The sequence below is a fragment of the Diceros bicornis genome, chromosome 2 (genome assembly GCF_020826845.1).
Source record: "Diceros bicornis minor isolate mBicDic1 chromosome 2, mDicBic1.mat.cur, whole genome shotgun sequence".
NCBI classification, from domain to species: Eukaryota; Metazoa; Chordata; class Mammalia; order Perissodactyla; family Rhinocerotidae; genus Diceros; species Diceros bicornis.
In genome coordinates, this window is record NC_080741.1 from 863,996 (window position 1) to 1,008,174 (window position 144,179).

The following is a 144,179-nucleotide window of genomic DNA, read 5'->3' on the forward strand; positions in this document are numbered from 1 at the left end:
TGGACTCAGGGTTCCCTGTGACTGAAAGCTGCTTTCTGTACTTGCTTCCACATCTGAAGAACAGAATAACAGTAAAACTCAACTCATGGACTTCTTGGGAGCTCTAAATGTGTTAAAACAAGTGAAGTGTTGAGAAGAGCGGCTGACCATAGCAAATGCTATGTGAACGTTTATTATATGGCTTTAAAGTCAGTTTTATCTTCTTCCTTAATGTACTTTGAATTCTTTCCCTGTATCTTGACTTGTATCTTGCATAGTCATTCTGTGTCCCAAGGCAGTTAAAAACAATTGGGTTTTTGTTAAGAAAGAGCAGTTTCTATTGAACTAATAGGAGATTATTTAGAATCCTGCTACGTTAGCAATTACTAAGGAGAATCTGTTTACATATCACAAACATTTCCTTTCTCATACAAGTTCAAGAATGAAACCTCCAGGTATGGCAATCTAACTTTCTAACAAAGAAGTTGTGTTTTTCCTGAAACCGTTCCTTGTGAGTGATTGTTAGGGGGTCTGTCTTTTCTCAGCTCTGAATCAGGTCATACCTAGTTCATGGCTGGATGCCCAATATAACCTGTGGATAGATTGGACGTAAACTTCTCCAACACTGTGTGTTCTGGTGACTTCCACAGGGTCATCCTACCATGGCACATGAGCTAATCGGGGTTATTCTACGAGACCCTTAAATATCTCTGACACACCAGTGAAATACCTTTACACCATGAAAAACATTTTCTGTGCATCTCTGGCAGAAGGTAGGCAAGAATAGGCTTTTGAACTGAGGACAAAATCTAAGGGAGAAAGTTTTCAGAACAGAAACAGGTTCTTAAGGAATAGCTGGGAGAGTTAAATTCCATTACATAATTATGTTTTCTGAAGGGCATACCACTGCCAAGATATGAAATAACCAGGAGGAATATTACTGAGGTGATGACAGACTTTCCCAGGAATAGCTACAAATGACATCATTTTCTTCCAAACGAAACTTTGCAATATTTTTAAAGGGAGGCCTGGTAACACTGCAATATCTAGAAGAAAATAGAAAGGTAGGGAGGCGTCCTCCCTGGTGACTGATTATAGCCCTGGGACTGCAGAGACTGAAAGACTGACGGTCTAGATAGGCCGTTCACTGTGCGATGTTTCAGACGCGGAAGGAATGTCGGGCTGTCTGATAAAGAAAACACGTTGAGATAGTCAGAGGTAAGTAGAGCTTTAAAAATTAATGTATCTCCTTATGTTCGTTTAGTTAAAAATAAGAAACATGTAAAACTACAAGATGTTAAATCAAAACAATAATCTGGGATCAAAGTCATGATGTAATGAGACATGTTCAAGGTGCAGAATATGAGAACATAGCTGATTTCACAAGGAAACTATAAAGATTCTCGCAACACAAGATTTTGTGTTAGAACTGTTTCCAGTCAATGACTGCATTCATATTCTTATATCAACTAACATTTTTGAGCTATTTGATAATAATTCCATCTTCCAAAGTGCAGTTAAGAGAACCATGTTTAACTCAGCTTTGAACATCTGAAATCTTATCATCAACAGGTGATAGTAAACATTTCCCAAAGGTTTGCATCCATGTTATTTGGGGAAAAAAATACAGATTTGACTATGATCAGGCAGAAAAAAGTTGTTTGTCCCAATCAGGTGAAATAGAATCTGGGTAATGAGTTTCTTTATCAGTGTAATGACTGGCTTCTGCTGCTGCCAGAATGATGTAGAATCAGTCATGCCTCGGCTGGTGCTAGTCTCTGCTGGGCGGGGCTGGAATGCTTTCTCCCAGTCACTGAGGACGGGGTCCTCCCCTGACGCAGAAGTCTCTCATGGCAAGACAACGGGGACAGAAGACAGTTATGGGGACACAGAGGAGCAGCCTGGGTTTGGTGTGTCAGCTCCCAGCTCTAGTCCACAGACCCGTGAAGCTACCCACATGCAGAAGGGCAAAGAGGGGCCAGAGGCCGAGCTTTGTGACTTTCCATTTTGAGAACTATAATTGGCTTCGTTTTTGACCGCAATAAGCTTTTGAATTCGCATCATCATTTTAATGTAGCAAACACAACACACACACACACACGCACACACACACACACACACACACACCCCTTATTTGGTTTATGTTCTCCTGATGCCTACTCTATTAAATTACTGATTATATTGTAACAATATTATTAATTTATTTAATCTTTTAGCTTCCAGTTTAATCATGCAAAATCTGTTTTGTCTTTTCTTACTAATTTATACAATCATTTTAATCTATTTTTTTCTTAACATATTTATGCAGTTCGTTTAGTTTTCTTTCATACCTTTTGTTTTCTCTCCGTCTTATCTATTTTTGTTCTGGTTTCTTATTTGCTTTTTGTCTGGTAGCATCTTCTTTTGGCTTACTCTATCTTTAAAATTACCAGCTAACATATCCCCTCAAAGGTTTTTTTATTACTCTCCTAGTTTAATAATTATCTGCAGGAAACATGGCCCATGCTGTGAAGTGGGTGCAGGAAAGTTAGTGTGTGCCTCAAGGAGAGAGGCTGAATCCTTTTGTCTGTGTCTTCCTGGCCCTTTAACAAAGCCAACCTCCTGTCTGGTTTAAATTGACAAAATATTTTTTGGGGAAGTGAATTCAATAGTGAAACTCTGAGTTTCACTTATAAAAAGTATTTAATTCAACCTTAGGCTTCAAATCATCACGTGTAAAAATTCAGACCTTGCTTTTCATATTACTAGTAGTGAAATTTTTCTATGAATTCTGCCTGGTGGCTTCATGTACTCGTAATATCCTGTCTGGAGGGCTTGTTGGAACATGTTTTATATATTTGAATTTTGCTTTCATGTGTTTCTTTTAATTATTTACTTTTTATTGAGGTAGAATTGACGTATAACATTATATTAGTTTCAGTGTACAGCATGATGATTCAATATTTATATATATTGCAAAATGATCACCACGATGAGTCTAGTCAACATCCATAACCACACATAGTTACAAAATGTTTCTTCCTTGTGATGAGAATCATGTATTTATTTTAGAACAGAAGGAACGATGCACAGATCAAGAGGAAAACTGGAGAAGGCATCCTCTGCAGCTTTTGATAAACCAAACAGCCAGCAAACAAGCAAACAGGAAAAAGAAGAACTGACCACCGAGTCACACATTTCTCTCCAACTGTGAAGTCAAATAACAGTTTCTTCTAATTGAGGTTGTCGTTGTTGCGTCATAACCAAGCCTTCGGCCTCTGTGTACAGCACAGGAAGACAAGGCGTTCAGGAGGCCGTAGGGGGCTCACCAGTGCTGCCGAAGGATGGAACAAGCCCACAGCAGAAGCATGGATGACATGTAGAAACTGCACACCAAGAACTGGAACATGGCTGGGATCCAACCAGAACTGACCCCAGATTTTCTCCCATTCATATATAATGATTTCTGCAGATGCTAGTTAATGGTTTTCACTTCTGCATTTTTTGCAATCCCTGGAATCCATCAGATCTGGAAGCAAATGTTTCAACAGTTCCCAGAGAATTTCTGGCCCATCCATATCCAGGAAGTCAGGGGAGTCTCTGAGGAATCCTGTTCTTGCAATAGTTATGGTCCATTGTGCAAATTCTGAAAGTTGAACCAGGGTCAGTGGCAGCTGCTGTCCATCTGCTGCCCACCCAGTACCGGAGGCTGTGCTAAGCACGCTACATATGCCATACCATTTGTGTCTTATGACGACCCTGGTAAATAGACCCTATACCCATTTTCTGATCAGAGCTATGAAACTCAGGTAACTTACCTCAAGGTCACAGCCAGTAAGTGACAGAGCCGGGACTGGAATCCAGGTCTCAAGGGCCTATTCTAACCACCAGTTAACACTTCCCCCAATAAATACAGCAAGATTCTGAGTACTCATTTAAACTCTGAGAGGAGCAGGCATATAAAGCTGTCAAATGTTTTCAAGTTAACCTTGAACCGATTAGGAGATAAGCCGATGCATCTGGAAAGATTTCTTCATTATCAGTGTTGTGATCTTAGCATCACTTACAACTGAGTGACACATGGGGCCACATTAAGGTCTACAGGCACAGATGGCACAGAAGCCACAGCTGCCAACTGCAAAGGACGCAAGATGAGTGAAAAAGCCAAAAATTTCAATCTGTAAGACTTACACCGCGTGTAATGTATTAAAGTTGCACAAGCGCAGAGGTTCAATATCCGCCTGCATAACTTCTCCTCCGGATTCCGACCTGCCCTGGCGTAGGCACCCTCGAGGCCTGGCTCCCTTTCCTCGGCCTCTTCCTTACCGTCCTGCTCTCAGTCCCTTCCCTTCTATTTTAACAACAATTTGCTCAAAAAATATTTCTTAAATAAAAATTTAAAATGCTAATATAGTTCTGATTAAAATATCTGAATTCTTAAACAGAATGAAAACACTTTCTGTGTAAAAATCTTGGATTCAAGGGGCAAGGTAGAAGATTCTGTTGGCCTCTGGTTTTCATGCAGTAATTTACCAAATTCCAGCACGTTTCTTCTTACGTCTCTAAAACGGGAAATTCTCTCTCTTATTTAGGCCCTTGTTTCTTCCAGTCTGTGCACGACTTCAACTTTTGCTCACTTTTCCTGTGGGTCCCATATCCTTCTACAAACCCTTCCTTCAGCCTCACACTGTCCATGTCTATGTGGGACGGGTTCCCTTGGCCTCCACTGGAGGGCTGACCTCAGAGCCACTCCGGCAAGCAGCAGTTCATTTCCTACAACAGCTGTTTACTGAAGGCTCCTATAGGCCGGGCAGCGTGTTGAGTGCTGGGATATAATTACAGAAACGACACGCGTCCTTCCCCAGGGCACTTGCAGGTCAGGGAAGGAGCTTTCCTTGTTTGGCTAACTCTTACTTCCTGGTTCCCACACTCCATCCAAACCAAATTTTCCTCTCTGTTGCCCTTTATATTCAGTTACCCCTGGTTCAACCTGGAGAAGTTAGTGGAGAACAATGTTGAACACCCTGAATGGCCTTTCCTCCACCACATCCTCTGGGGTTTTCCCCTGAAATTTCCTTCTCATGAGTATCCCCTCCCTCAGCAGCATACTAGCTCAGCCTCTCTGGCCAGCGTGCCCTGTAATTGCTCTAACTTTACCCTGCTGGCATCCAGGTGAGATTATCTTCTGTAATGGAAGGAAGCAGATGATAAATAGTGAGTTGATATCTGTAGGGGAGAGGTTTGCTCCTTTTTTTTTCCCTGCATCGAGAGCTAAAGAGTTTCTCTCTTATTAGCGGGCAGGTGGTGGTTCAGCAGGAAGGTCCTGGGGTCAGGTTGCAGGGGTTCAAATCCTGCCTCTGACCCTCCCTAGCTGTGACCTTGGGCCAGTTATTTCCGCTCTCTGGGCTTCACGATCCTATTCTGCTAAGATGGGTTAGTAAAAGTGCCCATCTGTCAGGGCTGTTGGGAGGATTAAGTGGGATCCAGCACGTACTGGATCTAGAAGAACACAGGTAAGATGCTAAATAACATCATCTATTATTAAAAATAATTCTCATTCCTTTCTGGCCTCAATGAATATTAATGTGAAATTAGCCTAGGATTTAAAATTTGCTATGGTCTCATGTGTCAAGACCCGCAAGTAATTATAACACAAAAAATAAGTTCTAATGATTTGATCTAATATTTCCACTTGGGAAATATATCCTAAGGAAATAATCCAAGATGCAGACAGACTCAAGCACAGAAATATTCATATCAATTATCTAAAAGGATTTAAAGCCACTTCTAGATGGACCTTTCATGAGATATTGATATATATTAATGTGCTAGTAAATATTAAAATAAAATCATATATGTTAATCATATATAGTTAATTAGAAAATTTTTCATGAATAGTTTTAATGAATGTCTATTATTTCATTTACTAATATACTATCATTTACTATTTATTTAATAGACATTCATTAAAACTCTATACATAAATGCTCTCTAATAGATGACAAATGCTAGTAATACAAGTGAAAAAACAGATTAGAAAATTGTATATATAATACAGGCACAACTATGAAAAATAATATTTATAGAAGGAGAGAAATATCAAATTTATTTGAGCAGTTAACTCTTGGTGTGGTAAGACTATGGGTAGTTTCTATATTTATCTGTATTTAAGCCAATGTTTTCCTGCACTGAGCTTATCAATTTACAATCTGAGTGAAAAATATTTTTAAAAATTGACATGGATAACCCTGTAGTTTTATAAAATGCCCATTGAAAACTGAAATCCAGTGGGAATTTGATTATTGCAAGTCCTTTGGGGGATTCTAAAATGTCTGGGGGAGGACACTGCCTGTTTTTAGTAATCTTCCTACGTACTTTGTACTCTGTGAACATTTGTTTTGTAATTGTTGACATACCAACAGAGTGGCTGACGAAATGTTTAGACTTTTAAATTTTAGTAATCAAGAGGAACAAATGGAAAAATTATAAGATAGGAATCTTTTTCTGATTCCTTCTTTCTTTTTCTTTTTTTATGAGGCTATTGGGCCTGATAAAAATCAGCACACTACATGTTATGTATTTTTACAGACCTAGCAGCAGATGTAAAGGGAACAAGAGAGAAACCTTGAAGGACCGAGGGAGAAAATCGAGAAGAGGCCGTCAGAAGCCATGGTGGAGCCCTGAGCAGGACCATGGGCAGCATCTGGGACACTTGTGAGCTGGGCAGTTTCTAAGGCCACAGAGAGCTTCCTTGGGGAGTGAAAGGAGCTCAGTTTCTGCTGTTGGGTCTAAAAGGAGAGGTGAAGGTTGCTTGGCACCCCCCCCCCCACAGCAACTTCTCAGTCATAAGCTCGCCAGCCTTGTCATCACCACCTGTCTGAGAGGAGGCTTCAAGATGGCACCTGAAGGTTCCGGAACAACCAAAATGGGTAGAGTCAGAATATAGTTAAGAAGCTGCAAAACCACTGCTGGCTGTAATTTCTCCAGGAGCCCAGAGCTCTGCTTCTGTTTCTCCCCTTCCTTCTAGGAACAGGGACTGTCACGTTCAGAGGGCAGCTTTCCTGGGACCGCCCTGGTTCTGACGTGAAACCACGGCACTCGCTCTAAGTTCTCCCATTCTTGCTTCCTGTGCTGGAGCTTTAAGCCCTCACCTAGAAGTTGTGAGAAGACAAACAAAGAAAGGCAGAATAGTAGAGGGAAACTCCAATTTTGGCAGGAAAAGGCACAACAAAGATTCTCAGTGAAGATGGCAGAGTTCTCTAGAGACTTTGGTGTAGTTTGAGTCCTTTGCCCAAGGACGTGTCTTTGTGAAGACGTCTTTGCTTTGTGTGTGTGTGTGTGTGTGTGTGTGTGTGTGTGTGTGTAAGACTGAGCTAACATCTGAGCCCATCTTCCTCTACTTTATATGGGACGCTGGCACAGCATGGCCTGATGAGCGGTGCGTTGGTGTGTACCCGGGGTTTGAACCTGCAAACCCTGGGCAGCCTAAGTGGAGCACGTGAACTTAACCACTACACCGCTGGGCTGGCCCCATGTCTTTGTTTTAAAGTGATCTTTTTGCTCCCTTTGGTTTATCATCATCATCATCTGCTCTACAGAGTCTTATAGTGGACAAAATGCTTTCATGTGTATTACTCCATTTAATCCTCACAAGAATCCTATGAAAATTACTATCATCTTTTTACAGATGAAGAACTCCAAACTCAGAGGTCAAATGATTTTTCCAGCTGGTAACCAAAAAGCAACTCAAGGGGCTGGCCCCGTGGCCTATTGGTTAAGTTTGGTGTGCTCCACTTCGGCGGCCCGGGTTCAGTTCCTGGGTGCAGACCTACACGGCCCGTCAGCCATGCTGTGCTTGTGACCCACATACAAAATAGAGGAAAATTGGCACAGATGTTAGCTCAGGGCGAATCTTCCTCAGCAGAAAAAAAAAAAAAGCAACTCAAACACATCTTCTGACTGTTGTTCATCCATTTGGTCCTAGAATCGACACGCGCTATTATACCATTTGTCCCAAATGACGAAATCTTGGGACTGACTTTATTCACACTAAAGCGTGTCCCAGACTACCTACAACATCCTTTGGACAGTGTGGAACTCTAGTTGTCGATCTTATAACACCCAGAAGCCTAAGTAGAGTGGGGAGGGTTCTGACAGGCAGCTGCTGCTTGGGGTCAGGGTACCATTTTAATCTATTTGCACCGAGTGGTAAACTGTTGGTTATATTCTCCCCTGAAGTCTTCTTGATATATTTTCCATAAATATACTGTTTTCCTAAGGCTTCATCTTTGATAGGAGAAGAAGGAAAAATGTTATATTAGGCCCAGAAGCAAAAACTAAGAAGGTTATGGGCAAAAAATACCTGGTCACCATTCTCCAAAACTTATATGGGCCCAGTAAACATTTCCAGTTCCCAGAGCCCATGCTGGCTCTCTTCCAAGAACTCCAAGCCCTGTGTGTCACTCAGAAAGACCTTCTTTCCGTGATGACACCTTGGTGTCAGGCTCTGAAAACACAGAGCTGTCAGGGGTCAGCGCTTTGTGGAGGGGTCACAGTGGCATTTCCTCCTGAGAGCTTTCTCCAGCTTTTCCTGTAATGGCTCTGGCACTCAGAGGAAGGCAGAGCTGCTTGTTATCCCTCAGACCCAGCTGGGAAGGAACTCAGCTCCGATGCTCTCAGGGGATGGTAATACTGCTCGTGGCAAAAGTGGAAGGAGAGGAAGATCCCCAGCTTTGGGAGGATTTCATGTTTCCCCGTCTATGTTGGCTTATCCAGTACAATACAACGAATCTTAGAAGGTTGTAAAATTGTATCACTTTTAGTTTCTACTGAAACACATTTTTATGGGATTTCATGATTTTGCCTCAAACATTTATTGAGCACCTCCTTTGTGCAAGGCACTGTGGGAGGTAAAAAGATGACGCGTTCATCATGCTCCTCTGGTGAACCTTCCCTACGCCTACCCCATGACCATGTAAGGTGATCATCAAATGCTTCTGTGGTAGCCAGTATTTACCTTGCTCACGCAGTCACTCAACAAATACTTATTGAAGGCCGACTAAGTGACAGGCAGTGTGCTAGGTCTTGAGAGTCAGCATCTCCCCTACTAAGCTGAGAGCAACCTGAGGGCTGAGGAGTAACAGAAAATACGTTGATCAGGATGACTTTGGCTAGCTCAACTGAACAAAAGGGGAAAGCATGGAGACTAGGAGTCCAGGCGGCAGGAAATGGTGGGCAGTCTCTTCTTGCCTGAAATTCACCACCTCTACAGGTTTTAGGTCTGTGCATTTTGACTCAGGATTTAAAGTCCTTCGAGGGAGAATCCAATTGGCTGAGCTTGAGCCATGGGCCTATCACTGGACTAGAGGCTCTAGGACAGATGATCTCGGCACAGACGTCAATGAGGTGGGGACTCTCCTAAAGGGATGAGAATGTGTTACTCAATCAAGAGAAACAATTGCAGACAACAAAAACCCAACAAATATACACTGCACATGGCAACACTACACAGAAACCTTGTATGCCTAGGTTCTGGAACTTAGAAGGGAAATCCTTACTTTGGGTTTTCTCCAGAAGGATTAACTCCCTTCTGCTATCCAGCTCTTCTCATTTGCCCATGGCCTTCATTCAGGAGGAATCTGGAAACAAATGCCCACAACCCCCTTTCTGGTATGTAGCACTAAACAAGGTGGGTTAAGAATGGATAAGCCACAGAATTCTTAAACTACAATGAACACTTTCGGCTCTGTGGTCATCTAAAGGTCATTTGCTTTTTATCTGTACCTCTGTGCTGAATTATGTCTTTTTTTAAATACGTCTCTTTTTCCTTGTAATGCAGAAAAGTGAATTCCGTCACTTGGCGTCCTCATTCTTTTAGGACCTGTGATAGTCACATTACTTAACAGCTCTCAGCCTCCATCTTCCCACTTATAAAAGAGGAGCCAGATGCTCTCTTCTGGTCTAAAAACATGATATTCAGACATACAGGTCCTTGTTTTCCCTTCAGAAATCTTAACTTTCAGTCAGATTGCCCCAAGGGAGAAAATTGAAATGAGGTCAAGTTGAAGCCTCTTCCTCTCCCTGCTCCGTTTCTCGTGTCTTCACCCCCATTTCCACATTTCTCTTTCTCCTTTAGTGGGCTACAAAGTGTAAAAGTGAACCGACACGTCCTCCAGGACTGCAAGTCTCGGGGATGCAGACATTGCATCCTGAGGCCACTTTTATGAAAGTTGCTCAAATCTCCCTGTAAATGGAGCCCCATTGTCCAGGGCCCGTAATGGTTTCGCTTTCCACTATGAGAAAATGGCCTCCTCCATGTAGGAGCTGAGGATCTCAGGATTTGTACAGCCTGCCTCTTCTCCGTCTGAGGATTCAGCCATCAGTTCCTCAGTGAGGAGGGGGATTCCAGAGCTGTTCACATCACACAGTACAAACCACGTCTGGTTATGTGCTACGTCGTGAATTCTTCTGACGACATGGGCAAATCAAGATTCCAGGCAGTATTACTTCATTTTTTTACGACTCAGAGAAATTTTTCTTTCTTGTAAATTCAAATATAAGCGATTTAAAAATTTTATAAATGGATCCTGGTTGTTCCTAGACATCTTCCATGCCTGTCTTTCTGTCTTGAGAAAGAATGGCAAGACCCTGCTTCTTAATCCTTAGAATGCCCTTCAGGTCTGCATTTCCCCTTTACTATCCTATCACTTGAGTGGCTCGTTAGTTTTCTCCGCCTAATACCAAAAGCCTCACATCTGAGTAAAGCCATTTTCTGAGGAGCTCTGGGAATCTCTCATGATTCCAGATTGGCCTTTTATAATATTTATGATGCTTGATAACAAATTATGAATGTGACAGTATCTCTAGCTTCACCTGGTTTCAATGAATTATAAAAAGATTGCTTGTTTAAATACTCCAGCATCCAACATCTGTATTAAATTGCCTTTGTTGATAGTGTAAGATCCTAACACACTTAGGAGGACCAAAAACTATGCTATCTTATAAAGATTTCGTAACCATGAATATTGTTGAGCAAGGCTTAGGAGAAATGTTAATAACAGTTATTGAGAATCTATTCTTTAAAAAAACTTTTTTTAATGGAAATGATTTCAAACATAAAAAAATAAAATTAGTAAAAGGAGCACTAGTGTATCCTTTGAACCAGCTTCACCTGTTGTCACTGTTTTCCCCTTTGCTTTGTCACTTGTCATCTGCTCTCTCGTTGAGTACCTAAACTCTCACCTGCTTGCTATTTCTAGTCCTCACCCTAACCTTATGCAGCTCCATCCACATGTTGGACATAAGAGAGCTAAGCTCTAAAAGATGAAGTGAACACCTGCTATTCTTTGCCTCCTCTCTTCTTATACCCTAATTTCCTCTGAGGACCCTCACTCTCCATCCGAGTGGCTCAGATGGTTGCATCCTCCCCTGGCTTCAGGTGGGCTCACGTTCCAGGCTTAGCAGATGAGGGCAGTGCGTGCTCTTTGCTACATCGATTGGCTCAGAGATGGACATATGACCCAACTCAGGAAGTTAGAACCAATCAGTGGTAGCCTCAGGATATTTTTCTGGAACAATTGGGAAAGCAATTCTCTTTCCCTTGGAGTTGTTAAGCTGTAGAATGTGTTTGGAGCTGTTAGAAATCTTTTTTTCCTACCACAAAGAGAGAGATGGTGAAATTGAGAATAAAGCCAACAAGGGAAAAGAGGATTGACCGAAAGAGCCGTAGATTGCTGGAATCAATATTTACAAGATAGTGACTTAGTCATGTGAGCCAGCAATTTTCCTTTTTGCTCAAACCAGGTTGATTTGGGATTCCATCATTTGCCGCTATAAACATTCTAACTAATCAAGAAGCTATGCCTTCTCCAAGGTTACCAGACTATTAAGTGTCAGGAGCTGGGATTTGAACTAAGTTCTGTCTCAGGTCAAAGCCCTCCCTCTTTCCAGTAGAGAACATGCCTTTCAGTTGTCACTGAGAGATGGAGAATAGGCAGGAGAGAACTTCACACACGCGACTTTTCAAGAAGCATGTTTCAGTAAACCAATTCATTTTTTAACACGTCTGGCACATATGTCCCTGCAGAATACCACACTTAGTACCGTGGCAAATGAAGAAGGAAGCAGAAATCAGAATAACTCCCTGTGTAATGGTTATAAATTAATGGAGGAAAAAAGACATAAAAGTCATAAAAAGTAAAACAGGAAAAAAGACAAACTGAGAAGTTTAACCATTGTGAAAAGGATGAAAAATTTCAGTCTGAAGAGTAAAAGGCCATGTCATAGCCTCAAATCATTATGCATTTCTGGTGTTTCCAACACTGTCCACAGAGCGAGCGGCCTCAGACAGATCGGTGCAAGACCCTAGAATCATCTTTAGTTCTCTTCCTTGCCTCCATCAGAGTCCCTACATAAGTCCCTATGATTCTGTTTCTAGAACATTATTTTGTCTTTCTTATTTCCGTGGGCCTGGGCATTTCTGCATGAAGCCAGGACTGCTCCAGTAACGTATTTGCTGTGCTTCTGCTTTCAGGCTGTGGGACTTTGTCACCTGAGAATGTACCAAACTAGTGTTTTTTAAACTATGGGCCACTACCCATGAGTGCATCACAGAGCTGATTTAGAAGGTCATGGCCAGGAATTCTTTTTAAATGGAATAGAAGAGAAAAGAAGAGAAGTGTTGTGAGGCCGGGCACTGCAGCACAGCAATTTTCTTTCAGATGGACATAGATATAGATATTGATATAGACATACTGATATTGATGTAGAGATATGGATATAGATAGAAATATAGATATGGATGTAGCTAAAGATAAGGATATGGATGTAGGTAGAGATATGGATATAGATAGAGATATGGGTATTGATATAGCAATATGGATCTGGATATAGAGATATGGATCCGGATATAGATACGGATATACATAGATACGTGAATATTGATATAGATAGAGGTAAGGATATGGATATAGATATCGGCATTAAAGTAGATCTAGGTATATGATGTGAATGTGTGTGTGTGTGTGTGTGTGCATACCGAGTTGCCATATAAACTATATTTATTACGGTGGGTTATGAATGAAAAAAGTTTGAAAGCCAGTGAACTGGACAGAGCAGTAATCAGCAATCAATCAAAAAGAATATATTAGCAAAGTGTGCAAACATTGTTGTAGGAACCATTGTTATAAAGTATAAATTTCTCCTGCACTATCCTTGCTGGGAAAATTACACTGAATACAGATCTCCGTAAGTTCTAAGCACTTTCAAATATGCTTCAGGGTTGGTCAGCAGAGGATGCTCACTGTGAAACATCCTTTATCTGCCACGGGTCTCTGAGCATTGCTCCTCTGCTCTCCTCTTTGCCCAGTGACAACACTGTCTCCGTCCAGACTCTTGTTTAAAACACATCTCCTCCACAAAGCTGTGAGGAACTCTGTACTCGGGGGAAGTTAGCTGACACTTCATTTGATTAAAATATTTTAACCTGTTACTGAAACAGTTCATTCTTGCTGTAGAAAATTTAGGAAATGCAGGGGAAAGAAGAGCTATAAAGAAAGAAAGAAATGGAAAATCACCCATACTAATCCAGAAGTATAGTTATTAACACTTCAGGTAGCTGGAAATCACCTCCAGGTGACCACAGAAAAGTTTTCATTTTGAGATGTTGAAGGAGAGTAATAATAATTCCCCCAGATTTTTCCCAGTTAAGGATTAAATAAAATACAACCAATGTGGACAAAATCCTTGATAATTAAGAAGCTAGTAATTATCACTCCCATGTTTTAAGTACAAGAAGAACAGGGATTTAACCGAGATTGCCTATGATTAAAGGACATTTCTAAGAATTGACGTAACTTACAAGTTTCATTAATAGTCTGTGACAATTTTGCTTTGATTCTGAAAAGCCAGTGTTCAGAGTCTCAATAATGTTTTGGGTTGGCAAAAATATGATATTCACAGTGGTTACATCTGACGAGGAAGGATTGAAAAATCTGTGAAAACAAAACATGTGGGGAATGTTAGACTAAGCCCTTTGGAGAAAAACAGGATGGATCTGTAATTCTAGTTCAAGTTTCTACAGTCTCCCCCTCATCTCTGCCAACCATCTTTCAAAATAAATTAATGATAAAGCTAGCAAGAATAACAGAAGTTTTGCTGAAATGCTGATACATTTTTATTCCTCTACTTGAACATCATGGGAAGTAAACCTGAGGCGATGAATATTAAATTTCATGGCCTGGTTTCTGGTGTCATCCCTCTGTCCTGTCACCACCCTTTTGGGCTGGATTTGGAGCTCCTGTTAAAGTCAAATGGCACTTTGCCTTGGGGCAGGGACCTGATGGGCTGTAGGAAGAGAATGAGGATTTACCCCACTGGGAAAGAGTAAAGGAAAAGAAAGTTAGCTTTTGTTAAAGAGAGCAAAAAAGTCTGTCTATAAGTTGGAATAAAAATAAAACTTTTTCAGATACCTTTGTTGTTTGATGTAGAAACCGAGGCAATGTTTGAAGTTAGCGACTCAGCAGTTTTTATTCAATTGGTTTTCAGAAACAGTAGTGTCTGTAAGCAGTAGTGTCCTGTGGTCTCTGTGGTCTTTTCTGAAAATCTTTTCTTATCACAGGTCATGAAAACTTGTGACAGGAATTTAACAAAACATTTAGTGTTTAATAAATTAAGATTTCATCTTGGAGCTTTCTTAAGGGGGAAAAGAGAAAAGAAGCTACTGTGTTCTTCAGCAAATATGACCCTTGGGGAACTGGAAAATAACCAAAGAAATGGAAAGAGAATAATTTTTACATCCCTCTAAGAAAGTTCTGTTAAAGATAGGGCAGAGCCAGCTTTTGGTTGAATTTCTACCAAAATTAACAAAATCCAAAAAGGCAAAAAAGTCTACCGTCTCAGATGGCCGTCAAGGTTGGTACTTGTGCCTATTGTTCATCTTGTTTTCTATGGACTTTGCATGAGATACATTGCATTGGCTCTTGGGCAGGTCGATTACCCTGGAAGTCCCCCCAGGCCAGCCTCTGCTCCCGGGAAGGACAGAAGCTGGCATCTGTTGGGCTCTTACTATTAGATTGAACCATTTGGAACTGCTGGTAATAGGTAGTAGGCATCTTGGGTATGTTATTGCTTTAATCCCAGCGATTCTGCTTTGAGGCAGACACTACTATCCACATAAAGCTAATGAGAAAGGTCAGGGGGTGGCATGATTTGCCTCTGCTAGGGACACCTGGCTTGTCCCTGTTGAAGCTGGAGTTCAAATGAGGTCTGACTCTGAAGCCATTGATGAGTTAGTTTACCAGGAATCAACAGTCATTAAGACATTCCTGAAATGTTTTCGTGAAGGCCCCAAATTAAAAGTGATTCACTAAGTATGTTAAAGTAGAAACGAAAGAAAAAAGGGAAAAAACACAGGGACACTAAACAGAAAAGATCAAAATTAATTACTACAAATAAGGACAGAATCCACTGTGTACAACAAGCCGTATGCCCAGGACAAAATTAAGCAACAATTTGCCTCTCAACAAAGAGCAACATGATGTGTGTAAGTGCAATGGTACTTTGGACTACAAAAGGAAATTCAGAAACTCAAGTGAGCACAGACTGTTGATTTTAAAAAAGTCTTAGAGGGGCTGGCCTGGTGGTGTAGTGGTTAAGTTCTTGCGATCTGCTTCGGCGGCCTGGGGTTCTCGGGTTCAGATCCCAGGTGCAGACCTACACACAGCTTATTGGGCCATGTTGTGGTGGCATACCACATACAAAAATAGGGGAAGATTGGTACAGATGTTAGGTCAGGGCCAATCTTCTTCACCAAAAAAAAAAAAAAGTCTTAGAACTCCTTATGGTGAACAGTGTTAGAATCCTTTGACAGCGTCTAACCCATCAGACACACATTAGGATTCTAGGACACGAGTTTTTGCCAGCTATAGGAGAAGAATTCATGAATGTGCATTTGTCAAGTGCAGGCGGCCCCCGGTCACACATTTTGCAGCCTCGAATGTGTGCTCTGCTCTCTAAAAGCCTTCGAGGAACTCATTCAGACTGTTGGTTTATTATGGGCAGTTCCTTCAATCTGAGATTTAGACCAAATGCTTTTCTGTGTTTGAGTGAGCCTGTTATGTACGTAAATAATCAGCATTTAACTTTTTTTTTAAAGAAACATTCACTGAAAAGCAAACTTCACTATATCTCTGCATAATTGATCCATGCCACTTTAGCTGAGTGAAATGTGTTCTCAAGAGGTGGTATATTCCACTTGGAACAATCTAGAAGTGAGGTTAACTGGGTTCCTGTATTACTCATGGTCTCTGAATGTATAGTGACTGAGACTCCCTAAAATTCTATTACTTTTCCAATTTTTAATGACAATATTTTTTCTTTTGAAAATTTTATTTTCTTTAAACCTACATGAGGGATCTAACATACATAGCTGGGCTTTAAACAAAAGAGTGGTTATAAAAGTATCTCTGAATACATCAGAGTTATAAGATCACTAAATAGCAAGCTCATAAATATTGATCAAGATAGGATTAACCCTTCCCAATGCCACAAGTGAAGAACTGTTAGGGAGGTACAGTTAACTCTTAAATATTAGTGCATTGCTTTTTTGTTGCTTTGTTTTGCATTATTGATGTTCATTTTTAAAACTCTTCTTCCGTCCATTGTCCAACTTTTGCATCACCTGACAGCTCTCTGCGAAAGGTACCAGAGGCTTGGTCCAATGAACAGACTGGATGGGAAAGAAACTTTGAAACTGAAGTCAACCTTAGATCAACTTCGACAGTGGACGGGGCTGGGCTGGGATTAATTTCACTTGCCTCGGAGCAAAATTTAACAGGGGCCAAAAAACTCAGTAATTAAAATAATATTTTAAAAATAAATAAAAGTTAATACAAAAAGTCCATGCTGAAAAAAATAAAATTTTAAGTAAAGGCAGGTTGTTGCTCATTTGCTTTCTGGCCCTGCATTATCGCACGACTGGAAGAGTTGTTTCCACTCAGCCCACATTCCCAGCCAGTGCAGCCCTTGGCCTCCACCAGGCAGCCTGTGAGGGTTGACAATGATGTGTGAACAGTGTTTTGATTGTAGAACTTTTATTAAGTTTTTCTACTTGGTTCAAAATATGGGAGGACGTTTTGATAAATACACATAGATGCACACATTTTTTTCTTCTGCCTCACCTCCAACATGGCTGTGCCCAGCGCTGACTGTGGAGTGAGTTCCAAGCAGCTGATAATTCAGAATTCATCAGCGTTTACCTTCAGGTTTGAAGATGAGTGTGTTTACTGTTCTGGGAATTTGCTTCAGACAAATCTAGGAGTTATTTCATGGGGATCTAAAGGAATTAAAACATGTTCTAGTTTTCCTATCAACATTTTGGAATGCCAAATTAATCTTGAGTCAATCTTAGCACTGCTCAAAGCAGAAGATGTACACCTAGCCCCTCCTGTGGCGCTGGACGAGGGGTAGAGACGTGCGCCTAGCCCCTCGGATAGTCCTGGAAGAGGGTTAGAGACGTGCGCCTAGTCCCTCGGACGTCGCCTGAGGTGGATTAGTAGCTTAATACGTGTTAATTCTCTGATCTCTCAAACTCCCATTTGTGGAAAAAACACTGTGGTTTTAGTTGTTGAGTAGAAAGTAATAGTAATAATAAATAGTAATCATTCATATTTATTAAGAACACTTGAAGGCCTTAAATTATTGTGCTTGGTAACCTCAAAAATTATTCATTTTTTTCCTGGCTCCCATCTCCCAAAACCAAAATTAAGTATAACCAAGAATCCACTTCCCAGCTTCTTTCCCCTACAGGCAAAAACTAAAAGATATTGCATCTAGGTTTCTGTGAGATTCTGCCTTATCTCATGTGTGAAACTCCTTGAACTCGTATTCTGTGTCTTGAACGTCATAATCTTTTTGATAAATGCATATTGAGTTCAATGCTATGAATCTGAATTACAGCAACAGCCTGATTGCAGCAACATCAATTTTTGCCTTATTTTTTTGCAGGTTTCAGGGGGATGGAGGCTTTCATGTGCCCAGCTAACTCTAGCCGGGAGCAGCACAACTCTTCACGGGGGACCATCAACAGTATTGGACAGAGCCCAGCCCCCAGGAAACTCAACCTGCACTGCGGGTGTGGGATCCAGGGAGAAGCTCAAAGGTCTCCAGGCAAAACCACCTTGTGGTCTGCTTAGAAGAGTTCGAAGGAGCCTGGATTCCTCTCCGACACCTTGTGAAGATCTTTTTTCTGCGTACAATATCAAAAAACTCAGAGAAAAACCCCTCAGAAGTAGCAGGTAACAGAAGTTATAATGCAATTTCATTGAGTGGAAGGTTTCAAGAGAGGAATTTGCCATTCATGTATCTCAAAGACCTCCTACAAATGAATTCTAAGTTTCTGGTATTTCTCTTTTTTCCTTTAGTTTGTCAAATTTAACCATGCTGTGAAAAAAAAAAATAACTTAAAAGAATAATAATATTGGCGGGAATTTTAGATCTTGGTATCAGGCTGGTAGGTCATAGATTGGAGGATGGGAGATCTCAAAGCATGCCACATAAGCAACAACCTCAAGTAACGGCAGCCTCAGGAACAAGTCAAGGAGCAGATCAAGTAATGCAGAATGTTCTCATACGGTGCATTCGATTTTGGTTTTAAGGACAGCCCAAGGAAATATATCCAGAGGAACTTGTTGAGGATACACAATGATGGTTATTTTTACACAATCTCCAAAATACACAACTAGCCTCTAAGAAAGCAAAAGTCAACCAAATGATGCTGCTTAAAACTTAGTGGGATGATATGCACATAGCAGATATTTGATACTTTGAAGTTAGATTTTGATGTTGATTATTCTTATATGCAAACCTCTTAAAAGCAATATGCTATATGGTTTTGAGTTTTGTTCAGTAGAGAAATGTATTTTTTTCCAGATCAAAATGATTTTTTTTCTTTTTCCCCATAGTCATTAATAATCTCATTACAATTAAAATGTATTCATTGATTTACTAGTTATAGTATAAGTAATGAATTTCTTACTGTTGTTTTCTTACAGGATACAAAATTTGAAATGAAATACTATTTTGTCTGCTGGCCAAAAGAATAACTACAAACCTTATAAAATAGTGTTAGTTATACAGGATAAAAATTTGGCCACGTATTATTGATTTTACAGAGGTAATCTTGAAGAGTATATAGCTAGCTTAGAATGTCCTAAAACAAAGTTATTAGAGGAAATATTTTTGATGCCTTGAGCACAGAACAATTTGACCTGGATTTTGAAAGCCATGGAGCCCAATTTAAAAGTGATAGGTGGTGGCATAGCTGGCATTACTGCTGCTCTAAATGGAAGAAGTTCAGTAGCATTTTAACCTGAAATCCACTGATTGAAATGGAAGGAGGGTCTGTGAGAGAGACAATAATAGCTAAGGGTCAGTCGCATTTTCTTTCAGTCTAGTTGTCTGGCACAATGACAGTTCAAAAACCTCAATGTACAGCATTTGAAAATTAAAACTTCCAAGGCTTTCAGATCCTTTCATTCTATTCACAATAGAGATGTCCAAGTTGTTGATCCAGTGAAAGAGATACCGCCAGACTCACTCAGGCCAGTGCATTGCTCAATGAGAGGAGAGAGAGCTCAGACTCTCTGTGAAAATACTGATATTTAGTTTGGTATTCAGCTGGATGTTGAGAAGTTGTCAACTTCCCAGATCAATTTGAGTCATGTTAAAAATACTTTGGAATGCGTGGTTGGTTAACTGCAGGTGTTTGGCTGTGAAAATTGAGGAAGCACAAACATGCAGATAGAACATTGTGGTGACATGATGGGTTCACAGTGGTTTGAATGGAACCTGAGAGAAAACATCGTTTATTACCAACTAATTTATTTCCTTTTCAGAAGTGTCTCTGTGATGCCAAACATCTGGGTGAAAAACACAAAGCCTTAGTGAATCCTTTGCAAAATCTTTTTCTTCATCCATCCCATCATTCGTTTACTCAACAAATATTTATCAAGTGTTTATTGTAGACAAGATCTTACTGCCAAAGAGTTTAGGAGAGAAAGGTATGCACACTTACTAATATTATTATAGAAGTTAGAAAGAAACTGAAGAGTGCAACAAGAGAGTTGTAAATAAACTACCACACCTGAGCAGCCTACTTGTGTACTGATAGGAGACTCAGGGATGCCTTCTGGACAAGATGGCGTCAGGCTGAGCTTTAAACCGAGTGTTTTCAATCTTACTTGAGTTTGAGGCCTTGTACCAGAGGCACTTTGGTTGCTCTGTGAGACTGAGGAGGGGAGTGGTGTGCTCACTCCGGAATGTGGGAGGAGATTGGCTTATACAGCCAGTATCCACTAAACATGAGCCTAAGACGTGAGGCTGTAAAGGTAGATGCAGCTGTAAATGTCAGAATAAGGATTTAACAGCAGACAGAAGGAAAAGAAGCAGGGAGTAGAACGCTATTGCAGCAGTAGAGGCAGGGAAGAGAGGAGGACTTGGATTACGACCACGAGAATGAATTCACGGGTGGGTGTGCATTCCAGATCCGCCAACTGTAGAACCAACACCACTTCCATCCAATCTGAATACGAATCTTGATGACTCTCATGGTGCCGTAAACCAAATTATCACGTACAGGAGGAGCATGTGTGCGAGGGATAAGAATATATTCAATTTGGTGCGTGTTGAGCCTGAAATATAGATGGGATATCCAAGTAGAAATGGGGAGCCAGTTTTTGGATGTTAGTGCTGGAGAGATGTCAGGATGGGGCCATAGACCTGGGAGTTCCGCAGAGGAGATGATAGAAGCCTAGTGATTGCATGGTGAGAAAGAAGAGAAGATGGTCAAAATGTTTGATGACTTAAACATCAGGATACTTGGAAAGTATGGATGTTTTATGCACCTAAACCATCTGATACCTACTTGAATTTTCACTTTTCATCTACATGGTTTAGTAGATAGGAATGTTTATATTTAAATTTTTTGTGATTTTTAAATTTATTATTATATGTGGGAAGGTATGGTGATTTCTAACACGTGAGGTTGGTGCCAGGGTCTATATGTAATAATTGTATCCTCTCTCAATCTTTATTTTTTCAGTTTGAAAAGCCAAAACAATCAAAGGGGGATTTTTCTAACTGATCTCCTCAATTACAGACATAGTTCATTCAGTCCTCTGTGTTTTGGTTATATCCAAGCATAGTTTGATACCTTGTATCTTGGTCTTCAGGTATACTCATTAAAACTCTACCTGACTTCTGTATTGGGGATTTTTGCTAGCTGCTCTGAAAATTGCTTTTTGGTGAACATTAATTAATATTGATCATAGGAACCATTTGAGAACAGAGTTTTGTATCATTTGTGTTGGTTAGCGCTTGGAATAAAGGATAATTCGAAATCCAAAGTCAGGAAAGTCTTTGGATGCCTTGTGCAAATCTTCACGTAAGCCTAGACTCTCTTTGTTGTGCATTGATGCCCTCCAAGAAGATGTAGTAAACAGTCTTTCTATGTAAAGCAATCTCATTCAAGGCAGTCTATATGCTTTTTGTGTGTGTGAAAGCAGCAAGTAGGGTGCCTCACACATAGTAGGCATTGAATAAGTGCTAGTTCAAGCTAAATTTAAAGTGAGCTACAAAGGACGTTGGCATTATCGATACTTAGATATGTAAGTCTCATCTAGCTCTGTAAATGGAGCAGCAGATCGCTGCTGAGGAATGGGCTGAGGGGATGAGCAATTGTCGTGGTTAGAAAACTATTTTCATAACGATAGGGCATCTGTGCATGGAAACGTGCCTGTGTAAACAAGATAATTCCACCCAAAACAACAAATAATTTGACATTTGTGTTGGAAGTCCTGGAAATAATACTAAAGAGATTCACTTAAAGATTTTTAACACAGTTAAAGGATGAACACATTTCATAGACGGCAAGATAAAAGGGAATCCAATATATCTGAGTATATTTTATTTCCTAGAATGTGTTAATGAACAAGGCTCTCCAAATAATATTTTTGGGGGAATACCTGTAATTTTGAGTGGCTAAGAAAGTTATTCAGCCTAGGAACTGGGAGATAGACTAAAGGTTTATTTGTAGTGAATCCCTCTAGCCCTGGGGATCTAGAAAGCATATTCGGCGCAGTTTAGAACCTTTCATGCTAGAAATGATCAAAAATTAAAGCAATTTTATTTATTCAGAATTGAGATGAAATTGGCTTTTTGAGAATTCATTGCCCTCTCAGTTTAGTGTGTTTCTTTAACAAGACAAGTATAATTTTGCACTTTTTGTCAGCAGGTTGAAAAAAGAAAAGAAGCCTTCAATGCTACAACGATCGTGTTTTCTGATCTAATGTCATCAGCTTAACTTGCAGATACAAGGGTGGGTGTTTACACAAAATACAAACGAATGTAAACGTTTGGGAGGCTTTGTTAATGACAGTATAAAAACAAGTAAGTTTCAACAAAAGTTGCACAATATTATTTTTTTTAATGACTCCAATCTCTCTGCCTCCATCTGCACATGGTCTTTTCTGTGTCTTTGTGGAGAATAGTTTTAAGGCAAGCTACTTGTGTGCTCTCAAGGAACGAATGAACCCATTACAGGAATACATTCTCTTCCCTTTCTCTGTAGGTAAATCCTTAAGACAAACCATAATACATTTTCAAAAAGAACCAATTTGGGGTAAATGTTTTAATTCTTTTTTTTCTTGACACGTCTCACCTTAAAAATTCAGAGAACTAACTGAATGTTTAGGAAATGTTCCTCTTCTAATCAAAAACAAAGGAGCTGAAAGAATGCTTATTTTACAGGAAATTTAATTACATATTTTTGGATTACCTAATACTTTACTCACACACATGTTTTGTAGAAACTCAAAAGAACTCTTTGAGTCTTTTGTCTTAAGAATAAGAAGTTCTATTTTGCCAAGTATAAGGAAGTGTAGATGCCAAGAGTTTCAAATTTTACTTAAAATTAAATTACAACTCATATTTGAGGAAACTTGGCAGAAACCTGGCAACGTGTCATCAATGGAACACAAAAGCAGCTTATGAACGATGGATTTCTTGTTACCCCATGAAATAATCAACAGGATAACACAGTAAATGCAGATGGAGACCGAGTGCTTCATGACTGACAGCTGAGCTGTCATGAACCTCTGAAAATACTTGCAAATTGGGGAGAATTAATTTTTAAATGTCCCATTCTGTCGCAGTTATACGATCATAACCATAATAGCTTACATTTCTTAGGCGCCAGGTGGTCTGATAAGGGCTTCGTAAACTTAATGTAATTTAATCCTCTCAAGAGCCTTTGGAGGTAGAAGCTATTCATTTTGCTGATGAGAAAACTGGGAGGAGAGGTGTGTGGTGACTTCTCCCAGTTTACACAGCCAGACAGAGGTGGCTCTGGGATTTGAACCTGAGGATCTGACGTTAGGGCCAGGCTCTTACCTACTTATGATGCATCTCACTCAAATACGAATGTGTATTTTCTATGGAAAGAGCATAAATAGTAATGATCAGTTTAACCTGTCTCTGGTGAAAATGCTATTTTGTATCCCTTCAATTCAGTGTAGGAAGTTTAATAAATGGAGTAAATTATGGAAATTTTCTTAATTCTAACTTATTGTCTTTATACCTGTGATTCTTAATCTTTTCTGGGTTCCTGACTTCAGCAGGTAAACAAAAGCTAGGGGTCTTCCTTGCATAAAAGAAACACATATAATGCACATAAACAATTGCTTAGAGTTTCAGAAGATTCACAGTTTCCATCTAACTTAGAAGGTTAAAACCTCATCTTCCCCTCCCCCTGTAGCGTCGCCTTCCTAGAAAATTAAACTTTGGTTAACTACCAGGATGGAGGAATCCCCTTACCCTGTCACAGACGTCACCTGTTTATTAGGTGTGTTACGTGTTAGATCAGTAAAACTGCGGTGTTTAATTACTCCTGCTCTTTTCTAGGTATAAAGAAAACTCGTTGACTTGAGCAAGTGTTCATGGCAGAGAGAAGATGTGTGAATTGAACTGGGTAGTCTTGGACACACTTGAAAGCTGACCTGAATTTCAGCGATGCATTAGGAATTTCACTGTATAAACGCCTGAGTCTCCAACTCCAAATGGGATTAACCGCGTGGCTTGAAGCAGTTTAAATTTACCTCCTGTCAGTCAGCCCTTGCTTAGGCCCGTCCTGTCCGTGTACCTCGTGTTGGTCAGCCCTTGCTTAGGCCTGTCCTGTCCGTGTACCTCGTGTTGGTCAGCCCTTGCTTAGGCCTGTCCTGTCCAGCACTCTCTAGGCTGTGATGCCAAATCTCAGAATTGAGGAGCTGTCAATTTGACAAGATATTGGTAATTTTCTTCTCTCCATCAAAGAGAGTGCTTCCCAAAGGTTATAGCGCTTGGAGCATAATTATGCAGGCTGACTTCTATGCATAGAATCATGACCTTCCTAAGTTGTTACCTTCGTGCTGGTCTACGGCTCCCTTCTGACACTGGAGGAACCCAGCCTTGTTGCTGGTTTTTCTCACTGCACCCCTGGAGGATTGCCAGCACCTGCCTCTGACACTCTTTCTTTGTCCTATACCCCGACTCTTGGTCCCTCATGTCCTGGCAACCTCTAAACCATTAATGGTCCGTTCTCCTTGTGACGTGGTGCCTGCAAACAGCCAGGTCTTCCTCAATAAGAGTTGAGGGAGTCTGGGAGAACCATTACCTTTGTCTTCATGTCTCTCTCATCCCTGCCTATCTCTCTATGCCTCAGTTTCCACTTCTGGGATATTAATTGGGATAAAAATAATAGTTATCCATAGGATTATTAGTGAGGACTAAAAGTGTTAATGCCGGGAAGAAACTAGAACAGTGTCCGGCACTATTAAAATGTAGGTGGTGGTTGTTATAACAGTGTTGATGATGTTTTTACTGCCCCGGCTTAAGCGTGGTCGAGAATGGCTGGTGGCCAGCTCTCAGCCTGCAGTGCATAATAGCCAGTTTGAAAGGGAAAACTCAAATGTACTTATCCAATAATTTCTGTGATACCCACTATATGCCAGGCACAGTGTTATTTGCTGACCACTTCCCGTGACCTAATAAAGTCAGAGGAGCTGTGTTGAAAAATAAGGGAAAGTGTCACAAAGATAAACCCAGAATTTAACATAGAGTGTGCCTGGAAACGTGTCCTCGGTCAACAGAGTAAACGGCACCTCCGCGTACGCCATGGCTGAAGCAAGGGTCCCCTTCCCAACAGAGCTCATGCTCTTGAACTGACGGTGCTTGCTCCTCGCTCTCTTTCCTGCTTGAGGAGAGAGCATTCTCTCCCCTCGGTGCACTGCTTCATCTTGTTTCTTGTCCGGGCTTCCCATGGACGACCACCGTGCCCCACTTGTTTGGACGCCGCCGCAGCATGGCCTAACAAGCGGTTCGTCGGTGCGCGCCTGGGATCCGAACCGGCGAACCCCGGGTCACCACAGCGGAGTGCGCACACTTAACCACTTGCGCCACCGGGCCAGCCCCTGCTTTCACTTTATTGACTTTGCATTGCTCATGTAGCTCTAGAATGACTTTTATTTCCTTATAGCTATTGTGCCTGCAATTCTGGTTACTTCCACAGCAGAGCAGGGGTATCTAGTTATGACTTCGTGGGACCACAGACTAGATATACCCATGTTTGGACACTTAACAGTAACTTAATGGCACATGATCCAATTTCTCATGTGATACTTTAGCCAAAATAAGGGTCCCTTAGTTTTCCTCCCAGCTATCCAAGCATCTCGTGTGATTTTGTTGTCTTTGGGCCTCTACCAGGTCACCCACATTCCCCAGGATTCTCCCCTGACTCTTTTCTATCCATCTTTTTCCTACACATGCTCCAGCGGTCATCTAATTCACTCTCATGACTATTAAGTACCCATAAGCTATTGAACCCCTGATCTATATCTCCAGTCTAGATCTTTTGGCTTCTGAAAGAAATCACCAGGATTCCCCACTGGTGCTACAGCCCTCCCTGACTCTATTGAAACCCATCACTTGCTCCTCCTCCTCATCCCCTACATGATGCAGCCTCATCCCTCTAGACAGGGGCCAGTCACCTTGATCTTTCTCCTTTACCTTCCACATGACATCCTATCATTCAAGCCCCCAATGGACCTCCGTTATCTCTGCTTTCCTGACACTGCTTTCATCGAAGTCTTTATCATTCCTCACCTGCATGATTAAAAGACCCTCTCAGTTGTCCTGTCTTTAATCTCTTTCTTCTACTGTCCACATTGTCACCAGTGCCATCTCGCAAAAACACACACCCTTCGCTGTGACTCACGCCCACTGCCCACAGGATGAAGTTCAGACTCTTCAGCAGGACCTACAAAGCTTCCACAATCCGGCTGAGCAACCAGCCTCATCTCCTGCTCGAGTCTCCTCACAGTGCTCCCAGTAGGTCCTTCCTCCTCCACTTTTCCCCAAACAGTCTCTGCCCTTTTATTCTTTTGTATTTTGTTCATGCTGTTTATTCTGTGTGGAATGCCGTCTTTCTTCTCTGCCTAGAATACTCCTCATCTTTCAAGGCCCATCTCAGCTCTCCCCTGCCTGAGGTGCCTTCTCCACCTTTCCCACATGCGTGGGCTACCTCCTGTACCCCTCTTCCACTGCACTTGGTACTTAACTCAGATACGTGCAACAGCCACCACTCAGTGCTAAAATAACTTATTTGTTTTTATTTAAATCCACAAAATCTTGAGCTCCATCAGTATAGGAAACTTCAAGTCATCCAACACTTTTCTATTACCCAAGACAGTGCCTGTCGTATACAAGCCTCTCTCAACTATGAACCAAATGAGTAAGATTTCATAGTAATATTTAAAGAAATAAAAAGAAAAGCATTAAGTGGCTCTTTTCTCATACCCAAACTCACCTATATCGATCACTGATTAGTCCATCTTTGGGCTTCATTCTCCTTTAATACTGATCTTCGTCTTTCTTTCATGTGTTGGCTTTTAGTGTTGCAAAGCATTAGAACTTGATGTGTTTATGGTTTCCTGGTGGTTTGATGCATTAATATTTTAAGCACTTTTGAGGCTAATAGCCTGTCTTTCTCTAAACTAGACCCATCGGTGTGGGAGCACCGAGCACCTTCGCAACGCTCCCTTCTCTGAATGCTCCCGCTGTTCAACCCTTATCAGAACTGTTTTAAAGGCAGAAGTGGCTGTTTGTTACTCTAACTTTCTATTAGGCTAAGAAATCGTTTTGAATCACATTCATCTGCCTTAGTGGTTGCCACATCTTCATTTTTTGTGACCAAAATCCATAAATAGAGATCAGGACACCTAATTTTTCTCAAATCACCCTAAACTGCCAGAACCCTCTCTTTCCAGCAGGAACAGGATGTTTCTTGTAAGTTGTGATCCTCACTCCACCAGCTCCTCTCTTGTGATGGAAACATCACACATTGAAGGGGCTTCATGGGTTCCGCTAGCATTTTTAAAGCTAGATCTTGCCAGATCCCTGCTTTCTGTTCACAAAGAACCATGGTCATTTTCTTCTGAATGTAATGGGGTGGGGGGAATGGGAATATCCTTTTAAACAAAAACATAAAACGACTTTTTTTTAACATAGCTGATACAGAATGTAGTCCCAAAAGATATTTACTTTTGTGATAAATCAAATGCTAATTCATGAATTTTTTAAATTATTCCTTCCTGCTGTGGACATGAATTTCTAAAGTGTGTGTAGACACTAATTATTGACAGAGCAGGGAGTGGAACAAATCATGGAAAACAATTCCTTTTAATAGTAATTTATATATCCTCATCTCCTTCCTTCTCCCAGTCTTGTTTCCTTATTATTTTAATAGTTTCTATCATAACCACTGATGCATGAATGTGCCTTTGCTAAACCACCTTTTCACATGGAAATAAAAGCTGTGAAATGTAAACACACTTTCCAGTTAGTAATAATAAACTCATATTTATTGAACTCTTACCGTGGACCAGGCACTCTAGTAAGCACTTCACATGGATTATTTCATTCGATCATGACTTTTTATCAAAATGGAAACACAAAGTGAGATACTTAGAAGCAAAGTAGAAGCAAAGCGTTTATAAAACGTAGAAACACCCTGAATCATCTTTTTTGTCCTCAGGGAAGCACAGCCGTCCGTCTGCCCTGGACTCTCAGTCGTCACAGACAAGTTAATCTCACTCTTTTCTCGCCTCTGCTTCTGTCAAAGCATTAAAGAAACACTGAGCTTTTCTGGGACACCAGTCCACAGTCACGCGTTCTCAGTGTACCAGTGCCCCTGGCACACTCAGGGGAATTAGACCCAGTGAAACGAGGGGTCATTCACACATCGTCCTGGTTAACTAGTTCAACCCTGTAAAACAAGCAGTGTTACAGTAGTATTTGCTGTCAGTCTAAAGCAGCGAGTTCATCATTGTTGATTGTCCAGTAGTAAACAATGCCGAAGGAGAAACGAAGAGATCCAGAACTCTCTTCTATCAAAGAATTTGGGAAACAGAAGTGATCTTACTCTTTCAAGGCAAAAGCGATTTTACAGAACTGGAAGTGAAACCCAGAAAGATTCGTCGTGCTGTGGAGCCACATGACCAGTCAGCAGCGGGCGAGGCTGGGCCGTCTCCTGTCTCCTGGGCATCTCCCTGCAGACCCCAGACACACCTTGTTCTAGCTTCTCTCTCTCCCTCTGACTTCCTTAGGCCATTGATTTCATTGCATTTATTTATTTTGGCAACAGCAGGGTACCTTTCATTATTTGCTTCTTCCACCTCACACTTGTCTTGCTGCTTTCTCTACACCCGTTGCCTTTGTCTTCTTCTCTGAGTTTATAAAAGACTTTATTTCTCCTGCAGAATTTCTTTACTTTCATTATTTGAATATTTTGAGTTACTGCTTACTTTTTCTGTTTCCACTCAGAGACTCTGAAAGGGATTTAGAAATTTTAAATGTTGAATGTCAATTGTCCAAGTCAAATCAGCCAAAATAGGAACTACCGAAAGCCAACAATGAAGAAAAGTGCTATTTAGCCAAGTATGTTCATCTTAGGTTTGAATTTCCTATTTTTTTAGTGGTACAGCTGTTGCAGCTGAATCCTGTATGTTGAAATTTGGATGGTTTTCATGTTGGAGGATAGTAATAAATTTGAGAGTAGAAGAGTTATCCAACAAAATTGTTTTTAAAGAGTATGTATTTACATAAGAGAGAACATAAATATGATATTATTGGTTATTTATTGATTTTAATTCACAACTTAGCGGTTAATTACTGCATGGTCTTGTATTTACTCTGACTCTTCTACGTTGGTTCTGTGTTTTGCATCTAGAATGCAATGGGGCACTACTGTGCTCAGTTTATATGCTAATTTTAAGTTTTAAAAGTACTGGTATTGTGTATACACATTAAAAAAAAGACACACATCTACTCAAATAAATTCTGTTTCCTGTCTTTTCTGAATCACTTGTCAGGATCAAGTTCAAATCAGGGAGCACAGACTGACCCATGTGCCCCCTTGCCTGGAGAAGTGTAAAGTGTTTCCACACACAGAGCTGAGAAATGATACGATTCCCTTTATCTTTCTCTGTTTTCCCCGGTTGGTTTCCTTTGACCTATACCTTGGACCCGGTCTCGGGAGGTAACACACAGGGCAGAGCAGGAGCAGGTACAGAGGCTGGGAGAGACCGGGTGTGAGCGCAGGCACCTCGGCATTTTAGTGATACATCATCACTGCTAAAATGCAGTGGTTTGTTCAAGCTGCCTTGGAAAAAATTTTTTAAAAAAGCACAAAAATGGAGTAATTTAAAAGCACTTCAGCTGTGTGTGCATGTGTGTTTGGCTATTTTGTTTGGCCCAGAGAGGATTGAAAGGGCCATGGAATGCTCACTCCCCCATCCAACTTCACATTTTGCAGCAAAGTGTCACTTCTGATCACTGGTCCAGTTAAACATGTGCACAGAGCACGTAACTGCTGTCTGGGTTGATCTGGACAACACTTCCCCGGATTTCTGGCAGGAGTCATGACCGGAACACAGCATCCACGAGAAATTAGCCTTGGCCCACAGCACGCTTGGTGGGGAAAAGATCCAGACGGCGGGATTAGTGAAAACGAGGAAGAGGCTCTAACAGAAATGTCACATGCTCACCTCTCCTTCGTAGTGCTTTCAATGGTGACTTTTATAGAAACTTTATTATGTGTCCTATCCACTTGCCTTTAATAACGTCTTCTCTCCTCTTAATTGTTCATTCAAATCTACGAGTCAAGAATGAGTCAAAGAACAACTGAGTCAGAGAATGATGTTGAAGCATCTGAAGGACCTCTCTGGGAAAACAGAATAGAAAAAGACACAGTCAACAGAGAACAAGGCATCACCATTCGAGGAGACCTGCCCTACGGCTCTGGTCAGCTCTGGTTTCGCCCTCTCTGTCCTCTGTTACATTTGATCTGCCCCCTGTGTTAGTCCTGACTATCTGCTCTATTGTATTTATGCCAGCTCAAAAGAGAGACGAGTATACAATCAAGTAAGGTAGTGTTCGTGGCTATGTTTTGTAAACTATTAAGTATTGTATTAGTAGTGTATTTAAATATATTCTGTATGTTACTTCTGGTTCTCAGTTTATGTCATAATTACTTTAAAAATTCTCTCTTATCTAGCACCGTGCTGCACAAAAGGAGGGTCTATATTAAGGAGTACAAGTACAATATATTATACTTAATCATTAATCATAATTTTAAAAAGTTATTCTCAACCATTGAAGAGCATAGTGTCTCAAGACCTGTATTCTTCAAATGTGACTGAATTAAAGCCAGATAAAGCTTCTGAGAGAAGCATTCCACTTGAAAGTCAGTTTCCTTTATTCCTAAATTCATATTTCTTTTCCTCCTTGAATAAATTCATTAGATTTTCCCATTTGAAACTTTTGATTATTTCTAAATTGGTGCATAGGTTTTAGAAGTACCAAAAGACTTTAATAAAAAGAAAGTAATTTAAAAAAATTGATCCTAATGACTATTAATAATCCCTGAGCGGTAATCTCCTTGAAGACGGAAGCTCTTGGATATCTCTCAATTGCTTTCAGCACCTGGCCAACCACATTATAGAGGCTAAATTAAGGTATGCTGAGTAAGTGCGTCGAGGTCTGAGAGAAGAGGAGTCGTCTGTGACCAGCAGACCTTGCTGTAACTGTTGCTGCCAGTGGGGAATTACCAGCCCAAGAGGTATCTACTCATCTAAGGAAAATGCCTTTTAATTTAGCAATCAGACTCCTGGGCTAATCACTGAGCATTAATTTGTCTATAATAAAAGAACATTTCCTATGAAAATGATTTGTTAACATTCATTCCATGATGGAGGTTTTATATTGCACAATACTGTACTAAGGTTTGCTCTGATAAGGATATCCAGTTGGAATTGCCACTTTATGAATGTGTTATCTTAATAATGGAAGTGTGCCTAAATTAATTGGGAAAGATAAATCACGTACAAAGTAGAGAATGAATAAACATCAGTGATAGCAGGAAAGACCTGTAACCTGAGATAAAGGATTTCTTGATGTTAAACTCAACAAAAAATACTTGAAATGAAACACACTATTGTGCAACACTCCATCAGTATCTTTCTATCTCCTCAGCTGAATCCAGAGGATTTATTTATCTCTATCCGATTTCTCATTGAAGCCAGCCCTGGAGTTAGAGTGCAAGTCCATGTTTGCAGCTATATGCAGGAAATTTCTATTTTAACCTCCTCTTTTTATCTCAAACTCATGAACAGAAAATTTGAACCCATTCACTTTAAAATAACTCTTGTGCTTAACTTCCTTATGTCCCTCTTCATTGAATCACCTATTAGGGGAACTTGGTCTCATTTTTCTTCTTTATTTACTATAGCCAGATTCTCTCCAAACCATTTATTCTTTCAAACACGTGTGGGAAATTTGTAGACATAGGGTCACATTTACAAGAGTTCCCCTCCCTGGTAGCAGGAAAGCTAACCAAAAGAACTAAAAAGTAGAGCCACAAAAATCATTTATGTTGACCTTTAGAAAAGTCTTAACCTCACACTACAAATCCAACAATTACCATCATGACACAAGTTCAGTCTACCTTGTATAGGACACTAGTTTCTCAGTGCAGTGCAACAAGTGTCATTAGTAAGTGAAGGAAACAATGACATTGCAGCAACAAACAAACAAATATGAAGACCCCCAGTAATATCCACCAGCTGGAGAGCGTGGGCTGCAAGCATGAACGGACTGGGAAGAGAAGAGCAGCATTCTGTCTTGAGCCAAATCCCCAACTGCATCTCAGCCAGTGTTGAAGAGAAAGTTCTAAGCTAAGCAGCTTCTTACCTGGGAGGACTCAGATCTGGAAGCAGGTCTGCTGTGAAACAAACTTCAGACAACAGATGACCAAATACTCACGGAGCAAAAAACAGAAGCATAGCATGTCAGTCTGGTTGGCTTTTCATCCGAGGGCTAACACACGGAGCAGGCCCATGCCTGGCAACACTGTGCGTGCTGCTGTGGTACCAGTCGGGCCCTCAAGTGGACTTGCTGGATGTGGAGGATGGTCTTCCAACAAATTCTCAAAGAAACAGTAGGAGAAATCTCTTCGACCCCACTGCCTAAGTCCCCATTTCCCTTTCTTTGGTCCTCAGGAAAATGAATGAGAACATATGCCAACAGCACCCAAGCCTCCATCTTGTTTGTGAAGAAGAGGGTCTGAAGAGAGTCAAGGAGATGTCTCCTATGCTATTTTAGGGAAAATAGCAGAACATGTAGATCTGCCCCTAGAAAAAGGTGAAGGCAGTTGCACGAGGGGAAGGACCATGCTGGTTTTCTTCATTATTCCGTGGACAATACCTCCAGCAGTGCCTGCATAGAAGGGGCTCTATAGGATTTGATCAACGAATTATTGTTGCAGAGGTAGGAGCATGGACTTCAAAGTCAGAGAGACGGTTAAAGAGCCTAGATCCGCAACTTTTTAGCTGTGTCCTTGGATGAGTTATGTAACTCTTTGTATCCTCATTTGTAAAATTCAGGCAACAGTAGTGCCTATCTTGTCGTGGGATATTTAGAGTGTTCACACGACTCTGCTGGTTGTCCTCCCGTTGGCCCCCAGCATGGTTCTCCAGTAATGCCACGTCCTCCTCGTCTCTCTTCAGGCCTGGGGAGTGTCACAGTTCCCTGCTGCTGCTGATTTCTGTGCCCCTCGACATCCCTCTCAGTTTCCTCAATCCTGACCACAACTCTGTAAGTACCACTTACATTAAAGTTTCTTGAATCTTCTGAGTTGGATTTTCTTTCCCAATAAGACTTTGAGTGATGCGGGGCCTGGAAAGGAGTAAACGAAAAAGGTTTAACATTTGGTGGTGGTGTTGGCAGGAGCAGTTGTATCAGTGGTCACAGCCATGGTCATCAGGGTAGGAGCAGCTGTAAGAAGAAGGGTGACTGCTACTATGGCTGTTGGGAGCAGAAAGATTGAAATAGAAAAGAAAAACTACTACAGGAAAAAACAAGGGCCTAAAATGAATATAGTCTTACATAAGATGAGAGACAACTGCAGACTGTAACAGTATTGCATTATCAAGAAAATACGGAATTTTTTATAAAAAATATAAAATTTTTTTGATATAAAATGATTGGTTGATGTATCAACTAAAAATAGCGGTACTAAGAAAAGAAATAATGGAGAAAATTAATGTTACAAAATATAAAAATGAATTTTAAACCAGGACACATACTGACAATCTAGAAAATGGAATCAGTAACAGACTTGAGAAATTAACTTGAAGAATACCAAGGAAAAATTTTTTTAAATAGGAATTGTAAACTAGACATTAGAATCCAGCATATGGATAGCTGAATTTCTGAAAAACAGAACAGAAAAAAATATTCAAAGAAATGTTAGAATGAAAATACTTTAATGAAATAACATGATCCTGTAATTCAGAAAGTCTCACTGCCCATATGAGAGAGAGAAGGAGTGAGAGAGAGATTATCTTGGTGAATTATTGATCCTCAAGGATTTAAAAAGATCGTACATCATCCACATAGAAGAAGCAGATCACTACGAAGGTAAGTAAGTTTACGTCAAACTTCTCCTCAGCAATTTTGGATAAGAGAAAGAAATAGAACAGTATTATTAACAAGTATTGAATATAAAATTGTGAACCAAGATTTAAACATTCAATCAAGTTCTTCACATATCAAAGTTTAGAAAATAGACTCAACTACATGATTCAAAAAGTCTATATGTGTCTGATCTAAAAAAATTTATCCGAAGATGTACTCCAGCCACACAAAATACATTAAAATAAGGGATACACATGGGGAAGCAAAGGGGCTAGACAAATGACCATGGTGAGTCCAGGTTGTCAAATTGCTTTAATTTATCTTGATAGTAAAAAACAATAAAGTTACCTTTACTCTCACATTTATTGAAGGTTGTGAAGGCAGCCAAGAGTGGAAGGTGACAGACAGAGGGTCTCTATCTTGCAGGTTGCTTAGGGGACCGTGTGTGGATGTGGGGTGGGGTGGAGGCTGTCAGTGCCACCAGCCACAGGGGCAGAAAAACAAGCACAGATCATAGAGCAAACTACAGAACACAGAGGGCACACAAGGAAGATGGAGGATGTAAAACCAAACGTGCCCATTTAGTAATAAGTACAAATGAAATAGTCATCTTTTAAAAGAAAATGATTCTCATTCAAAAAACAAAACTTAATTATATGCAATCTACAAAGGAGATACCAAAAATAAGCGTTTCAGACAGTTTGAAAAAAGAATGGTTCAAACAAAAGCAAACAGAAAATGAGTAGGAATTACGCTAATTTGACAATTTCTTTTTTTTTCTTTTTTTTTTTTTTTTGGCTGAGGAAGACCGGCCCTGGGCTAACATCCCTGCCCTTCTTCCTCCACTTTATATGGGACGCTGCCTCAGCATGGTTCCACAACCAGTGCGTCGGTGCGTGCCCAGGATCTGAACTGGCGAACCCCGGGTCGCCGCAGCGGAGCCCGCGCACCTAACCGTTCGCACCACCGGGCGGCCCCGTCCACAATTTCTCACGCCACGCCTGGAGCCATTTCTTCATGCTCCGTCTGCCTGGTGCTCACTGAGCTTCGTCAATCTCGGGTTTGCAGCTGTCGTCAAATTTGGAATTTTTCTGGCTATTATTTCGTCAAATGTCTTCTTCTGCCCTCTCGCTTCCTCCAGGACTGAAAATACACGTGTGTTGGGCTGTGTAATATCGACCCACAGCTCCCTGAGCTCTCATTTTGTTGAGTCGTTTTCTCTCTCTGCTTCATTTTGGTAGTTTCTATTGCCTTGTCTTCAAGTCCCCGATCTTTCCTTCTGTGCTGTCGAGTCTGTAATCACAGCATACTTTTCATCTCCAGAGTTTTGATTTGGGTCATTTTTATATCCTTCATTTCTCTCCTCATCATGTTCCTGCTTTTCTCTACCTTCTTAAACATAAGGAGAATTTTTTAAACATCTGTTTTAATGCTCTTTATTTGATTTTATCACCTGTGTCATTTTGGGGTCCATTTCTATTGATTTTTTCCCCTCCTGATGATGGAGCATATTTTCTTGCCTCTTTGCATGCCTGGTAAATTTTGGTTGGATGCTGGATATGTTTCCTTTCTGTCTCCTGTGCTAAATCTCTCTTTTTTTTTAATGCCATTTAGTGTTGGATTTTTTTGCATTCCTTTAAATATTTTTTGGCCTTCTTCTGGGATGTAGTAAGTTACCTGGAAATTTGATCATCTCAAACTTGCTTTTAAGATTTATTAGAGCAGGTCCCGGACTGCCTTAGTCTTGGGCTATCTGGCCTCCCCACCTAGCAAAGCTCTCTTGAGGACCGACAGATGCTGTGAATGAGGAGGCCTGTCCACTCTGGCCGCAGGAGCACAGACTGCACTTGGCCTGTGTGAGCTCTGGGGATTGTCCTCAGCCTGGGCTGATTCTTCATACACAGGTGCAGACCAACAGTGAGCCAAAATCCTGAAGACCCTTCAGCAGCTCCAGGCTCTCTCTGCGCAGCTCTTTCCTCCCTGGCCCTCTGCCCTGAGCATTCCATTCCTCTTGGCTTTCCTGGACTCCAGTCTCCGTTTCTTCAGCTCTGCAAGGCTGCCAGGCTCCGGGTTTCCCTGCTCTCTGGCTCTGGCGTGGAGCACTCACAGGTGTAAATTCACCTGATTTCCTTCTCCTGGGACTCACTGTCCTGTGCTGTCTGCTGTTCAATGACTGAGAACCACTTCTTCTTATATTTCATACGGTTTCCTACTTGTGTATGTGGGAGAAAATCCCCATCCCTGTTATTCCATCATATACAGAAGTTGATGTCCTCATGCTAAAATCAGACAAACCTGAATTCAAAGAAAAAGCATTAAAGTGCAGAGAGTTATTTTTTATTGATTATCGTTATAATCCATAATGAAAATGTAATTGTCTCATACTTTTTGCACAAAATTAATTTTTTCATCCATCCCACAAAATGTGAGGGTCTACCATGTGACAGGCTTTTCTGTTACTGGACAATTTAAAAAGAGAGTAAATATTCCTGCTCTCAGAAAGCTTCTAATGGAATGCAGAAAGACATGAATAAATAAACACCCCAAATAAAAGGATCAATAATGAGTGCAGCAGAAAAAAGTAAAGCTGGGTGACATTACAAGTGTGTATCAGATCAGAGATTTCTGAGACATTGCTATTTCAGCTAAGATCTGAATATCAAGAATGGAACCGCCATGCACAAAACAGGAGAAGCGTTCCAGAAAGTGGGAACAGCCAGCACAGATACTCTCATGGTGAATGGCTTGTCCTGTGGGAGGAGGAGGGAGAAGGCGGTGAGGCTGGAGGTGTGGGGAATGGAGGACGAGGTCACCCAGGGGCAGGCACCGGCCAAATCTAGGCACTGTGTGAGGAGAGTTAAACGTGCGGATTTATTCCAAGTGGGGCTGGGAGGGAAAGCTGTCGGGAGGTCTGAAGCAGGGGCTCGGTTTTAGGATCACTCTGACTTCTCTGTGAGAATCAAGACGGAATCAGATCACTGGAGAGCTCATGTCAGGAATCCAGGCGAGACCACTGACTTGCACGAGGGTGGTGGTGGACAGAGCAGAAGTGGGTGGATTTGAAATTTGTGTGGAGGTAGAGGTAACAAGATTTATCAAGTCTTACTGTTAAAAAGACTTACCGCTGGATTGGATCTTCTGTCCTCTAATTTCTTTCACAACTCCAAGCCAAAGATAATGGCTAAATAGCTTACACTGTTCCAGAGCATAAAGAAAGAAAGTAATCTCCATAATGTTTTAAATGAAGTCAGCTAAACTCTAAAAACAATATTTTGCAATGAGAACAAAAAAAGGTAAAATTTCAGTGCAGCCCCACTTACAAATATCTATATAAGTCACCTAAATAAAATATTAGCAATTAGAATACAGCCCTCAGTATCCGCGGAGGATTGATTCCAGTATCCGCGGATGCTCAAGTTTCTTGGTCCTAACTACGCTTACGAGTTGCGGTTGGTTGAATCCGTGGATGCAGAACCCAAGGATATGGAGGGCTGACTGTAAAATGGAGTCTTATAAATCTATGAACAACAAAGACTCGTTCCAAGAGTGCTAGGTGATTCATTATTACACAATCTATTGCTATAAATAATCATTATTATAATGAGTAAAGGAGAAAATATTATTGCCCCCACAGATTTCCCAAGAAATATTTGGTAAAACTCACTTTTCATTTCTGATGTCTTTCTACAAAAGGATTATATGGGTTGTACCTGACACACACACATACACACACACACACACACACTCATGGGATATATTCTATGCTTAAAACTAAAAGTCTTTGCTGGAGGGCTGGCCGGTGGCATAGGATCCTGGGCGCAGACCTAGCACCACTTATCAAGCCATGCTGAGGTGGCGTCGCATATGGAGCAACTAGAAGGATGTACCACTATGACATGCAACTATCTACTGGGGCTTTGGGGAGAAAAAAGGAAAAAAGGAGGAAGATTGGCAATAGATGTTAGCTCAGGGCCAATCTTCCTCAAAAAAAGTCTTTGTTGGGCTTAATTGTGTATCTGAAAAGGCAAATTCTGGTGAATACGGTCAAATAAGCTTAGGAATTTCTCCATTAAAAACGTCCTTCTTAAAAGTTCATAAAATGTAAAAAACAGAATAAAAGCTCTGAGACGCTGTATAAAAGAAACTTGTTTTACTTTGTTTAGTGGATGAACTAACAAATCTGAGACCTTTTTTCTCAGCGCACCTATTGACGTGCCCTGAAGACTTTCTCTCATTATCAGTTTTGAATTTCTGTGCTAGAAAAGTTCCATTAAAGTCGAGAGCATCATTGCCATGCTAGCCACTGCAATTACATAGAATGAAATATGATATCTTGATGTTAAAAAGAAAGAGGTGAAATTATCATTTTTTTGTAGATAATATAATCGTCTGTGTGGAATTTTCAAGAAAACATCAAAAAATGTGAGGTAAAATAAGAGGTTATAAAGATGGCCAATAATAAAATTAACATACGAAAATTAGATTTCTTTATAATAAATAATTAATTAGAAAATATAAGACAAGTAAAGATATAATTTACAATATTTAAAAATCAAAATATTAAATTATCTAGAAAAAATAAACTTAAAAAGAAATATGTAGAACTTGTATGAGGAAAACTCTAAAACTACCAAAGACCATAAAAGAAGACTTAAATAAATAAAAAGACAGTTCTTACTCTTATAGTTAGTGCTAAATATTTTTTAAATTCAATTCTCCCTGAAAAAATCTATAAAGGTATTAAATCCCAATTAAAACACCAATTGGATTTTTCCTTAATTTGATGAAAATGATTCTAAATTTTTACTGGAAGTATAAATGTGAGAAAACATCCAGGGAATTTTGATGAAAAAGAGAAGTAAAGAGATATATGCCTTCATATAGTAAAATATATTACAAAATAGCAGTTATATAAATGTAACTGTATGGTGCAGGAATAGACTGACACTAATGTGAAAGATCAGAGAAAGCAGGAAATGAACCCTTATGTATGAGAATTTAGTGTGATAAATATGACATCTAAGGTCAGGTAGAGGAGGAAGATTCATTATGCAGAACAGATGGTGGTATGATAACTGAGTAGCCATTTAGAAAAACAAAACATCCCAAACAAATTTCAGGTTGATCAAATATTTGTAGAAAATTAAATCCTGAAGTTATTACAACAATGCATAAGTCCAAATTTGTATAACATGTTGTTGAAGAAGTTCTTTCTAAGCTTCCAAGCAGGTTGCACAAACAAAAAAAAAAAAAAGAGAGAGAGAGAAAGAAGGAAAATAGAACGTGAAAGATGGGTAGATCTTGACCACATAAGGATGGAGAACTTTTGACCTGCAGAAACACAATAAATGAGTTTGAAGATAACCTCAGGAACTAAGAAAAATATCTGCAACATATATGACAGAGGGAGAGTTAATTTCTCTAACTTTAATAAATAGATTAAAAATAAATTTAAAAATAGACACACCATGATTGGAAAAAGGGCAAAGGAGTTGACAGGTCCCCACTCATGCACTCTGGGCTCTTTCTCTATTGAAATACTCTAAATTCCCAGAATAACCTACTTCCCTCCCCCAGGTCTCTGCACACACACTCCAAATCCCTGAAACCCCCTTCCTACACTCTCTGCTTGGTGAACTCCAACTCCTTTTACAGGGCTCAGTTTAGACATCACTTCTTCTAAGAAGCTTTCCCAAACCCCAGTGCCTAGGTGATATTTGAGCCTCATAGTTCCCTAAAAATTCTATCCCTGCCCAAATTTACCATCTCCCTGAGTTTGCCTCTTTATTTGTCTATATCCACTAGGATTAGGTTTGGCCTGATATTAAAAATATATTAAAAAAAAATAATAACAGTGACTTAAAGAAGTAGGAGGCTTATTTTTATCTTGTGTAAAGGAAGTCCAGCAGTGAACAGTCCTGGGCTGGGGTAGCAACTTCAAGGTCATCAGGTTTCTAGGAGCCTTCTGTTTTCCAGAAAACACATCTGCACATCAGACAGCAGGAGGGAAGAGAGAGCAACAGATAAGAGGTGCATTAAAGCTGTTCCAGCTCCTTCCAAGGCGCTTTCCTGGAAGTCTCACCCAATACCTTAGCTTACTTTTTATTGGCGTCCCCCAGCTACAGGGGTGACTGGAAATGTTCTCTTGTAACTGGGCACATTGATGCTCGTCTTTACCTTGTGGTTCTGCTAGAAAGGAAGAAGGGAAGCGGGATATGGAGTAGACGGCAGCCATCACTGCTACCCTGGGTTGTCTCCTCTTACAGGGCAGGACCCTCTCCCGTATCAGCCTCAGGCCTGAGCACCACACCACAGGCTGAGCAGTAAGTATTTGATGAGCTGAACACAGAAATGGTTTAAAGATAAAGAGTATAGTGTTGGGCTTGCTAATAGACTGGATTGTGGTCCCTCACATACGAAATAGAGTCTCCAAAGTTTGTTTGTTTTTCAAGCGGAGTGATTCTGTTTTATTTTCTGAATAAATCGTCTAGAACCCAGTATGAAGCAATAGAAATGGAATACTCAGGTTGGAGCCAAACAGCCTGCATTCTGACGTGGCCTCCCCTTCCAGACTCCCCGGGAGGAGCCCTGGGATGTCTCCTCGGCACTCCAGGCTCCACCAATCCCAGTCTGAAAGCAACGGGACTCGTGACCCCGCCAGCACAGGAGTCTCTGCACCTGACAATAAAATCGAGTGCTATTGTATCATCAGGAAATGATCAAGCCAGCTGGCTATCAATAAAAATTAAGCCAACTTCTTTTGTCCCTGACGATGACATCATCCATTCTCGGAACACTGAAATGCTGTGTCACAATGTTGAAGTCAGGATGAATGGCACTGTGACAGCGAACGCAAAAGAGCACCTGGTGGTCTCTACGGAGTGTTGAAACGCAGACGTGCGGTCCTCTTCAGCTTCAGTTGTGCCTGTCCTTCCAGGTGTAGCTCACGCCGTAGTCTACCACGGAGTCCTCACGGGTGTCCTCTGACTGCCCACCTCCACACCAGATGCAGGCGTTGGGTGGGACTTGCCCACCAGCTGCACGTGGTAGAGTCAAAGGGAGACACAGTTTACAGCATTGAGGGCTGACGCTCAGATGAAAACATCCAGCAGACAATGGAGACCAGTTATTCTTCAGATGGTCAGAGGCGTAAAAACTAAGTAGACAGCAAAAAGGTAAATTGAGATAGTAGCACAGAGCCAGTGGGTTTAGAGAGAGGTGAGAGAGAGAGCACAGAGTGGCTGGAGGGTGGGGACTTTCACGGGACACCCGTGACCACCATTGTAATGGCTGCAACTTATTGTGACTCTAACATGTGCTAGAACTTTGGTAAGAATTTACACATGCTCTTCCTAATCCTCTTCCAAGGATTGGAATTGCCTAATGGCAACCTTGGAAGAATGCTATTATTATTCCCATCTTATCAATATGGAAACTGTGGCTTAATAAGGATACAAACATTCTTCATGTCTTTGGTGGAAAAGAGGGGCTGTGGGACTGCAGTTCAGTGTGTCTCGTTCCAGTGCTGCCCCATGTTCCTTCCACCAGGGTGCTGCTGCCATTGCTGAGTTGTAGTGCCGGCAAAGAGCATCCTCCTCCTGGGTCAGTTTGGCTAACGGCTCTTCAGAGAGGTGCTTCTGCAAATACAGCCTCAGGGTGAGGACTGCAAAGCCTGTTTTTAATGGTCATTATGTCTATTTACTCTCACCCTGTGAGCTCAGAACTCTGCACAAACAGTGACTCATAGGCTGTGAGGTAACGGATGCTAAACACTACTGACATTTATTATCTTAATGGTGCAGTCTGCCTGCTTCCTCGATTGTCTCCAAAATACACCATCACATTCCTATTGGAAGAACCTCTTTCATTGCTCAGAAACGGCCCTCTCTCAGTGGGCGAGGACTCTCTACCTGGGGATTAAATTGGGAATTTAAATAGGAGTTAAGGAAAAAAAGATGCTGAAGAAGTCCTTTTTCCCCATGTGCCCGTGTTGTTGCTTCTTTCTAGTCTTGTCTTATTTCTCCCGTTTCCTCATTGCCTAGGCCTCCACCCTCCATCCATCGCTGGAAATGTGCTTGAACCTGGCAGTGACTAAATCGGAACCATCTCGGCTCCAACTAATTCACTGGTACTGATTCACCGAAAGGCCAGCCTCTCCTTTTGGGCTATTTCTGTAAAGTTCACCAATGAATCACGAGTCGTCAAACAAACGGCCACTGAGTCTCCTTGACGAGGAGACAAAAGTTACCAAAGCAGAAGCAGTTGTGCTTTTCCTGGAGGAGCTGGTAGACAGCCGCACAATGTTTCCGCAAGGCAGCAGGGCTGCTCCTGGAGCGGGGCGAGGCTCCAGTGTATCAAACTGTCTGAAATATCCCTCTGGTTTGACTTCCCTCCCAGAGGAGGAATGCCAGGGCCGCTTCCCTCCACTGTCTCTTTCCTTCTGCCCATCTGAGCACCTTTCCCAGCCCTCTGGGCTCAGAGGCCTCCAAGAGCAACATGGCATGTAGAATAAGAAAAAATTATCTCAAGATTTTGTAATTAAATAATTAGATGAATTAGTCCTATAAAGTGAATAATTTACTTTCATCTGAATTATCCAAATGTTTTAAATTCAATGTTTTGTTTTTGTAACTTCAACTATATAAATCCTTGGCTCAAGTTATTTTGGATGAGTAGAGATTGCCTACATTTTTAAATATAATAGGTCCAACATATAAGTATTTCATTTTGAAATCCTGTACTAAGTGAATTTCAAGCCCCTCCCAGGAATATACGGAGCAAGGGAAAAACGGCTTGTTGTGATGGAGTAGTCCAGCCCGGCCTCACTGGACTGTGTTGGTGCACTTTTTTGCATATGATCAGCTAATACTCTTCTGCGTTTGTAACGATTTGTGTTTTTAGAAATGATCGTTTCTTTGATTATTCTTATGTTCTTAGCAGTGGTGGGCACGTCCATGTACTCAGTCAAAATGTAGTTGGAGATTGATTTAAAATAATATGATACTCTAGTAGGTGGATTAAATAAATACCAACTTTTCTTACTGCCTACCAGTAATAACAGCGCGATATATTATGACGGAACAGTAACAGTAGGACTTTGTTTTGTGACAGGCTTTCTCAAAAATAAACAAATAATGGGCCATTTTAAAAGCCTCAAACATATTAAATGCGTCTGTTTCTTAATTGCCCTGAAAATCCCTCTCAGTCTGGGTGTTGTAAGCGGGGCTTCCCTAAAAATGTGCAAGAGTTCAAAACCGGCCACAAATTAGCGAAAGCAGAGCAAAGTAGAAATGTGGCTTCCTGCCGCCTTGCGACGCTCTTACAGTAAACGGCGAGCGCTGGCCCCTCCCTTAAAGATTCTTGGCTGATGGCTTTTCTTGGGAATACATTTTCCTAGAGAAATCCCAAGAACCAATCTTGGGATTGTTCCCTTGAAAGGATGTGTGCTCTTGCTGGTGAATGTTGATTTAGGAAGAAGACGAAAGACATGAAGGCCTAGAAGGCCCTGCATTCAGGGCCGGGGAGGGGGCAGGGAGGACTCCTGTTTGCTGAGTCCCTGTTTTGGCCAAGTGCTAACATCAACATAACTTTTACTCTGTTAGGTGATATCATTGCCCATTTTACACATGAAGAAATCACCACAAGGTTAATTAAATTGCCTAAATTCATACTTGTTTGAATTAAAAGGAAGAGCTTGACGTTAACAGATTGAAACAGAGGTGGGTCTGTTGAGAATGAAGACCTGGTTGCTTCTCTTCGTCAGCCCTCAGAGCAGATCCCAAGACTGGATTCCTCGGGGCCAGGCCTAAGCCCTCCACTCCGGCTTCATCTCCCGAAGCTGATGTCTAATTAATAAAGCGTTATATCTTTAGTACCAAATTCAGAGAGGAGGCTTCACGTGTGAATACCCCCAGGAAAGGCAGCCCACAGCTCTCAATTAACGTTTGAATATTGATAACAATCATGTCACTACATCTACCAAGCACATGTCAAGCACTTCACATATAATTTCTATTTGAACCATAATTACCTTAAAAATATTATTATTTCCATTCTAAATATGAAGCAATTGTAACTTAGAAGAGTCAATAATTATCACACAGTGCATGGGAGGGCCAGTATTTGATATCAAGTCTCTATTTTTAAATCGAGTGGTAATCATGTATTAGTGTCACATGTGAAATTAAAATACTTATTATCTGGACATTTATTGGGTTTTTGGCCACCAGCCCCAAAGAGTTAGTGTTTTTGGTCAACTCACCCTCATTTCCTCACTCTCAGCCCATGTGTTTTCCAGTGGTTGACTCCATTTTCAGATTGGTCTAAACCCGTCGGCTTGCCCCACTTCTCGGCCACAGTTATGGGCTCAGGACGGGCGTGTTTGCAAATGAGAACCGATGAAACATGAGCTTGAGCTTCTGGGAAAGAGAAACTTTCCCTATTTCCTGTGGATGTGATCGTAGGAGAGACGCCGTCTGGGGATGCAGTGCTTTTGTGATCCTCAGGATGAATCTGAAGCTGCCAGTGCCCACCACCCAGAGTACGAAAGTCAGGAATGGAGCACCCTTCATGAGCTAGGTCAGAGAGATGAATCCTGATGGTCATTTGCTCCTGAATCAAACCATAACTGAAGACATCGTTACTGAAAGACTCCTCAGTTGTATGAGACAATGGTTTTCTTTTTTGTTTATGGCAATTTAAGTTGAGTTTTCTGTTGTTTGCAAGTGAACAAATCCTGATATTTTAATTTTTCTCAAAAAGCACTAACCATAAAAGAAATAATTGGTAAACCAGACTACACTAAAATTAAGAACTTCTGTATGTGAAAAGTCATCATAAATTGGAAAACAAGTGTCAAGCAGCAAAGAAAAAAATTATAACATAAAATTAGAGGATTAGTATCATCCAGACTATATAAAGAATTCTTACAAATTGAAAGATAGTGACAAAAAACCCAATACATTTAATTTTACAACAAAAGAGGTATACATACACAAACTTTTTTTAAAGAACATAAAGAGTACAGAAAAGAGTTAAATGAAAAGTAAACATCTTCTGTTAATACCTCACCTCCAGTCCCATTCCCCGAAGATACACAATTTTAATCTTTTCTCTATTATTCTGGTGATTATATCAAAATATATAGTGAAATATACAGTTAATATAAAACCGTGTCATGGTATGGGATGAAAAAGAGGCAGGCCACCCAGCCCTGTTCCAGGCACGGTACACAGATCATAGCCCATCTCCATCCACAGGTTGTGGACTTAAAGCCTGTGGGCTTCCAGCGGCAGGACTCCAGAGGGCCCTGAGCGTGGCCTCTCTCTGCTCATTCGGTCTCCAGCCTCTCAGCCAGAATGAGCAGTGTGCTAACTTCACCCCTTCCCACTTTCAGTGCTGCTGTGGATCCAGCATCAGTGGCACACTACTCATATTTCCTCAGAATCTAGAGAGGAGAGGTGAACCACTTTCCCTGCTCTTTCATGTGGCAGCTGTGGTAGGCAGGATTCTCAGACGGCCCCCAAATTCCCGGGCCCTGTGTACACACTCCTTCTCCTGGTTATTGAGTCAACACTAATCTAGGTGTTGTGGAAGTGGTTTTGCAGATATAAATAAAGTCCCAAATCAGCTGACCTTAAGATTGTCTGGATGGGCCTCATCTGATCACACTCACCCTTTAATCTGAGCCTAGAGGTCAGAGATGGGGGAGGCCAGAGATTTGAATCAGGGGAAGGCATCAATGAGCCATTGCTTGCTTGAAAATGGAGGGAGCCACGTGGTGAGGAATGCAGGTGATCTCTAGGGGCTGAGAGTGGCCCCAGCTCACAGCCAAACAGGACACAGGGTCTTCAGTCCTACAATCACCCCTTCAAGGCGTGGAATTCTGCGAACAACCCCAATGAACTTGGAAGCAGATTCTCCCTCAGAGCTTACAGGGGGAGTCAGCTCAGCTGATCTTGATTTCAGTTTTTGAGCCATGAGCAGACAACCCGGCCACATCGTGCCTGGACTTCAGACCCACAGAACTGTGAACTAACAAATGGGTGTGCTTTAAGTCACTGAGTTTGTGGCAATTTGTTACACAGCAACAGAAAACAAATTAAAGAGTCTGACTTCAAATACCAACCTCAGGACTTCTGTGCTTTTAGAAAGCTCCGTGAGTATTGCCGACGTGCCCTGAGATTTAGGTGCTAGAGCTGTGCTCTGCTGCCTTCTGTTCAAGCTCAATGTCTCCCATGGCAGGTTGGTTAGTGAGGAAGACCCCTGGGACTTGATTTTCGGGTCATGATCTTTTCTCACGAGGGGAACGTCATATGGTCTTGGAAGCCTTGGAGGTTGAGGAGAGCTGAGAGCACTGCCTGGGTGGTGGATTTCGTGCCAGGTTAAGTTTTAGACGTGCATTCACTCAGTAAGCATTTGTGGGCCCTGGCAACACTCCAAGCCCACAGTCTGTTGGATAAAACTCATGCGAACAAACGTCACAGCTCCTTGCAGTAAAAGCTACGAATCCATGCTCCCCAAAGTGTGATGCTCCTGGGCCTCCTGTAAGTGTTGAGTCTTAGACGGCACACCAGACCTGCTGAATCTGAATCTGCGTCTTCACAAGACCTCCAGGTGGTCTGTGAGCACATACAAGTCTGAGGAGCACGTCCGTAATGCTCTAGCGCTGAGATTAAAGAGCTCAGGTGACAGTGAGGGTGACTAACTCACCTGAGGGTCTGTCTTCTGTGCTCCGCTGCTGGCGGCCTGGGTTCGGATCCTGGGCTCGCACTGACGCACAGCTCATCAGGCCATGCTGTGGCGGCGTCTGTTACAAGAGGTTCGGGGATTCGATCGGAGACGTAAAAGACACTTTCCACTCCAAACAAATGGACCGAAGGTATATTTTATTATATAGAGGATAGTAAAGGTGATAGTCTGCAAACAGATCTAGATAGGTCAAGTATTAGAAGGGAAAAAACATCAGCCCGACTGGAAAGGGAAAACACCCACATCGGCTGAAGAGAAAATGACACAAATCAACCGGAAAGAGAAACACCAGGTTGACCGAAAAGAGAACACATCAAATCAATTACTTCATATCAAATCAATTACTTCACATCAAATCAGTTACTCACAATATCCACGCCCCACTGCCGGGAGAGCCCTGTCAATCGACGCGGCTGGGCAAGGATCACACGTCCTGGGCAAGGTGTCCCTTCCACAGGTGGAACTCTCACCAGGGCTCAGTTTCCAGCAGTTTTTATACCATCAGTAATTTTCAGAGTAAACAATTACAGAGTTTGCAGAGCAAGCATTTAGTGTTTCCATGCACAAAATGGTTATCAGCGGCGTACGTGTACTGAGCCCCCTGGCTAACATCCTGGCCCAGTAGTTGTGTACGTGCATTGTTCTCTTTGGTTATCGTCCCAGCCCGGCAGAGATGGCCAGTCCATCCCGTGCTACGACGCTCCAAGAGCCTTGAAATGTTACAAGTTGTAACTCCCTCCGTGAGAGAAAGGCCAGTTCCCGGGAAAAGGCCAGTTCCCACCACGCAGAAAGCAGCTTTTATATTTCTTTTTGTGCTGGTGGCTGTAGGTCAATGGAGCGGCCAAACATGGCTGTACTCATGTCAAGACAGCGTCCCATGTAAAGTGGAGGAAGATGGGCACAGATGTTAGCCCAGGGCCAGTCTTCCTCAGCAAAAAGAGGAGGATTGGTAGATGTTAGCTCAGGGCCGATCTTCCTCACAAAAATAACATGTTTCTCATGACGTCTCTGTTGTCCTGTCTAGCTTGCACCACATTTCACTTATTACATTCTTCATGTAGCTCAGCTCATCTTCAGACTACAAAATTACTTTGCTTTATCCTTAAAAAAAAAGAGTGGAGGGGAATTTACGAAGTGAAGAGATGGAAGGGGAAGATACAGAGGCTGTGAGAGAGACATACTGGGATAGATCGTCAGAAAAGTCAACCAACTAAGACTAAACTCAGGGCATTATTGCAATATGGTGGGTGGGTCATTGCAAGAAGTTTATACATCACTTCTACAACAAAATTACTTGGAAGTAATTGAGATGAAAATCTAGTGGGATAAACACCTGTTGAATCTGACTTATCAAATTAAGTGAACTCTCATTAATTGCTTCTACCTATTGTCCCTAATTTAGCCGTTCCAGGTGCACTACTCAGTTATCGAACATAATTGTAGATACATGGAAATATAATTAGCTTAGAATACCACTGATCTGAAACATTACCCTTCTACATCTGGAATGATCATAAATTTCTTGGGGACAGATGTTGATATTTCTTTTGTACTCCAAATTACTGTGTACCATAGGAAAGGCATGTTTCCAATAAATGCTTATTGATTAATGAGTAAATAAAATAATATGGAAGATTTAGAGATGATAATTTTAGCCTCTTAATAGGTGCTTGACCCTAAGTCTACATCCTGATTTGCCCTTGAAGCACACATCTGCCAACTTATGAAATTAAGCCTTGGATTTCCAATGGCTTATGGTAATTATGTGAAACTCTTCTCTTTTTTTCCCAGTCATTCCCACATAGACGAAGCTCATTCTCAGAGGTTTCAGAATTGTGCTACTGGCCCTTTGATAGTTTTGGAGAGAACACCCTCCTTCAGGTGATCTCCGGGGACTGAACCTTTTGTCTCAGCTTGCCAACTGAAACCCGACTCATCCTGCTAATCTTATGTGTGGGAGGAGGGTTGTTTGACGCTCTTTCCAAGCATTTTAGCTCTAATTTGCCTATTGATGCTGATTTTAAAGAAGCATTATTAATTATTAAGAATCAATAGCTGTAGGAGGAAAAAGTAAAGGTAAATCTCTCCTCCTTCCCCTTCTCCATTCCTCCAGATACATGGATGTTGTTAGACAGAAGCTAGAAAAAAAATTGCCTTTGCCAGCTTTGTAATGTCTTAATCTCATTGCCTGTGGAATTTAAAACTGAGAGACCTGATTTATACTCCCACTTTTTCTCAGTGGCTGAGATATCAAACTCTGTACTCTGTTTTATTTTGGTTTGTGGAAAGGTAATATAGCAGAAACGTGACAACAGAAGGTTTCTTCTGAATAGCTGGGAATGATTTCTACAAGCACAGAGACATTTGATCTACCATGTGGCTTCCTGCCATATGTCACTCCCTAGTCTCTGTACCTCATTGAGGCTGGTTTGGGTCAATGATTGGATTAAGAGTGTAGTAACATTGATTTAAACTATCTCTTAAGAAGAATATTGTGTCTCATGGTATGATTTGCACCTGGAAATTAACTGTTGCTCAGACCAGTAAAGCAGATAATCTCATAACAGCTTCTTTAGAATGTGATATTGATTCTTCTCCATCTCTGCCATCAAGTTTCAATATGGGGTATACTCACCTTTGAGTTTCACATTAGTGAGCCATAAATGTTATCAAAAAAGGCACCTAGCACAATTAAAAAGTCATATTGTATTTTATTGCAATATAAGCAAGAGACTCCTGTACATTATAAATTCAACTTAAATCTTACACTCATATTGGCTGAGTTTTTTATCTTCTGTTTTACATATTCCCCTCATTCTGAAGGAAACGGTTTTGTTGTGAGATAATATTGAAGGCAACGACTTAATGCTGCACGACTTCTCAGCAGGAATCTCAGTGCAGGAGCTTGCTGTAATGAAAATCGGATTTTTATGCAACTTAATTAACTACTATCTCTCCTTCTCTTCATGTAGTAGAATTAAATAAAGTTTCTTCCTAAAATGATGGAAATACAGTCTCTGCAGTGGAAAAGTTTGGGACATCCCTTTAATAAATATAAACTAGCATACTAATTTCTTACCCTTTGTCAACATTTAAAAAGTGTTTATTAGGACCACTTTATAGGGTTATCCAGAAAGACACATTTAATTTAGAAAGAAAAAATTAATTTCAGGGGACAAAGTCTGCCTTTACATATATAATTTGATAGTTCATAACAACTATGGGCTATGCCTTTTTTTCCTTAAATACTGATATCTCAAACTACATTATCCTCACCTCAGAGTCCAACTGTTCTGTAGGTTGAGTGAATTTATAGAAGAGACGTAAAATTTTCTAAAAGAAGCTTTGACACACCTTAGTTCAAGACAAAAAGCAACTCAGAGAGCATTTCTTATTCTGTGGTCATTTTAATGAGTAACAATTGTTTGGGTAAAGAGTTCATTGCTCAGAGCCTACTACTTCTGTTAGTTTAACCAAAACGTAAAGAAATTCATTAAGACACCTTACATTTTAAATAACATGTTTGACCATCACATTTTTAGAGGTACTGATGAATGTAATAAAGTAGGGAAATGAAATAACCAATGTAAATATTTGAAAAGCAGAAATAGAATGATCTTGTTTTGCAAATGACATGATTATATAACTATAAATCTGAGGAACTCCAGTAAAAATAACTTATAGAATGCATAAGAAGGCTGGGTACAGTGCTGTTAACCAGTTGATTGTGTACAATGATTGATAGTCTTTCCCTAAACTAGCAATAAATACATAAAAATTAAAATTATTCCATTCCTAGAAAGACATGGAGGAAACTTAAATGCATATTACTAAATGGAAGAAGCCAATCTGAAAAGCCTACTTATTGTATGATTCCAACTATATGACATTTTGGAGAAGACAAAACTATGGAGACAGTAAAAAGATCTGTGGTTGTCATGGGTTGGAGTCGGGGCTGGGGATAAATAGACAAGCACAGATTTTTAGGGCAGTGAAAATACTCTAAATGATACAATAATGATAGATACATGTCATTACACATTTGTCCAAACACATAGAACGTACAACACCAAGAGTGAACCCTGACGTAAACTATGGACTTTGAATGATTATGATGTGTCAATGTGTGTTCATCAGTAGTAACAAAGGTACCACTCTGGTGGGGCATGTTGTTATGGGGGAGGCTATGCATGTGTTGGGGCAGAGGGCATATAGGAAATCTCTATACTTCTCCTTCAATTTTACTGTGAGCCTTAAAACTACTCTAAAAAAAAAGTCTTAATGAAAAAATTCCATTCAAAACCAAAAAATCCATAAATAAGTTCCAAAAGGAAAGCACAAATCTACATGAAAATTCAGTAGCATTTTATTGAAATTCCTGAAACAAACCCTGAAAAAAAGGAATGACATACAGTGTTCTTATATGAGAATATTTAATATTCTAAAAATATCAATTCCACCCAAATAATGTAAACATGTAATACATTCTATTAGAATCTTACTAGATCAATAAAATATTGGCATAGACTTAGACAAACGCGTTGGTGGAAGAGAACAGAGAAGCCAGAACTCCGTTTACGTGAGGATTTAATGTACAGTTAATGTGGCCTTTCAATTCAGTGGAGAATGGAAGGTCTGTTTTTAAGATGATGTCCTTGTCTCACATATTATACTAAAAAAAATCCCAGATGAAATAATAACTTAAATGTAAAACCTAAAACAGAAAACATCTTGTCAGGAATTCTTTGCAAATACATGTACAACCTCAGGATGAAGAAAATCTTTTTAATCAAAACCAGCAAAATCAAAAGCTTTAAAGGAAAATATAGACATTTTAATATTAAAAATGTAAATTTTTATGGCAGAAGTTACCTATAAAAAGTTAATAGAAAAAGAACTGTTGTAAAACAGACGCATTACGTACGACAGATGATAGATGAAGGGCGAATGCCCGACACATGTATGAAGTACGTGCATAAACATGTAGGAAAATGACACAGTCCATAGAAACTTAGACAAAGGGTATGAATGAGCAATTCACAGAAGAACAAATACAAATAACAACAGACACAGGAAAAGGTGCTCAGATTCACTACTGGTCAGAAACTTGCACATTACGTCGAAAGTGAAGGCTCACTTTCAGTGTCAGACAGACAGAGTTGGAAAGAGGGAATTCCCACGCTGCAGAGCTGGTGCACCCTTGTGTTGCTAGTGTGTGAAAGTCTCAGTGCTCGCTGGTGGAAAGCTGCTGCCCGAGCCCTCCACGTCTCCACTTCCCTCTCTGATGGTTCCAGCTCCTGTCTGGTGTGGTCCTGGGGCCACCACAGTCACTTTGTAAGCACTGTTGGCTCCACAGGGATGGGGCACACCGTGACTAGAAGGACAGAGGTCAGGAGCGCCCAGGAGATAGGTCCCTGCTTTCTCTGTGCCTGTGGATTTTCATCTCTACTGTGTGGAACACGCTTATTAATATCCAACGAGAAGGCACCAAACACCAAGGCATTGGAAACATCGATTTAATCAGTAAAATGAGAGTTAATGCTGTTCACGATGCTTGCTCAGTGCTAAGCACCATTTCAAACATATGCTAATCAATTTGAAGACCATAATCATCAGTATTATCATTTTACAGATGACAAAACTAAAGACACATCACTTAAAACTTAAGCAAGAGGGCTTCTGACAGAGTTATTTTGCTTGTGCCTCCTGCTGAGACTAACTGGAAACATTGAACTCACTGTAAAAGTAGGGAAAAACTCTACTTGAGGAGATTACAGAGCTGTCAAGATCATGAAGAAACACCAGGTCAAGATCTGGGAGAAAGAAGAAGTCCTGAGAAACAGCCAAGCATTAAAGCTACTTTTGCTCTTAAGGTTCTTGACAACATAAATGAGGTAGCCGAGAGGCTGAGCAGCGTTTATGATGTTGAGGGCCTACGGCAACAAAAGTTGGAGGCTTTTGAAAAGAGGAAGAAAAGACTGAGGCCTGGCTAAACTCTCATGGGAGGGGACTTCTGGGTACCTAGAGAACTTCGGGGTAGGAATGGGAGAGCAAGGGAAGAAGGAGCCAAGATTCAAGTTACTGTGTGTTCTAGAACAATCTTCATTCTTGATATTGAATTAAGGTGGCTCCAGATTGCTAGCCTAACCAGATGCCTGGAAAAAGGTAATATCATCCTAGGCCTCAAATTATTTCTAAATATATTTTTTCAAGTACAATTTCTGTGATATAGTATACCAGGCACACAAGAATTCGAGAAGTGAAGAATCTGAAAAAAGAAATTAGAAATAGCAGCTCCAGATATTAGAAGATCAGACATAGAATTCAAAATAATTCTGTTTACTCTGTATGAATAGATAAAAGACAAGGTTACAAAATTTGGCAGAGAATTGAAAACTATAAAAAATGGCATAACAGATTTGAAAAAAATAATTAATAGAAATCCTCAAGCTCGAAAAAAAAAAAAAAGCAACTGAATATTAGAACTCAATAGGTGAGTTTGATAGATGATTAGCTATACCAGAAGAGAGAATTAGTGACCTGGAAGCTAAATTGGAAAAAATATCCAAAAAGCAGTCCAGGAAAACACTAATAAGGAAAATACGAAAGAATGGATGAGATACAATTAGAAGGTCCAATGTATATATAGTTTGAATAACAGAAAGATTTTAAGCTTCTATTTTCTAATATAAGCATTTATAGCTATAAGTTACAAGAATAACATATATATATACATATACAAGAACTGTTCATATATAGCTATAAGAACATGCTGTTGTTAGGTGGAAGGTTTTATAAATATACATTGTCAAGTTGGTTGATAGTATTGTTCAAATCTTCTATATCCTTATTGACTTTCTATCTACTCATTCTATCAATTTCTGTTAGGAGAGTATAGATAACTCTCAACTATAATTGTAAGTTTGTCTATTTCTCCTTTCCATTCTATCTGTTTTTGCTTTATGAATTTCAAAGCTTTGTTATTACATACAAGCACATTTACCATTATTATGTTCTTTCAATGAATTTTCCCTTTTGCCATTATGAAATATCCCTCTGTATTTCTGGTAATATTTGAAGTAATACTCAATGTGCTTTTCAATGTCTTAAAATTTTCCTGATATTAATACAGCCACTAGTGCTTTATTATCATTAGTGTTGGTATCGTATATCCTTTTCACACTTTTTATGTTTATCCTATCTGTATACTTGCATTAAGTGTGTTTCTTATAAACAATATACGGTTGAGTCTTGGTTGGGTAATCTAGTCTGTCAATCTCTGCCTTTTGATTAGAATATTTAAAATATTTACATTTACTGTTATTATCAATTGGATCTCTCATCATGCTGTTTTCCCTTTCTCTGTTCTGCTCTTCATTACTGTATAATTTTTTTTCCCGACTTCTTTTGGATTAATTGAGCATTTTATCTCCATTCTTGGCTTATTATTTATATATCTTTGTTTTATTTTTTATTGTTTGCTCTATGGCTTACCCTATGAAAACTTAAGTTATCACAGTTTGTCTTCAAATAATATTATTCCACTTCATACATCATGTAAGAACCATTCAGCTGTATGCTTTTCTTTTCCCACCTATTTCTACTTATGTTATAGGCCCCACAATATATTGTTATTATAATTGTTTTAAACAAGTATTTATTTAGCCATATAAAATTTTTAATTGAGATATAATTAATATAACATAAAGTCCAACATTTTAAAGTACATAATTCAGTGGCTTTTAGCATGTGTTTACGATGTTGTGCAACCATCACCACCATCTAATTCCAGAATATTTCCATCATCCCCCAAATAACCCAGTGCCTGTCAGCAGTCACTCCCAGTTCCCTTACACTATTCCCTGGAAACTACCAATCTACCGTCTGTCCTTGTATATTTACCTCTTCTGGACATTTTGTATAAGTGGAATCCTACAATATTTAACCTTTTGTGTTTAGTTCCTTGCACTTCCATAGTGTTTCCAAAGTTCATCCACATTGTAGCATAGGTCAAGTTCATTCTTTCTGACCAGGATCCCATTGTATGAATAGTCCCACAGATAATTTGTTTATACATTATATTTCGATGGACACTTACATTGTTTCTAACATTCATTCCTTTTTATGGTTTAATATTATTTTATTGTATGGATACACCACATTTTGTTTATCTAGACATCAGTTGATGGACATTTGGGTTGTCTCTACTTTTTGGATATTATGCATAATGCTGCTATGAACATCTGTATAAAAATTTTTCGTGAACATGTTTTCAGTTTTCATGGGTATGTACCTAGGAGTGGAATGTCTGGTCATATGGTAAACTCTATATTTAACTCTTTGAGGAATTGCCACACTGTTTTCTATGGTGAGTGCACTATTGTACATCCCCACCAGCAATGTATGACCCGTTTCAATTTCTCCACACCCTCACCAATACCTGTTCTCCAGTTTTTTTTTTCTTATTATAGTCATTCTAATGGGTAGGTGGTGTCTCATTGTGGTTTTAATTTGCATTTCCCTAATGACATTAAGCATCTTTTCCTGTGCTTATTAGCCATTTGTATATCTTCTTTGGAGAAATGTCTATTCAATTTTTTTGCTCTTCTTCAAATTGGGTTTTTTGTCTTTTTGTTGTTGAGTTTTAAGTATTCTTTATATATTCTAGATACTAGACTCTTATCAGATATACTATTTACAAATATTTTCACCCCCTGTGTGGGTTGTCTTTTCACTTTCTCTAGTGCCTTTTGGTGCACAAAAGTCTTTAATTTTGATGAAGTCCAATCAATCATTAATTTTAAAAGAAATTAAATAATGAAGAAAAGCATTTTATATTTATCCAGATGTTAAATATTCTAGTTCTCTTTATTTCTATGAGTAGAATTCAATTTCTATTTGTTAACATTTTCTTCCAGCTTTAAGATCTTCCTTTAATAGTTTTTATTGTACAGGTCTGCTAGTGACAAAGCCCTTCAGGTTTTGTTTATCTGATAATGTAGTGGAGGGAGGTGAGATAATTAGTTTTCCTATTTAAAATCTCTGTACCGTAATGTTTCACTTTTCATAACAAGCATGTTTTAATATTATCAAACAACAAGACTTTAAAAAGAGAAAACCATATTCAACTCCAACAAAGGTTGGATTTACTCTTTAAGGCAATCTTGTCCTTATATTAGCATGTTACTCATTACAAAGAAAAGAGACAACAAAATTCTACATTTGATCGCTTAATGTTTTTCCAGATTAGAGTGTTTTTTGTCCTCATATGTACTAAATATTAGCTATTCCTTGGAAACCCACTGATTGAGTATATTCTGACTAGGAAACCCACTGAGACATTTCTGAGAGGAGCAAATAAAGTCAAAACAGAGGAAAAAATATTCAAAGAAAATTAGATCAACCAGTTCTATTATTATGACTACATAAGTGGAAAGGTTTCAAAATAGTACATATTTTCTAACTTAATTTCTTTATTGCCAAATTTTCTTACATATGTTCAGTGAGAATTGTAAAGGTATGGAATGATGTTGACAATGTAAAGTTGCTTTTTGTTCATAAATGTATAAATTTAAAGAGTAAGGAAGTTCTACAGAGAAAAACGTTGAAAACAGTATAAAAATATTATCAGCTCCCCCAGACATTTGAGAATTATTTGTGATGCTATTTGACTCCATTAGCATATCACAGACACTCCGTATCCAGTCTGGAGGAAGAAGTAGGAAAGCAATTCAGTATTTATCATTTGAGCTATTTACAGTCTTAGGTGAACAACTGGTGTTCACAGAGTGAGCTGCGTTAGGACAGACTGAGGTTCTTCCTATAGGTGAAGAAAAAGAAGTAATTATTAAAAGTGAATTTAATCTATACAGGCAACTCATCCATGCATTACAGTCTAAAGGAGGGAATAGCATTTACTGTGGGGTGGAGGGTATGTTTTTTCCATCCTCTATAGCGACTGGATGATTATTTTGTGAGAGTTTTACCTGAAGTGTAGTAGCACCCGGCAGGACTCAGAGTACATAATTTTGAGTCTTGGATTTGTTATTAACTAAACCTGAGATTACTCACATCTAAAATGGGAACACAGTTATGACTCTGCCTATCACACACGATTGATGAGAGATCAAAATAAGGTAATGTTTATAAAAGCAGTGTGTAAACTGTAAGTTCTGTACAAAGGTGTCATTGTCGTCTCAATCATCCTTGCACCATTCTCCATCCGGGCACTAAAGAACGTCTACCTTCTCTCCCACGCCAGGCTTCCTATTATATGTGTGAATGAGGAGCGCCACTTTTCCTCTTCCGTAAAAATTGAAAGGAAAAGATGGAAGGAAGTCTGGTTTAGTATTTTTCACATGCAATCTAATCAATAGATGAGGGCATCTGGGTTTTTCATGAAGAGGACAACGATGACTTGAGAACTAGGCTTCCTCTTACTGTCTTCACTACAACCTAGTCAGACCCTGTCTCTCCAGCATCGCCCCGTAGGCATCTCTCATCACCTCCCCGCTAGTCTGTGTGCGTCCTAGTCTGCTCTCCACTCTGCCGCCAGAAAGATCTCCCTAAATGTGATCAGATAGTCCTATGCCTATAAATGTCTATTAACTTCTATTTGCATATAAGATAAAATCCAGACTTTTTACAAGGCTCCTCCTGACTCGCCTCTCCAGCTTCTGAAACCTCCAGAGTGAGAATTACTTAGAGTCAAAATACCGAGGGTTAATGCAAAATGTCATATAAAATTTACTTCTGTTTACAGTCTGAAAAATTTAATAATATTGTAAATGATTCCTTAATATCTGCAACTTTTTATATACTCTTGGCCAGCTGTGTATTTCATGATTTTCATACCAATGCCATTGAGTTATGTCTTAGTATATTATTTCCAAGTGAGGAAATTAAAGCATCAGAGATCAAATCATAGAACCTAGAACATGTACCTAGTAGGCAACAGCTAAATGTGTTAGGTTCCTGAGCTCCACCATGGTGCTACCCTAGTATTTATTTTTTAACGATTATAATCCTCAGGATTTTTTTCTGAAAATAAAAGCCATATTTTCTGTAAGCAAACATACAAATAATTAAATCCCTTCAAAAAATGATAAATATTTCATTACAATTCCATTTAGTTATTATTGGTAATTTTAGATTTTATTTTAAAAAATTGCTTATTATTAAATACATGATTTTTATAGCATTTTATTATATCTTGTTTGGTATCACACTATGAATATTTTCCCATGTCCTTGACTAGATTAAGTGATTTAATGACTGCGTAATATGCCATCATATAGGATGCAGTTTATCTGACTGGGTCTCTTTGGTCAAACATTTATGTGTTGAGACTTTGTGACGGTGACGTACTCTAAGTTATTCTCACCCGCTACTCCATCTTCGTCTTCCAGTGAGAGGTTCGTTTCTCACGGGGGCCTCGCCCAAACTGGGTGTCATATATTTTTTCCTGTCACATTGTTATCTTAATTGATTTTAATAATTTATGTAAACTACTGCAGTAGCTTCATAAATTATCTTCCTTTTTTCACTTATTATCAGTAAATTCTCCAAACAGCAACTCTTAAATTTAAAACTATAAAATATTCTTAACATTTTTATTTAGATATAACTTACATATCATATAATTTGCCATTTTAAAATGTATAGTTCAGTGGTTTTTAGTGTGTTCACCAGATTGTGTAACTGTCACCCCCATCTAATTTAAGGATGTTTTCACCTTTTCACCAGTGTCCCATGCCCTTAGCAGTCACTCCCCATCCCCACGTCCCCCAGTCCCCGTCATGACCAATCTACTTTCTGTCTCTATGGTGTAACCGTTCTGGACACTCGTATAAGTGGAATCATGCAGCATGTGGCTGTGCAGGAGGAGACGAGCACCTCAAGCTTAGGTTATCCCAACTCCACACATTCCCAGGAAGGGTCTACTTTCAGGGTTGGCCCTGGGCCAGCTCATGGGAGCTGGGTTCCAAGCCCTTGAAATGTTCGACTTGATAAGAGTGTTTTCGTGTGCCACTGGGGTCATGCTGTAACGGTTTGCCCAGATGCCTTACACTAACAATGTGATTTTGGTGAACACCTGTTTTTTGCTCGTGAAGGTCTGGAGTCTGAGTAGCTGAATGTGAGTAGCCTCTGTGACCGACTCCAGCAAAACTCCCGATACCAAGGCCCATGTCAGCTTCCCTGATTGGCATCCCTTGCCAGCGTTGTCACACGTTGCTACTGTGAGAATTAAGTCATCCCATGTGCCCTCACTAGGAGAGGACACCTAGTTTCTCCCAGACTGCCCCAAGCACTTTTTCCATTTGCTGATTTTAATCTGCATCATTTTGCTGTAGTAAACCATCACCATGAATATAACAGCTTCTGGTTCCTGTGAGTTTTCCTACTGAATCGTCCAGCCTGAGGATGGTCATGGGTACTATTGACACAGTGGCTTTTGTGTTGGCTTCTTTCATTTAGAATAATGTTTTCAAGGGCCATCCATCCCATAGCATGTATAAGTACTTCATTCCTTTTTATTGCTGAGTGATATTCCATTGTACAGATATACCTCATATTGTCTAAGAATTTATCTGTTAATGGACATTTGGGTTATTTCCACTTTATGGATATTATGAATAATGTTGCCATGAAAATTCAGCAAGTTCACAAGAAAACATTTTTTTCTGTGAACATATGTTTTCAATTTTCTTTTGTATATAACTAGGAGTGGAAATGCTGAGTCGTATTGTAACTCTATGTTTAACTTCTTGAGGAACCGCCAAACTGTTTTCCACAGAGATGCATCATTTTACACCCCCAACAGCAATGTGGAGGGTTCCAATTTCTCCACATCCTTACCAACACTCATTGTTTTCCTTTTTTTTTTATTATAGCAGTCGTAGAGTGTGTGAAAATGTATCTCGTGGTTTTGATTTGCATTTCGCTGGTAAATGTTGGTGCTGAGCATCTTTTCATGTTATTGTTGGCCATTTGTATATCTTCTTTGGACAAATGTCTATTCAAATCCTTTGCCCACCTTTAAATTGGGTTATTTGTCATTTATTGTTGAGTTTTAAGAGTTCTTTATGTATTCTGGATACTAGTCCTTTATCATATATACGATTTGCAAATATCTTTTCCCACCGTGTGGGTTGTCTTTTCACTTTCTTGTGGTGTCCTATGAAGCACAAAAGTTTTTAGTTTTGATGAAGTTAAAATTATCTAATTTTTTCTTTTGTTTCTTATGCTTTTGGTGTCAAATGTGAACTATTTTAAACGTTCAGAAAAATCCAAAAAATAATATGGCATACAACTGTGTACACTCAACAGAGATTTAACATCTTTATCTATCCTGCACTATTTGTTCACTTTTTTAGAAAGTGATATGTGATTCAAGATCCATCTTTTCTTTTCCTTCAGAGTACTCATCAATCTTGAATTTGGTATGTGTCATTTCCACATACATTTTAAATAATTTTACCAGGTAAAACTCCTCAGTCAATTTATAGCATTATTTCTTTGTTTAAAACATGTACATAAATAGCATCGTGTACCTAATATTTTGCAATGTATTTTTCTCAATATTAATGCTTTTTAGATTTATTCATGTTGATATGTAGATCTACTTATTTTTACCTCTCTATTGTGTTCAATTATGTAAATAAATTACTTCATATTTTTGTTTTTCTACAAATGTAAAATTAGGTTGCTTTCAATTTTTTTTTTTTACTTTTATAATAATGCTTCTGTGTGTATCTTTGCATGTGTCTCTTAGTGCACAAGAGGAAACTTTTTTAATACTATCTACCTAGAAGTAAAATTGTTAGAGTAAAGCATATACTTATGATAATTTCACTATAAATTGCCAAGTTGCTCTGTTGTAATAATTTATATCCAACCAGCAAAGTATGAGTCAAGATATTCCTACTTGTTCATCAACATTTTGTCAGACTTATAAATTTTTGCCAGACAGATAGGAGTAAATTGATATCTTATCAAATTATAATTCGAATTTCTCCGTTTATTAGTAAGATTGGTCTTCATATTTATTGGCTATTGGATTTAGTTTTCTGTGAAATTTCTGTTCATATTTTTTAACCATTGTTTTTTTTTCTATTGATAGCTTCCTATAGATTTGTTACAATTTTTAATATATCCTGGATATTAATGCATTACCAGTTGCATGCATTACTCATACATGCATTTTGATTTTTTTTAATTGATGTTTTAATGGTTTTTAACATTGTGAAATTTTGGGTTGTGCATTTTCGTTTGTCCATCACCATATATATGACTCCCTTCACCCCTTGTGCCCACCCCCAATGTCCCTGGTAACCACAGTACAGTTTTCTCTGTCCATGTGTTGGTTTATATTCCACATATGAGTGAGATCATACAGTGTTTGTCTTTCTCTTTCTGGCTTATTTCACTTAACATAATACGTTCCAGGCCCATCCATGTTGTTGCAAATGGGACGATTTTATCTTTTTTTATGGCTGAGTAGTATTCCATTGTATATATATACCACATTTTCTTTATCCAATCGTCAGTCGAGGGACACTTAGGTTGCTTACACTTCTTGGCTATGGTGAATAATGCTGCAATGAACATAGGGGTGCATAAGCCTCTTTGGATTGTTGATTTCAGCTTCTTTGGATAGATTCCCAGTAATGGGATGGCTGGGTCATAGGGCATCTCTATTTTTAATTCTTTGAGGAGTCTCCATACCGTTTTCCATAGAGGCTGCACCAGTTTGCATTCCCACCAGCTGTGTATGAGGGTTCCTCTTTCTCCACATCCTCTCCAACACTTGTTGTTTTTTGTCTTGGTGATTATAGCCATTCTAACGGGCGTGAGGTGGTATCTTAGTGTGGTTTTGATTTGCATTTCCCTGATGATTAGTGATGTTGAACATCTTTTCATGTGCCTATTGGCCATCTGTATATCTTCTTTGGAGAAGTGTCTGTTCATTTCCTCTGCCCATTTTTTGACCAGGTTGTTAGTTTTTTTATTGTTCATTTGTGTGAGTTCTTTATACATTATGGAGATCAACCCCTTGTCAGATGTATGTTTTGCAAATATTCTCTCTCAGCTGGTGGGTTGTCTGTTCATCTTGATTCTGGTTTCGTTTGTCTTATAGAAGCTCTTTAATCTGATAAAGTACCACTTGTTTATTTTTTCTTTAGTTTCCCTAGTCTGGGTAGGCATGTCATCCGAAAAGATTCCTTTATCACCAACGTCAAATAGTGTGTTGCCTATATTTTCTTCTATGAGTTTTATAGTTTCAGGTCTCACCTTCAGGTCTTTGATTCATTTTGAGTTAATTTTTGTGAACAGCGATAGCAGATGGTCCACTTTCATTCTTTTGCATGTGGCTGTCCAGTTTTCCCAAAACCATTTATTGAAGAGACTTTCCTTTCTCCATTGTATGTTCTTAGCACCTTTGTTGAAAATCAGCTGTCTGTATATGTGGGGTTTTATTTCTGGGCTTTCAATTCTGTTCCATTGATCTGTGTGTCTGTTTTTGTACCAGTACCATGCTGTTCTGATTACTATTGCTCTGTAGTATGTTTTGAAGTCAGGGATTGTGATGCCTCCTGCTTTGTTCTTTTTCTTAGGATTTCTTTAGCTATTCAGGGTCTTTTTTTGCCCCATATAAATTTTAGTATTCTTTTTTCTATTTCTGTGAAGAATGTCATTGGGATTCTGATTGGGATTGCACTGAATCTGTAGATTGCTTTAGGTAATATAGACATTTTAACTATGTTTATTCTTCCAATCCACGTGCATGGGATATCTTTCCATTTCTTTATGTCATCGTGGATTTCCCTCAATAATGTCTTGTAGTTCTCACTGTATAGGTCCTTCACCTGTTTGGTAAGATTTATTCCTAGGTATTTTATTCTTTTTGATGCAATTGTAAATGGTATTATCTTTTTGAGCTCTCTTTCTGTTAGTTCATTATTAGCATACAGAAATGCAAGTGATTTTTGTAGACTGATTTTGTACCCTGCAACTTTGCTATAGTTGTTGATTGTTTCTAATAGTTTTCCAACAGATTCTTTAGGGTTTTCTATATATACAATCATGTCATCTGCAAATAGTGAGAGTTTCACTTCTTCATTACCTATTTGGATTCCTTTTATTCCTTTTTCTTGCCTAATGGCTCTGGCCAAAACCTCCAGTACTATGTTGAACAGGAGTGGTGAGAGTGGGCAGCCCTGCCTCGTTCCTGTTCTCAGAGGAATGGCTTTCAGTCTTTCCCCGTTGAGTATGATGTTGTCTGTGGGTTTGTCATAAATAGCCTTTATTATGTTGAGGTACTTTCCTTCTATTCCCATTTTGTTGAGCGTTTTTATCGTAAATGGATGTTGTATCTTGTCAAATGCCTTCTCTGCGTCTATTGAGATGATCATGTGGTTTTTATTCTTTGTTTTGTTGATGTGATGTATCACGTTGATTCATTTGCAGATGTTGAACCATCCCTGCGTCTCTGGTATAAATCCCACTTGATCATGGTATATGATCTTTTTAATGTATTGTTGTATTCGGTTTGCCAATATTTTGTTGAGGATTTTTGCATCAATGTTCATCAGCGATATTGGCCTGTAATTTTCTTTCTTTGTATTGTCTTTGTCTGGCTTTGGTATCAGGGTGATGTTGGCCTTGTGAAATGATTTAGGAAGTGTTCCATCTTCCTCTATTTTTTGGAATAGTTTGAGAAGGATGGGTATTAAATCTTCTTTGAATGTTTGGTAAAATTCACCGGAGAAGCCATCTGGTCCTGGACTTTTATTTTTTGGGAGGTTTTTGATTACTATTTCAATCTCTTTACTTGTGATTGGTCTATTCAGATTCTCCATTTCTTCTTGGTTCAGTTTTGAGAGGTTGTATGAGTCTAAGAATTTATCCATTTCTTCTAGATTGTCCAATTTGTTGGCATATAATTTCTCATAGTATTCTCTTATAATCCTCTGTATTTCTGTGGTATCTGTTGTAATTTCTCCTCTTTCATTTCTAATTTTATTTACTTGAGCCTTTTCTCTTTTTTTCTTAGTAAGCCTGGCTAAGGGTTTGTCGATTTTGTTTATCTTCTCAAAGAACCAACTCTTTGTTTCATTAATCCTTTCTACTGTTTTTTTTGGTCTCAATTTCATTTATTTCTGCTCTGATTTTTATTATTTCTCTCCTTCTGCTGACTTTGGGCTTTGTTTGTTCTTCTTTTTCTAGTTCTGTTAGGTGTAATTTAAGGTTGCCTATTTGGACTTTTTCTTATTTGTTAAGGTGGGCTTGTATCGCTATGAGTTTCCCTCTCAGGACCGCTTTTGTGGCATCCCATATGGTTTGATATGGCATATTACCATTTTCGTTTGTTTCCAGATAGTGTTTGATTTCTCCTTTCACCAATTTTTTCATCAATTATTTCATCAATAATTTCATCAATTCTCCATTGGTTGTTCAGTAGCATGTTGTTTAATCTCCACATTTTTGTCACTATCCCGGTATTTTTTTCATGGTTCATTTCCAGTTTCATAGCATTATGGTCTGAAAAGATGCTTGTTATGATTTCAATCTTCTTAAATTTATTGAGGCTTGCTTTGTTTCCCAACATATGGTCTATCCTAGAGAATGTTCCAGTCGCGCTTGAGAAGAATGTGTAGTCAGCTGTTTTTGGATGGAGTGCTCTGTATATGTCTACTAGGTCCATCTCGTCCAGTTTTTCATTTAAGTCTACTATTTCTTTATCGACTTTTTGTCTGGATGATCTATCCATTTATGTAAGTGGGGTATTAAGATCCCCTACTATTATTGTGTTGTTGTTAATGTCTCCTTTCAGGTTTGTTAATAGTTGCTTTATGTACATTGGTGGTCCTATGTTGGGTGCATATATATTTATAAGTGATGTCTTCTTGGTGGAGTGTCCCTTTTATCATTATATGTTTCCCTTCTTTGTCTTTCTTAACCTGTTTTATCTTGAAGTCTACTTTGTCTGATATGAGTATGGCAACACCTGCTTTCTTTTGTTTGCCATTAGCTTGGAGTATTGTCTTCCATCCTTTCACTCTGAGCCTGTGCTTGTCTTTAGTGTTAAGATGTGTTTCCTGAAGGCAGCATATTGTTGGGTCTTGCTTTTTAATCCATCCTGCCACTCTGTGTCTTTTGATTGGAGAGTTCAATCCATTTACATTTAGGGTAATTATTGATTTATGAGGGCTTAACGTTGCTGTTTTGTCACTTATTTTCTGGTTCTTTTGTGTTTCCTTTGTTTTTTGTCCCATTTGTTTCGGACTGCCAATTCAGTTTGGTTGTTCTGTCTTATGACTCTTCTAGTTTTCTCTTTGTTTATCATGTGTGGTTTTGTTTTGATTATTTGTTTAGTGGTTATCTTGAGGTTTGGGTAAAAAATCTTGTGTATGAGATAGTCCATTATCTGATGGCCTTCTATTTCCTTATACTAAGTCAATTCAATCACTTTCCTCTTCCCCTTCTAAGTCGTTCTTGTTATATCTTATTCTATCTTGTGTTGTGGCTGTGTGTTTACAGTGATGAGGTTAAATTTATTTTTGGTGAATTCCTTCCTGTGATCTTTGATTTTAGTATTTAAGTGGTTGCTAACCTATTCTGGTAAAGATCTACTATTTTTCTGAGTTTACCTATTTTTCTCCTTGCTCCAAGCTTTGTATTCCCTTTCTCTTCTTTTTTTCAGGCCTGAGGGCCTTCTTGAGTATTTCTTGTAGTGGGGGTCTCGTGGCCATGAGCTCCCTTAGCTTTTGTTTATCTGGGAGACTTACTATTTCTCCATCATATTTGAAGGATATTTTTGCTGGATAAGTATTCTTGGCTGAAAGTTTTTGTCTTTCAGTATTTTGAATATACCATTCCAGTCTCTCCTAGCCTGTAAAGTTTCTGTTGAGAAATCCGCTGAGAGCCTGATGGGAGTCCCTTTGTACGTTATTTTTTGTTTTTGTCTAGCTGCCCTTAATATTGTTTCTTTGTCATTGACTCTGGCCAGCCTTACCACTAGGTGTCATGGAGTGGGCCTCTGCCTGTTGACATAATTAGGTGACCTGTTGGCTTTGCTTACTGGTATTTCCTGCTCCTTCCCCAGATTTGGGAAATTCTCAGCTATTATTTCCTTGAATAGGCTCTGTGTTCCTCTTTCCCTCTTCTCCCTCAGGAATACCTATAATTCTTATGTTACATTTCCTAATAGAGTCAGATATTTCTCAGAGACTTTCTTCATTTCTTTTTAGTCTTAGTTCTCTCTCCTCTTCCAACTGGAGCATATCTGTATTCCTGTCCTCTATAATGCTAATTCTTTCCCCCATATAGTCAGCTCTGTTCTTTAAAGATTCCAGATTCTTCTTTATCTCCTCCATTGTGTTCTTCATCTCCATCAGCACTGATTGGTTTTTCTTTATGATTTCAATCTCTTTTGTGAAGAAACTCCTAATCTCATTGAATTGTTTGTCTGTGTTGTCTCGTATTTTGTTGAGTGTTATGATAGCTATTTTGAAATCTCTGTCATTTAGATTATGGATTTCTGTGTCTTCAGGCTTGCTTTCTGGGTGCTTGTCATTTTGCTTCTGGTCTGGTGATTTCATATATCTTTGCATTGTGGTTCCTGTGTTGGCTTTGTTTTTCCTCATCCTGGAAATCTCTGGTTGCAATTTCCACCCGCTGCCACTGTGTGGTGGTAAAGGGCTGTGTAGTCTAAGCCCCTGGTGCTTTGCCGCGGTTCTTCTGCTGCAATCCACAGTTTTGCTTTTTTTTTTTGCTGCGATCTGCGGGCTGGGTCGCTTGATCTGGTCTGCCGCAGATGGCTTGATCTGGTCTGCCGCCGATCGCTTGGTCTGGTCTGGTTGGTTGAGCTGCAGGGTCCAGTTTGCGGGGAGAGGGGAGCTCTCTCTTTTGCCCTCTGGGTCCCTAGCATGGTGGGCCTCTTGTTTGCCCCTTGTTATCCGCTCTCTGGGGTGCTCAGATGTTGATGGTAGCCCTGTGGTTCTTCTGAGTCCTCTGTGTGGGAGTTTCCCACTGGCTGAGAGAGCCCGAAGAGCTACCGCTGAGGGCCGCCCCTCCCCCCTCTCTGGGAGCCCGCAGACCAGGATCGCTGATCTGATGGGGAGGGAGAGGAGTTCTTCTTACCTCTCCCCACTTCCTCCGGGGGCCCAGCACGTTCCGCTTTCAGACGTTGGGCAGTGTGGATCTTTCTGATCTAGCTTTTCACTGTCTGGCATTCCGTTGTTGGTCTGTGACTGTTCCTTTTGTTGTATCTTATCGGGGAAGAGTTCAAGGGAAAGCTCACTCTGCCATGATGCTGACATCACTCAAGCCATGCATTTTGATTTTTATGCTATACTTTTCAAAGTGATATTTTAAATTTTAATTTAGTTTAATTTATCAGTCCTTTCCTTTATGATTTATGCTTTTTGTGTTGTATTGTGAAACCCTTACCTGCTCCAATTTGATAAAATTATCTTATATTTCTCTAAAGTCTGGAAAGATTTTATTTTATGTTTGGGTTATCAATCCATCTTGATTTGACTTTTGTACACAGTATGAATCAAGTATTCATTTAAATTTTTCCATAGAGATAGTCAATTGCTCCAACATTATTAATAAACTAGTTTATCATTATGCATCTCTACTGATGTAGAATGTTATTTCATTTATGTAATAAGGTCTTACATATAAATTGTCTGTTTCTCCATTAAGTTCTTGAATATCTTATACTAAATCTCTTCCTGGATTCTTTATATATTTTATTGCTCTTGTGAATGGCCTGTTATTCTATTTTATTCTTAGGGGGTTTTCTATTATATTTTTGTGCTGATTTTGCATTCAAAAAGCTATCTGAGCTTTTACAAATTTCCTCCTGAAATACGTCCTTTAATAATACTGACAGAGGGTCTTTGAGTGGCAAATTCTCTTAATCTTTGACTGAAAATACTCTCAGTTCATCCTTATCCTTGCAATGTATTTTATCGTGCACAGAAATCTTGGTAGAAGGACATTCACCTTCTGCGCTGTGGGGGTGTCATTCTACAGTCTTTTGGGCTTTATCATGGTTTTTGAGAGCCTGCTGACAATCAAATTTTTTTTCTTTGTTGGACTTTTCTTTCTGGTAGCATTTATGTTTTTCTCTTCACTCTTTATCTTCTCTTTATGGATAATTTCACTAAATATGGTCAAAGTGAAATTTCTTTTTAATTATTATACTCAGAACTTTTTCAGCTCCTTTAATTTTAGGATTCATATCTTTTATTAATTGTGGAAAATTCTCAGCCATTATTTTTTAAATTATGGCTTTTCCCCAATTCTATCATTCTGAAATTCCTGTTTTGATATGTTAGGTCTTTTCATCCTTGTATCCATGTTTCTGAATCCTTCTGTTGTATGTTTCATCTCTTCAGCTTCTTATCTTGCATTCTGAGTAACTTCCTCAGATATTTCTTCTAATGCACTGATTATCTCTTCAGCTATGTCTAATCTTCTTTTAAACCAGTCCACTGAATGCACTAAGGTTTTTATTTCTACAACTACTTTTTTTGATTTCTGGAAGTTCTCTTTGTATTTTTTTAAAATCTGTCTAATGTTTTTAAAATTTATACTATTCTGTTCTTTGTGGTTTATATTACTTTATTCATCTTTCAGTTATTTTAAACATATTTCCTTTTGAGTCTCTCAGAATGTTGTTTTATGGTCTCAAGCTCAAGGGACGCTCATTCTCCTGTTTGTTCTGTCTGCTGACCCTCACTCATGGGGATGTTCTGCATTTTTGATGGCATGCTCATCTTCAGTGGGGGCAGTGCTTCCTTTAGTAAACCTATGAAGCTTGAGGTGTAAAATTCTTTCTAGAAAATATTTTGCATTTACTTCACTGGGAAATAAACTGAGAATAGTTTATACATTAATTTATTGGTTTGAGGGTTCCTCACTATTCAGGTGATATAAATTTCAACTCCATACCCACTCATGGTACAGTGGTTTTTGACTTTTTATTCCACCTAGAACCCTTGTAGCTTCCATGTTCCAGTGGTTAGAGATTTTTAAAAATTACCCTTTTGCCGAAAGTGCTTTTGACAAAAATCTCAGTACTTCATCTCTACCATTTGGGAACCTGAGGCCGTGTCTCTTATTCCCAGAGGACGTGGAAGGTCCAGGCTCTGACCGTTCAGCCGTATATCCACGTCCAGGTTTTTCTAAGTCTGCTCTGGTGACAGCCCCTGAGCGTATAGATCTGGTTTTCAGTTGACTTGATTCTGTCATTTGGGGATATACCTTTCTTTCCTCTGGACTCTTCCAAGTATTTCAAATTTTGTTTTGTTTTAATTCAGCATTTCTATGTTATCAGAGAGGTTCAGTATTAAGTCAGTGTTAATACATGTAGTTCTAAACAGAACAGTAGTCAGACTAAAACATGTATAATTTCTACATTTTAAAAACTATTAACTGCTTCTTTCTGGGCTACTATGGTCAATTTTTGTAAAGGATAATATTAACTATTTAAAACAAAGAGGAAATCTCAGTGCATTAATACCAGTTTATTTAATCAAGTTAGGCATGCACCTCAGATTCAATTGTAAAACTTGATGCTTGATTTGCTAGGCTGAGAATTCTGTGAAATTCACTTACCAAGATGATTATATCTGTGTTTATTTCTCCTCGTATTGCCAATAGTTTTTGCTTTATACTTTATTAGTATATTTTATTGCATGCGTTCTTAGTAAAAAGTGACCTTTTATATCCCGTTTATGTTTAAAACCTTAAATTCAAACTTGACTCATTGAATGCTCTGAGTCCTCCTTTCTTTGTGCTGCATTTGTTGGATGATCTCTAAAGGCTGGAAGTGAGTATCAAGTGAGTCTCCTAGAGATGCCACATGGCTCCTTCTGTGTTTGGACCCTAACTGATACAAACCTACGTTATTTGCACGTGTGCTATCGTTATGGCAGCCATGTTTGGATCTTTTGTCATCTTATTATATGCTTAACAGGTTAAGTTGCAAAAATGTTCACTGCTATTTCCTTTGTTGACATATAATTTTTGTTTATTTGAATTTCTTCACTTACATAATTTAGAAGGAATATATACTATATTTTTGTATATTTCAATAATAAATGTAAACCCATATTTCTAAATTAGAAGATTTAAAAGCTCAAATAATGTATTGTCTCCCTGTACATCTTGCAAAGGTTGTAGTGTGACAACTTTTATATATCCACAACTATTTTTCTAGTCAGGTATAGGCTTCATTTTCAGTCAATGTTGATAGTTTACATTTTTCCCCAAATTACACAATTTCCTAATATTTCCTTCTGTATTTTATGTATTTGTAGGGTCTTTTTTTTGTTAGATTTGCTTAGGTGGTCTATTTTACTGCTTTTACTATTTTTTAATCATAAAAATCTGATTCTAAGATTTATTTATCAAGTCTACAGCTTTTGTTATAAAAATGTATCATATTAAATAGTTTCTCCTTTTATCTATGTTATTTTGTCCCTCCTGCCTTCCTTATGCTGTGTGCTCCTCCTCCTGACTTATTCAGTCCTATGCATATTTCATTGAAGGCTATAAATGTGCTTCAGAACTGCTTTGCCCTCAGTCTCCTGAGTTTTGATACATAAAGACCTTATTATTGGCATTTTGTAAATATGCGATATTTAAAGTTTTAAATTTTCTCTTTCTCCAAAGAGTTAATGAAGATAATACTGTTTTACCTTTCTTTTAATTAGCTTTTTAAAAATTAGCTTTTTATTAATTACTAGTTTATTTTCTATGGTTAGAATATGCAATCTGCTCAATTTCTGCTTTGTGGAGTTCATAAAAGTTTGTCAACATCAGAAGATCACTTGAAAATACCATGTATTCTATTTGTAGGTTAGAGTCTTTTTTTCTTTCTAACAACCTGTATTAACCAAGACAATGGAAGTGCTTTAAGGAGATCAATAATGGTGGTGGCTTAACTGAAATAATAAAGTTTATTTCTTGTTCCTGCAACAGTCTAATGTGATTATGGTTGGACTGGTGATCTGCTCTAAGAAATGATTCAAGAATCCGACTTCCTTTAGCCTCCCTAGGGCAGTATTACTTAAAGTGTAGCAGACTACAACTGTTATTAGTCTGCAACAAAATAACGAGCTTGTGGCAGAATACAAATGAAGTGCGTTACTCAGCACCCTGTTTAGTTCAGTTGAGTGTTATTCATGGCAAGACTTGCTCAGCGAAGGAGGGAGTGCCTGCCTTGGGCCTGCGAGTCCTCTGCTGTCGTCTCCACATCTCACTGGCAGTCGGAAAAAGAGACAGCAGAGGGAATCGTCAAGAGCAGCTGGGCTCAGAGCTGGTATATATCATTCTGCCATGTGTCACTGGCCACAACTCACGTGTCATCACGCAACTGCAAGGGAAGCTGGAAAGATACAGGATAGCTGAGTGCCCAGGAGGAAAAATGGATTTTTGTGAACACAGTCGTCTCTGCCATAACTTTTTCTGTATTTTCCATTCCCCATGCTCATCACAGGAATATTGGCAGCCCTACTTGTTCTCAATCACGTTATTAGGACTCATACACTACATATATACGCATTTCTTCACACTCGAGAAATGAGTGACTTTCAGTCAATACCTATTTTAAGATAAAATATTGGGTTTTGTTCTCTGTATTTTTTTCATCTGACCTATAAACAAGGACTCTTGTTTTCTCAGTTTGCTTGTGCTTTTTGAAAGGCACCGCTAGACTGGTTCTCTGCCCACAGTAAACAGCAGTGCCAGCTGTGTCCACCCTGCCGTGAGGACCTTCCAGTTCTGACCACAGGTCACACTGCAGCTGTTGCTACGTTTCAGAAACACACGTGAACATAAATTCAGATACTTGGCCAGTATTATTTTCTCAAACTCTTCAACTTGTCAGAGGCTTCTGAATAGCACACATCAATTTTTTAACCTCTAATCTCACCTTGACTTATACTGTTAGTCCTGCTCTACATAAAATTCTGTACTTTAGAGTTTTAGAGTTTGGGGGTTGAGAATAAGGTTTCTTGATTTTTTTCCTCATGGGGGCCGACATTTTTGAGTATAATATTTCTTTTACTCCTTCAGACAGTTTAATTTTTCCCTTTTAATAACCCAACATGAGTCTTGCACAGCAAGTTGAAGAATACATTTTCAAAGTTGTGATTCTTACAGAGCCACCCCAAGTATCTCCCAGCACGTCAACAAACCATCTTATGGGATCTCCGTGATAACTCAGCTGAGAGTCAGGAGCATAAACATAAAAGCTAGTGGGCCACAGAGACCCGAGGAAGCAAGTTTACTGCAACCAGCCTTGCAAGGGTAATTTATTTCTCAGTTCAGTTTCAGCAATTGTAAGTTTAACTTATACTTGATTTTCCACTTTGAAAAATAATTGTAATCATTTGTCTAACCTGCTTTGCTGCTGCAATGTAGTGTGTTTTAAATTGGTTTGCTGTGTTTGAATAGCTTTGCCAATAAGGAAAATTTCTGATTTGTGGCGGAATGTGTGGTAGAGGCAAAACGGGACAGCAGACGCGGTGAAGTCACGTACCCACACATTCAGAAACATAAGAAACAAAGTAACTTCACGCCAGTCGAAGGCTGACCCCTGAGTGCTACATGTTACGCATTTTCGCATTTTCCTAGGTGTGGATCATTTCTATTAACTTTTTCTGGGAAACTTGACCAGGACATCCATATTTGGATGCCAATCACTGGCTCTTTGATGTCATTACGTATGAATCCTAACTTCAGAAATAATCAGGTTTTTAAATGTCACATGGGACCTGTATGACAATGTAAGTGTTGTTATTCTGAAGTACTTAGGTCTGTTCCACAGTTATTACAAGGACTCCGTCTTCATTTGGTTACGCTGTGTCTCTCTCACGTGACCGCTGCGTGTTTACCTCCTTGTGTCTGTTTTATTGTCCACAGCTTTCATTTTCAGTGGTAGCCATGACAGCTCACTGCTCAGTGTCGTGGAACTCGGGCTCCTTTCTTCAGGCAGGAACGTCCCCCCGTTAGCCCTCTTCTTTAAAAAGCAGCGCCTTCTGTCTCGTAACTACTGGTAGCCATGCCTGTTCATGCTCACCCTAGAAACTAGACTGGGCAGCAATTCTCTCTATTTGGTCAAATTTCTGGATCCTTGAGGGATGAACAGAACTTAGCCCTGTCCTACTGTGCAGACTGATGACAACACACTGGTATCCAGCAGATTTAATCTCAGAAATATTTTCATATTTTTGTTTATACTTTATATTAGTACATGGACAAATGTTTTCTTCTTTTCTTGGTTTTCTCTTTAGATTTTCATAAATCTATGTTTGAAAAGAGTTGATAAAAATCTGCAAGACAAATTTAATATTAAAAAAATGGAGCATTGCGGTATTTTGTCATTCCTAATTGGTTTTATTTGCTTATATCTATAGCAAGACCTGGTTAGCATCTTATTTCAAGATGGTTTATTTTCTCTATTTATATCATTATATAGCAGCTAGCATGGTGTTCATTACATAGTAGATGTGAAATTCAATCTGCTTCTAAATGCACTTGTGGATGAAGGATGGTCTTCTTTTAGGCAACAGCCAGGAACTTCTGATGGCTTCCTTGAGAAGTGACAGTGGAACTTCCATACTGCATTAGGAATGCTCAGGAACACTATTTCTTAGACAGCCTCAAGGGTTTGGGGGATGTACATCTCAGTGACATAGTGGCCACAGGGTATAACAGAAGGAAGTTGAGTCAGCAGGGCTGGGTGGCAACGCTGGGATTCTTTCTCAGCCCCTTGAGCTTGAATTTCAACTGTGACCTGGGTAGGCAGGACCAGATCCTCCCTGAGAGCACTTTCTACCTCCACAATCACTTGGTTTACGACAGACTCCTGAATCGTGTCATTTCTGGGGCTGGGTATTTCTCAGCCCGTTCTAAATTATGACAAATGCTCTACATTAAAATATTTAATTGACACAGTCACTGGGTGACCCCTGTATTCTTTACTACATATCTAGTTTACACATAATCACTGAGTGTTCCCTGGAGAAGGGGCCCCACCTTTCTAAACCCCCTCACGGCAGAGGTGGACGACATCCCCTCCCCTGTGAAGGAGGTTGACACCTCTGGGTACTTTCAATTTTCTCTTCTGACTTCACTGCATCCCGTGTTTCTGTGATCCTGCTGAACACCCCGCATATCTATCTCCTTACAGATCTACACCTGATGTTAGATGTGCTTTTCCTGAGCCTTGTAGCCTATTCTTTCACTAAGTCTAATCCTTGGGGCATAAATACATGCATACACACAACCCCTCAGATCTCTCTGTAATTTCCACTCCTCCTTGCTCTCATTGCCGGCCTCATCTTTTAAGTCTTGAAACTTTTTCTTATCCATTTTCTGCCTTTCAGGAACTTAAAGCCATGCGGCCATTTGCTAGGTGCCTGTCTTATTCCTAAAACACAACTCTGAAGTATGTGCCAGTTCACACCAGGAGGAGAACTTACCTCATTTCCCTGAACGTTATTGTCTCCTCTGTTCCTCCCTCTCTTACTCCACCTGGATATCTCCACCCTCTGGCTCTCCCTTCCTCCATCCTAACCACCTGAGAGACCCCTTCAACCCCCTCTCCCTCTGCCCATTTGATCTTTCAGGGACCAACGTGACAAAGAGCTCTTGTGTATCAACTGACAACTGTGATTGAATGATCGTGACTAGCCATCAGGAGAGGTGCGTGGAGAAAGAGGGAAAGGCTGCATCCAGGCCTGTTGGAAGGAGTTCTGAGGTTAGTAGTTGAAATTTGCTGCGGGCATGGGATGACTAAATGAAGGGAAAGAGGTGGGCATTCAGAGTCTGCCCGAGGACCACTCACTGTGGGACAGTCCGGTCTGAGTGCCTTGTAAACAATGAAGTGTTAGGTGATGTAATGTACTATTTTCATCATCCAGCCTCCTTTGTAATTTGTAAGGTCTATTTCTTGTTGAACTGGAATATTTTAGCGATGATACTTCATGGTGTAGGTATTGTAGCTTTTGTCTTGTTTTAAATTTATAAGCAACACAAACAGTGACTTGAACAGAATCTGGCCTCTTGTGGAGGAGGCCTCTTGTGGAGGAGGATGCATCTGACTGACGAGTAAGAGTCAGTTACTGCTAAGATATTTCCTCACCTTGAGGTACTGTGGCTCTAGGACAAATATGGAGATATATTTCTATCATTATCCAAAAGACAGTAGTTGTCTGCAGATCAGGAGTTAGCAAATATGTTTCTGTAAAGGGCCAGATAGTAAATATTTTAGGCATTGTGGGCCACTTGTGTGATCTGGCTTGCATATTATTCTTTTTTTAAAACATCCTTTAAAAATGGAAAAACTATGCTTCATGCACAGACCTTACAAAGTTTGCCAACTCCTACTTTAGATGTAAATATCAGAGAAACTGACAGAAATAGACCTCTACGGGCTTGCTCCCCCAGACAAGAATATGCTCACGAAATGGACTAAACTTAAACATTTCAATTACAAAATTGAAGTACATCCCAAGATAGTATGATAGAAAAGATACGGTTCTGTTAATAACGCTTCAATTTTTGTCGTCATCATAAATAGTAGAAAAAGAATATATAAAAAATGAAAAATAAAAAAATCTATTTAAACCTATTCCTATCTGGACAAGTTCCAGAAGAGTAGGAGTTTAAATCACAATGTAAAATGTTCATCCTCAATCTAACCCAACTGACTCTTGACTTGAAGCTCCTTGTTGTGTTCATACCTACACCATCTTACTACGTACATCCATTTGCAATAAAAAGCAATTTCTTAAAAGTTCCTTTCTGGTCATAACAAACTTCTAGCATGTATCAGATCAACATGCAAAATGCTGATGGATGGTGATGAGAATTGGATACCATAAAGAAGTATTCCCTTGGTGGATATCAGAGAAAGTCTTTTTATCTAGAGAAGAGAAAGCGAAAGATGCTTTCAGAAACACCGAGATCAGCCGGGGGAGCCCAAGCATTCATTAGATGTGACCTAAACAAATGGAAAGCTTGATTTGTAGCTGATTTCCATATGACGCTCAATCACTCATAATTGTGAATAAAAAGATGCACTGCTTATAAGCCTTATATTAACTGAACCCAGGTGACCAATCAGGGAATAGCCCACTTCAAGTCGCTGCCTCGTCTCTTCTGAGATTCTGCCTCCTCTTTTGTGGTGCTGATATGCTGATAAATAGTGATTCTGAAACAAACAAAAAAATTATAGGTCTAAGTCTTCTCAGTTCTAAGTAAGGCCCTCTTCACATTAGCAGAATGTTCACAGCAGGAGACACTACGATTTTGCTGTGCAGTGTAAGTGAGGCTAGAGACATTTATCACTGAGTCTCTCAAACCATTTCTGTTGGAGAGCCTTATTAGTCATTTGTGTATGTGGTTTGTTATTTTTGTTTTACTTCTTTTTTCCACCTATAAAAAATAAACAATTTTTAAGTAACCTGAGTGAAGATTCAATGAGTCACAGACAACACATTCCAGAACAGGAACTGCATGGTATCATTTTAAAAACTCCTGAACAGAGAGTTTCTATTCCCATTTTGTGCTCCAGAGGAAACCCAATGTGCTCATATCTCAAAAGCCTTTTGGAGCAGACTTGTGTTCTTAGCGAGTGGAGAAAAATCAATTGCGTGTTCTCTTTTCTAAGGGAGTTTTTTACTAATTTTTTCAGTATTATTAATTTCTTCTCAATTTATAAATTTCTCTAAATTCCTCTGGGCCAAATACTGAAGAAAGCATTTAATATGGAGAAGTAAGTGGGTTTCCATCTCACTAATTTTCTGTTTTCTTTTACTTGGTAAATATATTTTTATTCAAAAAATTTTAATTACTCACCAAGTGGAGGTAATGCCCTAGGTTATGATAGGTATACTATGGGAGATCAAGATGAATCGGGGACGCTCCTTGTTCTGAAAATGCTTGTGCTAGGAAGTACGGCCATCAAGACATCCAAAGGAGTATCAGAACAAGCAGACCTGTCATCTGAAATGTTACAAACAAAATTGTTCATGGATCTCTCGGTCCTGCTGCACAACACCTGACAGCTGTTGTCTACACACATCCTTCACGGCCTTCTTGTTACATATGTGACGATAAGAAAGTTACTCTTAAAATTACCGCTGACGTGTGGAGGAGCGACAGGCACACAGAGACGTACAGAGCAAGGAACTCGTGAACTGTAAACAGATGGCCAAGCAGCTCTGAAGTCAGTTATGAAAATGGAAAGTTAACAGAAGTGCTTTGAAAACATGCCAAATTTCTAAGGCAAATCATTCAATCCGTTTAAAGATTTGCTAATACTCTAGTGCTTTTGTACAGGCTGTTTACAGGGATAAAGGAATTTGTGACAGGGTTTGATCATTCTCTCTTATTTAGAGATGATTTTCTGTTCAGTGGAAAGGTAAGGTATGATTGTGCATTTTGGGAGCACTGAAAGCTCTCCCTTGTCCTTTCGGTGGATCCTGCCAGACAGAGCCAGGCACAAGCAGCCGAGTCCTCCGTGGGAGACGAGGATGCACATGTCTGATTAGCAGCTGGCGCTGGAATCCAAACAGGCGGGGTCGTAGCTCAGGAAACGCTTCAAGGACACGAGGAAGCAGTGTCTGAAGCTACACAGATGCTGATGACGGGGAAGCAGTTATGTCCAGGATGAACACTGTGAATAAAGGAAGTCACTGAATTTAAATAGAAACCAGGGGCAGAATGCAGAGCAGAAAAGGCAATAAAAGGATCAGAAGCAGTGGGCCCAGCCAGCGGAACCTGCTTTCGCCACCACCCTGTGGTCCTGCCTCTGCCTCCTCCAAAGCAGCCCTCCATCCTTCTCTTCTCTCACTCTGCTCCTCCCTTGCTCAACCGAAGCATCTCCACGGCTCGCTCCTTTAGGCTGTCTTGACTTTTTCATTCTTTTTTTCTGGAGGATGAGACTCATATTTCCAAAATTAAAAAAAAAAATTATGGATTTCTTTTAAAAAACTGGATATTTATTTCCAGGTAGTGGTATTTATACTGATAACATTTTAGTGAGTCAAGACTCATTTATGAAGAGGGTCTATTGCTGTGAGCCCTGCAGGGCAACAGTGGTCATGGCAGGATTTCCAAGGAGATAGAAGTCACCGTCGTTCATCAAGTCTTGTGTTCAGGTGTCTTTTCTGAGGCTCAGTTAGTGTTTCTCAAGTGGAGCTGATGCTGCATTTTTGAGGGTGGAAATTCACCTCGCTGAGAGCTGAGACACTAGAATGACTTCTTAGGAAGAAATCGCTTTACATCTATGTTTTCAAAAAAGATTTTTTGCTTTGTTGATATATCCTTAATATTATGCTCTGACATAGCTTGTACATGTATTTCCCAGTCCTCCAAGAAGATTATATCAAAAGAAAGAAAAGCACACGATCCTACTAAGGATGGTTACTGAGGAAACAGACAACATAAAGTTATTGTATGTGACTCAGATCTAGGCTAGTGATGTGGCGGCAGGAGTAAAGGCTTCAAGCAGTTTTCTTCAGGAAGTAAAGAGAGAGAAGTGTCCAGACAGACATAAACTATACTCTTACTGAAAGACATACAATTACAAATATTCGTGTTGCTGGTGAGTGGATGCACAACATAGCTATGACCTCTCGGCAGCCTTGTGAGTGAAAAACGTGGCTTCTCTCCGAAGCTGAGTTAGGAGAGACTGGACAGCAACTGTTAGTAAAACTGGTGAAGTGAAAATCTCCGCCAATCACAGGCGCTTTGGTAGGAGAGTTAAAGCTCGTAGTGAATGAAGACTTCTGGAATCTTCTGGAATCTGTGAGATGAACAAGCTTCAGGAAGACCCATAGTCTTAAGATTACTCAAGATTAGGGTCACACTGTGCTATTTTATTGATAATAGTGAAATATTTATGATTTTTATGACTACTTTTTAGAGAGTTTTGTTATCTATATATTATTATATAAATCATTGGATTTAAGTCATGATTCATTTTCTTCATTAACCATCGGAGGTCATGTTCACTCAGTGGGTTATTATCCACTTGGTGACAACACATTTAACTGCAGTTACTGTACCAAAGGGGAAAAAAATCACCTTCTGACTCCCCAAGGATTGGCTGTGGAAAAGCCAATTTATTTGTTCAGTCTGTTATTAACTTAACAAAAATTTATTTGAGTTTATTCCGTAGGCATTGGAGATACAATAATAAACAAGAAAAACACAGTTTCTTCCCATATAGAGAGGGAGAAAGAAACTCAAATCACAATTGATTCTAAGGGGAATTCATAACGAATACATAATTCTGCTTTGGATGGCCGGAAAAGGGGGTTGCTGTTCCAGCGATGGGTTGCAATAAGATGCAATGAAAAGTTTTTAAGCAAAGGAGCAGAGTGGTCAGATTTGCAATTTAGAAGGAACTTGCTGGCTACAATGTGGATGAGAGAGAGGATGACATGAGTGGGAGCAGGGATATCTCCTGTGGTTTTTCAGGCCCTTGATGATAAGAACCTGGCCTGGGGTGGTTCTGATGGTGGTAAGCAGAGAAGTGAAGAGATTCAGGAATATTTGGGAATAAATCAAGAGGTTTGGTAATTTATTAAATGTGAGGGGTGAGGGAGAGAGAGGACTCAAGAATGACATTCAGATCTTGGGCACCTGAGAAGATGGTCCATCAAAGATATTCAGTGAGTACTGGGATCTATAATCTGAGAGCAAAATATAGACAATGGAGTTGCCAGCACAGAGACGGTGCGCTGTAGCTCTGTCTGTGGACGGGTTTAAAAGCCCAGAAGACAGCACAAGTGGTTGCTGATGGGAAGAAGATGGCAAATTAATAGAAACTCCCCAGGCTTTAACACTAACGTTCACTTTCGTTGGTTTCCAAGAAAATCTTTCATAAAAGAATTCGTTAATTTTATGAATTTATTTAAAAATGAATTATTTAAAAATCATTATAAAATTATGAAAAGTATCATCTTTATTGTGTATATACCCTAAATGGCAATATAAATCATAACACAGCATATTTTTCTTATTACTTTTTTCCACTTTTTATTTATTTAAACATAACATTTTAAAACAATGCTTATTTCCAATCTTGGATGATTTGATTATGATAGGATTTCTAAATAGAAAATCACCAAGAATTCATACAAAAACCTCTGTAGTCTCCACTAACTTAGGTTCCAGGGAGTTCCATACCAACCAAATATGAGTGTCCACGTGGTTCGTTGAGGACAGCATGACATAGTTATTTTAACTTGCCCTGAGTGAAAACTTCCCTGGGCCAGTGATGAGCAGCTTCTAGGCGATGAACTTCCAGATAAGTGTCAAATGATTCAGTTCACATTACTTGCATAAGCCTTTTCCTAACATCTCACTCTAACTCATCATCAGTTTGCTCATGATTTCCCAATGTGCATCTTTGACCCTCATTTATCGTTTGAACTCTACACGAGTTGGGTAGGATGATATTTTGAGATGTGATTTAAGGTTTTCTCCTCAACATTTTCTCATAATTTGTGCTCTGCTGTCAGTTCAGTCATAATAATTCATGACCTCGGGGGAGGGATGATGCAACAGAAGGCAGAAGTAAATTTTGGGGCTTTTTGGTTTCAACAGCCTGTCTCTCAAGAGAGTATAGGGAAGAACTCAGGACATAAAAAAATGGATTTGGAAGGATATATGGTTAGTCAAAGGGCACAGGATTTCCATTCCGAAGACTAGATTAAGTGTCTCTTGGCTGGGAAAGAAAATAAGTCTGAGGACAAGCAAAGCAAGCTGCGATATTGCTGGATCCCTGAGGAAGGTCTCTGCCCTCCTCTCTCCCATTCACCCCACCACCCCCAGACAGGACCCAGGCCCAGGGCAGCATCTGGAATCCTAGAGCAGAGAGAAGCTGCTCCCCGAGCCTCTGCAGACTTCCACGTCTGTGCATTGAGACTTCCTAAAAAGCAACAGTGAGGTACTGACTCGAGGACTGACTAACACACATCAGTGACGTAGATAGGGGCCCAGAAGCACCAGTACATACAGACACTCGAGAATTGACAACACTGACTCTGCAAACCAGCGGGTCAGTTAAAGTATCCATATGCTCGGGAAAAATTGAGACGACTCCTACCCCAAACCGAAATATCAATTCCAGGTGGCTTATTTACCCAGATGTGGAAGTTAAGACACTAAGGTTTTTAGAAGATATAGGAGAATATCTTCATGACCCTAAACTTACAGCAGGAAAAGATTTCTTAAGCAACATACGAAAAGCACTGAACATGAAGTAAAATGGCACAGCCCCAGTTCTGAGGAGGGCTTCGGCGCTCTCTGCAAGGCCTTCAGCTGCCGCAGGCTTTTCCTATCCCCTGGGACAAGTGTTTCCACCCCTGCGGGTGAGGACATCTTCCAGAAACAACCCTGCCGCCCTATCAATACAGGTTCTTTGAAGACCTCCGATCTCATGGTTCCCTGTAGCGAAGGCTGACTTTCATTTCAGAGACAGAAGTAACTATTTCAGATCTTTAACGGAAAAATCTTAAAGCCACATGGAAAGAGAATTTGGGAAAGGGGAGCCTAATTTTCCAAGATCCAGGAATCCTCTGTTCTATGCTGCTTCTGCTGCTAGCTTAGAAAATGTCAGCATCTCTGTGCTTCATATTCATTCCCAAGTAGGGGATAATAATGTCAATTTATACCTGACTACCTGAAAGGTGTGATACAGATAAATCCGGTATTAAAGATCTGTGATTTCTTGGTAGGAAAAAATGCACTGTAAACCCAGCAATGCCATGATTAAAACATGCTCTGTCTTCTCTGTATTTCTAGAGATAAGGTTATTATGTACATTATGTAAATAACCCTTCCATCACCCAGTAGAGTTTATGCCTGCATCATTTCGCTTAAATTGATGGCTCCAAGGAACCCCCAGATACCTGTACTGTGACTGATTTCTTGAGCAACAGAACCATTGCAGCTCAATAAAACTGGAAAAGGAAGACCCGTCTCTTAAAGATCTGAAATAGTTACCTCTGGCCCTCAACCTGAACATCAGCCTTCACTACAGGGAATGATGAGATTGGAGGTCTTCAAAGGACCTGTATCGATAGAGCTTCAGGGCTGTTTCTGGAAGATGTCTTCACCCACAGTGATGGCTACACGTGTGCCCAGTGGATCGGAAAAGCCTGGGAAGCAGCTGAAGGCCCTTTGCAGACAGCGCAGAGGCCGTCTGATTCGTGGCTGCATCATTAGTTGCTAGACGTGTTTGAATCTCTGTCTATCACACTCACAGTTTGCTGTAAGCATTTCCTCCAGAAAGAAGAATGTTCCTCTCCATTGCTGGCTGGTTCCAAGCACATGTGGCTTCTGTGTAATGCTATTGCTTCCTAACTTTTTCTGCTTGTTTTGTCAAGCTGCTTTGAGGTTGCTGTAAAATGTTTTCTGACATTCCATCCTTGCTCTAGGTAGGTGATGCTCAGAGTCTGTTGTGAAATTTAAAAATGTTTGGTATCTGTAAGTCTTGAGGAAACTTATGTCGATTTAAATTGACAGTTCCAAATGTGAATTTTGAGCCAAATTCTAACTATAAAATTTCACATTTTGCCGTCTTTTTTGAAACTTCCTTGTTTTGGTATTATATTTTCATTTTAGTTTTTTTTACTCAAAGCACATTAGTGTTGTGGTGATGTCTTCCCAGGAAGCAGACCTCCCACAGAGTATATCCTCCAGCAACATCGAAGACGGCGTATGAACCACCGGAGGCCGGGGCTGCTGCTACAGTCTGGGGAGAGGCCTGGCTCTGAACAGCCACAAAGTCTGTTACTCTCACTTAACGGTCTCATGCATCAGCATAAACCAAGGCCAAGATGATGTGGGTTTATTTTCAGTGTATAATTTTGTTCCTTGAGATGATAGTGAACTATTTATGTAACAAACATCTAGACATTAAACTGATACAACTTTTCTGTGGTGGTGGTTGTTGTTGCCGTGTTGTTAATGCTGAAAAAAGAAGTTGTACGTTGAAATTTTCAAAAACGTAATTCTCTGCCAACAGCCAAGTAACAACATCGAACGGTGTTCCCGACCTCACGTGTGTCCCATCGTGTTCTCCTGGGACACAGCGTCATGTGACATGGACACTGCCCTGGGTGTACACCCTGTGCTGGTTACTGGGGAACCCCTCAGGGTGGTGCTCCCCGGGCCAACTTGCAGGAGAGACCAGAAGACATCGAAGGAGAGAAATTTGAAGTATACAAGTTAATTCCAAGATCAGAGATAGAAGGAGGGTGCAATTTTCAACACAGCAGAGTCTCTGTCTGGTCTTCCGAGGGAGGAAGTTGGAAAGAGGGCCGTCAGCGAAAAGGACTGCCAGCCGTATGATGAAACGTAACCTTTAAGAAGTTTATCTCCTTTTCCCACTAACATCAGTCACCCAGGTATCGATTTGGGAGACACAAAGGTGACGGTCCCTGAGAGGGTCATGGGACAAAGCAGAACATGGACCAGCCTGGAGGTCTGAGCAGGACGTGTGACCTGCTGCCTCTGGATCAGAGCGTGGCCGGTCCAGGCGTCACCTCAGCAGTGAGGGCAGGAGAGCAAGACACGTGCTCCCACACGTGTACGAATGTGCGTGAACACGTGCTCGAATGTGCTTGAACACGTGCTCCCACACGCATGTCAGTGCCTGTGCACGGACACGTGCTCCCACACGCATGTGAGTGTGCAGGGACACGTGTTCCCACACACATGAGAGTGTCTGTGCATGGACACGCTCCCACACGCACATGAGTGTCTGTGCACGGACACACGCTCCCACACGCACATGAGTGTCTGTGCATGGCAGGGAAAGTCAACCCAGAAAATCGCTGTTTGTTTCTGCTCCTCAGATCCTATTTTTGCTCCCAGGCCAGTGTGACCTGGGAGATGCAGATTGCACAAGGATTGAAACACTCTATTGAGAAAAAGCAAAAACAGTCTTCCACTTTCCCTGAGCCCATATTCTTGTGTAATTTTCCATCTTCTGAGATCATTTTCTTGTACCTGAAACGTCTCTCTGCCTCTCTGCGCCCCCCGACTTATTCACATCACTCAAGGCGCAAGTTTGAGGTAAAACTGAAGTCCAAGTCCCACCTCCTCCACGTTATTGACAGTTTGATGTCATCCCTTCATCTGCCCGCCTCGTGTGTATTTCTTCTCCTGGCTGCTTATGTCCCTCTCGTCACCTAATGTGAGGGCCTTTGAGCCATGCCCACCACCTCTGTCTCTTCACTCTCTGCATCCCACACATTGCACATTTCCTCGGCCCTCTCACGCCCTCACAGCCACCTGGGCATATTCCACTCAAGCCTGCTAATGCAGCGTCCTACCCGCAGCCCCTCTTCCTCCAGGCTGTCCTCCGGAAGCTACCAGAATTATGTTTGCAGAATGCAAATCACATTGTATTCATTCTTTAACTTAAAATTGTGTATGGTTCTACAAAGGATACACTGGAGTTCTTAAACTGGGAGTGCGCGGTAAACAGATGCATGAACGGCTTTCACAGAGGTCTGGGAACCCTCTGAAATTATATTCAAAAAGTTGTTTTATGAGCATTAAGTATGTTTTTTGTAAGAAGAATGTCAATTGATTTCAACAGATTCTCAAAAGAGTCTGTCTGTGACACTGCCTCTCTCCACCTCCCACACAAAACCTCTAGAACTCCTGAGTGTGCAGTCAAGGAGAGCCGTGAGCACCGTGAGAGGCGGACGAGCACGGGATGCTGAGGGCATCCTGCAAGTTTAGAGTCAGGAAGTCCTGGGTTTCAATTCTGGGTGGATCATCTGGCAGCTGCTCTTAGAAATGCATCCTCTGAGCTTCATTTGGTCTTCCTGGTAGATGGGATAAATTCTACTCATACAACTGTTTTCCACATTAAATTTAATAACAATGTAAAGTAACTGGGAAATAATAGACACTCAGCAACTTGCAGCCTCTTCGCTATAATTAAGTCTTTGGTCATACAAAGATGGTATTTGTAAAAACCCCACCCTCAACCTCCCTAGTGATAAATCCCTTCTTTATCAGTTGGGGTTATTTTTGTTTCAAATTATAACAAGTCCATATCAAATTGACTAAATCATTTAAGGGACTATTTTAGCTCATATGGTTCAAAAAGTTCAGAAGTAGCGTAGGCTTCAGGTGCAATTTGTACGAGACACTGCCTACGATTTTGTATTATACTCTCAGCTCTGTCCTTCCCTGTGCACCAGCTTCTTCCTCCAGCTGGTTTTCCTCACAGTGACGAAGTGATTGCAGAAAGTCCAGCCCTCACAATGGCACCACAGACCATCTAGAACAAGTAAGAGCCTTCATGTTCTGGAATTCTCAGCCAAACTCTGAGATTCTGTCTACTTGAACTGAGATTACCTCCTCACTTACCCACCTTTGAGCCAACCTCTGCAACTGAGGTTACATCCACTTGCATCCCCAACAGGAATTCAGGGCCACAGTGGAGGGCAATATTTAAAATATTTAACAATCAAGATGACTCAGGCAACAACTAATCTGAGCACATACCAGCTCAGTTAGAACAGACGCTGGCTGGAAACGACCCGGATTCCTGGGCTCGCGCTGGAGCTGAGTTTCAGCCCTGCCTGGGGGAGGGCAAAGGTGAGAATGTTTACTGAGGTGGCAGCTCTCAGGGACCCACTGTGCATACCGACCCAAGAATGAGCTAATCCTCATTGTTCTTCAGATCATCCTTTGTAGCTAGAAAATCATGATTCTGATTGTGCCACCTGCCAATGAGCTTCACCTGAAAAGAGGGTTTGTACAAAGAGAGAAGAAAAAGCAGCTATTCAGTTTCCTGTTCTCTATAAAGGCATACATCTTGGGGAGAAAAAAATACTGTTTGTGACTAAAAATGTTTCAAAAAAATTCTACTTTAAAACTCGGGGTTAGTAATTTATACCACACACACACAGACTCTTAGAAATGCATGACTTGATCTTAAATTATTTCAAGGCATTTTCAAAAGTTTAGTAGTCCTGGGTCAACTTTTATTCTATTAGGAGGAAGAGCAATTAACAAGCACTGCCCGCTGTTCCTGAGTTCTGCCTCGTATTAAATTAATCACTTCTCAAACGCAAGCCGGGAGTGCAAACTCCATCACAAATCAAGCCACACGTTGTGAAGAAGCATAACCGGTCACTCGGTTTCCCCTCACCCCCGGTCTGCTGTCCTCGGCTCCGCGTCTGGGGGCTCCCCGGACACCAGCGGGGCGGGGGGTCCCGACGGGGCGTGTGAACCCACCGCAGGGCCCCCCAGGGCCGTCACAGTAATAACGCGGGCGCGCTGGCATGTGGGGGAGAGTGGCAGCTGCTCTTGAGTCTTACGTAGTATTTTCTCCTGAAAAATCAAATTAAAAAGAGAATGTGTGTCCAGCTTAGCTGGTTTGGAAACCCTTGGTAAATTTGAAAATGCGAAGGGCAGTGACTTCTCAGAGGGAGGGTGGACCTTTGTTGCTTGTCTCCAAAGGATGCAGCGACCTGGGCGTTCCTAAGAGGAGCAACTTATTCCAGAATTTCAAGTCAAATATGGTAGGGGCACAAGTCACTGTCTTATGTCACCCATTCATTCACTCACCCGTTCATTCATTCACTCGTTCACTCTTCGTTCACTCACTCACCCATTCATTTGCTCACTCACCCATTCATTCATTCACTCACTCACTCATTCACTCGTTCATTCACTCACTCATTCACCCATTCATTCACTCACTCACCCATTCATTTGCTCACTCACCCATTCATTCATTCACTCACTCATTCACTCGTTCATTTACCCACTCATTCCCTCATTCATTCCTTCGAGAAATGTCTACGGAGCACCCCGCGCCGGGCAGTGCTCTGACTCCGAGGACACGGAGCACAGCCCAGCAGCCCGAGTCCTCGCCCTCTCGGAGCCCGCAGCCCAGGGCGGGGTAGACGAAAAGTAAATACATAAAATAAATGTTAACATCGCAAAGAAACGAGCACGAAGCGCGTCCGGAGGCGATCGGGGAGATGAGAGGCGTCAGCAGAGTTAGTGCCGGGCGGCCGGGGCCGGGCGGCCGCGGAGACCCCCGTCTGAGCCGGACCCGAAGGAAGCCAGCAGCCCTGGCTCCCGGCTGGAATGTTCTAGGCCGCGAGAACAGACGGCCCGCTCGGCCCCCGCAGATCGGCCCCCGGCAGCCCGGTGACGAGGGGGCAGGTGCCTTAGTGTCCGACTGAGACTCCAGGACACGGACGCAGAGACCGGCGGCAGACCCGGGAGCAAAGCTCGGCCCTCCTCGGCCTTCGTGCCGGAGAACACGGGCTGCGCCAGGCGGCCGCAGCTGCTCCGCCCTGCTCTGCGGCCAGACGCTCCCTTCAGACGAGTTTTCTGCGGAACCCGGTCCGTGGCGGAGCCAACGCGGAAGCCCCGCAGGCCCCGGGGGGCAGACGCGCTCCCGGGGCTCGTCCTGCCCCCAGGCCGGGCCCGGGGAGGGCTGAGCCCCCCTGCCCGCCCGGCGCGGCCCTGCTGCGCTGCGGGAGCGGGCAGAGCGCGCGGCGCCCCGCGGAGGGAAGAGCAGAGACCAGGGCGCCTACACAGGGTCAGCGACGCGGGGCTCACGGACCTGCGACAGCAGCCTGTTTCTTCAAGATCCCACTCAAAAAGTTTCCTCGTTTTTGAGAGGAAGGGGCATTGGATATCCGCTGCTCCACAACAAATTACTCCCCAAACTTAGTGGTTTAAAACAACAAACACGTATCGTCTCCGTTTCTGTGGGTCAGGGATCTGGGGCAGCTTTTCCGGATCCTCCGTCTCAAGGCCTCCTTGAGGAGGCTACGACCAAGGTGTGGTCACGTCGGTGTTGGGCTGCAGCTTTTGGCTCAGTCAGAGAAGGCTCTGCTTCCAAGCTCACCCACGTGGTTGTGCCAAGATTACAGTTTTATAGGTTTTTTCACTGAGGGCCTCAGTTTCTTGCTGGCTGTTGGCTGGGGACCCTCATCCTTGTCACGTGGGTCACTCCTAGGGCAGCTGGTTTTGCTCAGAGAGAGAGCAGAGAGAGTAAGCAAGACGAGGTCAGAGCCTTTGTGTAACCTAATCTCAAGAGCGACATGCCCCTGCTTTTGCTTATTTTATTCATTAGAAGGGAACCGCTGGGTCCAGCCACACTCAGGAAGAGAAGATCACACAAACATGTGAGCAGCAGGAGGCAGGGTCATCTCGAGTGTCCTGGAGGCGGCCCACCACAGGGAGAAAACACAGGAGACGAGCCTCACGAATCCACGTAACCCTTACTGTGCCCAGTCCGGGCAATGTGCTTTCAGTCTTTTTAGCACATTCTTCTTCCTTCACAACAACCCACAGATACGTATGCTGGTGTTTCTTTCATCACTGCTTTTAGTGTGGAGTCCTTGTCTCGTCTGCCATCTGTTTTTCTTCTCCTGTTAAGAAATAAAATTTCATTTTGAAAAGGATTCTATTCAGGATTTTCTTGCTTGCATGATTAATTGTAATTCTACTAGAATACAGATAGAAACACCAATTACAGGTATTATTAAAGTCCTTGATACCTTTCCTGGCAGTACAAGGAAAGCCTCGGTAAGTCACCTCAAAAGTACTCACATGCCAGTTTTGTGGCCAAGATGGAAAAACGCCCTGGCTGTTCCTGTGTTTGCTCCTCTGCATCGTCACTTGGTCCCTTTGAAGTTTCCTGTGAAACGATGAAGCTGCGTGTGTTGAAGGAGTCTGTCCACTGTCTGCCCTCCTCCCTGAACGGTCAGCCTCCTGAGGGCCGCCTGGTGCCCCGGGGTCCGGCCCGCCCAGCAGTCTGCAGGAGTGTGTGGAAGGAGTGTGGCAGAGTGGCTGCAGGAAGACTCTGCCAAAAGAGCCACAGTTAAAAAATAAAAAATTACTACAGTCTTTATGTGACAATATACTTCAGGGAAGAATTCAAAGATTTATGTGCTGGGTAACAGCTCCGAAGGATCCAGACATCAGATGTGAGCTCCTTCAGTTGGTCCTAAGGTACAGATTAAGGGCTCAGTGAACACAGTCCAGAAGTCACTATACTGAGTGGTGTGGAGTCTGTGACTGGCACGAGGAAAGGCACATGAAGACGTCAAGAGGATGGAGTGCACGGCCTCGCATCACTGCTGCAGAAGCGTTTTTCAACAGTCTAACTTAGTTTACTGCTCGCGTTACGGGAACTGAGTGGGGTTGGGAGGAGTTGTAAGATTAGGTTTGCTGTAGGCATCAGCGCTTTTGAGATGCTAGAAGTGGGCAAGGAGGAGAAGCCACGGGGCGGGGGGATTGAAGGAACTGGAAGGGGGGCTGGAGCGAATGTGTGGGTCCAGTCAGAACCGAATTCCCTGCCCCTGCAGTCTCCCGGATCATTGGAGGGGTGCGCAGGGAGACCGTACCCCCACTTCGCCTCCAGAGTGCCAGAGCCTTTTACCGTCCTGCTGTGCCATCAGCTTCTCTCAGCCTCCTTCCAGGTCGTCCCTCTGCCTGGTCTAAGTCAGGAGACTGGGAGGGGATGGACTGCTGATCCAGCAGGGATGACCATCAGGGCTAAGCTTGGCTCTGCCGTCCAGTCGCCACTGACCTCCTTGCTCCTCCAAGCCCACCTGCCCTGCGCAGTTTGCCCCGGGCACTCGAGCAGCCAACTAGGTTAGGGCTACAAAGGTGTTTTTTTTTTTTTTTACAACAAATTTTTACAAAATTTTTGTAACTATGCTTTGTGACGGATGTTAACTAGACTTACTGTGGTGATCTTTTCACAATATATACAAATACGAATCATTATGTCGTACACCTGAAACTAATATGTCAATTATACCTAAATAAAAAAAATTGAGAGGTTAGTTAGTGCCAACTTGTCTTTAAGATGTCAGCAGCCACTGACGAGGCTCCCCGTTTTCCCAAATCAACCATCACATGTTCTTGTGGCATCTTGTCTCTCTCTTTAATGACTCTTAGCTCAGCGGTGACTTCACTTCTGTGTGTGTGACACCTTTATTTGAGAGCCCAGGCTCAGGAGCCTGACCACGTGGGTTAAAATGCTGACTCCACCATTTACTAGCTGGGCGACCAAGCCTCTTCACAGCTCTGTTCTGCTGCTTCCTCACCTGTAACGTGGGGACAGTAACGGTCCCCACCTCACAGAGTGGTGAGGACTAAATGGGTGAAGGAGACGGCACGGAGAGCCCTTATAACGATGCCCTCCACGTAGTAAGACCTTAACAGACGTTAACTGTTTGTTTTGTTTTAGCTCCGACAGCCTCATGTTTTATGACAGCAGGCATATCATTGCCTAACACCCATCATAGTGTCAGACCCAAGCACCCTTTTAGTAAACATTTCTTGAATAAATAAATAAACAACCTAATCTGTAAGATTTTATCCAGGTTTGTAAGTAGTCCATTTTTGTAATAACTCCAGAAAATAAAGTAGAAAGCAAAATCAATATGGAAGGTTGTGGTGGAGGTTGACTCTGCAACACTTGATGTTTGACCTCAGTTACTTCTTAGATTAATACAAGGCAAAATGAAGAAAATGTTAAACACTGTAGGCTAAGGATAGTATTTCAAAGAATCATACATATTTGTTAAATTTTGTGTTATAGCTAAATAAAACATTTGTTTGGGGGGAATGAATACCAGTAGAATACATTTTTAATGTTGATACATGATATCTCCAGGATTTAGTACTACAAAATTTGTGAAAACTTTAAAGATCTGCTCTCTTAGTAGCTTTGAAATATACAACATGGTCTTGTTGACTATAGCTGAAGCATTAAAGGTTATAGAGACATGTGGTTCAGAGTGGCCTTGCCCCAAACAGGCTTTGATGACTTCCCTACAAAGGGCGTTCCAGGATAATAGCATATTGATGATAATACATATGCTTATCATCAAATAAAAAATTATGAGGTGATTTTTAAAAATCTTCAGTTATAGCATCATCTTGAAAAGAGACAACTCGCAGATGTGAAGCTGAGAGAAAATGTCAGTATACAAAGACCATTGTGCACAATTCAAAATGAGAGATTAAAAAAGTGAGCCCTGGGGGACCGACCAAAGGATGACATTGTTTTCAAAGCTCTCCCTGAAAGTACGTCCTTTATATAACATGGGTCCTGAGAGCAGAGGGCACCTGTGCACACACCGTGTGCTCTGGAGGAGGATAGTCACAGGTGCTGGGAGACCTGGCCATCATGTGTCGTCATATTAGGGCGCTGGGAGCACTTCTGTGAAAATAGCTCTTTTCCTATCTCCTTGGACATTCTTACATTGCTTAAAAGAGACAAAGTCTATTTACTTAATGATTGGAATGAAGGCTTAAAATGCAAATACTCTTATTGACTTCCAGTTAAAATGTTGATGAGTGATGTGGCCGTTTTCTGAATAGATTTTGATAGAAGACAAAAGAGTGGGGAAGCATTTTGGTGCAATAAAATAGATTAAATATTAGAAAAGGGAGGTTGCTGGCCTCAAAGACAAATGTCAACATGGTAATTTGACCAAAACAACTTCTGATTAAACCTGAAGATAAAGCCATAAATGTTCTCTGAAAATAAACTCTTTGGTGGAAAAGATCTTTTCTCCTTGGATTTTCTTAGGATTTCCTTCCACTCTATTATTTTTAATCTACATTACGGGAAGTAGAACACAATATTGTTACTGCTCGTCAGAGAAAGTTCCTTTGTTCCTTTGCTCCTCCTGTTTTTGGCAGAGATGAGAGAACTTCAATAACATAAATATTTTCACTGCATTATTGAAAGCAACAGGCAGAAATGACAAGTCATAAGAGTTTATTTACTCAATTAATGACTACCTGAATGGATGGACGCATAGAAGAATGGTGGAGGAGGAAGCAGATATGCAGTTTTTGGAATGGGCACAGCTTTCACATAGGCAGTCGCAGAAGGAAGGGCACTAGTTTGCAGAGAGGAGTTGGCACAAAAAGACTAAACATAAGCATTATTGATTTCGTCCTTTTCTTTGGATCAATGGTGGTTTATACTGGCCAAAAGGGTTGGGCTTGAGATGATACTTTTCCAGTTTACAGTTTAAGTCTAGAAATGATTTTCTGTTTAGTCCAATGAACTAAGTAGTAGATGATTAAGAGGATGCCAAAGCTTAGGCACTCTGCTGAAGCCACATTCTCAGAGGTCACCTATTATTTCCTGACTCACAAGTTAGTTCATCTTTCCTTAATTCCCGTCCTCCTCGACCTTTTGTGATGACCGTCTTGCCCGCCCCCTCATTGAAGACATCTGTGGTTTCTGCACCACTTCTCTCTCCTTTGCTATTGATGGCTTCTCTTCCTAGGCTGCCCCCTCATGGTATGTATGTATAGCTTTAGCTTCAGTCTTCATCCCTTGAAGATCCCATTGGCTCCAACCCCTTCAATAAATTCCTCCAGATTAAAGGCTGTATTTCGTAGCCTGGGCCTGCCTCCTGAACTCCTAACCCACAGTTCCAGCACCATAATGAACGTTTCTGCCTGGAGATTGCTCTGGTGACTCCCGTTTAACAATGAAATTCATTATTCTCTGTGAGTTGGCTGTTCTATTTGACTCTCTTTGAGTTTTGAATGCTGATTCCAGAAGATAAATGCTTGTGAGTAGAATTAGCTGCCTCAGGAGTGACCAGAAAGTGGAAACTAAACTGGTGCTTGGGGGCCAGGTAGAGACAAGAAGTCTGGCCAAACCACATTCTATATCCTGGTGATGCTGGAACTTCTAGAAGATGGTCTCGGCTTTATAGTTTTGTTTTGTTTAGATTTTTTTTGGTTTTGTTTCCCAGTTTTTTTGGGTCCTGGGCAGATGATCAAGTCCAGGGCACAGGTGGAAAGGTAAGATAAGCATTCTGTCATAGGAACTAAAGTACAAGACATGGGGTCTAAGTCAAGGCAAGTTACTTAGCTTTTGTGATGTCACTCTTCTCATCACTTCAAAGATGGGGCCACACGTAACTTGAAATTTTTATAGGGATTAAAAATAATATACATCAAGCATCTGATAGCTGGTGCTCAATACGTACTGGTTATTATCATTACCACTGTTACTGGATTTTCCTACTTTGAACCTGAGTTGTTCTCAGTTGTTTTCTTTAACCAACTGCCCCATGTCCAATCGGACACTAACTTTGTCAGTTCCACGGTCTTGGTTATACATTTTCGCTGACTCTCTCTTAGGACAGGTCCACAGATGCTTAGCAAGAAGGAGCCTTCCAGTGGTATCACCACCCAGAGACTTTCTTTCAAGGGCACAAGTCACATTGTCTTGATTCCTACCCAGGCGTATTGTCATGGCTCACCGCTGCCCTCCAGATACGCTCTGTTACTCTCAGCGGGGCACACAGAGCCATGCACAGTGTGGCCACATCCTAATTTTCCAGTTCAGCATGATTTGTCAACTTACGTTTTATGAACTCGCTTTACTCACTCTGTCTCTATCCCTTTCATCATATTTTTCCCCTTTTCCCAACCCCTTCTCCCTTCCTCTTTAGGTCTCAAATCCCAGACACTCTTTAAGTCTCAGCTTAAATTATTCACTCAAAAACCTTTATCAGATCACTTTAGTTCACCAAACAGTCCCTGCCCCTAAATTTATGGCACTTACTGTCTAAGCGTCTAGTTGGTTGTTAGCCATGTTCATAAGCCTTGTCAGTTTGTGGTCTATATTATTAATTAATTCTCCCACCATCATTTGTGTCTGTCATGCCAACCATTTTAAGTCACCAACATTATTGACTGTATTTTTGATTTAAGGACCAGTGAAGAGCATACTTAATAAACTTGGGGTCAATACTAAACTTTTACATTTCTTATTCATTCAGTGTATGTCTGTTTTAACAATGTAACATGTATTAGACATATTGTTGTCTGTGGGATACAAAATACATCAGATAGAGGCTCAAGATCTTAGTCTAATGAGGAATAAAGACAGGCAAATAATTAATTAAAATGCAGCAGAAATCCTATAAAAGACACCTGCACAAAAGATACCTATGGTATCACAGAGATAGGACACTCAACTCTGCTTTGGTAGAAGGGAAGGCCAGGGGCGTCTTCTAGGAGTAACTAATACTTGAGTTGCAGTGAAGGGATAAGCATGGGTTCTCCATCTTGGGAGGAACAAAGACACAGATACCCGAAAATAATTTTGTATGATTGATGCATGTGTAAAGTATATAGTAGTGGGGTCCAGAGATAAGACTGAAGAGAAGGGCCCTAAAACCAAACCATGAAGAAACTACATGCTAAGAGTTTTGGTCGTTATCTAGAAGGCAGCAGTGCAGAGGGAGAAAACAATAAGAATCTTAGACAGTGGTGGGAAATAATGACTTTGTGTTTTTGGAAGATTACTTGGAGAAGGAGGGTGTGAGAGAGCCTGAAGACAGGAAGACCTGAGAGTCATCAGTTTCGACAGCCCAACAAGAGACGGCAGTGTGGAGAAGCCATCAGATTCAAGGCACATTTTAGTGGCAGATCAAACCTGGGGATATTTGGGCGTAGGTGAGGTCGTGGGAAAACTCAGAATGATCCGAGTTTTCTAACCTGTGGATAAACGACAGTGCCGTTAGCCAAGAAAGGGAGAGAACACTCACAGTTCAGTGCTCTTTTTGTGATATGCTTCTCTTGCACTTCTTTGAAAAGGCTATGTGTAAACAGAGACGCCAAACCCAATAGGTGAAAAACATGATACTTCATGTTTTATTCACATTAATTCTTGGGAACAACAGGAAACAATTATCAGTTGGGGAGAATGTATTAAGCATAAAAATTTTATGAGAGTGACTTAGTATATACAATAATTTATGGTAACATAATGTTCTGACAGTTCCAGTTTTCTGTTGTCCGTTTTTAATTGAGACCAAGAATTTTATGGGAGTAGAAAGTAAACTTTTGGGAAAACTTCACAAATTGCTTTAATATCCTTATAACACTTGATTACACATTCTTATGCTATTCTTTTGAGGTTCATCCAGTTATTCTTAGGAAAAGACCAGTTAAGCAATAATCCATGAGTAAAGAAGTAGCTATCCATGAGTAATTCTTCATGCTAAGTAAGAAAAATATATCAGCCTTAATATTTCAGGTGCTATGGAAGTTGGAAGAGTTTTAGTTTGCTTGGTGTTAGAACTTACAGCCAAGCAATTTACAACCTGGAAAGGAGCTAAGGGATTATCTAGTTCTGACCTTTTATTTAACAGATGAGGAAACTGAGAATTACAGATGTTAAGTGACAGAAACAGGGGTAAAATTACTGTCTAATCCAGTGAAAGTTTCTTAAGTGTCAATGGGGTGTAGTTAAAAGGGAAAACTACTTCAAATCAAAAGAAATATATTTCCATTCCAGCTCTGGCGCTAGCTGTGTGGTCGAAGGCAAACCATTTAATCATCGTGACGCCCAGTTTCTATCTGTAGGACAGGAATCCTATTTATCATGTAGAAGGGCGGGGCACTGTGTAAATATTAACCCTTTCATTCCTCACAAAGACCTGATGAGGCTGGTGCTGTTCTATTCCTTCTCGCAGACGAGGAAGCTGAGGTACAGAAAGCTAACCAGTGGCAGAGTTGGGACTGGAAGGTTGGCAGTCTTCTCCAGAATCTGTGTCAACCTTCCCACTAGGATCTTAGCCAATCTACAGAATTGCTATGAAGATTAAGTGGAAAAATTTACCTTTTCCATAAGATAATTTATCTTAATAGCTTTGCCTATCACTTTCAGCATTTTTAGTTTCATGGACTCCTTAGAGAGTCTGGTGAAACCATGGACATTATACCAGCAAAATACACAGATATACACAACAAAACTTTGTATGCTGTTTCCAAGATTTCACAGACCCCCAGAAGTCCGTTTGTGAACATCAGGTTACAAAAAGCCTGACAAACTTGGTTGGGTCTCCTAAACCTCAGTCTCTTCCAACCAGAAATAAGACTGGAAAAATAATGATCCACTTCCCTTCCACCAGTTCTCAGGGGTGAGAGGCGTACATGTCACTTAGGGATAAATTCCATGTCACTGTGGATTGCTTAACTATGTGTTATTCAGAAGTCCTGGTTCAAATTTCCTCTAAAAGTATATATTCAGGGTTAAAAATGGATTAAAGGAAAAGGAGTTGGGCCCAAGTCTCTGGTCTTTGTGGAATCCAAAACATTTGGAAAGTTAGTCTGGAGGGGTTGGTGGCATTTAGCCATCCTGAGTTCCAAGAATCACATCTTGTCCGCTTTCCTGATTCACTTTTTGACCTCAATTATCTCTCCGTCCCTCCTTCATTAAAGCACACAAGCATGGCGCCATTCGGGACGGCATGAAGGAAAACCATTCCTGCAAGTTGTATATTTCACCACTTCTTCTGACACTTAAAAATCCTGACAAAGGTTTATTAAGTTGCTTGAAACCCCATTGCAATTCAAACCAACAAGTTCAATAGACAAAACCTACTGAACAATTAACTGTGGCTGTAATAGCTGTTGGTATTCCTCCCAGCAGACAAAACAAACCTGCGTTGTTTATCGCTGATTACTAAGCCCAGAACGCAGGAAAGAAAAAAGAAAAGGCATTGTCAGCTTTGTTCTGGTTTCCAGTTGGTTGTTTCTCTGAAAGAGAAGCAATTGTCTTTTAAATCAAATCCTTACCCGTTTTCTACTTCATATTGATAGGTCCAATTATAATTAATGAACAATTAATGAATAATTGTATAACTTAGTAATAGTTTTATTTTCTCTAGTTGATTCAAGAGCAGCTGCACAGATATTGACAAGATTATTTTACAATTTTAAAAATCTATCTTTTTAAATTTTTATCTTTTGGTCTCTGTTTAGTAGCCCAAAAATCCTATCAAGGGAGGTTATAATCTGAATTTTAAAAAATTGATGTGAGCCATTGAAGTCAGCAAGGGAGAATCTGTGCATCTGTGTGTTTAAACTAGTCAATGAATTTACAAAGCCCAGTCTTTACTGCCTGAGACAATTTTACCTATTAAACCCCCCCTCACCTGCTCAAACATGTTCTACCAATTTGAATTCTATTTGTAAATTAGAAGTTTGCTGAACTTGAAAGGAGGTTCATGAAGAATTTATAAGCATTGATATCTATGCATCAGGGAAAGTGTAGAGATGAGTTGGCTCAACTATTACTTAGTGGAACTTAGCAAATTTTGTTCCAACTAAAAATTCTCAAGAAAACACTGTAAATTTAGTAAGTTCCATGTCATACCTCCTAGTTAGCCAAAACTATTGGCCTATCATAGTCAGTGAGATGATATACAGAAGTACTTTTGTCCCTGGAGGGAAAAGCCACTATGTAATACTCAGCTGGTGATATGATTAAGGTACTTACTAAAAAATAAGTATTTTTCACATACATCAACATGATAGAAAGAGTTATAAAAGAGTGAATTTGCTTAGCTCAAAGAATGTCTCAGGTTCTCGAACGTCTTAGTGCTATCTCTCTGCCATACACTCATGGAAATAACTTGATTTGTTCATTCATTCACTCATCCATTAATTTATTCACGTAATACATAGTTTTTAATTAACATGCTTTAAAGCAGGAGTCCACAGACTTTTTCTTTAGAGGGATAGACAGTAAATACTTTGGGCTTTGCGGGGTATAAGATCTCTGTCACAAATACTTAATTCTGTGGTTACAGTGTGAAAGCAGCCCCAGGCAATACTTAAATGATTGGGCGTGGCTCTGTTTCAATAAAACTTTATTTACAAAAACAGACAGCCAGTTGCCTGCAGGCCACAGTTTGCATGCCTTGCTTTAAATAAGGAAACGCTTATGTTCCGTGTATAATGCAAAGTTATTTAAAACATGGAACTTGTGGTCAACATGTTCACAATGTCCTTGGGAGAAACAGAGGACTCAGTCTAGTTCCTTCCAACTCTATAAAATGTGGCTGCCTTAAGTGCTGCTGTTTTCCTTTTACTCTCACTGAAAAGTAGGCATTTCAAAGTGACACAAGAGTGTTGTTTTCTCCATTAAATAAATAGGCAATTTAACCAAAATCTCGTTCTGTATTCTGAAACTCTGCTTAGCATATTGTTCAAACTGAACAATTACAGATTTCTGTTTTTAAAAAAATGAAATATAAATTTAAAGAACAATTACAAGACGATGGACATCAATACTACTATATGAAGTTAAATAACACCCTATAAAAGTGTTTATTCCGTGATCAGATTTGGAGTATGAAAGATCCTCTCGGGAACAGAGGTAATAGTATTTTGAGGAAAACTCTCAATTCATAAAGTAATTACTTGGCAGGAACAATTTATTGGCATAAAATGAGAATATTTTGAAAAAGGTTTTTTTAACAGGAATAACCGAGTGCTCTTCTCTTCTTTTTCTACATTCCTGCTATAATCTGATGTAAAACCAGCTCCCTCTAGCGATGACAAGCATGTTTTTCACCAAAAGAAGGAAGAGGCTTTCTTGAATATGTATATCAAGTCCTTTGGAATTGAATCTCAAAATACACACCGGGGAGATTAACTTTTATCGCAGAGAACTTGAAACTTCTAATGACCTCCGAGTGGCTCTTAGCAGTCTTTCTTCGTTTGGCGGGGTGAGGTGGGCAAGGACTTGGTGTCCCCACCTCAGCTTCCTTTGCTTGCTGCCGGGAAAGGCAGCCGGACCCTGACTCTTCCACACTCAATAGGATCAGTTCACAGCTTAAAAAAATCCAATTAAGAAGTTTACGATTCAGTGTAAAGATACGAATTTTTTAAGTGCTAATTTCTACATCTAGACATAAATATAGTGATTTTACTCTGCATTTTTAACAACCAATTGCTTTCTTTGCTGTCACTGAGGATGAAAACTTTAATGTAAAACATCAGACAGCTGTTGAAAAGTGGATGCCTCACTGGAACCCTGAAGTTTAGCCACGGTTGGTATGACGTTGACCAGCAGTTGGTAACTTTTTCAGCAAAAAAGGGCCAAATAATAGTAAATATTTTCAACTTTACAGGCAATACTGTCTCTGTGGTGACTATTCATCTCTGCTATTATAGCGCAAAAGCAGCCATAGACAGCACAGAGATGGGATGAGTATGGCTGTGTTCTGTTAAAAGATAATTTTCAGGGCCAGCCCTGGTGGCCTAATGGTTAAGTTCAGCGCAGTCCACTTCAGCAGCCCGGGTTCAGTTCCCGGGCGCAGGCCTACACCACTTGTCTGTCAGTGGCCATGCTGTGGTGGTGGCTCACATACAAAAAAAAAAGAGGAGGAATGGCAGCAGATGTTAGCTCACGGTGAATCTTCCTCAGCCAAAAAAAAAAGAAAGAAAATTTTCAGAAAAAGATGAGCTCATGATTCTTACATAAATATAAAAATAAACACGTGTAAGGATTTTACTCTACTTATATGAGGGAACAGGCAGAAGCTACAAATAGTTCAAAGGAAAAGTCAAGAAGCACCAATTTATGTGGAGTAAATGAACTGCAAATGGAACAAATACTGTTGTTTCCACAAAAGAATGAGAATGATAACCCAAAGGAGGTACAGCATGTGGACAATGCATAGTTTCACTTGAACACAATATTCTTCTATAATTTTAATAAATTTTTTTTTGTGTGTGAGGAAGATCAGCCTCATGCTAACATCTACCAATCCTCCTCTTTTTTTTTGCTGAGGAAGACTGGTCCTAGGCTAACATCCGTTCCCATCTTCTTCCACTTTATATGGGATGTGGCCACAGCATGGCTTGCCAAGCAGTGCATCGGTGTGCGCCCGGGATCCGAACTGGCAAACCCCCGGGCCTCCACAGCGGAACACATGCACTTAATTAACCACCTACACCACTGGGCTGGCCCCTAATAAATTTTTATAGACATTGAAATTTGAATTTTACGTCATTCCATATGTCACAAAACATTATAATTCTTTTGATTTTTTAACTATTAAAAATGTAAAAATAATTTTTGGTTTACAGCTAAACAAAAACAGTTACAGCTGTTACAGAACATGACATAACAGAACAGCAGTTACGGCCGATGCAGAAAGGAGCTGTGGGCTGGATGTGAGCTGTGGGTGGCGTCTGCTGACCCCTGCACCTCTGACGTAGAGATTACAATTCCTCAATTGGAAAAGATGAAGGATATCATAAAGCAGTAAAAGTAAGAAAACAAACCCCACAAACATATTTTAATTAAGTCATCTTTCCTATCTCTTTAGGACCAACTTATAGGCAGCTGTAAGATGTTTGAAAGGCAAGCTGGTAATATTTATTGCTAATTTTCAAAACATTTCTTCTGCAGGCATGTATGGTGTATTTGTGTTTGTGGGTGTGCCTATAAAGCAAAAGAACATAAGAAAAGGAGTTTTAAAAACTGATACATAAAAGAGAAAATATGTGAGTAGAATACAGAACAGTCGGATGGTAGCCAGTGGGGAGAGAGAGAAGACTGAAAAGGAGTTACAAGCTTCCTGAGTTTTAATAAAGAAAAAAGAAAGAGATAAAACATATTCAGAATTAAGAGAAAACCTAAGTACAGAAATGCTTAATAGAATTCTACAAGGAAATTTATAAGAAAATATTTGAAATTCCAGAGTAAATGGCTTATTCCTAAAAATATTAATTATAAAAATTGACCTAAGAATAAGTAGAACATTTGGTAGTCCAATTAGCACAGAAAAGATTGAACGAGTAAATGAAGTTTTAACACTAAAAAAGACACTAGGATTAAATAATTCCACAGATGGGTTCTAACTAACTTCAAAAAAAAGATTATTCCAAATTAATTTAAACTATTTCAGATGCTAGAAAAAGATGAAAACATTTTCAATTTATTTTATTAGGCTAATGTAGTGTTAATATCAAAATGTAACAAAAATAGAATAAAAAAATAGTCCAATTTCACTTGTAAGGTGTAAGTAAAAAACAAAAACAATTTGAAAATACTATTGAGCAAAATGTTGAATGAATAAGACAACATTGAGCAAGTAGGCTTAATACAAGGATAGTTTAATATAAGAAAATTTATTAACAACAAATTAAGACAAAAGACATACACTTATCTTAATAGATTCTGAAAAATATATTTTCTACATTAAATGGGAATAAAATAAGCCTTCCTAAATATGATAGAGAACATAAAACCCAAACTCAAAAGCAAACTACTATATTAAAGTCTGATATGCTAAAACTCGTCTTTAATATCAAAAATAAGTAAAGGTTGCTTCCTTTTAATATTAATTATTCAACATTGTTTTGGAGATTTTTGCAAATGTACATGACAAGAAGATGAAAAATGGACATAAATATTGGAAAACACAATATAAATTCATCCTTTTTGCTGATGTAGTATTATGGATTTACCTAGAAAATTCATAGACTATAAATAAAAATAAAACTACTAGAATTAATTAAAGAATTGAGTAGAGAGGCTGGAAACCAGAAAAAATACAGACACCGATACCATTTCTCTACGTTAGCAATAGACAGATGGGGGAAAATCACACAATCCATTTACTCCAATGAGGGGAAAAGTCCTACAAAATACATAGGAGTAAATTTAGCAAGAAGTAATGGTACATATGGAGATGTGGGGACTCTAAAATCTTATTTAATGACGTAAAACTGAAAGGAAAAAAGGAGAAATAGACTTGCAATATTGTTCTCTTTGTAACTTATAAAGCAAGCAGATAGAAAATCAGTAAGGATATAGAAAAGTTGAACAATTGTATCAAGAAACTCGACCCAGCTGAAACATATATGACAGTCCACCCAAACAGAGCTGAATACGCGTTCTTCTCAAGTGCACATGGAACACTCACCGAGATCAAGGATGCAGTGATTTTTAACACGTCAGAAAAATTTTTGAACGATTGAAATCATACAGAGTATGTTCTCTGACCATAATGAATTTAAATTAGAATCAATAAAAATATATCTTAAAAATCTTCAAAAATGCTTCCAAATAATGGAAGTCACAAGGGAAATTAGAGAAGGTTTGGTAAGGAAATTTCATGTGGCAGTAGTTATATAAGCTATATACGTATGGTACAAACATTTGTTAAAACATTGAATTATACAGATTTTGTTATATCTAAATTAAAACTCAATAAAGTTGATCTTTAAAAATGCTGATAGAAGACAAATTTTATATAACTGCCATTTCTTTAAAAGTTATGATTTCAAGTTAGTTTGCTATGCTTAAAATATAATTTGTAATACATACTTTTTGTATATTTGTCTATCTTTTGTAAAAAGACTAAGAGAAAAATGGGCAGAAACATAAGTAGAAAATTCACACAAATAATAATAATGGCCCTTAAATATATGAAAAGATGATCAACCTCACTTATAATTAGAAAAGTGCAAAATAAAGCTACACTGTTTCTCACCTACCATTTTTACCTATCACGTTGGTGACAACTAAAATGTAGGATGATGCATTCTGTTTGTGAGGCTGTAGGTGCTCTCATTCACTGCTGGGAGAAATTATAAACAGATGCAAACTTTCTATAAGGGAATTTGACAATATCTAACAGAACTACATAGGCACTTATGTTTTGATCCAGGAATTTCACTTCTGGAATACACACTTCAACAATAAGAACATATATATGCATGAAGTTATCCATTGCAGCACTATTTTAAATTGCAAAATATTAGAAAGAATCTAACTGCCGTACATAGGAGTGTTGTTGAATGGATCATAGTATACCCATACAATTGCATACTGTACAACTATAAAAAAGAATGAGGATGATCTCTATTGAACAGATGTAGAGTGATTTTCAGAAATATTAAGTAAAAAAATGCAAAGTGCAAGAGTATCTATGTTGCTACCTTTGTTTAAGAGAGACCAAGAAATGAGAATGCACATGCATCTGCTCATTTGGGCAAAAAGAAACATACGAAGCATAATCAGGAAACTAATGAGCTGGGTTACCTTCAGGGTGTGAGTGAGAAGTATAGAGGATGGAGGAAAGACTGGGGTAGAAGGGTGGGCAGTGACATTCTCTGAAGATGACTTTGTGCATAGATGTGACTTTTAGAATTGTGTTATGTTTTACAAATTCAAGAAAACCTGCATAAAAAAATGAGAAAAGGAGAAACCCCCAAATATAGAATACAGCAGAACAAGTAAGTTTGAGATATTTCAAATGAATGACATCACCACACCAAGAGGGGTGGGGGAGTTAACCTAGGAGACATGTGGGAACAGTGACTTGATTACATCACTCCAAGCCAAAGATAAAAAGAACTATAACTCAATATTGAATTCTGGTTAATTACTACGTTTGTTTTTCACAGTGTTAGAAGTTAACAACTTTGAAATTACTTGATCTGTGTTGTAAGATTGAACAAATAGATACATTGGGTATAACGGGATCCAGGTTTCTCTTTGTCAAAGGGAAGGGGGAAGGTTGGAACAAACCCTCTTGTGTTGAACAAGCATTCAAGTTATCAGAAAGAACTCATGGCTTTTACTGTACATGGGTAGTTTTATATCTTACAGATAGATAGAGATAGATAGATATAGGGGTGTGTGTGTGTGTGTACTTTTGTGTGTACTTTCTATCTCTGCTGTAGGGACCTAGGCGCAAGACCTTCCAGAAGCAATGAGATTACTTAGTGCCCACATCTTGGTTTCTAAATACCATTCTCCACTAAAAGGAGGCGCTCCTTGGAGAAATGGCCAAGTCCAGAGTGGGGCTGATAAAACACAAGATGAGCCTGGAACATCTTGCTGTGCCAGAAAGTAAGAATAAGGTAACAATCGAAAAACAACGGCAAAATGTCAAGAGAACAAAGGAGCCAGTTTAAAGGAGCTCCCACTGGCTAATATGGGACAAGTTGAGCAAAACATGACGATTATAAAAAATATAGCCATTTAATAATACAGGAATCCATGAGTTCCTACAAATATTAACAAATAAATATGTAACTTGGGGAAAAGGAAAAGCTCTTCCGTACAGTAGAATGCCAACTAATAGACGTAAAAGTAATGATAGAATTAGAAAATCATCATTTGTCAAACATCATGATAATAATTGATTCAAGCAAGAATCATCACTGCGTGCTAAACCAATGAGGGAAATTTAATAATAAACAGGATATTTACATGGTCACAAAATATTTCTTCAATAATTTAATAGAAATAATTCAATTACAAATAGAAAAGTGCAACTACGGCAGAGAAACTTGGGAGACCCTCCTTAATCAATGAACAATGTTAACATGACCAGAAATGAGACAGACGTCGTGAATCTCCTCATAGGAGGTATTGAGAAGGACATAATATCATTTCTCTGGTACTCTTGTCAAAAATGTGCAACCTGAATCTAATCATAAGGAAACACTAGACAAGCTCAAATTAAAGACTAGTCTACAAAATACTTGCCCTTCATTCTTCAAAGGTACCAGTGTCATGGGAGACACAGGAAGACTGAGAAAATGTTCCAGACTGAAGGAGACCAAAGAGACATGGAAATTTGTGATCCTGGATTGGATCTTGGACCACAAAATTATTTTTTATTTTGCTAATAAATGCACTCATGAAAACTGAGTGAAGTCTATGGATTAGATAATACTAGTGTATCAATGATAATTCCCTGATTTTAGAGACTTGTATTGAGGTAAGAAATATTCTTATTTATAGGAAAAAAGGCATTGTGTGTACACTTTACTCTCAAAAAAACCAGGAAAATGTTTCGTGTATATGTATATAAATACACACACACACACACACACATATATACAGAGAAAGAGAATGAGAAAGCAAATGTTGTAACATGTTAATATTTGAATCTCAGTGAAGTTATATGACAATTTTTCTGGAAAACTTACATAAGTTTTCTATAATTATGAAAACATTTATTTAAAAAAAGTTTTTTAAATGTTTTTTGGAATCAGTTGGAATGTTCTCAGCTGCAAATGGACAGATACCCTGACCAATAAAGAGATTTTTTATCTCGTAAACCAAGAATTCCAGACGAAGAGTAGGTCCAGGGTTGGACAATCTTGTAGCACATTGATGTCATCCGTTCCTGCCATCTTTCCATTCTCTCAGCAATATCCACATGTTCACAGTTCTGCTATCGCAGTTCCAGGCATCTTCTGCTTCCACAATGTCCCCAAAATATTTCCTCTACATGTCATTGGTGAGGGTTGTGTGGCACATTCATCCTGAAACCAATCACTTCCAAGGAGAAGGGAATTACCACGATTGGCTTAGACCAAAACTGAAGCCTAAGGCTGGGAGGTGGGCATGAACCCACGACTTCCCAATGCTGCATTATTTTTTTTAATAATTTTATTTATTTATTTATTTATTCTCCAAAGCCCCAGTAGATAGTTGTATGTCATAGTTGCACATCCTTCTAGTTGCTGTATGTGGGACGCGGCCTCAGCATGGCCGGAGAAGCGGTGCGTCGGTGCGCTCCCGGGATCCGAACCCAGGCTGCCAGCAGTGGAGCTCGCACACTTAACCACTAAGCCACAGGGCTGGCCCCCAATGTTGCATTCTATCAGCAAGAAGGAAGTGGGGGGTGGGTAGGGTTGGATAGGTCTCTTTGAAGACCACTGAATTCATCTATAAAGTATAATATTCGTTGTTGTGTTTATCCTGCACCAACTCTCAGCCTACTTCAGTTTGTCTGTCTTTTCTTAGCATTGAAATAGATCGATTACACACAGGTGAAGTAGTTGTCTTTCAATGAAGGGGCAGGTTATACAAACTGTAATAGCCTTTTTTTTGGAGGTCTGGTTTTACTGGGAATGGGTGGTGACTGTTTACTTACTTGCCTTGCTAATGACAAAGTGTTTGTTTAATTCATTTAAGTTAAATGCTGCATAATTCTACTCTGCCCTAGTTTATTTCAGTAGACCGTGACCTCATGTAGAATTAGTAAGCACAGGGTGCTGGGCAGACGGTCTCGGATGGGGGAGGGCCAGAGTGTTCGCTGAGGAGGTGATATCTACATCGAGAGCTGAAGGATGAGTTAAAGTCTGGGGGTCTGGGTAACCAGCAGTTGTAAAGGTCAAGAGATGAGTGTGGGATTTACAGAGCTCCTCAAGGGCACTAGGAATGTGCCAGGCAAAGGGATCTAAACTTTCTGTTTTTGAGAGAGAGAGAGAAAGGGGAAGTCACTGATGTGTTCAATGTAAGACAGGCCTGTGATCTAATTTTGTGCTTTAAAAGAAGCATCAGGCTTTAGGGGGGAATTGAAATAAATAAAGGGGAGTGCTTAGCCAGCTTGGACTGCTATAACAAAATGCCATATACCAGATGGCTTACTTAACGGACATTTATCTCTCACGCTTCTGGAGGCTGCAAGTCCAAGATGAAGGTGCCGGCAGGTTCAGTTCCTGCTGACAGCCCTCTTTCTGGCTTGTAGATGGCCACCCTCTCTCTGTGTCCTCACATGGCAAAGAGAGGGGCAGCTCTGATGTCCCTTCCCCTTCTTATAAGGGCACTAATCCCACTCCCATGACCTCATCTAAATCTAATTACCTCCCAATGGCCCCATCACACTGGGGGTTAGGGCTTCAACATAGGAAGTTTGCAGGGACATAAACATTCAGTCCACAGCAGGAGGCAAGACCAGAAGATGGGGCTTCCGTTTGGAAACTGTATATTCAGGTGAGAACCACAGTGGCCCAAATGAACGGGGGTGCTGTAGAGATGCAGAGCAAGGGAGACCCACGAGAAAGAGCTGCTGAGATTGAGCAACTTATAGGATGTCAGAGTGAGAGGCAGTGAAGGGCAGTTTTTAGAGTGAGAGCTTTTGTGTATTTTAATTCCTGATGGAAAGAATCTAACTGGAGGGAAATGTTTAGGGTAAAAGAGAGATGGAGGATGGCTCACTGGAGTCCCCGGATGAGATCCAAGAAGGTTGGGAGTGTGAGGGTCAGGACCCTGAGGGGGACTCAGTCTTGGACAGACTGACAGAAGGAAAGAATGAAAGGATGACAGGGTCACAGGTTAGTTTGTAGGTGTGGAAATGGGTGGTCGTTCGTTCATTCTACAAACATTTTTTAAGCACTTTTGGTATATGGAGCACTGTTACAGGAGCTGGGGATACGTCAGGAAAGAAACATACTTTCTGTAACCCAAGCTTGCAAACTAATAGGGAAAGACAGACATTAAAGAAAATAAATGAAAAAATATATGCTATGTTCGACAGTATAAGTGCTTGGGAGAAAAATAAATCGGGGAAATGGAGTGGGCTTGCAATCTGAAATAGGGTCGTGAAAGGCCTCTTTGAAATGGGACAATTGTATAAAGATAGAAGCAAAGCGAATGAGAAAGTTATGAAGTTCTCCAGAGGAAGGGAATTCCAGGCAGAGGGAACAGCAAGTGTGAAGGCCCTGTGGTGTGAGTATTCTTGGCTAATTTGCAGGAAAGTAAGGAGAGCAGCTGGAGTGAACGTGGGGACAAGTGGTGGAAATACCCTCAGAGGTAAAGGGGTGAGGGTGTCAGAACCAATGGGCATTGTACTGGCTGGAGTGTTCACAGGTTGTGTGGGAGCCTTCACAAGGGTCATTCCGGCTGCTGTGTTGAGAATGGGAGCATTTGACAGCTCTCCAAATAATCCATGTGGGATGACGGACCAGGTGGTGGCAGCAGAGACAGCCAGGGGAGGTCAGATTCTGATAATGGACTTTCTTTCTTGGTTATTTAGGATGTTAAATCATCTTCTCAAAATCTGATAAAGATGTAAGGGTGCATTAAGAGGAGGGTAAAATGGAGAAGGTTTAAATAACAATCACAGACAAAAGCAGGGGAAGTTGACTGGAGAAAAAAAGAAAAGAATCGAGGCCAACATGGGGAATGCAACTGAGGTTTGAGACCCTGGGTTATGACTGAAGATGCTCATTTTGTAGTTATCAGCAAAATCATTTCAAATGGTTTATTTATGGCTCTTTCTTTGGGGAAATTCTCATTAATTCAAATTCAAGTTCAACTCAGAATGTCTTGTAATTACACCTCAGCTAGAAAGAGATTGACCTTTGCACTGTGTACAGTGAAAAAGTTTTTTGCGTCATTACTAATACAAACAGTTACTAAAGGCCTGTGCTTAACGTCCAGAAGAAAATAGGGAAGATGTCACCACTTGTTTGTGTGTGCTTTGAAGTGTGTCTACAAAGTCGGTGTGTTTATACATTTTACTCGTGTCGATGGCAGGACTTGAAACTGTTAGCAATTAGTTATAATCACCGTGTACGTCCTTTATCATCCCAGTTGTGTGGTGCTACGTGCTAGTTTACAGTGATGCACTAGGACCCCTGACATCTCTGAGCTTAAAATTTCGTAGCAAAAATAGGCAATTTAAGAGTGAAGACAAATAGTTAAAACAAAGTTGAATATTGTGCAGGGCAAGTGTGTGGCCTATAGGAGTATGTAGCAGGGCCTCCAACCTAACATAAGGATCCAGGAAAGCCCCCGTGAACTCAAGTCACTTAGGCTGACAGCTGAAGAACAAACAGGACTTAACCAGACAAAGCTGATGTTGTAGAAAATTTACGACTCTCTTCTGCCACAGTGCAGGGCTCCTGTTTACTAGATGAACACCAGTCCTGCTGTGCTTATCAGGAAAACAGTGAAGTCACAGGATCACATCCCTTACCCAGTTTCTAAATCAAAATTTTCTGAAAACCAGGGTTCTTATGTAAATTATTTCACAGCAAAGAATCACCTGAACAGATGTGAGACTGTCCATAATCTTAATTTTTCCCACTTGGGGTGAATATTACTTATTTTGTTGCAGAAATGGTAGTAAGTTTGATTACTGGATGCTGTTTCCAGATACTGCTGGGGGTATACATAATATATATCATATTACCTTTTATTTCTTTACCATTTTGTTATGGAAAATTTCAAATTCATCTAAAAAAGAGATATAATATTTTCATGAACCCCCACATATCCATCACCCAACTTCAACAATTCTCAACTCATGGACAATTTTGTTTCATCTATATCACGACCTACTTCCTCTGTCATATTGTTTTGAAGAAAATCTCAGTCATCATGTTAACAATAATTCCTTAATATCACCACATCGCCAATTGTTACAAGAATTTCGTAGTTCAATTATTTTACAATTTGTTTGCAGTCGCCCCCCCCATCCACAGTTTCACTTTCCACAGCGTCAGTTACCTGTGGTCAATGATGGTCCAAAAATATTAAATGGAAAATTCAAGAAATAAGCAATTAATAGCTTTAAATTGTGCACCATTCTGAGTAGTGTGATGAAATCGTGCACTGTCCTGCTCCATCCACTGGAGATATGAACCGTCGCTTTGCCCAGCGCATCCACACTATAGACGCCACCCGTCCCCTAGTCACTTAGCAGCCTCTCGGTTATCAGATCCACTGTCTCGGTGTCACAGTGCCTGTGTTCAAGTCACCCTTATTGCACTTAATGATGGCCCCAAAGCTCTGGAGTAGTGATGCTGGCAATTCGGATATGCCAAAGACAAGCTGTGAAGTGTTTCCTTTATGTGAAAAGGTGAAAGCTCCCGACTTAGTAAGGAAAGAAAAAAACCATATGCTGATGTTGCTAAGATCTGTGGTAACTTTTATTATGGTATATTGTTATAATTTTCTATTTTATTATTAGTTATTGTTCTTAATCTCTTACTATGCCTAATTTATAAATTAAACTTTATCCTAGGTAGGTATGTCTAGGAAAGCACATGGTATACATAGGATTCTGTACTATCTGTGGTTTCAAGCGTCCGCTAGGGGTCTTGGAATGTGTCGCCCGAGGATGAGGGGGGATGATTGTATTAAAGTCAAGATCCAAACAAAGTCCACATAATTGTCATTGGTTTGTCTGAAGTCTTTTTTAAACAATAATTTCTCCTCTGTCTTTTATTTATTTATTTTTTACCTTGTAGGTATTTGTTGAAGAAATCTAGGCATTTGCCTTGCAGAGTGTCCCACAGCCTAAGTCTAAGAGGATTGTATCCTCTTAGTGAAGTTTAACGTGTTCCTTGGACCCCTATATTTTCTATAAACCAGTAGTTGAATATAGAAGCCATAGTATCTTCATAAAATTTGAAAAATTCTAAATTCTGAAACACATCTGGCTCCAAAGAGTTCAGACCAAGGATTATGGGTGAATACTTGTGTACCTGGGCAAATTACTTCTGCTCCAAACCCCTGGAAGTCCTACCTGTTTCCCATAGATCCCAGAACTTCCAAATATCCAGTAACTAGTTGATGGCTGTGCCGGAGGGGCCCCCAGGACCCAGCAGATCTGAGGCCGGCTTCTGTTCTGATAACCAGAGTCCCTGCAATGCAGCTGTCATATCTCCAATATCACCACTGAAATCCTGTTCAGAAGTATAGTCTTCCTTACTTCCTCCTTTTAAAAATATCTTTACTGAGCTATATTTCACATATCATAAAATTCACCCATTTAAAATTACAATTCAACAGTTTTTAGTATATTCACAGAGTTGTAGAACAATCATCACAATCTAACTGCAAAACATTTCATCACCCCAAAAGAAATCTGTACCCATTTGGAGTCACTCCCCACCCCCTACCCCTAAAACCTAAGCAACCACTAATATACCATCCTATAGATGGTCTATTATAGATTTGGCCAATCTGGACATTTCATATAAATGAAATCATACCACATGTGGTATTTTCTGGCTGGTTTCTATAATTTAGCATGACATTTTTGAGGTTCATCCATGCAATAGCATGTATTGGCACTTCATTCCCTTTTATTGCTGAATGATATTCCCTTGTATGGATAATATTGTATGAATATAATAATATTCCATGTATGGATATGCCTAACTTTTTTTGAATAAGTTTTTTATTAGGTGGTGAATGGTTAGGTTGTTTCCACTTATTAGATATTATAATTAATGCTGCTATAAACATTTGTATACAGGTTTAGTTGTTAACATTTATTTTCATTTCTCTTGGGTATATACTTAAGAATAGATTTGCCTGGACACATAGTGAATATATGTTTAATATTTTGAGGAACTGCCAAACTGTTTTCCGAAGTGGCTGCACCATTTTACAATCCTACCAGCAATGCATGAAGGTGACAATTTCTCCACATCTTCATCAACATTTGTTATTGTCTGTATTTTTGATTTTAGCCATCCTAATGGGTATGAATGTGGGTTTGATTTGTATTTCCCTAGTAACTAAAGATATTGGACTATTTTTCGTGTGTCTGTTGGCCAGTTGTATCTCTTCTTTGGAGAAACATCTATTCAAATCTCTTGTCCATTTTTTAATTAGGCTATTTTTCTTTTTACTATTGAGTTGTGCGAGTTCTTTATATATATTCTGGATACAAACTTCTTATTATATATATGATTTGGAAATATTTTCTCCTATTGTATGGCTGATCTTTTCATCTTATTGATAATGTCCTTTGAAGCACAAAAGTTTTTAATTTTGATAATGTCCAATTTATCTACTTTTTCCCTTGTCATTTGTATTTTAGGTGTCATACCTAAGAAACCATTGCCTAATTCAGGGTCACAAAGATTTTCTCCTGTGTTTTCTTCTACGAGTTTTATAGCTTTAGGTCAATGATCACTGTTGAGTTAATTTTTGCACATGATATGAGGTAGCAGGTCCAACTCCATTCTTTTGCATGTGTTTATACAGTAGTCCCAGAACCATTTGTTGAAAAGCCTATTTTTCCTCATTCAATTATCTTGGTACCCTTGTCAAGCATCAATTTATTATAAATGTAAAAGTTTATTCCTGGAGTCAAAATTCTGTTCTATTGAGCTACGTCTATGCTGAGGCCCTACTCTCTTGATTATTCTAGCTTTTTGCAGTAGGTTTTGAAATTGGGAAGTGTGAGTCCTCCAATTTTGTTTTTCTTTTAGATCATTTTGGTTATTCTGGGTCTCTTGCTTTTTAATAGCTATTTTAGGATCAGCTTCTCAATTTCTGGAAATAGGCAGCTAGAATTTTGATAAGGATTATGTTGGATCTGCAGATTAATTTTGGGAGCATTGCCATTTTTAACAATAGTAAGTCTTCTGATCCATGTACATGGGATGTGTTTCCATTAATTTAGGTCTTTAATTTCACTGTTTTGTAATTTTCAGTATACAAGCTTTGTACTTCTTTCCTTACGTTTTTCCTAACTATTCTTTTTGATGTTATTGTAATTGCATTATTTCTTCAAGTATTTTTCTGCCCTTTTCTCTCTCCCCTTGGTTCTTGCATTACACACATGTTGGTGCACTTAATGGTATCTTGCACTTCTATAAATAAAAAGGCTCTCTTTATTTTCTTCATCCATTTTCTTTCTGCCTTTCACATTGCCTAATCTCTTTGATCTATCCTCAGGATCCAGGATTCTTTCTTCTATGTGGTCAAATCGACTCCTGAGCCTCTCTAGTGAATTTTTTGTTTTGGTTGTACTTTTCAACTCCATAATGGCTGATTTCAAGCTGCTGACGTGATAAAAACAGGCCTGCACAATTCCTAAAAATTTAACAACTGGTTCTTTGGAGGCAGTACAAGCCACATCTCGCACACCAGTTATTCTCACCACGTTTGAGGAGAGGTCAAGCTGGGTTGGGAATTCTCCCCCAAGTATTGTGAGAGATTTTTCTTGTAAGCTCTTACTGTTCTTTCCAACTTTATGCTCCTTCCTGCAAGTTTCTGCTATCAGTTCAGCAATCTAAAAGCCTGTGTGTGGTAGGGAGGAAGCCAGGGTGTGTGCTGTGCTGACATTTTCTCCTTGAATTGGGTGAAGGCACAAATAGCAAGTGTGTGTTTGGTTGGTTCCACCACTGCATGCGGGGAGCAGCCATGCCTGCCTTGCCCCCTGCTGGGTGGTGGTATCTGCATCAGAGAGAAGTTCCCTCCACAGCTCAGTAAGAAGATGCTCCAGGGAGAACCTTGTCACCCACAGGGTTTCCATTTGCTTTGTGTAGCTCCCTCCCTGGGGGTTAGTATCTCTTCTCTCTCTCTTGGGCTGTGCTTACCTCGCCCCCTTATCACTCAAATTAGGAAAAGTTATACATTTTCCACACAGTTTCCCTCTCTGGCTCCCCAAGACATACACTGCTTTCTTAACTTCAACTGTCTGGTCCCATCGGCACTATATATAGCAATATCCCTGAAGGTTTGTGGTGTGTCGATGGTACACGGCTCTAAGCTCCTGTTGATGACATAGACTTTCTCCTATTTGTACTTTTCCTTGTGATTTCAGTCAATTCTTGGGAGAGGGCAGGTTTTTTTCAGAAATTTTATCCATGGTTTTTGCTCTCCTATTGCCAACTGTGATAAAGCATTGTGATAAAGAATCCAAAATGTTAGAGTTGGAAAGAATTTAAGATCCTTTCCTACGACTCTCATTTGACAATGAAGAAACCGAGGCCCACGGCAGAGAGAGCACCTTGACTAACGAGGGCCCCATCTTTTTCAACACAGTCAGGATCCAGCCCGCTGCAACCAGGGGCTCCTTCTTTTGGAATGCAATGCTGTTTTCTCTTCAGCCTACAGGAGAAATTATCACATTTCTAAGGTTTCTTACAAATAGTTCTCTTCTCAACTTGAATTAATTTGCCAGATTTCAAGGCTAAACAACGTCAATAATATGAAAAGGACACTGAGGCATTAATTATGTTGTTTTGGATATCCAATCTAATTAGTTTCTTTTTATAAATTACATAACCCAGATAAAAATGATTAAATACAGGGTTTTTGAAAAGGTGTGAGAAAATCCAATCCTCTTGTCAGAGTAGCCTCACTTCTCATTAATCTTTTCTGAGCAGAGCTGTTATCTTTTGCTATCCTTCTCTTCACTTGATGTTGTTGAATTAGCTAATACCAGATGCTCTTTATCATTTGTGCCATTTAGCTTTATGTAATTTGAAATCATTATTTTAACTTTAGAAAAGTCTAGTTTTAAATAGTATACAATAGGCGTATAATAAAATATAAAACATACTGTGGTAAACTATAATATACTATAAAATATTCAGTGAAATTATGCTTCTTAAGAGAGGTTCAAATGAATCTTGGTAATAAGCTGATAAAAGAAAAAATCTTTTTTGTTGCATTGAATTAAAAAAGTGGTAAAATTAAATTTTATGTTAAAACTTCTGGTGTTATAATCTATTAAAAATACATATTACACTGCTATAAAACTCTAAGCCTCAGTACATTTATATTCAATTAAACCCGCCAAAATGTCACTGATCTAGATTAGTTACAACTGGAAATTGTTCCACAGCCTAATTTACTTACATTGGTCACAGTACCAAGTAGCACTTTACTATATTCTTAAAGTAGATTAAACCTTATTCAAGGGCAAAAAAGGAAACTAAAAATAATCTCCTTTACATTTTTTTGAAGAAGCATAGCAGATGGACAGGAAGGAGGAAAAGAGTTGAAGAGAAGAAGACAGAAGAGAGAGAGAGTAAATAAATATGACTGAATAATTTACTAGATTTTCAAATAGTTGTCTTATTTGGTCCTTGTGTCATTTTCATAATGAGTTTACATTTATGTGATAAGTTAAAAGGACAGCTAAATTAAGGGACAATCGCTTCCACTGAACAGAAAGTCCTGTGTTACAACCATGATTCCCACTCCACGCTGGGTGCAACGCCAGCTCTCAAGTGTTTGCACTGATGGCACATGGCGAGCAAAATGGAACCTAAGTTCCTGTTTAAGACAGGTAGGTTTTTTGTTTTTTAACCTTAGTCATTAGTTTCAAAAGCTGTCCGCACCAAAGTGTTTGCTAGAGCTGTTAGAATGCAGATGAGATGATTGGTGTTGACATCATATTTCTCGCCTTTTCCACCAAATGGCGGTGGTGCCCAAGACGGGTGCAGTGGAGAGTGAGCAGAGGAGACCAGGGAAGTTTGCTAATCAGGCCTGAAGTAATGAAGCTTGATTGCATCTGAAAACTGATGTAATGGTACAGAAATAGGAAAGCTAATTTTTAAAGAATGTTGAATTGGAAAATACAAAGAGAGATTTTCTCTCTGGCAGTTCTTAAATGGAAACTTATTTTTAGTTTTATTTTTTTCCCTAAAAATACAGAAATTTCTGGTGATATTTTTAGAAGTTTAGTATATGTGATACACACTGGACTATATAAATATGTTCCCCTTCAGGTCATTTGGTCAGCCTATTATGAACTGAATTATCTGTGGTTTGCTTTCTTTCTTCTAGTTATATTAAAGAAGGGAACTGTTTCATGCCATCTCATATCTTTTCACAATTATTCCAAATTGACAGAATATACTTTACTCAGGGCAATCAACTCAAGTCAGCTTGATTACTGACAAAAGACATTCAAAGAGGAAATGTTAAATCAGAACTTTCGTTCCAGAGAGTAAATAGGAAACGGAAAGCTATTCAGAAGAAAATAGCATTATATTAGAGTATAAACGTCCCACTGAATTCTCATGTCTGATTTAGAGAATCATGTCCTTCCCCCCTCCCTCACTTCTTCTCTTCACAGAGCCTTTGCATAGTTGTTTTTTTTAGGGACTTTTTGGGTAAAATATGAAAAACTTGAAGAGCAATCACATGCCGGTGAACCCATTCACCGTCTGAAAGGGCTTCTGAAAATGTTAGAAAGTTCATGGTTACCTAGTATGGAAATGCTCATTTTAGCGTATCAACAAAAATAAGACTGCTTTAAAAATATTAATAACAGTTAGTGAAATCTGGAAGTCCAGAGTGGTTCCCTCTGAAGTTATTTGTAGATGTCATCCTCCAGTTTTCCAGCCGTAATTCTGGACTGCCACACAGTCCTCTGCTGTGAGACCAAAATTAAAATAAAAAAAAAAGTGAACAGGAGGAAAGTTTTAGAAACAGTGCGTCAGCAACCCTTCTGTGAGAGAAAAGTCTGGAAATATGAAGTTCGCTGGAATCCCCTCCAGGCTCTACAAAAGGAAGGGGTGGATTAATCTCAGAAACTCCATTGAGAAATAAAAATGAAATTTCCCAAGATTTTTTGCTTATCACCTAAAATTCAACACACACAGGTATTAATCCATTGTCTTTCCCCCAACAATAAGTTAATGAAATGAGCCAGTAACCCGCCAAGTGAACAAGCAATCTGGAATGCATCCCTTCTCCTCCTTCCTCCCATTTCTAACGACCCACAGATCTGTCCATTTTACTTCCTTAACATCTTTCAGATCTGCCCCGGCCTCCTCATTCTCATTGTTCTGGTGCAGGTTTTGATCATTATCTGCCTGGATTATTGCAATTTCCTTCTAGATGGTTTGCCTAACTTTAATCTCTGTATCTTGCAATCTACTTGTCACATGATCAGCAAAGTAATCTCCTGAAAAACAGAAATGTGATCGTATGATTATCCTGATCGAAATATTCAACCAAACTCTTTGCATGGCATACAAAGTCCTCCAGTACAATATCTTGCCCTGGTTTCTCTCCCCATTCTCATCCTCCATTGCTCCCCACCCTATGCTATCATATTCAACTCTTTACAGTACTCCCTGTCAAAAACGTTCTTTCATGTTTCCGAGCACTTGCTGACTTCACACCCTCTTCTCCAGCCCCTCCTGGGAGCTCTCACTGCTCTTCAAGACGCCCCAAGCATCTCCTCTTCTGGAAACGCTTCCCTGGCCCTTCCTGTCCTGCACACTCCTTTGCTCCACCAGTGCCCCTTGAGCACATGTGACATTGTTCCTTGTCACAATCAATTGTGATGACTTGTCTATATATTTATCTCTCTTCCCAGACTGTGGGTTTCTAGAAACTATGTCTTTTCATCTTTCTGTGTGGGCACCTTATGGTTACACACTAATGTTGCATGAATGAATGAATAACTGAGTGAATAAATCAATGTCCTAATGATGCTAAGACAGAGAGGTATTTAGAGATTTGTCCAAATATACTGCATGAGTCAGGGGTCAGTCCAGGAATAGATTCTGATGCCTCCCACTCCTTGCTGTTCCTCAGAAGCCCAGACCATGATTCACTGTTTCATTAACAAGAGAAGATGGAAAGATTTTAATTTTTCTTACAGAAAATTACCCACCATAAGAAACTATCCACTGTACTCCACTGTATGGCTTTTAGGAGTAAAAATGGGTCTTGACGCTCTAGTTGTGTTTTTGAGGAATGTTCTTTCATCCCAGGCACAAGAGGCCCAGAATAGATCCAGCAGCATTGGTCTTTGAATAAGGGAACTAAACTAAAAATGTCCTAAGTAATTCAAAAGAGAATTGATGTCAACTCTCAACTGCTGCCTGTCTTTCTTCTTACTCTTCTTCTACAGTAGCAGATTAAGCACTCCTTATTCTTTCTTATTATGAATTAAAAATTAGTCTGGATATTTTAGCTCAGTTCCTTGAGCTTTCAAGTCCAGGGGAAAAAAAAAACCACTTACTTCAAAGTGGTAGATTGATATCTCCTTGAATCATTAAATATGTCAAAAATTTTTGATAATGTAATTGTATTTCTAAAGTAACTTTGACTTTGGAAAATCTTTTATTCAAAAAAAAAAAAATGTTTCTAGACTCTCTGCAAAAGCACTAAGGAAGCATTTACATGGGATTAGTCCTGCTCTTCAGACCAGGGATTATCAGGTGGCAAAATACATTTTCTCTTCTCATGAGTATAAATAAAGAAGACATCATAAACTCACAAAAAGAGTTAAACGTTCATGCAAGTAAAAATGTGCAAGAATTATTAGCAACGTCTACCAGCCTGAAACTTTCATCTCCTTGTGCCTCGTCTCAGTGCATTCAAGAGAAACACACGTCTAGTTCTGACGGCCTTGAAAAATAATGCCATTCTTTCAGTAAGTTTTCTTGTAGAAATAGCACAGGAGATTAGATAACATACTGCACCACAAAATTTCCTTAACATATTTTTCTGATATTTCAGATTCTCTGCAGGATTTCTCTTTCACGGTAACTCTCCTACCTCTATCCACAGAGACCCTCAAAGCATGTTTCCGTTCATCCACTGCCCCTTCTCTGCCTCCAGGTCTCTGCTCTGCTCTGCTCCTCACACCCACAGCATGAGCCCCCACAGACCTGCTTTCAGTTCCTTGCTCTGATTGCTTATCACAAAAAGAATGGCTCTTCTCAAATTCAAGTGAATAAAACTCCCCAGTCTGTTAAATATCATAATGCAGAATATGATTGATTAAGCAAAGAGGAAAATAGACCAATAGAGCTATGAAATTCCCTGTTGAAAAATCACTCCGGATGGAACTATTGAAGGAAGACTGTGGAAGAGTAGATGCTCCGATCAGCCAGAGAATGAGGGACAAGACGTGGCTGAGATGAGCAGAGAGGAGGCATTTTAGCCAAAATGAGTTTATGAGCCATATCACACGAGTCAGGAGTGAACACAGAGCTGGGCAGACAGTTAATGCCAAAGGACTGGAGAATTTGAGAAAGGTGGTCACGGGAGACGGCACTGAACAGTTTGCTGTAAATCTGGAATGCCTGGGACATGTACAGCTCTATCCTGAGGTCGTAGGCAGGCACTGAAGGTGTTCTGTGTGAAGTGACGTGACAGAGACAATGTGACAAAGGAGGAACTGCAGAGGGATACCAAGGTAAAGCGAGGGGTGTTCACTCAGACATAAAATAATGGACGATAGCTGGGAGTAAGGATGGAAATAGGAAAGCAGCAGTTTCTGTATTCCATTCTTCTACACACTGATGGTTTCACCGAGAAGTCATTCAGCAGGCTCACCCGAAAAACACGGGATCAACAATAATTATCCAAATCATTCATTCTTATAAGGACCCAAACAATAAAAGGACAAACTGGTCAACTTTCTTCTTTTTGGCATTCCCATTCCTACCTAAGACAGAAATGAGACACAGAATGCTTTGATGATTAAATGTGTGTATATACTTTACATTTTCAGGTTTTTTTGATGTAGAGAACTTCATGAAATTTTGGGGCTGATATTAATCTAAGCCAGCTTTTTCAATACAAAATCATTTGTAAGGAGTATCATGTGTAATGTACTAAAAACTGCTTCCGTTCATTATTTGTGTAGTGTCTGAAAATATCCAATAATTTTTTAACATAAAGCTTCATATCTCAACTCTGGGAATTTTGGCAAAATAATAAATTTTCATTTTCTGTACCTTTCAGTTCTGCTAAGTCATTCTAAAATAGGCCAGCCATAAACATAGTGGATATCTTTAATATACCCATGCAATCCAATAACAATTTGACTATGACAAATATTAATATGTATTTCAAATATTTTGATTAAAAGTCTTAGAAGGATTTCTTTCATTTATCCCAGTATTTCCCCATAAACTCCCTGGTTTAATGACCAAAAATGCAGTAATTAAGCATATTTCATGGTCACATGTAAGGTAAATATTTTGTTTTCAATCAGAAAGCACTTTATAACTCAGGCAGATGTGGGTGTGTACACCTATGCAAGCATGAGTAGAGAGAGAGAGACAAATGATAGAGAATTTTATCCTTTCAAATTAATGTCATTGAGTCCACTTATGACAATAAAATGTGGAGCACCTGGAGGTGCCATGCCCTGCTAGTCACGGGAGAGTGCTAGAGTCCCACAAAAATACCTGCTCTGACACAGCTGAGAGAAACCCTGGGCTGGAGAGGGACTTAATGGGCTCTGCCTTGTGTGGTTGATTGAAAGAAATAATAGCGCATGCTGGTAGAAATTATAGTAGAACACCAAATCTACTCCATAATATCTCCAGATGTTAAGAACGGGATGATAAAGTATGACAGAACTATCTTGTGCTATAATTATTTTAATCTTTGCAGTGCTATTATAAAAGATTTCAATTTTGTCAAATTACCCTCTGCATTTTAAAGCTCCCTTTCAGCCAGCTCTGAACATTTCTGCTAAATTGTTCTACGTTCACTGCAGGCAGCGTCTGCTTGAGCCAGTGGGAATGCAATATGTGGACAAGACCACATTTAACAACCCTGCTCTTCCTTGAAATAAAAGATAAATAACAGATATGTGATTCTGGGTCCTTGATGACGGGGACCCTTTGCAGTCAAATACATTTTCCATAGAATTTCAATAACTTTGTGCATCACAATTCACTTCTATGACTTAAAGAAATGAAGAATGTATGATTCCTATTTTCTAGACAAAAACACTAAATCACCTCAGAATCCAAAAGAATTATGTCAATAACAATAACAACTGCAAGCCACATATTCAGACTTCTGGGTTCTGCTAGGGAAAACAATGCTCCTTCATCCAGTTTAATCATCAGTTCAGCAAGGATCACTGTATGACACTGAACTCACACTTGAGGTGCTGAGTGCCTAGTCAAGCACAAGAGGTCACTCAGCACGGGAGCTCTGGGAAGGGTGCTGCAATTACGTTGGGCTCCTGTGGAAATTCTGAAGTATTGAGGGAAGCTATAGACACATTCCCCAGAACAACGCAAATAAACACAGCACTCTACGTACAATTTCAGCGGGTGGGTGACAGGCTCCAGAGCCAGATCTTCAGCTCGAAGGGTGCTGTCCCCACGATGCATGGGCTGGGTGGTCTGGCGCAGTTTCTGCAGCCATGGGTGTACTGCCAGGCTGAGCCCTCTCTTCTTCCTTTTCCCAGCGCCTATGTCAGGTCATCTCAGCTTAATATCACACTTACTAGAATTAACAGATTTGAGGAAAAGAAAATATTAAACATTTTCTAGTATTTAAGCATCTTATAACGGAATATAAGAGCAGCTAAGTTTGTGACCATGTCCATCCAGAAAGATTGCCAGCAAAATCAGTGAAAAAGTGAAGAAACTTGTTAAATGAATTGTTTTTCCAAACAGCTGTATTGGAATCTAGAGAAAGGACATAAGATGGTATTTTTAATACTATGCAGTCCTTTATATTTACGTGGCAGTAAATATTAAGGCTTAAAACGTAAAAACCTTTTTAACAACGTGGAAGAATTGTCTGTTGAACTGTTCGTTTCTATGCTCCAAGCACAGCTGAGAAGCACTGAAAATGCGAGGGGGACACGCAGGCTGGTGCGAGGGGTGTGTTGTGATAAACGTGTGGTGAGCACATCGGTGCCTGTTGTGCGCGCCACCCTCCACCCCGACCCCCAGTGTTTGGGTCCTGCCTGGGACCCAGGGACCAGACAGAGCCCAACACTGAACTCTCACCACCTTAGGGAGATCGGGGCTGAGAACTAAACTGTTGACTAAAGAAAATGGAAAAATATATTTGGTTTTGTTTTTCCTTGCACACCTGAATTCCTGTGAAGGCAGGTTTAACTTTCCTTGTCACTCTTTACTCTACGGTTGACTAACCTGAGCAGCCTGCCCACCATCCACAGCGGTGCAGGCAGCTTCAGGCTCTAGAAGACAAACAGTCCTGTGCCCACCCGTCCAGCACCCAAAGTCATTTCTGACAAAACACCTTCCTGGCTCTGTTCATTTCACAGGAGGATAATGTCAGAGTGACAGGGGACGCTAGTAAGAGATCCTGGAAATCAAGAAACAGACCTGGAGAACAGGGCATGCGGACGGCTCTTTTAGTTACAGGCCCTGGTCTTGCTGTGAAGGAAGGACAGAAACACCCTTCCTGGCCTGGGCAGACCTTCACCTGCCTCTCCTCCAAGGGTACCTGCACCAAATTCCCACTTGAGTGATGCAGACCAGAGAGCGCTGCACCAGGCTCCAATCGGCTCTCTCTTCCACTCTCGGACCCCGTATCTTGTGGGGTCCACTTCCACCCCTCAGCTCTTGTTCCCGAGGACCCCAACTTACCTGACTGCTCCTAAAATGGCCAATGCTCTAAAACTACTTTTTTCTCATCCCTAATCTTTCCCCAACTCCATACTCACACATCACCAAAACTGCAATTTCTGCAGTGCTTCTTAAGTAGGTTAAGAAAGAAAGATGAATCAACTAGTCTCTCGTATGGGAATGGCTTCCAAGGGCACTTGGTGAACAAAAGGCATTTTTCTTGCTGATATTTCAGGGAACAGGGGTACTCTGTGGAGGGAAAGTGGGGGTGCCCAGGGGTAGCCATGGGCTAAATACACAAGACTTTGCCTTGGACGTCAAAACAGCTTTCGGTTTACAAATCTTCCCATCACTCATCCTGCCCACTTAGCTGGAAGGAGGCATTTGAAAGACGTGGTTTCCGCTCATCTTCCCTTTCCAGGAAGGCCTCACTTTAGTGGAACACCCTGGGCAGTGCACCTATAGACACAGATTTTGGAGGGAAAGGGTATCTAGGAATCTTCAGAGATTCTTCAGAATATCCTCCTTTTTGTTTAGTTCTCGTCTTTTTTTTTTTTTTTTTGTGAGGAAGATCAGCCCTGAGCTAACACCCATGCCAATCCTCCTCTTTTTGCTGAGGAAGACTGGCCCTGGGATAACATCTGTGCCCATCTTCCTCCACTTTATATGGGATGCCGCCACAGCATGGCCTGACAAGCAGTGCATCGGTGTGCGCTGGGGATCCGAACCCCGGCTGCCAGCAGTGGAGCGCGCGCACTTAACTGCTACACCACGGCGCCAGCCCCGAGTTCTCTTCTTTTCTGCGAGATTATGTGAGTAAACTGTTTTGGCAAAGTAAAACCTTTTAGTCATTTAAGTTAGCTGTTTGCCACTTATTTCCAGTTACTATAGAACAAAATATAATTAAAATAAATATGACGGATGAACTTCGGGTTTCTTTGGTCGTGATGCTACACTTTCTTTACATAATCATGTCTTGATTTGTCCACACTGATGGCTTTCTGATCAAAGCCTCAAGAATTTAGAGCATACCCATCGATTGCGACTCTATGTCCATCAGCAACTTGGCTGATTGGAACTCAGCATACATCTTCCCGCAGAAATGGTGTTCAAGGAGAGTGAACCCAAAGTGCTCTGATTCAATTCAGAACAAGTATTCAGGGTCTAGGAGGGAATTAAGAGGATGGGCCTGATGTCTAGAAGGAAATACAAGAAGTTGAAGAGAGCAGAGGGGTTAAGGACTTAAGGAAGATGGAAGGCAATTCCAGATTGGCCAGCAGGATGACTTCACGGAATAGAAGCCCAGAGTTCATGCGGCAGGACAGACGTGGGTTCACGGTGAGCAGGCGGGGCAGGTTTGGTCAGAACCTAGACTTCTGGATGTAGGCATGTGGTACAGCAGGGGGTGAAACCCCATGTGCTTGTGAGCAAAGAACACATTCACAGTCTGGTTCTTGTAAACTGAGGCCAGTGTCATATCAGTCTGTGGATTTAGGGTGACCAAGCTCCTTGGATAGAGAATACGCACAAAGCATTGCCGGAAAAGTGTGAAATGGAGGGGTCCACAGCAAATGCTCCTGTGTCAGCCAGGACTGCCCCATGACAAACTCAACACCCAAATGTCATGTGGCAGCCAGCTGTTACTCCCGGGTACTGGGCCATGTCACCAGTTGATAAAATGGACCTATTGACAATGCACAGAATCAGTCACTCATTGCATCCATCTTGTTGTCTCGTTGTGTCAAAACACAAATTTGTCAGGAACCAACTTACAGGCTAAATTACATGTTTCATGATTTACTACAAATGTCTGAAATAGAAATTGCACCATTTAAGGGGATTTAGTTTTTCAGGAGGAAGCAAATGGACATTCATTATAGCAAAGGTATATTCGAACTCTTCACAAGTTACTCTTACCTGAGTAACAGAGTAACAACTCTTCATAATGATTATGGAGGGTATTGAGTTCTCTAAGAGGTATTAGTTTAATGGTTTCCCATTTTCTGTAATGTGTTAAATCTTTTGAGGTATCAATGTTTTAATGCTGAATATAGTTTTCAAGAAATCAGAATTTCATTAAAATCCTAATTAACTTCATGCAGACTTAACATGATTGTTTCCTTCCTTTGGAAAACAGTCCTTTGTTATTAATTGAAAACCCACTTGCCCTCAGTTTCTCTTATTAAACAAGAATCCTTTATTTTTTGATAATCTAGTGAGTGGTCTATTTTTGTTTTACTAGTTTTTATGGGTTGATTTTTGTCCCCCCAAAAAGATATGTTGAAGTGCTAACCCCAAGTACCTCAGAATGTGACCTGATTTGGAAATAGGGTCTTTGTAGATGTTGTCCAGTTAAGAAGTCATTAGGGTGGGCCCTAATCCATAGACTAGCGTCCTAGTAAAAAGGAAAAATTTGGGCACTAAAACGGACATGCATAGAGGGAAGTCATGTGAAGAGACACGAGGATAAGGTGGAGGATTGAAGTGGGGATGCATCCACAAGCCAAGGAAAGCCAAAGATTGCCAGCCGACCACCCGAAGCTAGAAAGAGGCAAGAAAGGATCTCCTATGGGTTTCAGAGAGAACAGCCCTGACAACCCCTTAATTTTGGACCCCTAACATCCAGAACTGTAAGGCAATAAATTCCTGTTGTTTTAAGCCACCTGGTTAGTGGTACCTTGTTAAGGTAGCCCTAGGAAGCTTACATTAGTCAAGTTGAGATTTTTGTCTACTAAAGAATGTCTCTGTCTACCTTACTTAGCAAAGACACCATCTCCATGAGTGCCTTTACGTCTGGAGAGGAGCCCAAACACAACATCCAGCTGTGAGCTGTCATCTCGTCTTCCTCTGCTTTTCTGACATTTCCCCCCACAGAGTGGCAACAGGAGCAAATTGCCAGGAAAGGTCACACAACAAACAAAATCGGGTTACCTAAGGCAAACCTACAATAATCTTAAAAGGACTAACATCTAATTCTCCAGAGTTCCTTGTGGACCGCTTTGTATACCAAATAGATAGTGAAATAACTGTGAAGAGGCAATACAAAGAAACGACTCAAAGAAATAAGTTTCACAGTTTCAGAAGTCAATATTTTACCCTTATCTATGTTTCAGTTTTTCACATAGAAAGTATCATTGTGTTTTATTATATAATTAAAAAGTAATTTAAAAAGAGTGAACAGAACCTTCAGCTCTGTTGGCAATTATAATTTTTCACATGTAGATAAAGACTAATTCAAGAGAACATTCTATTAGCGGACTGGTCACATCAAGTCATCTGCTAATTGAAGGAGAGGAATGCAAAATGTTCTCCAGGGCGCTAGTCATCTTTACTTATTTAAGAGAATATCAAAACTATGTGAATTATCTTTTTGCCAACTAAGCATGCCAATATTGAGCTATCAAGTCCTCATCTCCTTATTTGAGAGATAGGCGGGCTTCATCTATCCTCACTGCCACCTCCGTGTTGCCCCTTCTCCACGGTGGCCTGAATCAGCCTTTGAAGACGCAGATGAGAGTAGAAAGGACTGTTCTCATGAAGCAGACCAGGATTGTGTGAGAAGATGCTTCCTGGTTTGTTTCCAGGAACTCCCGCTGCCCACACCCTCACCACACCGTGGTAAGGGACCAGGGTTTCCAGTCACATGTGACAGAGGGGCCACTCTTACAGGCTCATAAAGCTCCTTATTCAGCCCCATCGTTCCCTCTGGGTCCTAAGCAATGCCAAAAGGCTCACTGGGGGGCCTCTGGTATGTGTCACTGCAGAGTGGGGGTAAGAAGGGTGACTATATGCTCACAATTTATCACAAGTGGCATGCCGGCTTCTTTCTCTCTCCTTACTCTCAGCCTCTTTCATCTTCCTTCTGACTGTAGAATAAAGCCTAATGTCTCTTTGTCACCACCCAAGGAAGGTGAAGAGAGCGAGTGAACCAGGACCAGGACTGGATCTGATCCCTGATCAGCTGGATCAATGGGTTAGGCAGGGGGTATGCCTGCACTGGGCCCAACATTTAATAACAGTGGAGCCCCTGGAGAGGCAAGGAGTGGTGAAGAGAGAGCACAAATATTTGAGCACAATTCAGTTGGCACCTGGCAGGCGGTTAGGGATCCTAGTAGATGGGCAGATCCCAGGGTGAGGTAATCTCGGGGCAGGAGCCACTATGGGGAGAAGGGCATCTTCTCTATGGGAGCAGCTGCTACTCAATGACAATCAATTGTTTTGGTGCAAAAAAACAGGTGTCTGCCCAGGTGTCTATGCATGACAAATTAGAGATTCAGGTACAAAAATTGGTTCAAGGACACAGCTCAAGGCTGTTGAGAAGGAGAGCTGCAGTCCAGGGAAGAGAGAATGACAAAAATATGGGGACAGGAATCAGAGAAGAAGCTCAGGTCTGAGAAATAAGATTTAAGGTGTAGGAAGAGTTGTAGTTCAGGGAGCAACACAAGTAACCATTGCTGAGGCACTTGGTTCTGAGTCTGAATCTAAGCAACAGCAGAGCAGTCGGAGAGTGGTCGGCTCTGAGAGTCTCGTGCCACTGAGTTAAGAAGTGTCAAACCACCCCAGAATGGAGATAGAAAGACTGAGGTGGTTAAGAGTCCCTCAGCCATGATTGACTCAACACAGAATGGGACGAGATGGAGCTTGTAGAAAGATGGTGCTATCGAAGGCTGAGGGAAATAAAACATGGTCAGTGGTGTTAGCTTGGGGAGTGATGCTCAGAAGACAGCTCCTGAGTGTGAATTCTTTCAAATATTGAAACAAGTTTTAATTCGCAGCTAAAGTTTCTCACACTGGTAGTGACATTCACTACCCTTCTCTCTAGTACGAATTTTCTGGTGCATCATAAAGTGTAATGGCAGGGTTTTGTGACATCCGTCCTTTCTAGTTTGTAGCTTTTGGTCTACGGGTACCACAGCCGTCTCCTCACTGCACTCTCTTATGGAATGCCTTTTAAATCTGATGCTTGGCAGTAGATTTCACTTTTATCTGAGCCCCTACAGGAGAAGCCAAATGAGTGTCTCCAACATCAACATCGTTGCCATTCTAAACTCAGCCTCTCTGTTACTCTGAAAGTTGGAACTCTTAAACAAGGATGGGCTTTTGTGTTGCCATTCTTTTAAAAAGAATTTTGACCTAATAAAATCTTGGTTAAAATTAGGATCTAGGTAACATCTGCTTTGCTTGAATTATTTCCATACCTAACAAAATTTCATTGGTCAATATTTTTTTTCCAATTATCCGTATCACTTTCTAGGACAAAAATGACAGACTGTACTAATGAAAAACTTTGTATCTCTATGGTGCTGGAAACCACAGTCATCTATGACTGCCTCTCTTCTTCCTCCATATTCAGTTGGTCACCAAGAAAGCTCTGCAATTTCTCCTCCTCTCTGTGAACACCGATGGTGCCTAACTGCAGCTCACCAGCTCTCACCTGAACTTCTCACTCCTGACTCGTGTCCCTGCTTCCAGTTTCTTACACTTGTAATCCACACATATCTGTCACTTTCCTAAAACGTTAATGTGTCAGTGGTTATTTCCTCTCTTAAATGTTCGCTAGCTTCTGATTGTCTGCAAGACCAAAAACACGCTCCTTAGTGTGGAGCAGAAGACCTGATAGTCTCACCCTTATTTTTCCTGATCCTTCTTTGAAGTGACCTGTTCTGGTCCACCTAAATACTTGCGGTATCTCAATCTTGGTATGTCGTGACTTTGTTTAGATTACCTTCTCTCCCTGAGAAACCTTTATCCTCTTTTCTTCTTATTACAAACCCGTCACGGTCCAGATCAAAGGGCACCTCCTTTGGGAAGGCTACCATGTCCTAGCCCTCCCCCTTTCCCTCCCTCACCTAAATCAGGTCATCCTGTGCGTTCCCTGCTCTTTGTACAGCTCTCTCTTACTCATCATCTCACATCAGTTATAGATCATATAACCTTTACTTTATGAGACCAGCTCTTGAAGATTATGTAACACATCTTATCAATATTTGAAGACTTACTATTTAAAAGGTGCTTACCACCTGCTAGGTACTCAATATGTACTGGTTAAATGAATAAAAAAATAAACTAATTCACCTAAAACTCAATGCCATGATTGTGACAGCACTGGCTCTTTACCTTGTTCTCATTCATGCTTAAATGAATTGAGAAGGATTTTTGCAAACACAGAGTTTAGGACCTCTCATGATTGTCCATTGAGATAGCAATCTTAACAGCAATCTAGAAGCTGCCCTCATACATACATACGTACATACATGCATATGTACGTACATACACACACACATGCATACAGGCATAAATATGTACAGTTATTCAGCAGAAGGTCAAAACAAAGTCAAACCAATTATAATAGGCCTTCACTAAAGGGGCCAGACTCACACAGTATTTCTGGAATCATTTATATTCTTCATTGCATTGTGTCGATTTTTCATGTTGTTTACTTTTAAATAACGTTGAATTGGTATGTCCATGGTAACCAGAACTGTGTGCAAAGTCTAAGAAAATGTTACCGATTCTCTCCTTGAATTTCAAGAAGCACTTCTCTGTGATGCTAAATGCTAAATTACTAGATTTTTCCCCTTTGAATTTCTCTTTCAAAGGGGACTTTCTAATAGAGAAATCATTTCTCATAAAACAGCAAAAATTACACAGCAGAGACTTCACGTTTGTAGTGGATCATCTATCAGCTGCAATCACGTACAAGCTTCAGCATCTTATCTGTTAAAATACAGCTGCCTTAGATTTTCAATAGTTTTTGTCAAATTATCCCATTTAATTACACTATCCTGTAGAAACAAAAGACAACAGGGCCTTGATTTAAAAAGGGAAGATGGAGATTCTTTTCATAGGCTATTATATGACCTTTCAAGCTCAAATTTATCAGTCAGAATAACAAAGCCGCAAGAATGAATACATATACATAGATATAGATATAGATATAGGCACCAAAAATAATATACAGTGGCCTCATAATTTATCACAACAGCATGTGAGGTCAAGTATACTAGCCACTACTTAAGAAGTAAATTATGAGTATTTATTATAAAGAAAACATAGAAATTATACTTTCTCAAAAATCTGGGGCTTACCTGAAAACAAAAACAACCTAATGGTAATCAAGAAATGGGCCTACTAAAAATGGTGTGTTGCAGGTAGAGTCAGCTAGATGTACTCCACATCTGCTTTTACTAGTTTTTCAAAGAAACTACTCCTGGAGAAGAGAGGGGGTGGATTTGTGGTCTTTGCTTCAGGTCACTTGGGGTAGCCGGAGATGCTAGGTATATTTTTAAAGACTGACGGTTTTTAAAGACTAAATGGAATTTTCACCAGTTTCATATTTTCCTCCAGCTTTACTGAGGTCAAATTGATAAATAAGGTTGTATCTATTTAAAGTACACAACATGACAATTTGATATACATGTACATTGTGAAATGATTGCCACAATCAAATTAATTAATACATCCATCACCCCACATAGTCACCTTTCTTTGTATGTGTGATGAGAATGCTTAAGATTTCCTCTCTTAGCAACTTTCAAGTATACAATACGGTATTGTTAACTATATGCTGTACATTAGATCCTCAGAATTCATTCCTTTTATAACTGGAAGTTTGTACCCTTTGACCAACATCTCCCCATTTCCCCCAATTCCCAGCCTCTGGCAACCACCATTTTACTCTCTGTTTATGAGTCCGACTTTTTTTCTTTTCTCTTTTTAATATTCCACATATAATGAGATCATACAGTATTTGTCTTTCTCTGTCTGGCTTGTTTCACTTAGCCCGATGTCCTCCAGGTTCACGTATGTTGTTGCAAATGATAGGATTTCCTTCTTTTTTACGGCTGGATAATATTCCATTACATACATATATATATATAGCACCTTCAGATATATATAACATCTTCTTTATCCATTCATCTGTCAATGGACACTTAGGTGGTTTCCATATCTTGGCTATTGTGAATAATGCTATTAGCCTCATATGTGAAAACTATTAAAATGTGTCTCTGTCATTAGAAACACATGGAATTTGTGTTTTGTCTTAGAAACTTGATTTGCAAAGCCATCAATTTAGAGGTGCCTTCATGGAAGGCGAGTTTGGTTGCTGATGAGAAAACTTGCTATAATATCTATATTCCTGGGAAAATTTACAGTCTACAAAAAACATATCATCAGCCCTTTGTTTTCTCAAGAAAGGATATGATTTAAAATGTCAGTCATTGTTAATATTATCAAAACACCCTTCAAAATAGTGTTACATAAAATTGTACGATTTCACAGATGGAGAGACTCATCTCAGGGTAGGAAATTCCACTTCATTAATCAAGTTTGCAGTGGAATGCCAGTCTCAATCTGGTTGCTCATTTTCTTTCCTTCCTTCCTTCCTTTCTTTCTCTCTTTCTCTCTCTGTTTCCTTCCTTCCTTCTTTCTTTCTCTCTTTTTCTTTCTCTCTCTCTTTCTTTCCTTTCTTTTCTTCTTTCCCTCTTTCTTTCCTTCTTTCTTTCTCTCTTTCCCTCTTCCTTCCTTCCTTTTTCTCTTTCTTTCTCTCTCTCTTTTTTCTTCCTTCCTTCCTTCCTTCCTTCTTTCCTTCCTTCCTTCCTTCCTTCCTTTCTTCCTTCCTTCCTTCCTTCTTTCCTTCCTTCCCTCCTTCCCTCCTTCCTTCCTTCTTCAATAACCCTGTAGTACAAACAAGGATGCAGTAGATATACAACTAAACTCTCTTAAAAGTTGGGCTGGAGCTCTGCCTTTGGAGACTTCCACGTGAGGGAGGGGAGGCTCTCAACCCATCCTGCCCTTCTCCTGGACCTGCTGGACCCCATCAGCCTGCACAGCAGGGCTGGAACCTTCACTTGCCACCTCAGTGGTGGGAAATATGGTGGATCCTCTTCCTTGGTGCGGTGAGAGCAGCACTGCTTGTGGAAGGAGTGGAGACAAGGTAGGGAGAGCTGACATTTCCTCCAAGTACACCAAATTACCACATAACATGCTGCACCTGGACTCCAAGAGCAAAGGAAAGTGATTGAACAATTCATTAGTTTGATGTACAAAGATAACTTCCTTCAATAATACGAGCACAGTTTTATGCTTGTAAAAGAGGGGATGGAGAGGGAGGAGAGAGTGGTTGCCCTTGACACCACAAGCCAGGGTATTATCAGATTGTCTCTAGTGTTATTCATATTAAATATCAATTTTTCATGATCTATTTTAATAGAGGCAGATGCCATGTACTGTTTGAGAAACATCATTTTTCTCCGTCTGACTTCCATATGGAGTACAGGAGACAGTGCAGATTCCCAGCAGGGAAGAATCTGCAGGAGAGAAGTCCCCCACCATCTAAAAACGTCTCCTTCAAACTTGTCACAAGTGAGATGAAGTCCCATAGTCACACGAAGCAATGCAGAGAGCTGAACTGGAGACAAAGCCAACAGCCCCTGTGGCCTTCAGGTCACCATTGGACATTCTGAAGTGGACACGGGGCTCAGTGTGCAGGGTGGCCCGGCATCACTGATGTGTCCATTACGATTCTAGGACGCGTTCCCTACAAAAATCCATGCAAAAAGCACGCTACAATCTCATTGGATTGTTGGCAATTCCTTGCAGTCCTGCTTCCAGTATCACTTGTGTCTTTGCAACTCCTCCTCCCCTGACCCACCAGATCTTCTCCAGATGGGGTGTGAGATGAAAAGGGACCTTGGCTTAGCAGCAAAAGACGTGGGTCTGACTTGTGGCTCCACTTCACCCTACTCGTGTGACCTTGGGCAAGCCACCTGCTGAGCCTCTAAAATGTATCAGCGGCTTTAATTCATGCTTTCTCATTTAATCCTCACTACAATCCCACTAGGCGGGTTTCTTCTAGATTAGGGGGTGGTCACTGATGCACGGAGAAACTCTGCAATTTCAACAAAGCCAGACTATGAACTCAGTTCTTAAGACTTCAAAATCTGCTGTTTCTAATATCCCACAAAGCTTCACAGTTTGTCAAACTACTTCTCAGGTTTGAGCCTTAATTTCCTCATGTACAAAGTTGTGTGGGTGCTGCAACTTCCCATGCAATGGAAATGCTGTGTTAGATGGGAAACAAGGTGATGCGAAAGCAGCAAGCACAATACTCCGTGAAGCTGCCTTCCTCTCTCTATTCCTCCTAACTTTTCTGTTCCTCCTGCTCCTTGCTTATCCAATCCATTTTCCATACTATGGCTAGACTAACCATCCATCTTCTCACTTCATCTTCTCATCAGGGTCTTCAACAGCTTCCACTGACTAGAAGACCCTGTTCCCAGCTCTCTCCTCCAGCATTCAGGGCCCTAGAACGTGGTGACAATTCCTGCCCCCTACTCTCCTCAGGTAAGACTACAGGTTGCCCTCATCTTCGCTTATGGTGTATGCTGTGCTCGGTGCCCTTCTCATGCCTCCACAAATCCACCCTGGCTTTCTCTCCCCTCAAGGAGTCTTCCAGCATTTCTTTACCAAAAAAAGCTCCCATAACCTCTCCCCACTCTCCATTTCCCTACCACTTAGGAAGCTCTCTCTTCTGGCACTTACCTCTCCCGTCTGTGTCTTATTTCCTATGGGTGTTCTGTAGCCTCTATGATCGCTTACACTGAGGGCTGGTTCTACTCAGTATTCCTTTGTTATATCATTTTATAGTTTTTTTTAATATGAAAGAATGGATGATTTAAAAAACCCTCAACTTTCTTGAATTTCTGAACACTAGTACTTGCCTTCTAACTGGATTAAGAATTAAAATGTAGTGGAATATTTTTCCATGCTTTATAAAATACATTACATAGACATAAACTACACAAACATTTACAAAATAAATGGCCAATAGATATTTTGGCCATGATGTGATACAAATATTGAAAGCCCTATTGTGGTGTGCTATATTGTAGCCTGTCTATGAGGACCTGTTTTCTTGTCCACTGCTTGGGTGCTGAACTGTATCCTTTGGTTTGTTGCTGGTCTACATGGCACAGATGTCTTTGACTAGCCAAAACAATTTCTTTTCTGATTTATATTCAAAAAAGAAAAAAATCCCCCAATTTTAATCTGTGCATTAGAGAAAACCCTCAAAATAAAGCCAATCTCATCCCTGGGCTATTTCCAGGAGATTTTTTAGAATTTTCTCTCTGGATGGCACGAAGTTCAGTAGACACTAGAGATTTAATCAACTGAAAAATCACCTTAGCTGTACATGAAAGAAAGGAGAGGAAAGAAACTCAGGTATTATGCTTTTCAATGTTTGACCTTCCCAGACATTTACTTTGTAGTCCTGAGAGATCTCTGTACATTCTGTAGGAAAAAGCAATAACACTAATTTATACCAATAATACTATACTATAATAATGATATACTAAATTCCAGTCCCTTGAAATTAGAACTGGGTCCTAATTGTTACATTTTTTGAAAGCTGTGCATGGAGATTTTTCTGCCTTTTGACAAAACTTAAAATCAATTCCCCCAGGTCATGGGACATTCATATATGGAATTATGTGCCATTTGCTGATAGCGCGTGTCACAGTTGATGGGATGACACAAGACAAGGCGTGAGGAAGAGTAAAGCCACCAGGAGGCAGTCAGGAACTTTCCATCTGAGGACGCGCAAGGAAACGGCTAGCACATCAGGCGAGCTGGATGGATACTTAGCAAACGGTGGACTAAGTACTAAGTACTAAGAATAAGGGGAGGCCTGCAAATAAACAATTGAGTGCAGTAAAACTGAGGCCTTTGTTCCTTTACCAGTGGACAGAGGGAAATGGACACAGTTTCACAAATTTCACACGCATTCATGGATGAAAATGTTGAAATTGGTTGCCAAAAGAAAGGGTGTTCAGAACAAAACTGGATAGTTGGGTGTGACATCTACACTTGATGTTACTGAATGCTTAATGAATGGCAGGCACTGCTGTTTACCCCTATTAGCCCAGTTCATCCTCACAATAAATATTGGAGGTAAACACTATTATTATCTCCATTTTACAGGAGGAAACGGAAGCACAGAGAGGTTATTGACTCTCCCAAGGCCACATCTCTCGTCAGCAGAGCCAGGATTAAAACCTGGGCAGCCTGCTCCGGACCCCACAAGTTACACTCAGGACTGCGCTTCAGTGGAATGTGCCAGAGTAGTCAAGATACTGAGCTAGACAGAACACAGGTCTGAACCTTACAGCAACCCTATGTGTCCATAGACATCAGGCTGTCTCTTTTTTTTTTTTTTTAATTTTTTGTTTATTGCAATAACATTGGTTTATAACATTGTAAAAGTTTCAGGTGTACATCATTGTACTTCTATTTCTACATAGATTACATCAAAAATATGGAACGCTTCACGAATTTGTGTGTCATCCTTGTGCAGGGGCCATGCTAATCTTCTCTGTATCGTTCCAATTTTAGTATATGTGCTGCCGAAGCGAGCACCAGGCTGTCTGTTAAGAAGAGAAAAATTAAGTCAAACTTAATTTGAAAATTGGTAGTAAGGCCAGTTTTTTTCTACACTTTCCATATTTTCTACAATGGAGGATACATTTAATTTTATAGACAGAAACAATGTTTTTATTTATTTATTGATCCCAACGACTAAGAGTACTGAATAAATTTTTTGGCCTCTTTTCTACTTGAAATAGTATATGGATCATATAATTTCAATATAGATTTAATTTAAATTCTGATCACTGGAGATTATAGACCCCCTTTTTAATGTGTGGAGAAATTAAAACTTTAAAAGAAATAAAATAAAGAAGGAATATCCAAATAAATCTATTCTGGTTTATAAATGTGGCATCAATCCCCTTAAAACTGTACCATGAAAGTAGATAATGTTTGAACATTTTGACACTAAAAATATGAGGCATTTTTCACACACACACACACACACACACAATTACATTAAAATAAAGTTTTAGCCACTCCCCTACTCTTTACACAAAACTGACACACAAAGATCTTGTTTACAGCAGAGACAAATAAGAGGAAGATATTGAACTCAATCCCCTTACTGTTAACCCATTACACCACTTATGGGGCATTAGCATCAAAAAGCGTTTAGAAAGCATCATTATTATCTGAAATGGTGTTTGAAGAAAAGTGCACAGAGAGCAACAAATGGTTGACTCACATTTATCAGAAAGGATGTAGACACTCGATGAGTCAAGGGATTGTGGAGGAGTACACGGAGCTCCCCACAGACTCGTGCGAATGGTGAGAACACATAAGAAAATGTAAGCTTGGGGAAGAGACTCGGAATTCGACAACTCTTAGACTGGGCCGTTGTCTACTTTCCACTGCTTCTCCATAAACTTATGTTAGAAGTGGAGGAGAACATTGCATTTTTCACTTTGTGTCAAGTTTATTCAACTTCCTTGTAAGGACGTCTCAACTTGAGTAAGAAATGGCACTTAGCCTGAACTGGGAAATTCCTCATGAGCCAAAGCCTCCATGGAGTTAGAAGGGGAAATTGGTAAAGGCACAAACTATTCTTACTTTAGGGGTTTTGTACACAAAATGTTATAAGGCTGTGTAATATCTCAAGACTGGCTCCAAGGAATAAACTTTACAAAAGTTAATGTGTTTAGCCTTGCTCACAACCCCCTTTATTTCCACTGTAGTCCATAATAATAACAACCTCCATCCACAATAGTTATAGGGCCATTGTGAGAAAGGATGGAAGTAGGGAACCAGTGGTCTTTTTTTCTTAAGAGTCTCTCCACAGAACCTGTGGTCCCTTAATAAGAACGGACTAATGCACGTGTGTTGTATTCTTTCTTTCACATCAAGGTGCAATTGAGCTCTTGGTGCAAGAGGTATCGGGATAGGCGCCTCCTCCCCTCGGCTCTCGACCCGCATCGATAGACCCAGATCCACCAAGGTCATAGAGAACATGCAGCAATGTTCCAGCTCTGACTATCTAAACACAACTCTGCCACAAAGAACCTGCAGAGAACACAAGATGTGAGAGGTGGTGCTGTCTATCACATGTGAAGTGTCCGTGTGGACAGAAGAGAAGACGAATGCACGCTCAAACACCGAGGTCAGTTTAATATGTCCTCTGCAATAACCATTGATAAAAGATGCAAGATGCTACAGAGCAGAGGCGGATTCTTCAGCGGAACGAAGAGGAGAGGAATGTCATCCAACTCAGGTTCATATCATCAACTCATGTCCACCCTGACACTGTGGAGTCACCTCCTCATTCCCTGGGTCCCCGGCCCCCTTTAAAGCCCCTCCAACATGGTCGCCTCTTTGAGAGGATGACATTAAGGTTATCTCCTGACCATTGACCTGAACCTAGCCTGGCTGTAATTTATGTTTTATTATATAAGGCCAATTTATAGGGTCATGGTTCTATTATACACTTTCCTCTGATGAGCATTGTTTGCTGATCTACTTTGACTAGAGCAATCGCGTTTGCTGTTTCTACTCAGATGATCAGTGCCGGCTCTGCAACACAGCACAGCGCTGTGATGGTCCTGAAGCCCATTCATCATGAATCAAGGAAGGTCACAGGCCTGGATGACTCTACTCCAAAAGCATAAACAGTCTATCAGGATTTGCCAAGGGCTGATTTTGCTTCCTCCATTGTTGGAATTATTTATTTTAGATTTTCTTAGAAGTATGCAACTTCCTTCTTTTTAATAAAGGTCACTCATTCTCCCTCATGAGCCACCATGTTGTAAATAACCTTCCTTAATGGTTGCACATGGATCTAACACAGCTTATCTTCTTCCTCTGTCCGGAGTATTATGTGCAATTTATGTCTCTAAATGACTGAAAAACGGAAAGGAGCCTCCTCCGTGGGCCGACCGACGGAGCTACTGTAACGACGTCTATGCTCACACCTCCTGCTGACACGGCCACAGGGCAGACCCGAGGTGTTGCCCAGTATTGTGAAGGTCTTCCTGTGGAAGAACGAGGCTTCAATGTGAGCTAAAGTGAAAGACTCTTCCCTCTGAAGTAAAGTTTGGTCTCAGAGGACTGTAACTTCGGAAGGCAGATGGCCCACCCCGTGTCCACGCCTTGTTTCCGGGCACACACTGCTCCTCCTGGCAGCTGCTGTGTGAGGTTCTCTGCAAGGTCTCTTCAGTCAACAATTTACACACAAACAGTCATGGGGGTCTGAGCCACGTTAGGCATTCTAGAATCACATATTCTTTGGAGGAAAAACCCCTAAGAAGGTGTTCTTTAGTAAAGAAATGTGTTAAAATAACACAGTAAAATACTTGCATAATTTTGTTTAAGAAAAAATTACAAGCTGAATGAAACCAACTACTTTTAAGTCGTCTGTGGAAACAGCATCTGAAGTGAAACTTCTGCTCTACAAATCACCTGGAAAGATGCTAGCTATTGTTTTGTTAAATTCGCCATGTTTTGTCATATTCAAGTTCTTTCCACAGTAAGAATTTGAATTCTCTAATCGCCTCATGATCTCTTGAAATGGAAAGAAAAGTCAGGAGACTATTAATAATTGTTATAGTAAAAATAATAATATGTCATTTATAAAAGGAAAAGTAACTTTCTTGTCTAAAAAAAGTGTTAACTAATGTATATATCTAATAATTAATTTAGTGTTTTGTTTTTTTTTTATGGTGAGGAAGATTGACGCTGAGCTAACACGTGTTGCCGATCTTTCTCTTTTTGCTTGAGGAAGATTGGCCCTGGGCTAACACCCGTGCCCTTCTTCCTCTACTTTGCATGTGGGACGCTGCCACAGGATGGCTTGATGAGCAGTGTGTAGGTTCACGCCTGGGGTTCGAACCTTCGAACCCTGGGCCACTGAAGCAGAGCATGTGAACTTAACGGCTATGCCACTGGGCCAGCCCCCAACATTAGCATTTTTTAAGCTCCTTATTATTGGAGAAATTGAAGAGTTGAGGTAAGCCAATTGTGAAGTAAAAATCCCTATTGGACAATATACGTGCTTTAGAACACGTGAAGCCTTATGAAGGGCCAATTACAAACCTCCTTTAAGATAGCTGCATTACTTATTACAAGTGCACGTTATTCAGCATTTCGCGAAGGTCTATTCAAAAGAGATTAACACTTGCCGTCTTCCAATCCCATCAGCGCTGAGATAACTTCTGTATTTGCTGAAAATAAAAATACTAACCTCTGCCACCTCTCGCTGTCACAGAGATGAATGATGGAACAGGACACGACTGTCACAAACAACCACATGTCCGCTGATGTATGCGGCGTGCAGATGTTTAACTCTCCACATGGACTTGGTTTCTACTCTGAGTCCCCTTCTCTACCTGAAGGTAGGAAAATTAATTCAGTCACTTTAAGTAAACTATCCAAATTGACTCTTCTCTCAGCCATTTAAGTTTGAAACTCAGTCACAGAGGACTTCTCCTGAGGTCGATTGTCAGCTGAGTGTATTCAGTGGAGCAAAACTAATGGGGAGAGCTACTTGTTTCTCAGTCTTGAGCTTCCCCACACTGGGGTCCGGGGGAGGCTCCAGCCCCACCCCTTCTGCCGCCTCCCAGCGCCCGCGGTCAAATCTGGGCCTCCTTTGGCCTCACCAGAAAGCATTTGGCATTGGACTAGCTCTTCAGGAGCCGTGGACCCGCTGAGGCTGCACCCAGGCGGCGTCCGTGCCCTCCTGCAGCCAGGTCCACCTCCCGCCCACTGAGGAGGGGAACGTGAGGAGGAGGCGGGGCACCAGGCCCTTTAGCCCGCAGATCCCTGCATTGTTCTATTATTCCTCATTTTATTCCCGAGGAAGAGGAGGGGGCAGCCCCCTCCCCCACCCAGCCTACACAGGCAGCATCCAACTCCTTCCCTTACAGCTTTCTCCTCCTCCCTCCCCGTTCAGTATCTGAAGGACAAAGGGGAAACCAGTTCTGCCAGGTCCCTTCTCATTTGACTCTTTCCTGGGCCGTGCATTTTGATTTTATGAGCTAACAGTGTGGCTTCTTTGAGTTTCTGATTCTGTTCTCCCTTCAGGTGGTGGAGGCTCCCATCAGGAGCTCAGATGATGGGTCACCAGGTGAAGACAGAGGGAAGGGTGGAGTGTTGCCCACCCACATCTCACTGTGCTGTCATACAAGGTGTGCCACCGGCTTGTCAACGGCACTGGCCTCTCTTTTTCTCTGTCTGCTCGTGAGTCAGTGCTCCCTGAAGGCGGTCAGATAAGGAATCAGACACCAACTCCCAGTGTGTTAAAGAACACACTGAACTGGAATGGATAGAGCCCTCTGAGAAGGCTTTTTAACAGGTCTCTTTTAACCTACAAACCTGAGGGCTATCACTGGGAATGTCCCTGCCCCACATTCCCACGGGCCCGCTCAGGCTTATGCCTCAGGTGTGGTTCCAGATGCTGGCAAGTGGGAAGCAGAGACCTGGTCTCCTGGCTGGACTTCAGTTCCCGGAGAAGGCTCAGATGGCTGTATTGCATCCATGGGAGGTCGTGAGCAGGCAGACAGGAAACAAGATCAGACGTCATAACTTTGTCTTTATCTCTTCCATTTCACGGATCAGAAAGGACCTCTTAGGATAAATAAAAATAAATAAATTTAAATACAAAAAGAGAGGGCCCAGGATGAGTGCCAATTCCTCAATAGCTACTCGGTGTTCATATACACCCGTCAACTGTATTTAAACTTACAAACGGAAACAGAAACAGTTTCCACTTACCTCACTCAACTATCTCTTGTATAAAACACACTCATCCTCTCCCAAAAAAGAGAAGATCCCAAATCCCTGAAGTCACTGTTTCCATCTGGACGTAGTGCTCATTCCTCTCTAGTCAAACCACAATCTCCCTATGATGTCCTTCAACTTAAAGATTATTAGATTCATAACTACCAGTACACTTTATATTAAACAGTATGGAAAGGGGAGATGAGAAAGACCAGTTAATATAAACAAATATCATAATATAGCAAGGAAAATACATGCCTAGCCACTCTAACCCTCAATTCTGCATTTGATTACGAGGTTGCAGTTGGTAATTATAACCTTGTTTTTAGTATCTATTCCATGTTCTCTTTCTCTCTGCCAGCCCCACAGAGGGACACCTTCACTGCTACAGGAACTTAGCTCTTGGTTGTCTTCTTTATGTTGCTGTCAGCCTCACTTAACTTTTACTACTGGGTATGGACGTCCTAGAAAGCACTCCAGAAATGCTAGTTTCTAGGACTAAGTCTCCTCACTCCCATTGTGAAGCACAAACAATATTTCCCTCTGATAATCAGGATCAAGGTGCCCACCTAATACAGTAAACTCCTCCTCTGCCTGTTCATGAAGAGGGACTAGAAGCTCCAAGTTACCAGACGGCAGTCGTAACACCCAGTTCTACGGAGCCGATGTGCTGTTTCCTCTGGCAAGTCTATATTGTCCTCTAAACCAACAGAATCCAAAACTGGACTAGAAGCAGAAATTCTGTAAGAGGTTCACATTGATAATAACAAGGGAGCCACGACCACTTCCGCCTCTTTGGTCTAGATCCAGGATTTCTGGCTAAGAAAGAAACAACACCACATACTAGTAGCTAGTTGAGAGCACATTCTGCTTCTTGTAGGAAGAACTCCATCCTCAAAGACTCCATAATTGAGTCTTTAAGAGGCCATTCCTCCATGCTACCAGGCCATCTACTGCTATATGATGAGATAAAAGGAAAAACAGTGGATCCTTTGTTAAAATATTGGATTCCCTCGTGGTGAATAAGGCATTTAAAAGTCTGTGGATTATGCTAAAGTTTATATGGAAAGGCGCAGGCCACAGAATAGATAAAACAGTCTTGAAAAAGAAGAATAAAGTGGAAGGAATCCCTCCATCCAATATTAAGGCCTACTATATAGTTACACTAATCAAAACAGTGTGGTATTGGAGGAGGGACAGACACATAGATAATGGAACAGAATAGAGAATCCAGAAACAGACCTACACAATGTGGGCAACTGGTTTCTGACAAGAGAGCAAAAGCAGTTCAATGGGAGAAGGCGAGCCTTCTCAACAAAGGAACTGATACATGGGCGAAAAAAGGAAACCTCAGCCTCAACCTTAATCGTATACAAAAATTAACTCAAATAGACCACAGGCTTAAATGTATTGAAATCTGTAAAACTTTTAGAAAAATAACATAGAAGTAAACCTTTGGGATCTAGGTCCAAGCAAAGAGTTTTACATTTGACACCTAAAGCATGACCCATAAAAGGAAAAACTGATCAACTGGACCTCATCAAAATTAGAAACTTTTGCTCTGTGAAACTCCCTATTTAAGGGATAAAAGGAAAAGTTATGTTCTGGCAGAATCTGACAAAGAACTAGTATCTAGAACTCTCAAAATATAAATATAAAGAACTCACAAAACTCGATGGTTAAAAATTGCAGAAGAAACAAACCAATTAGAAAATGGCCAAAAGACATGACTAGACACTTCACTCAAGAGGAGGTACAGAATGTAAGCAGGCACATGAAAAGATGCTCAACGTCGTTAGTCATTAGGGATGTGCAAGCCAAAACCACAATGAGATACCACTGCACCCCTATCAGAATGGCTAAAATAGAAAGTAGTGATAACACCAAATGCTGTAAGACAATGCAGAGAAACTGGATCACTCATACATTTCTGGTGGAATGGAAAATGGTACGGTCTTTCTGGAAAACAGTCTGGCCATTTCCTATAAAACTAAACATGTAATTCCCATGTAGCCCAGCAGTTGCTCTCCTGGGCATTGATCCCAGAGAAATGAAAACTTAGGTTCACACGACCTCTACAGGAATGCTCACTGTCCCCAACTGGAAGCAATCTAGGTGTCTTTTAATAGGTGAATGTTAAACAAACTGTGATGCATCCATACACAGAATATTACTCAGCAATAAAAAGGGATGAGACATTGGCATATGCAACAACTTGGATGAATTGCCAGGGGATTATGCTGAGTGAAAAGAGCTAATCCCAAAAGGTCACATGATATATAACTTCATTTATATTACATTTTCAAAATAAAATTATAAAAATGGAGATTAGTGGTTTCCAGGAGTCAGGGATAAGGTGTGGAAGAGAGGTGGGTGTGGCTATAAAAGGGCAACATCAGGGATCCTCGTGCTGATTAAACATTCTGTATCTTGACTATATGAGTGTCAATATTCTCGTTGTGATGACGCTGATGGCAAGAGCGTGAGAAGCAGGAAAAGCAAATCCACGTCTAGAGTAAACATCTGTTCCAGGGAAGCCAGATTGCTGTTCTCCCCATGACAGAAGATGTAGTGCCATCAGCATATACCAGACGATTGGCTGGCCCTCCTGGAGGAATAGTACCGTCAGAAGCTCAGTTCTAGAATCTGCTGTTGGCGGGTTAGACACTCTGCAAAGATGTTACCCAGGTTAGCCTGGGTGAAGGGAAACTCCTACTGTCAAGGCCATTCATAACCTCCATGCAGATCCTTTGTTTATGAGTCCATTGAGTCAGCATTGCGATTAGTAAGCACTGACTCCCATCCATGTAGTGGGTCCTCTGGCCACCTGATTATCGAGAACATCCATCACAGTGGGTGCCCTTTGCTATCCTGCCTTTTTTCTGTTAGCGTTTACCTTTTTTTTAACTTTCTGGTGTGTCACTTGTTATTTTTGAGTCACTTTCATAGCTCATCCAAATGGGAATTCTTTTATTTTCATCTTGGTTTTACTTAACTGACATTCTCAACTTTTAATAAGGGAACCTTACTCATTCACATTACAGTGAATTAGCAAAAGTAAACAAAGTAAATAAATATAATGACCAGAAACCTGCTACCCTGGTTTGGGCACCAAATATGTTAAAAAATAACAGCTTTGTAGGAGCCTGCAAATTATGCCTAAAAGCTTACAAAGATTTTAATGACTATAACACATCTAAATATAAAGCTATTGAAAAAAATGCTAGTTACTAGGTAGGTTGTCTAGTTTTGAATCACAAGATATAGTTACTGTAGTGTTTAAACAATATATTGCATATATTAAAAGTATTAAAAGATAAACATGGCTTCATATTTGAGTTATCTTAGGAGTTTTCTAATATCATTCACGAATTCATTTTCATCATCAAATAATGAGTCAGAAAGCAGACAGAACAGTATCAGCAAACTCATTTTATGAAGGAGAAATCTGAGATAAGTGGGCAGTCGGATATTAGTGTCTGAGGCTCAGGAGTGAGATGTGGGCTGAGCCTCAATATGGGCCGTGATCAGCACAAAAATGGTACCTAAAGTCATGAAACTGGAAAGGATCTCAAGGGAATGAGTGGAGGAAAAAAAGGGAAGTCGAAGGACTAAGCCTTGGGCATTGCAAAATTTGGGCATCAAGTTGCTGAAAATCAACAGGCAAAGGAGGCTGAGAAGGGGCATCTAGACAGAGTCAGACGTCTCCTGGAAGGCACGTGCAGGCAGTGGTCAAGGAGGAGGGATCAGCTGTGTGTGTGTTAAGAGGAGGCCCGAGAATTTACCAGTGGATTTAGCAATGTGGGATCATTGACGACTTAGAAAGAAAATCTTATTTCCCCCCTACCAAACAACTTCCCAAAGGAGACATGTATGCAATAGATTGCCCATACATCCTTCCAGGGAAGCTAGTCACTTAATTCAGATTATGACAGACAGAGATGTAACAATGATAATGAAAATAACCACTCTGGATTGAGGGTATTCCCTCTGTGCCTGACACTGTGTGAGGCGTTTGGAAGATATGAGCCTTGTTGACATAGAGGTTGTTATCCATCCGTTTGCAGTTGAAGAAACTACCTGCTGGTTTGACCATGAAGAAACTGAGGTTCAGAGGAGTTAAATGATTTGCCCAAGTCATTCAATTAATAAATAGTAAAGCCAAAACTTGAATTTGGCTTTTCTTAATCTCAAAGTCTACACATTCTACTACACCACGGTTATATATTGGTAGGGATATGCATCTAGTCATGTGTGTCATCATAACAATAATTCCAGGAAAACAAAGAGGATGAAGGGAGAGAAACTAGAGGCAGCATTTACACCAGAAGGTCCAAGGCTGGCAGGGAAGCCTGTCCCCAAACCACTTAGTGTTGGTTACTGTCTAAACAACCCCGGCACTTTGAAGAAAAAAAATAGCTACATTTGTAACTAGCTCAGGTATCCCTCATAATGTCATGAGGAGAACTGTTCCAGCTAATCGAAGGAACACAGTCTTGTTTCCGTAAACACACACATGCTGCCCCAAATTCTTGGATTACTAAGGATGCCAGATGTTCTAGCAATCACTTTCAGAAACTGGAGCTTCTCTCAATAAATCAACATGCATTTTCCTACCCTGCATCTGTCTGTACAAGGATGGAACTTGGTTCATTGTAATTTAACTCTCTCTATATATCTTTGTATATACAATATTCATTCTATATTTTCTCTCTACATGTATATATATTTATAATAACCAAAAATATATTTAAAATATTCTAAACATATATCTAGAGAGAGAATATATATTGAGGGAGAGAGGTTCAGGAATTAAAGCTCTTTTACCACTGCTGAGAACCTTACTCACAGGTCCCTTAGTCATTTTCTCATTCTAATCTTTCAATCAATTCACTGAGTATTAGTATTTTCCAGGGTTTTGTTTTGTTTTGTTTTTCTTTGCAGTCCTTTACTGTAGAAATTTTGCTATTTAATAACAAACATAACCGCACTTATGAACAAATCAAACTGATAAAAATACCTGTTCAGAACATTTCTTCCAACCTCAG

At 40.3% G+C, this 144,179-nt stretch overlaps 1 non-coding gene across 1 annotated transcript; it reads right to left on the minus strand.

Moving 5' to 3' along the window:
- Positions 1–133,804: 133,804 nt before the first annotated feature.
- On the minus strand, positions 133,805–133,911 carry LOC131421501 (U6 spliceosomal RNA). Its single transcript, XR_009223880.1, has one exon. It is a non-coding gene; the product is annotated as a U6 spliceosomal RNA (small nuclear RNA).
- Between the last annotated feature and the right edge of the window lie 10,268 nt (positions 133,912–144,179).